The 120,057-nt window shown below is 34.5% G+C and overlaps 14 protein-coding genes across 28 annotated transcripts in view; 5 read left to right on the plus strand and 9 right to left on the minus strand.

The window, feature by feature from the left end:
- The window catches only part of LOC102609046 (patatin-like protein 3), a 2,951-nt gene extending 226 nt beyond the window's left edge, over positions 1-2,725 (plus strand). The window contains exons 1-7 of the mRNA XM_025093230.2: positions 1-11; positions 114-295; positions 399-588; positions 678-839; positions 950-1,249; positions 2,089-2,270; positions 2,507-2,725. The exon at positions 1-11 is cut by the window's left edge and continues 226 nt beyond it. Of these exons, the coding sequence (XP_024948998.2) occupies positions 1-11; positions 114-295; positions 399-588; positions 678-839; positions 950-1,249; positions 2,089-2,270; positions 2,507-2,564 (1,085 nt within the window). The 3' untranslated portion in view covers positions 2,565-2,725. The remainder of the gene's footprint in view (positions 12-113; positions 296-398; positions 589-677; positions 840-949; positions 1,250-2,088; positions 2,271-2,506) is intronic.
- Positions 2,726-3,057: 332 nt separating this feature from the next.
- Positions 3,058-12,676, minus strand: LOC102628083 (uncharacterized). Of its 2 annotated transcripts, none has more exons than XM_052444213.1 (12): positions 12,222-12,676; positions 12,008-12,109; positions 10,624-10,704; positions 9,805-9,914; positions 9,583-9,655; positions 9,298-9,396; positions 6,223-6,328; positions 5,692-6,137; positions 5,450-5,584; positions 5,142-5,339; positions 3,765-4,091; positions 3,058-3,400 (listed from the first exon to the last, which is right to left on the minus strand). In XM_052444213.1, the coding sequence occupies exons 1-12, from the start codon at positions 12,510-12,512 to the stop codon at positions 3,308-3,310; spliced, it is 2,061 nt and encodes a 686-aa protein (XP_052300173.1). In that variant the 5' UTR covers positions 12,513-12,676; the 3' UTR covers positions 3,058-3,307. The 2 variants fall into 2 exon arrangements, with proteins under 2 accessions (XP_052300173.1, XP_006466627.1); XM_006466564.4 differs by having other exon boundaries at positions 9,583-9,718; positions 12,222-12,675.
- A 5,287-nt stretch (positions 12,677-17,963) lies between these two features.
- Positions 17,964-23,070, minus strand: LOC102627789 (methionine aminopeptidase 1D, chloroplastic/mitochondrial). 3 transcript variants are annotated; one of them, XM_006466563.4, is made up of 10 exons: positions 22,825-23,068; positions 22,283-22,352; positions 21,904-22,132; positions 21,333-21,494; positions 21,192-21,233; positions 20,649-20,720; positions 20,234-20,313; positions 19,868-19,965; positions 18,996-19,043; positions 17,964-18,400 (listed from the first exon to the last, which is right to left on the minus strand). In XM_006466563.4, the coding sequence occupies exons 1-10, from the start codon at positions 22,937-22,939 to the stop codon at positions 18,255-18,257; spliced, it is 1,062 nt and encodes a 353-aa protein (XP_006466626.1). In that variant the 5' UTR covers positions 22,940-23,068; the 3' UTR covers positions 17,964-18,254. The 3 variants fall into 3 exon arrangements, with proteins under 3 accessions (XP_006466626.1, XP_052301046.1, XP_052301045.1); XM_052445086.1 differs by having other exon boundaries at positions 18,252-18,400; positions 19,827-19,965; positions 22,825-23,070; XM_052445085.1 differs by lacking the exon at positions 17,964-18,400 and adding an exon at positions 18,435-18,538 and having other exon boundaries at positions 22,825-23,070.
- A 15,511-nt stretch (positions 23,071-38,581) lies between these two features.
- LOC102627309 (cyclin-dependent kinase inhibitor 1) lies at positions 38,582-40,199 on the plus strand. 2 transcript variants are annotated; one of them, XM_006466562.4, is made up of 4 exons: positions 38,582-38,968; positions 39,105-39,160; positions 39,371-39,565; positions 40,029-40,199. In XM_006466562.4, exons 1-4 carry the CDS (start codon positions 38,678-38,680, stop codon positions 40,063-40,065), a joined length of 579 nt encoding a protein of 192 aa, XP_006466625.1. In that variant the 5' UTR covers positions 38,582-38,677; the 3' UTR covers positions 40,066-40,199. The 2 variants fall into 2 exon arrangements, with proteins under 2 accessions (XP_006466625.1, XP_006466624.1); XM_006466561.4 differs by having other exon boundaries at positions 38,587-38,968; positions 39,818-40,199.
- A 769-nt stretch (positions 40,200-40,968) lies between these two features.
- Positions 40,969-42,099, plus strand: LOC107178613 (uncharacterized). Its single transcript, XM_015533992.1, has 2 exons — positions 40,969-41,092; positions 41,858-42,099. The coding sequence occupies exons 1-2, from the start codon at positions 40,969-40,971 to the stop codon at positions 42,097-42,099; spliced, it is 366 nt and encodes a 121-aa protein (XP_015389478.1).
- Positions 42,100-45,459: 3,360 nt separating this feature from the next.
- LOC102626833 (uncharacterized membrane protein At3g27390) lies at positions 45,460-49,578 on the minus strand. Its single transcript, XM_006466560.4, has 10 exons — positions 49,415-49,578; positions 49,033-49,199; positions 48,774-48,882; positions 48,432-48,627; positions 48,181-48,314; positions 47,446-47,734; positions 47,260-47,366; positions 46,967-47,141; positions 46,054-46,502; positions 45,460-45,825 (listed from the first exon to the last, which is right to left on the minus strand). The coding sequence occupies exons 2-10, from the start codon at positions 49,121-49,123 to the stop codon at positions 45,672-45,674; spliced, it is 1,704 nt and encodes a 567-aa protein (XP_006466623.1). The 5' UTR covers positions 49,124-49,199; positions 49,415-49,578; the 3' UTR covers positions 45,460-45,671.
- An 18,394-nt stretch (positions 49,579-67,972) lies between these two features.
- On the plus strand, positions 67,973-71,962 carry LOC102626536 (B3 domain-containing protein Os01g0234100-like). The gene is made up of 7 exons (XM_006466558.4): positions 67,973-68,399; positions 68,545-68,640; positions 68,748-68,785; positions 68,875-69,037; positions 69,156-69,362; positions 70,707-70,797; positions 70,915-71,962. The coding sequence occupies exons 1-7, from the start codon at positions 68,220-68,222 to the stop codon at positions 71,688-71,690; spliced, it is 1,551 nt and encodes a 516-aa protein (XP_006466621.1). The 5' UTR covers positions 67,973-68,219; the 3' UTR covers positions 71,691-71,962.
- A 720-nt stretch (positions 71,963-72,682) lies between these two features.
- LOC102626244 (uncharacterized) lies at positions 72,683-73,861 on the minus strand. The gene is made up of 2 exons (XM_006466557.3): positions 73,273-73,861; positions 72,683-73,165 (listed from the first exon to the last, which is right to left on the minus strand). Exons 1-2 carry the CDS (start codon positions 73,744-73,746, stop codon positions 73,112-73,114), a joined length of 528 nt encoding a protein of 175 aa, XP_006466620.1. The 5' UTR covers positions 73,747-73,861; the 3' UTR covers positions 72,683-73,111.
- Positions 73,862-80,761: 6,900 nt separating this feature from the next.
- LOC102625009 (uncharacterized) lies at positions 80,762-85,315 on the minus strand. Of its 7 annotated transcripts, none has more exons than XR_369409.4 (8): positions 85,042-85,314; positions 84,888-84,936; positions 84,658-84,801; positions 84,050-84,283; positions 83,834-83,873; positions 83,656-83,753; positions 82,942-83,154; positions 80,762-81,124 (listed from the first exon to the last, which is right to left on the minus strand). XR_369409.4 is itself a non-coding variant. In XM_006466555.4 (7 exons), exons 1-7 carry the CDS (start codon positions 85,098-85,100, stop codon positions 81,107-81,109), a joined length of 642 nt encoding a protein of 213 aa, XP_006466618.2. In that variant the 5' UTR covers positions 85,101-85,283; the 3' UTR covers positions 80,762-81,106. The 7 variants fall into 7 exon arrangements, 5 of the variants coding, with proteins under 5 accessions (XP_006466618.2, XP_006466615.2, XP_015389577.2 ...); XR_369410.4 differs by lacking the exon at positions 80,762-81,124 and adding an exon at positions 81,701-81,992 and having other exon boundaries at positions 85,042-85,315; XM_006466555.4 differs by lacking the exon at positions 82,942-83,154 and having other exon boundaries at positions 85,042-85,283.
- A 396-nt stretch (positions 85,316-85,711) lies between these two features.
- On the plus strand, positions 85,712-95,774 carry LOC102624169 (uncharacterized). Of its 4 annotated transcripts, XM_006466549.4 has the most exons (8): positions 85,714-85,947; positions 86,135-91,417; positions 91,514-91,767; positions 91,845-91,989; positions 92,821-93,019; positions 93,106-93,441; positions 93,538-94,238; positions 94,610-95,774. In XM_006466549.4, the coding sequence occupies exons 2-8, from the start codon at positions 86,291-86,293 to the stop codon at positions 95,264-95,266; spliced, it is 7,419 nt and encodes a 2,472-aa protein (XP_006466612.2). In that variant the 5' UTR covers positions 85,714-85,947; positions 86,135-86,290; the 3' UTR covers positions 95,267-95,774. The 4 variants fall into 4 exon arrangements, with proteins under 4 accessions (XP_006466614.2, XP_006466612.2, XP_006466613.2 ...); XM_006466551.4 differs by having other exon boundaries at positions 85,712-91,417; positions 92,839-93,019; XM_006466550.4 differs by having other exon boundaries at positions 85,714-91,417; positions 93,541-94,238.
- Positions 95,775-97,594: 1,820 nt separating this feature from the next.
- Positions 97,595-98,212, minus strand: LOC107178612 (ethylene-responsive transcription factor ERF109-like). Its single transcript, XM_015533990.3, has one exon. The coding sequence runs from the start codon at positions 98,210-98,212 to the stop codon at positions 97,595-97,597; it is 618 nt and encodes a 205-aa protein (XP_015389476.2).
- A 2,485-nt stretch (positions 98,213-100,697) lies between these two features.
- Positions 100,698-104,707, minus strand: LOC107178704 (pentatricopeptide repeat-containing protein At5g39350-like). The gene is made up of 2 exons (XM_052444979.1): positions 101,383-104,707; positions 100,698-101,347 (listed from the first exon to the last, which is right to left on the minus strand). Exons 1-2 carry the CDS (start codon positions 104,323-104,325, stop codon positions 101,282-101,284), a joined length of 3,009 nt encoding a protein of 1,002 aa, XP_052300939.1. The 5' UTR covers positions 104,326-104,707; the 3' UTR covers positions 100,698-101,281.
- A 145-nt stretch (positions 104,708-104,852) lies between these two features.
- Positions 104,853-107,495, minus strand: LOC102623879 (caltractin). Of its 2 annotated transcripts, none has more exons than XM_006466547.4 (7): positions 107,403-107,495; positions 106,551-106,671; positions 106,429-106,465; positions 106,319-106,346; positions 106,012-106,164; positions 105,835-105,937; positions 104,853-105,165 (listed from the first exon to the last, which is right to left on the minus strand). In XM_006466547.4, exons 1-7 carry the CDS (start codon positions 107,403-107,405, stop codon positions 105,101-105,103), a joined length of 510 nt encoding a protein of 169 aa, XP_006466610.1. In that variant the 5' UTR covers positions 107,406-107,495; the 3' UTR covers positions 104,853-105,100. The 2 variants fall into 2 exon arrangements, with proteins under 2 accessions (XP_006466610.1, XP_024949082.1); XM_025093314.2 differs by lacking the exon at positions 107,403-107,495 and adding an exon at positions 107,131-107,187.
- Positions 107,496-110,889: 3,394 nt separating this feature from the next.
- On the minus strand, positions 110,890-115,209 carry LOC102608755 (abscisic acid 8'-hydroxylase 4-like). Its single transcript, XM_052444059.1, has 9 exons — positions 114,977-115,209; positions 114,532-114,853; positions 113,681-113,830; positions 113,298-113,546; positions 113,141-113,230; positions 112,842-112,920; positions 111,621-111,846; positions 111,277-111,369; positions 110,890-111,165 (listed from the first exon to the last, which is right to left on the minus strand). The coding sequence occupies exons 1-9, from the start codon at positions 115,165-115,167 to the stop codon at positions 111,147-111,149; spliced, it is 1,419 nt and encodes a 472-aa protein (XP_052300019.1). The 5' UTR covers positions 115,168-115,209; the 3' UTR covers positions 110,890-111,146.
- Positions 115,210-120,057: the final 4,848 nt, after the last annotated feature.

Genomic DNA, 120,057 nt, shown 5'->3' on the forward strand with positions numbered 1-120,057 from the left:
CTCAACTTCAGGTAACAATAATTAATTAATTCCGAAGAAAATATTTTCGTTAATGTTCACACCAAGATATGCATAATGCATGGTTCTAACAGTAGTACTACAACTATATATAGGAACTTGACGGTCAGGATGCAAGACTTGCCGATTACTTTGATGTGATCGCAGGAACAAGTACAGGTGGTCTTATAACAGCTATGTTAACAGCACCAAGTGAGCAAAATCGTCCCATGTACGCTGCCAAGGATATAGTACCATTCTACATTAGGCACGGTCCCAAAATTTTCCCACAATTAAGGTAACAATGCTTGAGAATTAATTAGTCAATAAGCAAAAGCTGGCTTCCATATATGCATGCATAATTTTGATTTTTTTCCCTCCTAATTATAAAATATACACAGGGGTATACTAGCTAATTCGGTTGTAAATCTAGTGAGAGCTCTAATGGGAACCAAATATGACGGGAAGTACCTTCACAAGGTGATAAAGGAGAATTTAAAGGACACAAAGTTGCATCAAACCTTGACAAACGTTGCTATTCCAACTTTTGACATCAAGAAACTTCAACCTACTATCTTCTCCTCATTTCAGGTTATTTAATTTGCTAGCATGGATACAATTTAGCTCCAGACAAAGTAATTCGGGATTAATTAATTCATGAATTTGTCATGTACATTCAGGTAGCAGCAAGTCCTGATTTGGATGCTCAATTAGCAGACATAGCCATTGGCACCTCCGCAGCGCCAACTTACTTTCCTGCCCACTATTTTAAGAACCCAGATGAACATGGAACTTTGAAAGAGTTCAATCTCATTGACGGTGGTGTGGCTGCAAACAATCCGGTATCTTTTCTTTCTGGTTTTAAAAGAAAAATCACGACCAGTGAAGTAATTGAGAGCATATTAAACTGATTAACAATCTGTGCGCGTGAACTCTGTGTGATATGATGCAGACTTTGGTAGCCATTTCCGAGATGACCAAGCATATACTGAAGAACCCAGATTTCTGTCCAATCAATCCCTTGGATTATACTCGTTTCCTTGTGATCTCCATAGGGACTGGCTCAAAAAAGAGCGAACACAAATACAACGCAAAAATGGCTTCCAAATGGGGAATTATAAGTTGGCTGTATGACAATGGAGATACACCGTTACTGGATTGTTATGGTCGAGCAATTGGAGATATGGTTGATTATCACATCTCTGTGGTTTTTCAAGCCCTTCAATCGGAGGATAATTATCTCAGGATTGAGGTGAGCTCTTTTCCATTATTCTTCCTCTTGTCCTTTTCTCTGTGATGGCCGGGTTGAATCTATCTTTAAGGAGATAATTAATCTCGAATCTGTTAAAGAATAGTTTTTAAATAAATTTGTGTAACTCTCAACTTATAAAAATAGTTTTTGAATATAAGTTAATCCATGAACTCCCCCCCGAACTATAATTACCGAGGTCAGAACAAATTTCAGAAAAGATAATAGACTTCCATGAAATATACTCCTTTTCTAGATGAAATTCATGTTTTGGCCCCGCAGGCAGGCGGGCAGGCTAACGTTTTTTGGTTTTTTGCATCCTTAAGTTTGTTTTTCCTCCGTTATGCATGGCTTCCTTCAAGTTTTAAGACAAGATTACTGTCTTATTCTAAGTGGAGTTTAGTGAATATGGGACAGGTTTCCAAGTCTATATTTAGCTATTTAAGATGTAAGTCTGAAAAAGGAAAAAGAAAAAACAAACAAATAAAAACCCTCATATACCACAATCATAATTCACAACCTCTAATTAATTTTTTAATTAGAGGTTTGGAATAAAAAAATTTTAACGAGACAAAAACTAGCAGTGACATCAGAACTAAAGTAGAATGGCTCAGCTTAAGCTTTGGAATAAAATTTAAGTCGTCCCCACTTGGTCATCTCTCCTTCTCTGTGAACAATTTAGATTAATAAATTTCAAGAATTATCAGTCAGCTGAAGAAATAGAATAGATAATCTCTCCGATGCAATTCCACCAACATACCTATTTGTTATATATAATAGTATATAATATTATATTATATTAGTACTGTTTTTCTTGCAAGTTAATGCAATGAATAAACCAGGATGACACGCTACAAGGAGACGTGACTTCGATTGATCTAACTACAAAGGAGAATTTTGAAAACCTTGTTAGAGCTGGCGAGACATTGTTGAAAAAACCAGTTTCCCGCATAAATTTGGACGCGGGTTTGTATGAACCTATTGAAAATGGGAGTGCTGGCACCAACGAAGAAGCACTCAAACGGTACCTTCATCATTATTTTATATGAATGCTATCGTTTTAATATTCTTTACATAATTTTGAATATTCAACCCAGTGTCGACATAATAAGAGCAGTCTCATCTCATCCAATATATACATATATATATATATATTCCGCTCTCCCTAAACCGCAAATGAAATTTATGAAAATAGTCTCCATTTAGTAGGGCCATGAGTTAATTCATTACTTAATCGTAATTTCTGTTCAATGTATGCAGATTCGCGAAAATGCTCTCCGATGAAAGGAAGCTCCGTGAATCAAAGTCTCCGCACTGAAAGAAGTAAAATCAGAACCGGAGTGTAAAATCAATTTGTCAATTTCCATGTGCCATAAACATCATTTGTAACGTTGGTTTGTCCGAAATAATTAGCAATAAAAGATGCCCGATTCTTTGCAAGTTGCCACTGCAAGACCAACTTTCTTTTTCTAGATTTTCTCTGAGCCGTAACATCACCATCTTCTGATTTACAAACTTTATTCTGCAAATAATTGGTGATGTCCTAGACCTAGAATAATCTACCTCTTGAATGGTTGCGCACACCAGAATTAAAAAGTCTGATTGCAAACAATCATGGCCAGGATGGTAGAAACGCAGCAATAACATTGTCGGCAGTACAAATCATCATCACCACTTGCTTGAGCTGGAAATGGAAAAATTGTACTCCGATTAATCATGTGGGCCTGTCTTCAAAGTATGATATAAATAAATAATGATTCTGCAAATAGCTTCGCGAAAACTAAAATAGAAGCCAATTTAACACACTTGAATCAATCAAAATAATTTTCCTTCTAATTAACGAAAGCTTCTTTTCTTCTTTTATTGTCCGACTCTCATGCAATGTACAAGGAATAGTGTCTAATAGACAATGTTATACAGGAGATGGTACAAGGACTTGGTTCCCCTTGCAAGTAGGGAACTGTATACTGTATAGAACTCTATGGCACAAATTGAATAACATAGTATTTTTCAAATAAATAAACAAATAGAAATTTCCCTAAACTCTTTTGACAATTTAAACTATGCAAATATTTGCTGAATGACGGTCTCAGCATTCCCATTATATTGTGCAAGAAGGTGGATGGCATCAGCCCTCGGCAAAGCAAGAAATTCCTGCATCATTAGAAAATGCAATAAATTACTTGTTCCCTTACTGCTGCATACTATGATAAAAAAACATCAGTCAAGTAAAGTTTCGGAATTGCAGCTCTGATAGCAACCATCAGTCAATGCCCATAATCTTTGGACTAAAAAAATATATTTATATCCCAAGTAAAATTTACCACAATAGGATCTTGGCCTACTTTGCCTAGTAAAATTGGAAGCTCATGATCCAAGAAAGAATCCATCCAATAGAGGACAGCAATACAAATTTTACATCACTGTTCTATCATAAAGCATGATAAAATGAAGAGCATGTGATATAACAAGAGAAATTTACTTGACAATGAAATAACAAGGCACATAATCAACTCACCATGACTTTGAGTATTGCATTTTCATCACAGACAAAATCTGCCGATGACACTTGATTTGGACTGCTACCATCTTCTGAAACCCTGGCATTTGACGATATTGTGATTTGGGAAGATCCCTGGGTGCAACTATCTGCATGTGACTTCGACATGGCAACTGTGGCAAGAAAAGGAGTATAAACTTCCTTCAATAGATCAATCCTCAGGAGACTTTCAAAGCGATCTTTACACATTTGAAGTTTAAACCACTCATTGTGTGTGTGAAGGGTTGCTCTCAAAATTTTCATAAGCTGAGGTTCTTCAATTCCAAGCCTCCTTCCAATTGCAACCTGTCAAGGGTAAAACCAAGAGCTTATATTTCATTTGATTAAAAGGAACCTTTTAATAATAGATCATCACCAATTCAGATAAAAGATTAACTTACAAACATAGGTCAAGTATAAAAGCAAAGATGTACAGTTATCACTTACTTCCAAAATGAGCAAGGACAACTTCTGCTTATAGATAAACTACAAAAGAAAAACTTAACTTCCAGAACCACTACATGTAGAATTATCCTTTATACCTTCAATACGTTTTTTTTCATTCTTAAACATAATCAGACATGAAATACACCTAAGAAAAGTAATATCATAGCCTATCTGGCGAGGGTTCTAGCCCTTTGTTTAAGATTGGTAGAAGTCCCTTTAGCACCTTGCCTTCTTCTTCCCACTCAATGAAACACAAGAACACATCCGAGCGGGTCTTTCTCCGAGACCCCTGCTTGATTGAAATGACAGATCCTTAAGACAGAGTTGTATAAATGTGATCATACCCACTACCATTGTTGCAGGCATTATAGAGAATCTGAACTGTCTATAAACATGGGGCCCGTGTCGTTTTCCAGTAGGTGCACAAATTGTAACAACATAGACTCAACAGTTGCAGGGAATGTAGATTCCCCAATGATAAGGGATGTGCTCATGATCAAGCAGAGGGTATAACGTATCTGCAGTCTTGAAATTATATCATCTTTTACCTATAGGTAATTTCGAATGAGTTAAAAGCTACTGCACATGCTATTATACTTCATTACTTTGGAAAGTATGATGAAGGTAAAAAGTAACATCAGGAGCTGTCTTCAGGTAAATTACTCGTCAACAAATACAGATACTAGACACGATATTGTCTTCAATTGATAGATACATCCGAAACACAAGCATCCAATAATAACACACCAAGATTTAATTTTTGTATAAACTAAAAGAGGCAGCATCAGGATTATAAAATAAGAGCAGCCAAACAAACTATCAAAAAAGAGCTTCATGACCAAGCAAAAGAAAGTGAGAAAAGTTAAGAAAGAAATACCCGTTCAACTATATCAGTGAATTATACCATACCTGGAGTGAAGTTGCAAGAGTATGTAGAGGGAAGCCCTTTACAAGTACATCCTCGTTAGGTTGGAGCAATGCCAGTAAAGTTTCTTTCAATGGCTTCAGCAGGGCAGGATGACTAGCTGCTAAAGGACCTAAATGGGCACATGCAACCCGTAGAGCACCCAAATGATCACCGCAGCTAACCAGCTTGAGGAATTCTACCTATCACCAACAAACAAAAGGGTGAGAATTCGACATCCATTCATATAGTGAGACACCATGTATCCTCAATGTTTCCTGACGAAGCCATTGACAAAGCAGGATTGTCTTACCTGCTTAAGTTGGAATAACAACATCGGATTTTGTACAAAAAAGTCTGCATCCATTGCATTAATTTCTTCAACAGCTTCTGCAGCCATTCCTTTACCGGCTAGCTCCTTCATCCCCAGCACAATCTCATAATTTTCCTGCATACAATTAACATCCGAAGTGAAATTTTTTTCCTGGCCCTGCAAAATAATGTCATTTAATAATGAATTTATCAAAATCAAAGCAAAAATTTCCAACCAATTACCTGTTGCTCCATTGACATTATTGTGCTAGGAATCAGTGTAGAAGAGTTAAGCTCTCGCTTATTGCATCCACCAAGAGAAATTTCAGGATTATAACAGAAGTCATCTTGCCTTTCCCTCCACCTCTTGCGTTTATTCCTTTCTCCACTTCCATGGCTTCTGCTTCTCAGAACCCTTGAACTTTCAGGTTGATGTGATCCGCTCGTGCTACAATCTTCATTACTGCCAGTTGGCCCACCAGTGAATCGTAATTCAACATCAGCTCCTTGAATGCTAATCACATCAGTATTATTTTCAGGAGAACCATCCATAATAGTATTGCTGACAGAGGTTTCACCATCCGAATTTTTACTGATGCTACAATCCATTTCAAGTGAGCAGTTCCTAGATGAACAACACCCAGACACTGGTTTATCGACTTTTATAGGTATGGAAATGGTTTGCGTTCCTGATGTGCATTAAAAGAATTCATCAAAATTAGATAAAAAATAATTTTGATAAAATTGGAATCAGATAACAAATATGGGTTTTACCAGAAGGGGTTGAAAGGCCAGAATCAACAATGCCCCTGTAAACACAATACTCACGAACAAGCTCATCGAGCATAGAAACATCTAATCTCATTTGACATAACTCATTCTGCAATAAAAACACATATCAGTTAAAATTGGATACAAAGTGTATTCCAGCCAACTCAAGTTGATAAAATGAAGTATAAAACAAGTCCCTCAAGAAGCCCATCTTTAGTTGTTTGGAATTGCACTAAGATAGTTAATTGGTCAAATGAGCCCTCTAATGAGGAAGACCTCATTAATGAAGTGAAGGTCAAGCTAAAAGGCCCAAAAATTTTGATAAGCCCAGAACTGAAATGGTTAAATAAACAACCCAGTAGAGAGCAGAGTGTTGTTGGAAGTAGGAAAACTTGTATTTATCAACAGAAATAAACCCAAAACACCCAAGCATTCGAGAGGCTTGGTATCTCTCCCAAAATGAGCAAGCTCACTACAAAATAATTCTCTGGATCCCCTCCCCAAAAAACCAGCTCCTCCCATATAACCTCCTCACTTCTACGCCAAAATAGAATAACAGAAAAACTCTAATTATCAAAACCGAAAACCATCAACTTATTACTAACAGAAATGCATAACAAACTCCTCTCTATACTACTTAATGCCACGTCAGCCACGATGGGTATTTCCAGAATTACCCTTGCGCCTTGCATATGTGAAACGCACTTGTGGCCTAACAAATTTAAAAAAGAAAATTCCAATGCACTAACGGACAAAAAACACTGCATTGGAATGTGTGTTTTTCTAGTCTTTTACCTTGTTCCTCACTTTAATAAAGAGAGGGCTTCCTCATGAGAAATTGACTCTTTGTTAAAGCACCAGTTTTAAGTAACTGTCAAAGTGATACAAGTTCATAAAGATTACCAACTGCATTTTCAATTGAAAAGGATGAATCAGCAATTATTCTGTTATACTCTTGGAATTTCATCCTTTCAAATGTGGAAAGAACAAATGCAAAAAGGGATATGCAGTTCTATAGATACAAATGAATTTTGGAACGACCTGGCAAATTAGGTTAGGGTATATGGAAAGATGTTTATGAAGATCCCATTGAAGATTCCTCTTGAGGTTGAGTGCTTAATCATAAGATACAACAACCATTTATTGCAACAATGAAGGCCACTGCATCATATGTTTTAATATTGTAATGCAAAAGCAAGGGTATTTATACTTGCAGAAACCTCACACTAAAAATTCATGAGTTGGAAATGGTTGATCGGAAATATTCTTCTTAAAAACATTCAAAAAAGCTTAAACTCCTGCTCAGACACCATAAAGGCCTCCAATTCCAAAAAACAAAATTACAGGAATAAGTACATGGATAAAGAGACAAGATCTAAATGATTAATCCGACCAATGTCTAAAAAATGTTTCAGGTGATGGGGAACAAGAAACAAAACTTCTTTCCTTTGCACACTTTCTTACTAAGAGTAAATTTGACAATGTGGATATAGATTATCCCCTCAAATGTAGCGGAATATTGATAGAAGAAGAATGAGCACAATAGAGAACCAAACACGCTCTCACATTTTAAATAATACATATTACATAAGTCATGTTAACTAATTTTAGAGATGAGCAAGGGGCTGTGCCAGCCCACGGGTACGGCCCATGTTCCTACGGCACATCAACACAGGATAACCCACCAATGGGCTGTGCCAAGCCAAGCATTTTGGCCCATGAGCCATGCCATGGTCAGGCATGACAGAAGCACAAGCCCATTAAGAGCCCATGTGCCCACTTCAATATTTTTGAAATATTTTTTTGTTAATTTCTTATTTTGTTTTGTTATAGGATGAAATACAAATTTAACAATTTAAAGTTCAAATTTTAAAACTTAAATTTGAAATTTTGCTTTGTATTCTAAATTTCTAATCTCAAACCAATACATCTATTAACTGAGTTAATTTAAATTTAACTGAATGATTTGAATCATTATTGATAATTTAATTTTTAAAGAATAACTACAAATATTACTCAATTGAATTAGAAATAACATTATTTGAAAGATAAATAAAATAAAATTTATTTTTATGAAATGAAAAGCTACAAATTACAAATAAAATGAAATATGGCATAATTTGCATTACTATAGTTTACAGCACATCTTAACTAGGTTGGCACCACTAATGACTGAACTATCTATCATTTGCATATTACAACAATTTTATTCACTAAAAGCATTCCTAAATTTTAATCGTCAATGTCATTACTGTCGTCATCATCAACTTCAACATGAACATCATGACATCATCATTGTCTTCATCATCAACATTTGTATCATTTTGCAAATTTTGAAGCATGGTACAGGACACCTACATCGTCATCCTAATTATTGTTTCAGTAATTTAAATTGGATTTGTATAACTAGTTAGTGTTTTATATTTCTAAAACTATAAATCATGCTATCAAAATAGATTTAAATTTGCATTATTAATGAAAGATTTGTTGTTTTTCTACTCTTATTAAGGTTATAGTATGTTTTTAATTTTTTATTTGTTCCATTAAAAGCAATTTATATGTTTCAAATTAATAAATTAATTTAAAAGCATTATAGTTTAGTTTAGTCTTTATATATTTTCATTATGATTCTTGACAATTAAATTTGCTTAGCCTAGTGGATACGGACAACTAGTTTTCTAGGAGTCTTGAGTTCTACACTTCTACCAAGTACCAAAAATAAATAAATAAATAAAACAAATAAAACAAATAAAATAAATAAATAAACTGATAAATTTAAATAAAAATTGAGGCTTATTCAAGGAAAAAAAATTGTGGCCCCACAGCTCACGTGTGCCATGCTCCTGGTTGTGTCAGGCCTCAAATTTAGCTGCCGTTCCGGCACGGCCCAATGGTCATCTCTAACCATTTTCACAGGCTATAACATATATTAAGTACACACCAGGCTACTAGTTACCTGTGAGTACGGAAACTATAACCATATTCTCGTGGTATGGGAAGATGGATACAAGTTAAAGAAATAACGCAAACTCATAAAAAAAGGTCTTAGATGTAGTAAATTAACAAATATTTAATAACCTGAAAAGCCTGAAATAGATCACCCCGGGCAAATCTCAAGCTGTCAACTGCTCCTTGTCTTGTAATCTTTACAGCATGTGCAAGGGCTTGTATGTCAACCTATTTTCCAAAAGTAAACATGAAAAAATAAATAAATAAACACACACACAAGCTCTGAGCAGTGTAAAATTGTTCTCAATTACCAGATGCCAACATAAAGCAAAGCGGTAAAGCTGTACATCCAAGACAATACCTCCAGAAGTTGAAACATCTTAAAATAGTTAGAACGGAATTCTAAAAACCCACCTCATCAAAAGGAGGTGCTTCATACAGAGACTCTTGAGGTGTTGCAGGGGGGTCACGTTCCTCAAGCAGCAACCTATCAGTAAGATCTGAAATGGGTGACGGAACTCCTTGATGAAAGCAAAATTCTTTGTGTATGCTGTAGAATAGGGAGAAATTTAAAGAATAATCAAAATGACTTAAACACATCATAATCATCAACAAGAGTATATCAAGAGTGATTACCTGATTAAATATCTGAGAGTCATAGCAAAAACTGGATCGTATGCATGTAAATGAGCCCTTAAGACAGAGGACATCAATCCAGCAATTTCAAACCTCCGCCTTTCAGCCCACTGAAACAGATACAGCACATAAAACCAGATGCCTTAGGTTAATGGCTACTCAAACAACAATATTTCAGCATGCAGGTATGAATAGTTGACAATACCGGAGTAGAATTTAACTGAATTAACAGCAGAACCAGAACTCAGTTGCTAGCTTGCTCTTAAAAACACTACCCATCCAATAAAGACAAGATAAAACTATAAACAGAGAAAGAAGACATATCATAGAAGAAAGAAGAAAAAAGAAAAAGAGCAATACTAAATATTCAACAAAGCTAGAAATTCTAATCAAATAAAGCTCGTAGTCTTATTGCATTCACAGCAACTTAATCGAGCATTAGCAGGATATTGCACTTGGTCTTAGTCTTAGTGGGATGCAGCTGCTCCATACCCCTGCTCAACCTATATATATATATAGGGGCTGCATAAAGCAGATGCATTATGAAAGCCTATATTTAACAATGGACAACTTGCTTCACGAAAAAACTATATCTAAGTTCCTGTTATCAGTTTTGAATTGTGGGAGAGTAATGAGAATTCATAATTTCTTACCACTTACAATGCATATATATCAGGAACTATAGAATAGGTAAAGAATACCAGTGGTTCAAGGATGAACAGGTGTAAGAACCTTTTTCCCTCTGACAGATGAGAATAGGGAAAAGAAGAAAGACTTCATTAAGTTAGCATTTACAGAGACCAATAAGTTACAACCCACCTCAATTGCGACCGGAGAAGTCGGATCATCTTTATCATATATAAAGGTGAGAAGGACATGCTTGAATTCTTCATATGCTTCCTTAAACATAGATACAAACATCTGTCAGAAAGCAATTTTCTGAAAAGAGAAAATGCTAAAAAGAATTCGTTAAAACCAAAAGGTCAAGGATGAAGGGATGAAAAGAAAAAGGCAAGCACCAAATCAATGATAACTAATTTGAAATTTAATAACATGGCAACGCAAGAAAAGTAACCCCATTGTGATTGTGAAATCAACATATGGAGAATACATTCCACCACAAATATATGTTTTTCAAGAACAATATATCAATATTATTTATTTATATTAGCTTTGTGAAAGAGATGCATGACAGATTCTAAGAAGATTTTCCTGAAAAAGGAAAATGGACAGCCTAGTTGGTTTTGATTGTGTTCAAATGTTGATGTTATAGAATTAGGAATATAGAAGCTGATTCAATAGGCCGATACATTAAACACTGGACTAATAGAGGTGCTGGCTCTAGGGCTAGGCGAGTGAAGCAATTGCCTCATTTTCACATAAGCCTCCTCTAAATTTTATTTTACTGGTGTACCTAAAAAAATTAAGAATTATAAAAAGACGAGCATATTTTAAGGGCTCTTAATAAGTTTTATTGAATTACTAATAATTTCAGTAATTTTCTTTTGTTATCAATAACTTTTTCTTCAATTCCATATATAGTTAATTGAACTTTTCCTAATTGTTCACAGCTATTGACTTCAATTTTTTTTTTTTTTTGTAATACCTTTAATACATCCCTGATTTTTCCTTACTAATTTAATTACTAAATTCTCTCCATACATGGTTCGAGAACATTTTAAACATTGAAACCACAATCCATTAACTAATGTCACTGTCCCTTTTTTTTAATTACCACAGCTTCTTTTTCTATCGAGAATAAGGGATCATACTTGTTTTCTTCTTATTTTTATTTACTGTAAAAGTGTTAACTATAATAAATAAATAAATAACCAATTAAAAAGCTTTTGTCTAAGGCCTCAAATCTCCTTGTCCTTTGAACAGGCCCTGTAGACTAATTGTATGTCAAATTTGCAAATCATGTAATCTTTGTGTCCATCAAGAAACATAAAACAGAGTAAGAAACTAAGAACCCTAAAAAGGACAACAAAGCTCATGACAGCATCATAATGTCAACTAGGCAATAGGCATGCTAATTTCAAATACATCACTGCAAAAGCCTCTTGAAGTATTTCTAATCAGTGTAAAATTAAGTAATACCATAAAAATAAATCTAACCATGTGCCATTATCTACAAAAAGCAAGTATCATCTCCCTAAGAAGGTACAACTTGAGAATGCATAAAAATAACACTGTAAGTTACCGGATAAGCATCAAGAGCACAGGGTGCAAGAGCAGTCCTCAAGCAATTGATCGCTGATTTTCTATCCTCTGTAGTTCCTCTTCTCAAAAGTTCAATAAATTTCTTCAGCAAAACAAAAGAAAAATATATGTGAATAACAGGAATTTGCACGTCACAATCATCCTCATTTCTCGATTGATTACATTAAACTGCATTCATAATTTTTATCTCTTACCTGTTTCTGTAACCGGAAAAGAAGCCTGTGATCATCGAGAATGAAAGGCGCGTGAGCGCGGAGGAGATCAATCGCGGCGTCAATGTCACCGTATTCTAACGACCGTCTGATCTGTCGAATGATCAATCTCGAGTGATAAGACGAAGAGGAGAGAGAGACCGAAGACGTGGAAGAAGAAGACGGAGAAGATGGTGGAGATGATACAATTGAGTCTTCGATTAAGTTCTCAGATTTTGCGAACTCGAGGATGAGTGCGTCCAGAGCTTCCCAGTTCACAGGCGTCGACTCCATTATTGTCAGTTGTTTGTTTCTCGGAAAAGTTTCCTAGAGAAAGTGGGCAAAATTATTTTAATTAGTTTTTTCATTTGGGGGTGCTCGGGTTTGGTCTTGTTTATTTTCAAGGATTTTCCATTTTGAGAGGAAATTTCTACTGGAAGCAAGGAAGGCGGCGAGGCGAGGTAAACAATTTGGATTGGAGGTTATATACGTGCCACGTGTCGAGTGATTTGATGCCTTTGGGAAGGTTGTTTACTTAGTGTTACTTGGTTTGTGATTTTTAGTATCTCACTGATGCTGATGTGGAAGCCTGGGACGCTGATGCGATCGGTCAACGGCTTTGAAAAAGTCAACTTTTACACGTAACAGTAAAACAGCAGCACAAACGAAACGATTAATCCTTAATTATTGATTTATTTTCTCTATCACCGTCTACAAACATATATTTTACGCATATATTTATTTATGTATACTCATGCGGATCAGAGTCCACAGACATCCTGTAAATAAAACTAGCACAAGTTTATTGTTGAAGAGTTGAAGCCGCTCGTCGACAAGACGAGCAAGAATCATGGAATTGGAGCAAAGGCCTGAATTAATGATTCTTCTCATGGCGTAAACTGGTTGCAATCAGGAATCAGCAGACTGAAAAAGGCCGGCTTTTCCTGACACAGGCATGAATTTTTGTTCACCCTCGAAACAGGTTTCTTCAAGAGCCTTTCCCCGATCTTCACAAGTTCCTGCATTTCCTTCTCTATTGCTTTGTCAGTTGATGGTGCACCCCCACTAAATGAATTGTCCTAAACTCAAGATTAAGGTGACATAACGCATAACTGATCGATATCGAAATTAGAAACATTTGACCCTTGCTTCAATATTTATCAAAAAAGGGCTGGCTGATCTTATGATAAATGTGGCATATGTACTGAGGGTTATATTGATTTTTATTTTACCTGGAAGCGAAGGTAGTTGTTTTCACTCGCAATGGATCTGAAAAAGTCAAAAGGACATTGGAAGGTGAATCATGTCTCTTCCAGCAGAGTTAAACAAATCTACCAATGGAGAATTGCCTTCCAAGTAAAGCCAGCCCAGAATTCCCCAATTTGTTGCTATTTCTGCGTTGTATTTTTTTCTTCAATTTTGAATTTCCAGTGATAGACTAGCGATATCACCAGGCACCTCCCACATTGTTGAGCTTATCCCGACAACCCAACTGGCTTGCCCCTGGTCAGCACTGCCTCATAAATCAAATCACAACAAGTCCGCTTGGAAATTAACTTCAAATTTGAGGACAACTTAACTCAAACAAGCTAATTTTTGTTAATTACGTGCAGGATTATTTGCTGCCACCCCTCCATCAACAAGATGAAACTCTGTGTAACTCCCTTCTGAATCTTTGGTTTCAAATTTATGAGCCGGGAGCCCGGAACAAAAGTTGGAGCTGGAGAAGAACCAGTACTTATATCTGATAGGAAAGCATCTTTTGAAGCATTTGATTTTGCCTGCATTATACGTTGATCGAAAGGAAGAAAAAGAATTAATACGTATTAAGCTTGTGTTATATTAAATGCATTGTAATTAAGCTAGCTCTAAACAAGCAATTAATTAAAATTGAAACGCATGTGATCTTGAGAACATACACGTGCATCAAAGGTTGAAAAAAGTTTATTGGCTGAAGCAACTTGACGTCGAACATAGGTATAATAACAACACGCGTCACGGTTTCATGAAGTCTTCGAGATCCCAGCATCTCTTGAAGTTGATATTTCAGATACTTGGGCACCGTATTCTGGTCCCATTAAACCCTTTACTTTCTGAGTAATTTCACTAAATAGTGAATTATCATAATTACCACAATATTAAACCGAACTGTAACATATAAAATGTGCCGCAAATACAATGGAAGAAGTTTACAAGCAATTAAGTGTCGTACTGCGATTGAGGAAATATTTTAGGACCATGCTTGAGTTGGAATGGAATAATATCGTTTGCCTGGTAAAGAGGACGCCCACGATTATCAGAAGCCGTTAACATCGATAACATTGCAGTTATCAAACGGACCGAGCTAGTTCCAGCAATCACATCAATATAGCCTGCAAGTCAATTATGGTGCATTTACTAATTAATAATTGGATATGATATATTGGAATAAAATAAAAAATAAAAATCAGGGTAAATTATTTATTTTAATTATAGGAATTTAAAGATGTATTGCCATTATTGTATTTACTTTATTGATTATTTCAAGTTAATAAAATGATTGTCATTATCGATTATCAGCATCATCATCATCATTATTAACAACAATTACAAGAATAAGAATAATTATATGATAATATTACAATATTTTAATCAAGGACATAAGTGGAATTATGAATTTTGATGAGGTAAAAATGGGAGTTATTCCTTAATTCCAAAAATATGTAGACAAACAAGTATCATAAATTATTAATACTAGTGTGTCAGTAAATTAAACATCAGAAATCACTGACACTAAAGTATCGGAGGTTAAAAAAATTTATTATAATTTGTAAATCTACCAACTCGAACCTAATACCTCTAACTCAAAATTTTAATATTTAAAATGCAAACCACTAAACCATATAAACTTAAGATACAAATTTTGTCATTGAAAATTTAAACAAAAATATAATAGCAAAAGCAATATGCCCAAATTTCAATCGAACCTCTTTCCCTCGTTTCATCAATCATTGCCTAAAAATTTCTTTCCTCGGTTCACTATGCTGGCCGACACATCCTTATTCCTGGCAGTTCGCTACACTAGCTTAAATATCAATCGAACCTCTTTCCCTCATCTCATCAATTGAAACCTAAAAACTTCTTTCCTCGATTCACTATGCTGGCCGACACATCCTTATTCCTAATAGTTCACTATACTATCCTAAACCTCAATCGAACCTCTTTCCCTCATCTCATCAATCGAAACTTAAAAACTTATTTCCCCAGTTCACTGCACTAGCCAAATTTACTAAACTTGTAATGGTGTAAAACAAACCTTAAACATAATTACAGCCTATTTAAACTCTTATTTCATAAATCAAGCCTCTGATTCACCCTTCAACAGTATTTTGGTTAACAGATATGCGTAGTGAATTATTGAACTCCAATAAAGTAGGTTGTATACATACTAAGAGTACTCAAGTTTCATTTGACAGATAGTGGCTAGTCCAAGCTATAATATTCAATTCAACTAAACCTTAAATTCGAATAAAAAAAGTGAACGAAATAGTCAGAAATGAAGTAATACAATAATTGCTGACGACAACGACGATGATTGATTTATAACCGACCAAAATTTTCTAACAGATAATTAGAGTACCAAATAGGTAAGTGTAATTGGATAGATTACTTCTAAGTTTATTAAGGACCTCATAGCTATTAATAAGAAGAACTCAGTAATGATTTACAAAATCGATCTGATTGTGCTAGATGATCAATGCAAGCTAATTGTTAATGGAATTCCTTTACGGTTAGTTTTGTGTAGAATTATTAAACTTTTGGATGAGATCAAATTCAGGAAAACAGAAGAAACCATACGCTAAAATTTTGGGAGATGAGTATATCCCACTTCCGGCTGCCAGAATTATTAGTGCAACATGCTTTAGGTCGTGTTTTGGTCAAAATGCTTTCAAATAAAAGCACTTCCTATAAAAGAATATGATACACATTGTACAACTACTTCTACTTGGAAAATCTCTGATTTATTTTGTGTGATATATACGCTCAGATAATCAAAACCTCGAATGAGGAAATTCCGTCACTCAAATCAAAATTAGACAATTCTTCTAAAACTGAAGAATTTGATTTAGAGACTTTATCTTAGATTATCTTTAACCGAGTAAGACAGGAAAAATTAGTTCTTAGGCAGTAGGCACCAACTCTTTCCGATAAATTTTCAGAGATATGAATGCAAGTTAGAACCATGCACAGCTAAAAATGCAATTTAATATTTTACCTGCTATTATTTTGGTACGGTCTGATATTGACCATGCCCCGATCCCCTATACCCAAGTTTGAAAGCACCGAGGATACAATCATACAACTTTTGTGTGTGATGTATGTTACACAGCCTTGACCATGATTGAAAATTGCATATCCTTCCTACCCATAAATAAAACCATACAAAATAAGGCTACTAATATTGGTGTCTTCAGAGTTCAGACAACCAGGTGTGCGGAAGTAGAACATGAGGTCTACTAAGTGGGAAAGACAATATAAAGATATATCTTCGGCAACAATTTTATCCCATAGTGGGGAATGCTAAAAGAGTCTATCCTATGAATACATCAATCCTTCTAACGCTCTGCTATGTGGCAAAGCTGTTGGATATCATCCTTAAATTTAATGTCATATGAATAAATGAACTAGATTTCCCTTTTCTTTTTTCTTTTTTTCAATCTCTTTTTCCAAGTCATGAGGATCTGAGAAGTAGACGGGGTTAAAAGAATGCTGATACAAGGGTGGCAATTTTTTCACTTGGTACATCTTGAAACTCTTTAATAACAATGGATTTTTCATCGATATGTATGACACTGTGTTAGCTTGAAATTCTTTAATCAATTTTCCAGAAAGTTTTTTCAGCTCTTGTAGTCTCTGATCCATGATGCCTTCTATTTTGTTTTTGAAATGATTGATTCTTTCTCCTTGTTTCTTTATCATACTTTTAATTCAACAATTAGTTCTCAAGACTTAGTCCTCTCCTCTGATAACAATTATACGACCCTCCAATGCAACAAAAACAAATTATATGCTCGATCAATCAATGTCGACACAAATTCATATGGAATCCAAATAGAATCACCCCACGAGAGCTTGTTCATTAGTGCCTCTATTTTTAACTGGTTCCAAAATTCCGGTAGCAAGGTTCACTCTAGAAACTGGTTCTTTCAACAGCCTTTCACCAATCTTTACAAGATACTACATATTCTTCACTGTTGCTTTGTCAGTTGATGATGCATCCCCAGTCAATGTGTCATTCTAATTAATAAAAACCACCACCAATAATACGAGGTTGACTCTGTTATACAAATTTGCATAGGCTTAGAAAGTTTAAAATAAGAGCTGGGCATAGCTGGTGCTCACCAATCTCGAACCCTCGTAGTTCTGCAGCAGTGTGCATATGAAATCTTGGGACTTGGAAGGTCAGCAAATTTACGTTTTTCCAATGGAGGGCGGGGGTAGAGCGTTGTACCTGAAATAACACCCGGATCAAATGGCCACGCTGCTCCTAGCCATGCACGTCTGACGGAATATGAATTTAAGATTTGAGAGAACACATATTGTTCACTTGATCAATCACATCCTAATCAGCGTTGAGTAATAAAAGCGCCACATTCCATCTGTGATTTTATAAGCTCATTACCTCATAAGCACATTGACTCACTGAGGATATATTCTACTGGAAAGTTGAACGAAAGTAAATACAACGCATGAGAGGCCACGGCATTTGCAACCTGGTCTAATTATTGACAAACGATGCAAATACCATTTAAGAATTATTGATTCTCAGTACAAGCAAAATTATATGTTCATTGTCTGTAAAATCACCAATCAAAGATTAAAAAGTAGCACTTACAGAAAAGATGAAAAAGAAACAATGATAAAAACAAGAATGCAATGCCTCCACCAACAACAAAATTTTGATTAGGAAGAGGCAATCCAATGACATCCAATTGGTGTATATTCTCCGAATGGGCAGATCTGCAACTATTTAATGTAATGGTACGAATTCCATGTTTAACACTGCGTTAATATCTCAGCACCGTCCCTGGTAATAAGAATAGTGTGCTCAAATTGTGCTGACAGGCTCCCGTCTTCTGTAACAATTGTCCAGTTGTCATCCCACATAACAGGATTTATGCTACCTATTGTCAGCATCGGTTCTGCAAATGTTTATTAAGGTACAATGAAAAGAATCAGTATTCTATAATGCTAAATAACAAAAAAATTTAGGCATTGAATTAAAAGAACACACACAAAGTAGAAAATATACCTCAAAGCCACAAAATAGATGCAGCAATCTGACATGCATAAACCATCAACGAGAGAGACACAGAAGTCACAATAAATGATGTGTGTATGCAGACCCATGCAGCAGTGAATTCATTTTGGATTTTCCAAAAAGCATGATTTTTGCAGTTCAGTGAACTTGAGAATTAAAGTAATCAGATCTTTAACTTTTCTGAAAACCACCTAATAGTTTCTACTTGTCACTTCTCAATGTAATGAATGGAATAGATTTACTGTAGGCACTCATAGACAGCTGTAACATCACCATTATTCTAAAATATTGCCTCTCAAGTGAAAAGTCATCTTAACATTATAAACTAAGTTTAATATTCATCCTGAAGAGTTCTGAAAAACATCCATTTGTCACTTGTTGAAAAATAGGAGTATTTTGCAGGCACATATATACTTAATTTAATTTTACTAAATCAACTTTGTAGTTGGCTACTTGGAATGAGAAGATTATATTACCTATGGTGAAAGTTTGATTCAACACCATGCGTCCATGATCATTGTTCCCTGAAAGGTACAAGTACGTCATCTTAAACAGCATTCACTGAACTTTCACACTTAATGCATGCATATGTGCAGAGAGAAAAGTTCCTTTTACAGTATTGCATGTTTATGAAGTCATTCTCCAAAGATAAGGGTGAAAAAAGAGGACAGATAAAACATGAAACACTATTCCCTCTTTGACGGGTTGATCAACTCAAAGATGCTTCAAAACATCCACAATATTTGTTCTTTGACAGGTTTAACTAGAAATACATTGTTGCAAACATACAGAGGTTTCCACATATACAGGAAGCCTTGTATGCTACAAGGCTATCAATAAAGCATTAGAAATGAAATGGACAGAGGAAAAGAAAGGATAATTCCATTGAACTCCCCAAAAGTTTGGCTAAACTGCATATGGATCCCACCTGGTTCTCAACCTCATCAGAATCCTCCCATAGAATTCTAAACTTATGATAAACCTCCACTAAAATTGCGAAAGACATACCCTAAAAGTTCCCCACAACATGTGGTCTTTGTCTATTCCACACAAGATGGAATCTGCCTGTTATCAGACAAAACCTTAGGAAGATAAAGATTAATGAAATTTGGCTTATCAAAATAGCAAGACAGCAATGACTGCTATGTATACAGTACAGTTTAGGAAAAACACCATAACACGTCATTAGCAAATACAGCACCACTGGCTGAATACTAGAGCAACACCATTGCCCACCAAGGTAAAGTACACACAACATTGCAAACAAGCCAGTAACAGAAATCACAGATGACAATGATAGTCTATACCAAAAACAAAATAGAGGACCGATAAAGCTCAGGATAGTTACTATAGTGTAAAACAACAGGATCCGCATGGAAAACACGTCCAATCCCATGGCCAACGAATTGTCGAACAACGCCATAATTATATCTATCTGCATGGTCCCTAAAGAAAACAATAGTAATTAGCGGAAAATCGAGATTTGTTGCATTCCATATCCATAAAAGCTACAATGCTAATAATACCTTCAACAGTTAAGCAATAAAATGAGAATGCTAACAGTTTTTAAAGTGACATTTGCAATTCCAAACCACCTAGCTATAGCCACTGGATATATTTCTTCTCCACGGCATTAAGAATGTAGAAATTTATAGAATCTTTATTCTCAGTAAATTAAATGATAGAAAAAAATATACTAGAGCTGGTGCCTTACTGAATGGTTTTGCCAATTTTCTTGTACTCCATTCCCGGTGCACATACCGATATAGCTTTATGTAGACAATCTTTGGTTACCTAGAGCATGTACCCAATGTTCATCCCTGTAAGCATAATTAAGGTGAAGAAGCCTGCCCTAAACAAATTAAGCTTTATCTAAACTAAAATTGGGCAATAGACAAAAGTCGCACGAGTACAATAACTATGAATAACCAAGCACTTGAAACAGAATGATTTTGTGTATTACTGAGAATTAATTTGAAAGCATTTATCTAACACTATTAAAAATCTCGATGGGTAATAACAAATCATCTTCACCGGTGAAGAAAATAATGTATATCATCATATTTTTATATCACACAAATGAAGAGAAAACATAGAACTCTGTGAAGTTTGAAGTTCCAGCAAACTACCTTCACCAGATTTCTGGCTTCATCATCAACATCTCCACAAAAGAAAGTCGCTGATGTATCACCATGATAACCCTAAGCAATAAGAAAAAAATTACTAGTAACCAAATCTCAAACAAGACAAGTTACAGAAAAATCACCAAAGAAAATCTACTCGCAACAGGGATAACGCTAAGTGAAGCACATTACAAGGAGGTAGGGGTAAGCTCCCACTAGCTCCCCAAAACCCAGGTTCTATCATTTGCTGTATAACAAGACAGGACACATCCGAGCACAGGAAAACATGAAATTTAGAGATAATGTAAAATTCAAAAACTAATCATATAGCAAAGCTCCTTACTGAAGGAGCAGAGTGAAACTTATCAAAAACAATGGCTTTGCCGCATGATCAATTATGATACCACTATTGCGCCATTGAATCAGTTAAAGAACTCGTATAAAATGTCAGCACAATGTGCATAAGTTGCAGCATTTATTAATCTCATGGGTCGATTCATTTAATTCAAATTATGTATGGTAAAAAGTTGCATGTAGAAATATGCTTACATTTAGATAAACAGTCACATCAATATTTATAGTATCACCATCCTGCAAACAGAAGCACATATTAGCGATGTCTACTAATTTAAGAAAATGCTAACTTAGCACAATAGGACTAAGAATTTGAAAAATTTACACAGAAAGAACCTCAAGTGCACGGGAATCCGGTATTCCGTGGCAGATACATTCATTCACTGATGTACAGACACTCTTTGGAAACCCACCATAGCCAAGAGGTGAGGGATATGCTCCATTATCAATAATCATTTGATGAACTGCTTTGTCAATTTCATCTGTTGTAATACCTGGCTGGCAATGGAAGCAATAACCCAAAGTGCAGATGAAGTAGATTGCGGACCTCCTATGTAATGCAGTACTATCTACACTTTATCTCTGAAAACTCTATTCAGTAGCTACCAGAATTTTTAAAAATCAACTGACAGATTATGAAGACATAGTTGTATTATGAATACAGTTCAAAGACCATAACGGATGTTCACAATGGCAATAAGAGAAAAACGAAAAAAATCTCAATTTATAAAATCTTAAAAAAAAAAAGAAAAATGCAAACAAAAAACACTCAGTTTAAAATTTACTGATTGCCGAAGTTATCCAAACAAAGCATAGCAAAATAATGATCTGATCTGGTTGGCGATTGAAATAATGTTTTAAAGGAAGAACAAAGTTAGACACAAGGTAAAAAGAATCACAATATTACCTTAACTAAAGTCCCAGCATATTCAAGAACCTGTGCTGCCAATCTGCCTGAAACTCTCATGCACTCTATCCCCTTCTCGTCATGCACTTCAGGTCCACTTACAATTCCAATTGGTTTCTGAGAATTGACATAGGGAGGCCTTGGTATATGATCTGGAACAGGTCGATGCGGAGATACCTTCCCAGGCCTTAGTCTCTTACGTCTTCTGTTCGGCTCCACGTCTAGATTTCTTTCAATTTCAAGAGGAAAACTCTCAGTGCATATTTATCCTGGGTCTATATGTATAATGCACAACTATAATAAGGGAAAGCGGTTTGATATAGCGTGGGATATAGAGAAAAAGCACACAGGCGAACATACAAAGTATTATGAAGCATACCTCCTATTGAATAAGAGGTCAGCTAAGCCAGAAAATGTTCTAGATAATTGCATTGAAACTTGATTCTTTCCTGCGTGGAAATCAGCGAGAAGCAGGAGAGAAAAAAAAAAAAAAAGAGCATGATTCCAGATCTTGACCCAGGAAAAGAAAAGAAAGCTGCTAATTAAGCAAACAAATTTCCAGTTGATTTTTGAAGATATGGGTATTTCAGAACAGCATGTCGATATAGACAAGGGAACCACCATTTAATTCATAGGTTATAAAGTCCCCAAAGGAGACAAACTACAGTGAACTGCAATATCAATCCAAAAATAATGGAATTTAATTAAATAAACAATATCTTCAGCTTCTAATATTAAAGCATTTGGATGAAAGATAATTAGCCTCCTGTTATCCCCTAACTCAATTGGCATCTCGACGTCAGGTCATCCTAAGAAACTTTATCAAATCTGCTATGTTTGCTTGAAAACTTTTGTTCCTGGAAGATATTCTCCATTTATACAAAATAAATAAATAAACAAACACATATGATGGCAACTCACCTGAGTTGTAGCCAAAGAGTTGATTAAGAGGCTGAGTTGAGTGAATGAAGCGATTACCCACGAATGAAGAAAGTAGTCTTGGCTGCAGTTGCAGAGAGCAAGCGCCGCCTACCATCCTTTCTTTTCTTTTCAACTTTTTAATGTTTTATTACATACAACTCTCAGGCAGCTGAGCTTGTCTTCTTGTTTCCCCTCCCTCTGTTTTGTTATCTGTTCAGGCACTGGGTCTGGCGCTCTCCTTTCGCCTTTCGTCTATCTATACGTTTTGAGAGCAGCTGCCGGGTGGGCTTTTATTGGGCCTATGTACCGGGCTTTAAACATGAAGCCCATACTTTGTCTGAAGTTGGGCTGTAACCTTTCTATATGCAGACTATGCATGTACTCTAAGAGTATTAGCGACTGACACCACAGGAGCCTGAACCACGCAATAATTTAATGAAAGCACGAGCAGCAAATTTGATATCCTTTCTTTTTTTAAACTACTACAGGCACCGACATCGTAATCGTATAGCAAGATTTTCTGAATGAAGTACTAAATTATATGAATGGACGTTGTAACTTACAAAACTTTCAGCAGCCAACCCAACTAATTGGATTAGGATGTCGAGGGAATAAAGACCTAGCCCCGTATCCGCTGAACCAGCATCCAGGGTCCATGCGTGAACATTGCTTCGGCTGTAGGCTCCTTATTTCGGGCACGGGTCGGGTCCTTTCATATTCTTGAACCATATCATGAGCTACTGTAGCTGGTCTGCCCACCTCGGATGTATAACCTACAAAACTTCAGTAGCCCACCCAACTAATTTTGTCTTCTCCACTAACCAAACAACAACCCGACCCATTTGAGCAAGACAAATTCACAAAATATCGAAACAACATGAATCCCAGCCCCCCCAAATTTCAAATCAAAACTCAACAGCCAAGTGACAGACACTCTAGTGAGAATGCTAATTCACGCCAATTTTATATGACTTGTTGGTGGTGGCTGTATAACCTGATAATTTCTCACGAAAATGGGAGTGGAAAAAAATGCATCTAAAAAAAGTGAAAATAATAAGATTTTGCGGTGTCCCTGCATGAAATGCGTCCCGTCCATGCCACGACGAATTGTCGTTTTCAATTGCCATGGCGAGGACAAATTTTGGAATCCGATGCCTGCGAAGGTACTTTGGCTCAGAACCAACTGTCAGTGCCCGTGGCCCATCCTCTGGGACCCATCCCTTCCGTTGTCCCTTTCCGATTGATCTCTTTCCTTGTTTATTTTGTTTTTATGGGAAGGGATATTATCATTTTTTTACTAAAATTATTTTGACACATCATATCAATATCACGGTTTAATAAAAATATTATTTTATAATTAAATATTTAAATTATTAGTATTTTTTTATAATTTTGTTAACTAAATAAAAATTATGTTGACATCATAAGGATATTTTGGACATCTCACACGAAGCCAAAACGTTGCGTTTTACAATTGTAAAAAAGACAAGCAATTTGGACATGGAAGCCCTAGAAATCGAAATCAACCCCCTCTCTCTCGTTTCTTGTTCCATTTCCGCCCTCTCTCGCTCACTGTTACTGACCCATATCTCTCTCACTCTCGCAGCAGTGTCGTCTTTTGGGAGTAATTTTGTAATTAAATCGTCTTTTGTTGTTCTTCCTTTTTAAAGGATAAAATTATCTTGTCGTCTTTTGGGGGTAATTTTATAATTAAATCATCTTTTGTTGTTCTTCCTTTTTAAAGGGTAAAATCATCTTTTACGATTTAGGGGTAAAATTGACTTTTTATGCATTTTCCGTTAATTATTAACTGAGTTTTAACGTAATGGTGGAAAAATACTAATAATTTAAACGTTTGGTGGTAAAATGATATTTTTACCAAACCGTGGTACTGACATGATGTGTCAGAATAACTTTGGTGGAAAAATGATAATATCCCTTATGGAAAACTATATCTATATTGTTAGTTTTTTAAAAGGGAATAAAAGTATTTGAGAGAGAGAAAGGATACGTAATATTCTCCTTGAATTTACTACTGACCTCATCTTTTATTATTTTTTATAAAGATATAATTGATAGTATAGTTATTGTATTAAAAAAATAATTATTATTAGATAAAAATATAAAATTAATTAAATTTTAACAATATATTAATATAAATACACATGTGGCTAAATATTTTAAAGAGTACGTATCAGTTCCAACACTAGATATAAATTTTGTTATAATATACAACTGATTACCTCCCTTACAGTTAAGATAACAACTTCGAGCATGGCTAGCTCCCATAGTGTGATGGGCGATGTGTACAAGGTTTGGGAACAAATTCACCGCCATATGGTTGACTGGTGATTACTAGCCATTCCGACTTTATATAGGTGAGTTGTAGCCTACAATCTAAACTGAGAACGGGTTCTTGGAGTTAGCTCACCCTTGCAGGATCATAACCCTTTGTCCCGGCCACTGTAGCACGTGTGTCGCCTAGGGTATAAGGGGCATGATGACTTAACGTCCTCCTCATCTTCGTTCGACTTATGACCGGCAATATGTTCAGGGTTTCAAACTCGAAGGTGGCAACTCAGTACGAGGGTTGCGCTATAATGACACATGAACTACGATACCAAGTGCATAAATTTTTCTCTAGTATGAGAATGAATTTGTTTATTGTTAGTCGCTATGATTTATTTCTTTTTTTTAATTTACAAAGCACATTCAAGTTTTATTTGATAAGAACAAGACTGAGGATAAGTTAAAAGATTACAATCTGAAAGAATGTAAGTAAAAAGAAAGATGACTTCATATATTGGTATAAACATATTTTTGAGAATACGTCCCACAACATAGTGCCACGAGAATTACCGTTAATTATAAGTATGTTTTCGTGACAAAATTAATTATATAAACTCAGTGGAAGCCTAGAAAGCCCGTTTTAATAAAGATAGTGATGCTGACTGTCCACACCGCGTGTTGGAAGGTGAGAGATTGTACTATATCTATATATATATTTATATAAAACAAGAAATCTGAAATCCAGCTAATTAAGCTAACCACTACCGTCCACTCCTCCTTCAACGTCTGAGTTTGAGACACATAAAATGAAGGATTGAAGCTCAAACGGAGATATTTTTAGTTTTTAATGTGGCTTTCGTGCTCGATCTCAATCCCATTTTCAATTTTCAAGCAAATGGTTTTTCGTGCACCAAAAGATTGCCAATCGAGATTTGAGAATTAAATACCGTGTAAACTAAATGTGCAATGCAATCCATACAATGAAAGAGATTGATGATATAATAAAATTATGGGATAATCACAAAATTTTCACAAATTTTAAGAGAGAAGCATATAGAAGCGAATTGTGACATTAAATGCTTGTAAAGTAATACAAATTAATGTCTTGAGTAAGGAATGAATCAATCCATGTGCGATGCGCAGATACCGTTGCCGTAGGTATATATTAATTGAGGACTCCAGGTTATGTCCGCGATTATAGGTACATGGGTCTCAGCGCCGGCAATTCTGTGCAAAACTGCCAAGGTGATGATAAGTATCTGAGAAGAAATTAAAGGAGATATCGAGGGCATTCATCAATAAATGAATCGAAATATTGGTATCTTTAGTTGCGTGTTTCCTCATTTTTCCCACAAAATTACAAAAACACGTTTTCTTTTGGCATCACCGTCATCGGGGTCCGCTTTCGTTTTCTTTAATTTCTTCATTTTAAACTCAGGGAAAATCTGATTGGTAATTTTGTTTCCTTATTCATTGAATAAGTATTAATACTAACAACGTTTATTTTCAAAACCTTTTCCATGAACATTCTTTGTATGCATTGTGTTTGATGAAATTGTTAAAAGCTAGAGTTTGTTTGATGCAATTGTTAAAAGCTAGAGCTTAACTGTTGTTTCCACTTTGGTTTTTCTTTCTTGGTTGAGATTCTCATGTTTTCAGTTGGTGACAATTATAATAAAGTCTATGCTTTAATAATTCTTTTGCAAACGATATGATCTCATGAGCACCAACCCGTCTTGTTAAATTTACTTAATTGAATCATTGATCAACTTGTGATATGGATATATTGATGATGTAGAAATGTAAAAGAAAGATAGGTTAGAAAAACTAAGTTTCTAAATAATGATAATTTTATTGAAAAAGTCTAAATGAATAAAATTAAGGTTTTGAACTCCTTTTATACTAACCTTAAATATTACGAATTTATCAAAATAGGTAAATCAAATAATATTATTTTATAATTAAATTCTCATAATCTAAATAAGTAAAACAAAACAAATAACACCCACATCCAATTCCTAAAAAAAAAAGAGATAAAAATCCCTAAATTAAAAAATAGAAAAATAACTTAGAACTGTAGAATGACTAGAAAAGAAGTAGAATTTTTAGCTCGACCAAAGGGTTAAAAAATTAATTGGCTTTGGTTTGAATCCTCTCATTGCAAGATTCGAAATGATATATTATATGCCTAAAATAGACACATATGACCCAATATATAACCTCTAGAAGATATCTTATTCATCCTACTCAATCATCTTACATCAATCCCCCTTACTTGGAAAAGAATTCACCCGAGTCGCTTACTAAGGCGTCACACATACACACAGACATTAGTCTCGTAGGCCTTAGATACTAAGGCAACGCATTGCGATTGGCACCCTAAAGCATTACTTCATGATTATATCCTTAATGCATCTCCCCATAGTTAATAATTTTGAGGTTGTTCTTTACGATTAATTCGTTGAAATACTTCTTCATGATATAGCTTCTTACCGTTGATCTCTCTTCTTGTTCATATTGTCCACAAAAAGCTTAAGACCCTCAATCGCTTACCTTATTAACACCATTCTCAAGTTACAAGCTTCCTCAATGGCTTGGAAGGCTACTTTTCTGGCCATCTATTGACATGCTTCATAGCCCGTGCCTACATTCTTTGATCATCGCCTTCAGAATAGACGTTCCTTTGATTGTTTGGTCATACCACGATGACGAACAACTTACTCTGATACTAAATTGACAATACGAAAATGTAAAAGGTTGATAGATTAAAGAAAATAAGTTTCTAAATAATGATAATCTTATTGGAGAAGTCTAAATGAACAAAATTTTTAAGCCCTTTTTATACTAACCCTAGTAGGCAAAGCTAAAATATGATTTTATGACTAAATTTTCCTAATCTAAATAAGAAAAAAAATAAATTAAACCAAAATGCCATACCTAAAAGAAAGATAAAAATCCTAAAAGTAATGAGAAAAATAGAAAAATAACTAAGAAAAAAGTGAAATTTCTGACTTGACCATAAGCTAAACGACTAGGGTTATTCTAGTTTGATTCTTCTTGTCGCAAGCTTTCAAACTATATATTAAATGCCTAAAATAGATATCTATAGCCCAAATTATAACTTCTGGAAAGTATCTTTCTCATCCTACGTAACCACCTTACATCATATATAGTATACCAACTAGCAATTCAATTTCTCTCTCCACAAGAGGAAACTAAAGGAGCATTTTAATTTACTATATTAATTTGTGAAATAAAAGCACTATCAAACATTGATTATGATGGAATGATCAATTAATTGATTAATTTACTTTCAAGACTTATTATTCAATATTCCAAGCTTCTAATTTTCTTGTTTTCTTTGGATTGTAACTGATTGTTTTTCAACTCTTAAACAACTCAACTCATTCTTCATCAAAAATCGAAATATCACCATCTGCACATTAAAAATCTTAAATCTTTTCACGTAAAAGATGAGCTCAAGAACGGTTCACCATTTCACTCATACATCCTCATCTCATAAGTTAAAATAACAATTGTAATTATAAGTAGGGTTAAGACTAGAATGTTAGAGGTAAGCAAAGATGAGAACATGGTGGAGCAGGTGTTGATACAACAAATGAGCGGTTTGAAGAAGTAGCGGCGGCTTCGTCAGCGTTAAAAAGTGTCACTAGTCGGTTCTGCTAAATAAACTTCAGAGGTCAAGTTGGAATGGAATCACATAGGTGAAGAACCAATCTAGTTGCCATTTTTGCATAACTAATTGTTCTTTTTTTAATTTTGAAATTTTTAATCAAGAGAGATTGTTGTGTTTTGTAAGTCTGCAAAAAGTTGGGGGGAGAAACTAATTTGTGATGATGATCAAAAAGACCAGTAATAACAACAATAGCATTAATAGTAATAAGATTTAGTTCAAATGATAATTTTAGTTGTCTTACATTAGTAATTTTTTGAGGGGGTTATGACATAGTAGAAAAGTGATATATCTTGTAAACTTCAGATGGATTATTGTTAAAAAAAATAAAAAAATAAAAATATTTATATTTTTTTATAATGTTTGAAAAACTAGGTGATTAGTGGATAATTTCTCTTTACTTTATTCAAAGTATGCAACATTTAATATAGTTGTTTCAATCATATATCTATTGAGTTTTCTTAAGTTATATTTGTTGTAATTTACAATACAGCTAAAACATGAAACAATAACAAGAGAGGTGATCAATGAATGTTTTTTACATTGTTTTAGTTGAACTATAAGTTATAATAAATGTAAATTAGCAAGAGCCAAAATCGTACCCTTTTAATGGCAAAAAGAGCTTATAACGGCAATCAAAACGTGCCGTTAAATGGTTAAGATGGCAAAGATTCGTATGCCGTTGATCCAGGAGCGGTGGAAAATCGTACCCTTTTAATGGCACAAAATTGACGGCTATTAAATAGATTATATGGCAAGAGATATAAGCCATTAATAATTGCTTCAACGGTGTTCATTAATCTGCTTTAATAACTAAGGTAATAATGTCAATTTACATTTTATCGCCAAACTTAAATTGTTGTAATAACTTAAAACGTCATTTCTGAATATATCATTAAAATATTATATCTTGAAAGTTTTTCGTTTTTAAATGACACAAAAATACGATTAATTTTTTTTGTAGTTGATTTCATGCTTCTCAAATTTATTCTCTATTTCATTCACATGACAAAATTGCATTTGATACATTGGAACAAAAATTGTATAACTTGAATTTTGAATAGACAACCAATCAAGCTTCTTAAGTTCTATTATTTTGACACAACAACTCGGCAAGTGAAGAGAAAGAGAAAAAAATTTGTTACTTTAAAAACTAAAATTATAATTTTCTATCCTTGATGCGAAAGCCGTGGCCCTCAGAACAATTCTTCTTCTAGCTCTAGCGCCCTGCAAAATATTAAATGAATTCATCATGTTTGGAAAAGAACTAATAATACATTATACATAGTTTAGCAAAAAAATTAGTAAATTCAGCAAGATAAAAAGAAAAAAAATCCAAAGAAATTAATCTAGATTGCTTTATATATATATATATATATATATATATATATATATATACACATACATATTATGTGAACTGAAAACATCTTAATAAAATAAATATTTTTCATGCCATTAATATATCAATGGAACTAAAATCGTATATTAAAAAAAATAATCAAGAAGATAATGGATAAACAGCTTTCTTGACTAGGTTCCTCTTTGAATTAATAGTACTCAATTTCAAATTTGCTCCTGTGAGAAAACCCAGGTACCAATGTTCAAAGAAAAAACTCAGCAAGCATCCTAAAAAAAAAAAAAAAAAAAACTCAACAAGCAAAATCAATGAAGAATTGATTGTAAAATTGTTTAAAAAGTCTTTAAAATTTCATAATAGAGAAAATAAATAGAACAAGTTTCGTTAATGTAGGGGTCATTATTATAATCAATGGAGATTTCTTACCATGGGCTGTGGGTAAACTTCAAGAAAACTACCCCAATACCTAGGTTTAGATGAATAGATGAAGAATTATGAATTAAAGAGAGAGTAGGCTTGAGATCGATTTAGGGCACAAAACATAAGTCTCATTTTTAAATAAAACCACAAGCAGAAAAATGGTAATATATAATTTATTCCAGTAAAACGGCCAATTCAATATATAGAGAATATCAGCTTACCTTATCCAATTTTAATTAAAGTATTTTCCATCATCAAATTAAAAGAATTCCCTTGAATTGCGAGAATAGATTAAATTTTTAGAAAAAAAAAATGATTTTACCGTGAAGAAAGGAAAAAAAAATGTAGATAGAAGGATGAGGTTGAATAATTAATATGATAGTCAATGGATATATAATGGGTTGGAATAAAATTCTAAGATATATATAGGATTTAATTTAGAGTGACGCCATTGGCACCCCTTTATATCTCTTATGAAACCCCTTTTGTTCTTTATTTACAAATTTGTCCTTTATATTTAAATTATATTAAAAATAAAACTTATCTAATTAAACCCACCTATGTTTTCTTATTTTTTCTCCATTATAAACTCACTAAATCTATAAAATTTGAAAAAACAATGAATTGTCATAGAATAAGAATTTGATCTAAATATAAACAAAGTTTTTGTAGGAAATATAATTTTGTGAAGTTTGTTTACTTAGGCCAATTTTTTTTTTAAAGATTCGCACACATGTCTTTATGTATAGTTATTACCTAGTAGGAAAAACAAAGACAAATATAGATAAAAATAATAAATTCATGAATGCTATAATCAAGAAGAGATTGAAAGTGGTTTGAAATGCGAGAAGGGTGAGAGAGAGCGCCTAACAATTTTTTTTTTAAAGTATCGATGCAGGGGTTTATTAAGAAAGTACAACAAATGAGGGTTATTTTAAGAATTAAGAAGAGTATGTAGAGAAAAGGGGTTTAAAAAGAATGTTAGAGGCGTGCCAATAGTTAAACTCTTTAATTTATATCAACGAAATATATTTTTATGCTATTAAAGGTATTGTATATTTCATGGCAAATATATATATGCTGTTAAACAACTGCATTTCATGGCATATTTTTTTTTCCATAAAAAAAATGTTTCCACGGCATATTTTATTCTTATGCCATTAAAATGAGATATGTTAATACTTTTTACAGCATATATTAAAAGCCTGCTATAGTATTGATCTTACTGGTGGTGAATAACGGCATAGCTATTAGACATGCCGTCTTTAATAATAATTAATGGTATTTAATTGAAATTTGCGGTAAAACCTCTGCCGTAATAAATCAATTTTGTTGTAGGAGCCTCAGCCAAACCTTCTATTGAAGACAAATGCTCATGCATGCGAGGTCTAATTGCACCAGCAGCAACTAACTAGCTAGTAGCAAAGGCACCCAACAAACACTATACTGGGATGGCCAGACCCAAGCTACGAGAACTTTTAGTAAGAAACAGATACGTGGTCCTAAGCACTGATGAAGAAATGATAGCTTCTATTTTCTGGAGCAGGCTCAAAAAGCTGGTAGGCATTAGGGTTAATTGAGCCAAGGACAGAGGCATGTTATATCCCCACATACACAAAGTCTCAAACTTAGCTGAAAAATGGACCACAGTAACACTACGTCACTTCAACCGCTGCACATGGTCGTTATGCATGGACCACATTGATCGATCATGATCATCAAACAAAAACCCATGTTGGCCAATCGCCATGGGATGCGCTTGTGTGTGTGTGTTGTAATGAAGAGATCCTTCTTTTGAGTCAGTAGAATTCCCAAAGGATAGCGAAAGCTAAGGTCTATTATTTGGAAACAGTTGTCTTTATATTTTTGTTTGCACGCATTATTTTCTGTGGGACTAATTAACGCGAACATGGTTTTTGAATTTCGGAGATAATAAAGTGCTTTCTTACCCGATCGTCAAAACCCCACTTTTGGTGGGCTTTCACTTCTCGTTTTTGGTAAGTGGAAAAACAGATTCTCCATGGCAATCAAGTGGGATGGGAGAAATTTATGCTGCAATCAGCAATCTTCTTATACGCATGTTTAACGGGAGCTGATTGGGTTTGATTTGCTGTCAAGTCCACTAAATTAAAAATCCAGAACCATGGAATATATTTTATGCTGATTTTGTTGAAGAATTAACAGTTTATTTCACCCCTGCAATATAATTGTTTCGATATTCCATACTTAAAACTCCCTTTTAAGTTTTAAACCTCACAAACAAATTGGTATCGGATATTTAATCATTGGAAATGTTACTTTTATTTGTCGAAATCGATCCAGCCAAACCCAACTTCAACATCAAACAATGTGCCGCAAAGTCACCTACCAAATAGGTTACCCCACGGCGATACACAATTTGATCAAATTAAGATTTTGTGGAGCTTTAAAAAGCATGTTAATTAGAATGAAATTAAATAGGGACACTCCTGATCACAGTCTCCCATATGCATGTATGACTTCAAAAAGTAGTAAATAAAAAGACATAAGCCGCAAAAAGTCGCACTTTTTAAAAAGGGGAGGCCAATCGCCACAGGCGGGAGGGTCCAAAAAATGTTTGAGTTAAAGGTAAAAGAGCTTGATCACTCTGACATTGGAAAGAAAAAGAAGTTCTTTTGGAATTGATACAGAGGAGAGGACCATTTAAGCCCTATAAATGTGCAGGAAAGAAAACATGTCTTGGACATGAAAGGAATCATCGCATCTGAAACCTCGCAAGAACTCCAATTCTTTTCATATCAATTTTTTCTTCCATCTTATTATCGTCTACCTTGAGATTCCTCATTTTAATTTATTTCCACTTTTCTTCTTTTTTTTCTTTCCTCTCTTTCTCTCTCATCACTTTCCCAGTTCTTTAAGCAAGTCTTGATTACACATCTTTCTAATGTTTAGCACCATAAAGAGAGAGCAAACCATAAAGTTCCTTGGTATTGTAAACATCGCAAGTAATGTTATGTGATCATTAATAATTTTAATGGCCAGGTGTATCTTGCCTTTTTATTACCCTTTGGAACCACCGCCATTTTAATAGTTTTATTGACCTGATCATCATCAGCTTATAATACCTCGGATTGCAAATGGGTCCGTATATTGGGGATGGCAAAATCCTCCATGGGTTTGAGGCCCCATGAAGCCCCACCCTAAACGAGAAAAATTTTGAATAATTTTTGGAGAATATGGTGGGGAGTGGGAGAAAAATAATCCCCAAATTCTTAATGGGATGGGGTTTGGTTTTACACTCCCCACCCCACCCCCACCCCAATCCCCATTATATATAAATATATTTTTAATTCTTATTTAATAATTTTTATTTTATGAATTATAATGTCAATTAATATTTTTTTAATTTTTATGCAATATAAACAGGATATGAATGAAAGAAAACCCTATAATATTTTTCAACTATAAAACATTGTTATATTTTCTTTTCTCTTTTAAAGTGCTACGTTCTTTAAATATTTTTTTAATTTTAATATCATTTTAAGATATTGTTTCAAACTTTTAGATATTTTTTTAAAAGAATTTAAATACTTTATAATATGGTGATGATTTTATTTTAAGTTTCTAATTTTTAACTTACTGAAATTATGTATTTATACCTAATATAAAATAGATAAATGGGGAATATGGTGGGGATGGGGAAAGCATTCCTCACATGGGGATTCCCCATCCCCACCCCACTAAATTTATTGGGGAATGGGGTGGGGAATGGAGGTAAAAATTTCTAACGGGGTGGGGAATGGGGTAGGCCTCCCCACCCCCACCCCACCCCATTGCCATCCCTACCGTATATGTTCATCTCTAACTCTTTATTGGTTACGTCAATTGGAGTATCATTATTCACGACCATGATTATTTCAATGCAGTGTTTGCAAGGTACCAACACCATAGCCATTATTTATGATTTATGATGCATATTTTAAATTTTTTATTCTAAAAAATTATTTTAAATGACGTAGTATTTATCAATTGGTTGGTAAAAATAATATAATTAATTCATTTAGATTTTATAATAAATTATTAATTAATAAATAAATGACATATTATTTAAGATAAAAAATTTAGAATATCTCTAACTACTCATATTGTATAACATACAATCGGTTACCTTTGGAACATACATAAAATGTAACTAAAATGGAAAGGAGAAAAGTTTACTACAGACTAGGATTGGGAATATTTTGGTAAGGTCACCCTTAATCATTCAATCTACTTTTAGAATTATATATACGTGTAGTTTCAACTTAAAGTAAGCCAAAAGCACTTTCGGATTAAAGTTGAACCTTAGCCATAGCAATTGGCGAGGCCCAGAGGGGAGGACCTAGCTAACACACTATCTTTATATGACTGCCACTAGAATTGTTGTTTTATATTACATTAATATAAGCACAAGGGGACTAAAATTACTTCTCTAGTTTTCTGTGCCCACCCTTACCTAAGATCCATGTGCCCTTGTCCCTTCCCTTTCTAATTTAAATTATACATCACATTCCAAGGGAAAGGAATCTTACTTTATGTTTTTCATCTTTGATTTAAGGGGCCATAACGTTAGGTGACCTGTGACCTTTAATTTAAACCATATATCAAAGATTCATTCATGGGCAATTTCGCGCTGTAGATTATTGTCTTATTGGTAATCACTTTAGAGACCGATTACAGTGATTTATCTTCTTTACAGTTGGGATGTCTCTCTCTCTCTCTCTCTCCTCTCCCATTCTGTCTCATATGATCAAGAACATACCATCATTAATTCCATTTGGATAATTTTGATTTTACTTTCAGGGGAGAACTCAAACTATCATTATTGAGAATGGATTTATTTGAAAAACAGGTCTGTGCTACAACTATGGAAAGATGAGATATAATCATATAAGTTAACAGTTTGAGTTCTCTCCTGTCGTACTTACAAGTCAAGGGACAAAAATTATTCTACATTGCTTTTTTATTATATCCCACCACCAAGGTTTTCAGCTAATTGTGAATTAGAAACTGATATTTTTTATTAAAAAGAAAAAAAGAAGGAACAAGAATAAAGGCAAGAAATATCACTACTTACGCTTGTACCTATTATTTTTGTGAGATTTAGAGAAGAGAAAATTGTTTTCTCGTTTTCTTTACAGGAAACCTGCAGGCCTAGATTTTATATAACCTTATATTTAGTTAAGCCATCAAATCGAATCGGTTAGGGTTTCACCATACATGTAGTCTTGTGAGCAACTATTAAACATAAAGAGTACTCTAGCTAATTAAATTATAGCTACAGTTATGGAGTAATAGTCCAATAAAGCATTGACCAATCGATCGATCAGAACATTATTTATTTTCCAAAACATCCAAAATTCTTCAGTCTATCAAATATGATTTCTTTTATAATCTCAATTTTACCTAAACTTCTACGGTTAGGTAAAATTTGCTGCGTTAAAAAAATTCTTACTGTCTTTCGCAAATATAACACCGACTTGTAGGAAATACTCCAGCTATTGTAATTTGGACATCCCAAAATGTTAAAATGTAATGCGGCAATAGATGACATATATGCAGCCATATATACCATATACTATATAATACCAAGCTAGTGATCCATCCAAATCAAAGTATGAATGTTCTCGGTAAGAATTAAATTCTCAATCTTTTTAGCCTTACATCTTTACTGCAAAATGCAATCATCAAAGAGACCATGGCATGCAATGTAATTGTACTGAGAGATTTTTTGAAGCTTTACGGAAGAAATGCACGGACCCCTGATAAGGTATACAATAATATTCTCCAAAATTGGGGCACCTGAACTGTCAGTCTGATTTTATCAAAAAAAATATGCTAGCAAGAGATTATGATTCTGCCCTATCCAATTCCAGTTTATAAGTAAATAAGGAAAGTTGCTGCATCAGTAATAGTCATGAACCAGCACTGCAATTTCGTATGTAGCTACCAAGAAGATCAAAACAACAGAGTAATAAACAACGTCGTGTATGTCTTATATATAATGCTTGTCTGCAGTTGAGACAAAATCCAGAGAGAAATATAGAAATATGTTTTTTGTTACGTTGCCTGATAAATATTTATTTAAAGGCAGCTGGTGAATTGATTAATGATGAGAGTGAAAATTTTCGTGTATGTGAAAAAAGGTGGTCCATATTTGCCTATAATTTGGACTGTCGGATCAACAAATTGTGCCCTATTGAGGGTACACGTGTGAGATGAACACTCACTGTATTAAGCATGCAAGACATCAACATTGCACCATTCATTTTGATATTACCTAATTGTAATGCATTCATGGTCCGAAATTAAATGGCCACGCTTCCCGCGCGTGTCCCAGTCTCGAACTCCTTCTTGTTTATTATTTTCATTATCTACGCTCTAATTTTTTCATCAGGCTGCCTTAATATCTTAATTTTTGAAGATTATATCTTAATTATCTTGGCGAGTTTTTAAGGAGAGGCCAAATTCTTCAACAACGTTCATCTACTAATATGCTCTTACGCTTCGTCATACGTTTCTTTGTTGTTTTGTGTTTCAGAGAGAATGCCTTATAGCTCAAAGTAAAGTAAAGCGGCCGCCAGCTGACACATTCTCTGTTAAATCAGTCCTAATCCGGACAGCGCATTGTTGTTTGTTTGTTTGCTGTGCGGACCTTGCAAATTGATGTTATTAGGTGCTAGGTTATTGAGTCGTTATTAGGACATTACCGCTCAACCAATATGGATTGGATTATGATTCTCTCCTAATATGGATTGGATTATGATTCTCTCCTGAGCACTCCTGATCTTTTACAGATTTTGTGTCATCTGTCTTTTAGTATTAGTATATGATTAGAATTTAACTATTTTTTTTAATTTATTAACTATCAATCATATTAATAGAATTTATTTAAAATAAGATAGATCATATTAGATTTGCCTATGACACTTTTTGTTTTCCGCACCATGATTTGATGATATTTTTATTAACATTTGAATTTGAAAATAAAAATGACAATCTACAATCCGATCAAACTGTTATTTTTATCATTACATTGCCATGTTTGGGTTAAACTTAATTTCACACTTACAATAAAACCTCTACAAATTAATAATGTCGGACCATACAAAATCTACTAATTTAAAGAAGTATTAATTACTCGACAAAGTAATTAATAATTTATTAATTATAAAGTGTATATACAATTTGATAAACTAGAAATTTATTGTATTTTACCAATCTAATCAATAATGAATTAGTCCACTAAACATGCATTAAATTAACCAAAAATTTTAAGAATTATGGCAATTTGAGAATTCAACCCCTTAAACTTGTAGAAGCAAGAAGCAAAATCAAAGATGAGATCCAACTACATTTAAGTTTCAAGGAAGAACAATTAATTACTTTTATGTTTGTAATTTTAACAAATTATTATTTTTTAATATGAATGTGAGCATAAAGTTATATAAGGGTTTTAAGAAAACAAGTATTATTTTATTAATGTACCGAAATTATTAATTTACCCTATTAACCTAAATTAAGACCCTGATAATTATTATATAATAGAGATTAATAATTTATAAAGGTTATTCCGTAATACTCTTAATTTTTTTATTTACACCTGTTCAAAGGAAAAGGAAAAGGAAAAGGACAAATAAGTAATTCTAAATTAATGCACACCATTTTTGCCTAAGACCAGCTTCCCCACCTAACGGGGACCTGTAATTCTTTCCATTCAATTATGACCGCACGATTATCCGTCCTTTCTATTTAGTGCAACTTTCTTTCACTCAAACAGTACGATTTTCCTATATTACCCTAAAAAAAAATAAAAAAGCAATCACTCCTGTGCAGTTCTCTACAGTTCACAAGTCCCACTCCACTTGTCAGTCCTCCAATGGTATAAAGAACGGCGCCGTCAAATTCCCCGTTACAGATTACCCGTCCTTGTTAACGGAGCCTGGACCACGACGATAGTCCATATAGACGTACAAATTAACAAACCATGACAAAATAGAGAGGATAAAGAGAAACTGCAACATAGAAACGCGGTGAGAAAGTTGAGGGCTCAAGGGCTTACAGAAATTCCAGTGATGGAGGTCGCTCGAGTTGGCGTAAGAACGCGAACGCGAGCACGAGCTGAAGCCCTGGCGGCTGCAACTTCTTCCAAGTTAGCTAAGAGAAGGAAACTAGAGTGTGATGAAGTCAAAAGCTTTGCGTCTTATATTCAGCTCAGGAATCGTACAATTGATACAGGTGAGAAAACGACGACGGAGAATCGGTGTTCAAGTCCTGGCTTAGAATTATCTGATCATGATCGTGTTTCGACTTCATGTTGCTCCAGTCACGGATCCAGTGAGAGAATAGAATTTGTAGATCTGAAGGTGAAATTGAATTCCGTTTGGCACCAGTATGCTTATCTGAATTCTTGGATTTGATTGTTTTGGTGGCGCATTTAATTTGAGGCGAACATGTTGTATTTAAATTTTGAATTTCGTTGAATTTCATCTCTTTTTGCAGGATGAGAGTGCTGATGTGGAAGCTGAAACATCGACGTATTATGGATGCAGAGAAAGGTTTAATTTTTGTTTTAATTTAATATGAGATAAATAATTTTTTTTAAATTTATTTTCAAGATTCTTGTAATCATTTGATCTCACTCACATCTCTTCAAAAATTCGAATTCAAAATGGAGTGATCCATTTATTTATAACAGTCTCTCTCTCTCTCTCTCTCTCTTTCATTTACTTTAATTTGCTCTACTTAATACATCATTTCTACCTCAGGAGAGACGCGACGCTGTCCAGCGAGCTTGAAGCTGAAGCTGGAGAAGAATCAGACAGCCTGGATTCAACTGCGAAGCCATCATCAGAGGCAAACTCTCGCCGTAGATCAACGGTGGAGAACATGCCTGCCAAGTCTGAAATTGAGGACTTCTTCGCTGAAGCTGAGAAAAAGCTCGTAAAACAATTTTCTCAGAAGTAAGTACGCAAAACAATAATGCCTCTTTTGCCATGCACATTGTTAACTAACGCATCAAAGTGAACATAATTTTCACTCGGTCTCTTTGTTTGTTTACCAAGAATTTAACTCTTGCATTTCTATTCTATACAATATCTTGGATTTTTTTTCTTTATTTTTTTTTTTTGGCCAATAAAAATTCGAATTTGCACTCTCTTTGCAACCAAACCTGAAGATGCATGCTAGCAACACTCTTAAAAATTCAATTACAGGTATAACTTCGACTTCGTGAAAGAGGAGCCAATGGAAGGACGTTACAAGTGGGTAGGGTTGAGGCCATGAAGAAGATTACCAATGAAGAAATTAAATTAAAAACAATGGCGATATCTTCTGCAGATATACGTATTGTACTTCTAGGTATCAGTGATTGATGATTTAGTTTCTGTTGTTTAGTGTAAGGTGTGTTTCGTATTTTTTGTACAGCTCGTCAGCCGTACTGGAAAAGAAGCTCCGAGACTGAGAGAGAGATTTCCTCAAGTAACGAAATGGAACTGCAAAAACTGTGAGGAACAAAATGGTTGAATAAACTAAGTGTTATTATTTACTTTAGCTTTAAATTCAGCCTCCATAAAATTCGTGTCTTTTTCTCTGCTACTGCTCTTGTAATTTAGTACGGATTCGCAGTCTGTAGTCCTTCAACATTTTTCTTTCTTTTTCTTTTTCTTTTTCTTTTTTCTTAATAAAAATTAAGTTGAAAAGAAACAAAAGAATTTATATTAGTTTGTTTTTACGATTGATGGATATCATTTATGAGTAAAATGGATAGAGTGAGGGAGGAAGAAGAGTGAAGGGGAGTGGGGTTGGGTGAGGGGCGTGGAGCGTGGGGCTTCGGAGGGGTTGATGGGCAAGGCAAAGCAAATGGTTGGGCGTAGGAGGGGCAGGCGCACGCACATTGCCTTGTAAGTTACGGACACGTGTTCACGTTTGGAAGTCTTGGTCTTTTATCTCCATGTTGGAATTACTTTGTAGTCTGTGTATGCTTCCAAATTCCACCTGTATATTTCTTTAATTAATTGTCAATAATTGTGTCATTTGTATCTTACATCAATCCATGAGTAATACCTAATCACTTAAGTGGTGTTTGATTAAATGCATATCTTGAGTCATTGGTACAACTTTTAAATTAGATGTAAGTTACATATAATATAATTTTTATTATTATTTATTCTTTTCCTGGTAAAAAGAAGTACAGTAAAAAAAAAATGTAATTATCTATTTGAATTTGATGCAAGTCCGATCACGGGAGCGAGGATATATATATACTTGAATGCCATTGCCATTTGCCACGTGAATTTTCGGTACTGTTTATTTGTACAAAAGTAAAATAACAGTGTCAACTCAATTACTGGATCGCTTGATCTTGATGTGCAAACAAACTTCTTTCGGACCTTGCTATGTTACAGCTTGTGCAAGTAACATAGCCAATGGGAATCCTCCACGCGTGTTGGTGCTGATGCAACCCAGGCCAAGGCAGCTGTTCATGCAAGGTGAAAATGCCGAGGCTGTCAGTTGCAGCTTCTGCAACCTAGCCTTGTCCAACTTCATAAGCCCCCAAGCGTAAATAACACAGTTTTCAATGTGTCAAAGCCATTTGATTCTTTTTTCTCTATGTCGGCTCTCGGAGTCTAATTGGAAAGGAACTTATATGAAACTGGATGTAGAATAAGTTTAGAAGGACGTGAGATCGATGAAAAATGACTATGTATATAATTCGGCTGTTTTCTTTTGAGTACATTTGACATGAAAAATCTCTCACTTCTTCTTCTTCTTTTTTTTAATAAAAAAAAGGAAAAATCTATCTCAATGCTAAATCTTCGAACCTTATATGCCCTTATTTATTCAAGAAAATATTATATCTGTCTTTTGTTTTAAATTAGATAGAGAGCTACCATTTGTTATATGCCCCTAATTAAGGTATTTTTTTAAAAAAATTATTTTAAATAAGTTTCTTTCATCCCTTCAAAAGTTTATAAAAAAAAAATTAGTTAAAGAGTCAAATCAAGGGGATCAAGTTTCATTACCAAATTAAGATTATGAAGTTTAGTTAAAGAGTCTCAATTAAACATGAGAAAAATATATTTTTTAGACATCAGATTTCAAAATTCTTACCTTACATATTTGATGTTAAATATTCAGCATAAATTTGTAGTTTAGGTACTTTAAAAAAAAAAAACACAAGTGATCAATTGGTTCAAAGGATAAAAACATTTCTAATGCATTGGTTTTCAATGATGAATTGATTAAATCGGCAGTAACCTTCAATGAGCAATGGGCTGGTGGATTCGGGTATGGACGTGGCACTGTAGTTGAGTTAGGAGCTGGCACTGGATATGGTTATGGGAGTGGATCTAGTGTGTCTGGGGTTGGTTACGGAGCTGGTAGTGGTGGTACTGGTATTGGGTATGGGGCAAGTTCAGGATCAGGTGGGGGTACTCGAGTTGGGCAAGGAAGTGGCAGTGGTTATGCGTCCGGAGGTGGCACTGGCACACAGTAACCTGCCATGCTTGCTTCAAATACGATTAGAAATCTCTATTTTCTTGGTAAAATTACTTTATAACATGTCATATATCTCACTTCATGTCACTATACATTCCTCAAATTTTCATTAGGTAAAATGTTCAAGTTTATTTGTATGACTTAAAGTCAAATCAATTAATTGTAAGATTAGAAATATCACCTTAATGATATTAATATAGTAAAAAAAATTTAACTAGTTATGTATTTTAGTGAATACAATACAATGTACCGTCTTAAATGAGTTCTTCCAATATTTAGAATGTTCCGTCAAAAGGTATACATAGCATTAATTTGTTCTATCTATCAAACGAACAAATGAGAAGTAGAATTGACATTACTTCTTCGAAATCTAGTTCGACTTAACCTCTGATTTCCTAATTAAATACTTAGCAGATTTCGGTTTTATACTTTTTTCATGCATGGAAGAGAATGGGCATACATGCACATACGAACGATTGGTAGTGGAGGTTTATTTTGCGATTAGTAATTGTTGATAACAATTTATATGATACTAAATCTTATCGGTACATTGTTATAAATGCATATGTGGTACAAAAATTGAAAGAGGATAACATTTTGGGTTAATTAGAATTTGAAAAAGAATGTTGGTAGGAATCTGTTGATTAGTGGAGAAGATAAATGATGGGATGAATGATTAACCAAATTTTAATTTACAGAACAATTTACGGCAACTATTGATCATTATCATCTAACACTAGAAGAAAAAACCACGTTATCTTTTTTTTTTAATACAAAAATCACGTTATCTTGTTCTCTCATAGATAATAAAGGTGTTAATGAGATAATATTAAGAAAGCTTGGCAACTTTGACATCAAATAAGAATATTGATTTTAATAACTGCAACGAATCTGCATGCATATTGAACATGTTCAACGAGTCTTGCATAAGCAATTGGAAAAAAAAAAAAAAGAAGGGATTGATGGAAAAAAATAAAAATGACTTGTGTGCGAAGATGGCAAATTGATACCGAAGAAAAACACACACAAGAGTTGGCGATAGAGGCTCTGAGATTGAGATTGGTACTGCTTGTCGAAGAATTTCGTAGATTGTGTTTACGGCGAAAGTAGGAATGATTAGGGTTGATGGTTTAATTTGATGGTATTTGTTTCAGTAGGCAACACTAACAAGAATTAATAAAATTAATGAATTCATGGTAAAACAGTAATAGAGAAATAAAATGTACAATTTAATGTCGTTATATATACAATAATATAAAATTATAATATAATAGAGGTGCCGAAAGCAGCAGAAGAAAGGCTGAGTGTGAGACCGTGAATGGCATCGCACAGCTTGCTCAGGGGCCGCTAATTTCTAACTTTTTCTTCAATCTGCTGCACAATACAGCACGTAAACCCATACGTTGCATATGGCCCAGGTGGGTCCCCTTCCTGCGAAACGTTGATTTCAAGACTACTCTACAAATATCACAAGAAATGCGACGAAAACGTCCTGTTTAGCTTGCAGCAAACAAAACAAGATGGAAAAGTGACAGTACATGGTCATATTAAAGTTGTTCTACCGGTAACAATGAATTATAACTATATACGTAAAATAATAAATAATAAATAATATATTATAATTTTAATCATGTGGTTATGAAATAATATTTTATTATAAAATAATTCTAATATAACCGGACCTAAAAATAAATGACCAAAGTAAAATCATCATATCAGATTTAAATTCAACAACACTAAAAAGCGAAATCAAAAGCACATCTAACATGCTAAAAAATAATCATTTTGTAGAAACCATCACCTAAATCTCAACAACGTTTATGTTGTATTACTAAGAATCAATAATTAAATATATAAAAGTATATATAGATTCATAATGCTTAATTGTTTTTATAGAGTTGTGTGGATTACCTTCTAAATCATAAATTATCCTAGAGAATCTTTTAAGTTTCTCTCTACACTCATTATGATGATCGGATGTCAGAAAAAAATAGAATATTAAATGACTACTTATATAGATAATTTTCTAGTTATCTTTCAATATTTCTATTTTATCATATCGTAAAAATAAATATTATTTTTAAATTTTTATACATTAAAGGTCCACGTAAAATATATTAAAGTTCAGATTATTGAAAATTTTAATATATCACTTTTAATTGTACTTAAAATTATATGATAATATATAATACATAATTATTCACATATAAACCTAATATTGAATTAAGATCCAACAAACACCCTCCAGGAGGTTAAATAATGGACTTACATTTCGGTTCATGAACTAATTTTTTGAGAATTTGGGAAAACTAGCATCACTTGCACCTTCAAAATCCTTTTAAAATCCCTCTTGTGGCTTTACAATTTTAACCTTCAATAAAATATTAAAAAACCCAATCTCTCTTGCCCAACTCAAACTTGCAGATTTTTCTCTTTAAGCCCTTTGTCGTTACCATTGCTTCTTGTCTACATTTTTGCTGCAAACTTTACAATGAATTCTTTACTCGAAATCCTAAATTAAGATTCATGTATACAAATAACTTTAGAAGAAATAAATCATTTAAGTTTTAATTTTATCATGAATTTAATAAGAAAGTTTTCTACCGGATCTACACACTTGACTAGCGAGTTTTATAACTGCTATGTTGTTTTTTTAGGCTTAAACTCTATTCAAATCATGAGGTGATCAGTTTAGCAACTATCAACTGAAAGGAAATTTTTTTTTAATCATTTTTAAAGAAACGTAATAATTTGTTGGGTTTTGAAGTTTGTTTGTGGCTGCAATTCTAATTTGACCTTTAGTTTTACAGTTGCCAAAATCATGGTAGTTTCTTTTAAGAAGTTTGTTTACTCCCCATGGGAGGGTCTACGGCTCCTATCCTTTGATCGAAGATATGTAAAATAACGAATCAAACTGGATAATTTTGAAGTCGTGCATCTTTCCATAAAGTTGTAGTTCCCTTTTGACAAGAAATAGGTAAGGTCTTTCACGGACTTGGCGTGTGGGTGTTATGAGTGTTCAGAGTTCTCTTGATTGAGGGGTGCCAATAGTCCCACTCTTACTGCAGGTCAACCTCGGCCCAATATCGGCTCAGTGAACTCGGTTCAGACCTCGGCAGGAAAGAGGCTGTATTGCTGACTGCCCCGTGAACCAAAAAGATTAAGAACCCCATTACGCCGCGACCCCTATGGCCTATGGGGCATCACTTTATGAGTAGCTTGTACATTAAAATATTTTTGGGCGGTGAACAATCAATGGATTATCCAGATTCCAGAGGCAACCGCCAGAGTCTTAAATCCTTAAAACAAAGTCCGGCACCGCACAGTGGATGCTGTGAATGGTAGAATTTCGAAGGAATAATGTTTAACGGTTTCTAGCAGTTGAGTCCCAACTAACATTATTAATTTTTAACGACATCAATGTTCTTGCGATTAACATTTTATACTTCAATAACAGAGGGATATGCCGACAAGGTAACCTCTAATTCCGTTGGGCTCGGTGGAATCCCGATACATAAGCTTACATGTAATTCACAAACTACAAGCATTTACACCTGCTAGAAAAATATCCTAGACATTTTCAATAGAGAAAACTGATCTGATGGAATCTGATCTAGACGTTTCTGGTCTGCTCTCCGAGTACGAGACCAGTGCCTTCACAACTTGGCGAAATCTCCTTCTGTAAGTGGGAAACTTCGATACGCTGCGTATCAGTCCTATCATCCTGTTGATGAAGTAATTATCAGATTGCATTAACCGAAAAAAAGAAAAACCACTCAGGCCCTGTATGTCACTTGTGAAAAGCATTGGCATAATGCTCACTTTAGTTAAAAGACGTACTCTTCGAAGGACTAATGTTAAAGTTCATATGACAGCTCATAAAATTTATATACGAGTACACAAAGTTTTGCCTCTTTCAATTACTTCAATGAGATGCAGATAAAGTTCATACCTTCTACTGATGCCCTGTATTTGAGCAGCTCTGAGTGCATCTTCAGGCAGTAAACCGCCGTTGTCCCAAGCCTCCATTCGTTCTGTAGTGCTTCCAAAAAGGACTACTTTTTCCAGGTACCTCACTTCAGGCTCGGTCAATTTTAAGACTGAAATTTGTTCCTTTAGGACCATTATTGGGTTAAAGAACCAGTCCAACAATTTATTATTTGGTCTATTCAGATGGGTTATTTCAACACTATCAGGTAGCAATAAACCACCCGAACCAGCTTTGATGGAGTAAAGGAGAGTCTGCAAGAATGAATAACAAGGCAGACCAAAACCTACTATGGCTTCTTCATTCACACACTTTGCTTTCAACCAATCTTTGAGGTCAGTTGGTGTTATTACATCAGCGTCTAGTAATTCTCTTCCCCTCGTTTCACAGGACCTCATCATATTTACCCATATCTGTTTCATGCACCTTAATTGGTCAGTAAGCAATCGTTGTATAACCTACTCAAATCATACAAATGAACAGATTTTATAACTATAAATATCAATAATCGATGACATCAACTCAACTTCTGCTAAGACTTTTAGACCGCAGCAACTGTTTTTCAAATTATCAAATGATGCTTAAGACTGCAGATATGATATCTACAAGTTTAAAACTCCCAAAGGTGGCGTATTTAGTCAAAACGTTTTGCCAGTATAATTATCTTTCAGGCAAATAACAACGTTTGAACACTAATACTATTTTATTTGATTTTTAAATTTGAATTTCCAAATAAGATTTTGTTATTACAGAATTTAAGGTAAAAAAATCATTTAAAACATTAAAAACAAGGTATTCCAACTGACTCTCATTAGTTCTGTATATTGGACTATTATGACAACTCACTTAGAGATGTCCATTTGGTTCACAGACATACCTGCACCATTTTCACTTCTTGTATAGCCTCCCTAACTGATCTGGAATGCGCTAAGCTTGGCATCAGCATTGCAGGTGCGTCTGCAGAAGCAGAAGTAAATTTGCCTCCAGCCACCTGATTTCCCCCAACAGGCAATTCAGATGAGCTATGGACCTTTTTCTGTCTATATCGGGGCCTGGCTGTGAGAAATGTATTTTGAAGAGTTAAAATGAAATTAAAGAACCAAGATCTCCAGCAGTTTAGTTGAAAGAATATTATCCACGTATCCAGGAATAATTAGAGAAGATAATTACTTTGGAAGGATAGTTCCCTCCCTGAGGTAGAGCCAATCATTTGTATACTCGTCAAATTCTGCAACCATTGCAATTACATACGCAACACCTCTCCGGAAAGATCTTTCCTGCATCCATAGGAAAGCTAAAGTCTGAGTTCAGTTGTAATAAATACCAAACCTACAATGTACTTCGAATATGACAAACCTGGTATACTACAACTGATCCATACAGTCCAATGAAGATACTCGAGAAAATAGCAATCACAATACTCCCAATAACAACAATTGGCCACAAAAGGATAGTCAAACCAGCAATTGGTATGCAGGCTGTTTCGAGAAATGGTCCCTCACGGCTTATGAGATCATGCAGCAGCCGAAACCAGCCCTTAAACAACATATATGGACTCTTGATCACAGCAATTACAGTGTATAAAGGAATGTCCACAACTAGCCCCAGCAGCCCAGCAATGATACATCCAGGCACATGAAACAACCTACAACAGGCAAATGGTCACTATAACAAATGACTGCTAAATTTGAAGACCAAACATTTGCTTTCATCGCTTTGATACAATCAACTTAACCCTTATTCTCCATTTTGTTGTCTAGGAAAATTCAATGGCCAAATAGATGCATGAATCAAGTAAAGTTCATTCTTAGAGCTAAAAATTATATTGTATTTGCGGTAAAGGTTAAGCTCATCCCTAGGCTCTAGAGAGTTAAAGAAATAAAAATTAGATTTAAAATGCTTAAATAAAATAAAAGCTTCTTAATCCCTGCTCAGAGCACCAAAACAGCTAGAAACTCTTAAATCAAGAATTTATATAATTTGTTTTCCAACGTGCCTATGCTCCCAGTGAAACATTATAAACCTCACTAGTTGCCAAAAATTACAGAGCAACACAATCATAGTTGATACAAACAATAACAAGACCAATACCTCAAAGGTTGAAGCTCATTTGAATGAGGCGATTCACGTATCTCCTTCAAGAAGATCGGATATGAATGATAACATAAGTCTGCAAAATCTCTGACCATAGTACAACTTCCTTTAATAGTTCCCCATGTTCCATCCTGATTGTTGATTAAAGCAAATAGAAACAAGTAGTTAAAATTAACAATCTTTAACGAGCCAAACTAGAAATAAAATTCAAACAGGGAAACTAGTTCTTCAAAAGTTCGAAAGTATACCACTACACAGTGGAAGAGTTTCTTGCATTCATTGTCATTTCTAAAGGCCTCAAAAGCTGAAACCCAGGGAGTGAAAAAACCATAGCCGACTCCCACAAGAACGCTCCCAGCAATGCTTAGACCCAACCATAAGCCAAACAAAGCAGGCAAAGGAAAAAAGATGGCAACTTTAAGAGGTATATCCAATCTATTAGTCCTGCAGTTACCAATCCAATATCTTAGACAACAATATATAAAAGCTCCTGATAGAAAAGTATGATTTTGACAAAATTCAGTTGCACATCGAGAATTATAATAAATAAAAAGGAGCAAAAATAGTACTAAAGATTTCATTCTTTTTACTTTACAAGGGTGTAGACTGTCCAGGCAACATGAGCAGGGAACAAGCCAATAATCACTCCAACATTCCCTATTATCAATATCAAACCAGCTACAGGACACACAAGTAAACCTGCAGCATTAATGAAAAAAAAAAAAAAACCATCTTTCAAATCCCCATGTAAAAGCTCAACGAACATAACAAAATAAAAAGTCAAACAAGAAAAAAAGAATAGAAAGGCAGATATTAAACATTTGTAGAAAGTGAATAGGAGAAGAAAACCTTTAAGAGCCCCGAGAAAGAAAGCCAAGCAGAAGGCAAAACCCACATAGATGATCTTCAGCCAACCTTGCAGATTGCTTAACATGTCCATAACAACCAAGATATCATAGAAATTCAGCAGCACCACAAGAGAACAGGTTATAACCTGAAATCAATTCTTCTAAAACCTATTTAAAATATTATGCACGTTAAAATAAAATAAAAATTTTATACCTAAAACTATAAGCCACCCTTTAAAAAAACAAATAAATAAATAAGAAGCCAACAATAATATATTGCAAGAAAGAAGGGAAGAGACTATGGACAGAGAGAGAGAGAGAGAGAGAGAGTTGCAGTTCAAGAAGAAGATGACAAAGAGAGAGAACAAGCCTCGGAACCCAACCCCAAAACAGAGTTAATCAATTCAACAGTGTCCAGGATGCTAGGACTTAGGATCCCAGAAGAAATATTCAAACACAGCTCCTATATAGGGGCAGCAGCATCCCTTACTGCAATGCAGCTTTTCTTTTTTATTTATTTATATTATTATTATTATTTGTAAGGGTCTTCTAAGTTACATTAATAAATTATAAATGTATGTAACTCAAGAAAAGCCCTGTTTTTAAAGCTTGATGGAGTAAAGCTGTTAATGATACGATGACATGAAGTGGGTCACGACTTTTGTTTGCGTGCCATATCAATATGATTATTCAGTCCAGCGGGTGATATCAAAGGATGTGATTAGTTGTTACTGTACAATGGATTACAGAGTAATAAAACGTGTTAGATTACAAAGTCGTATTAATTAAATATTAATAATATGGTTTTTGGCGCAGGCGTGCCTGCGTGGTGCGCGAGCGTTAACCGTAAAGAGTCGTAATTGGGCTGCTGGGCATGTGAGAGGGTGTTACCAACTCCGTGGTCAAACACTACTACTAATAATATCATGCATAATTTTAATATTATCTTCTTCTCTCTTTTTATTCTTTTCGGCAAAAAAGTTTTAATATTATTACATTTGGACATCTAGAAGTTTTGACTTCCGAATTAGGCGCCGAGGATTTTTTTTATTATTTTTTTATTTATTTTATTGAGTGTTTATGCTTTCATATAAAGTCTCACTACTCCTCTACGTGACTATTGTGTTTAGTTAATCTTTGTAAGAAGGCGGTTATTGTGGTTGTTGTTATTTTACAATTGATTATTCACTAGAAATATAAATTGCTTAATAAAAGAAAGCACAACCTCGCATTAGAATGCAATATTTGTAAGATGTGTTTGGCAGTCTGTATTACACTATATTTGGTTGTAATTTTTTGTTGTATTGCACTACATTAAAAAAAGTGACTAATATAATAAAAGATGTGAAAAATAAATCCATAGGAGGTTAGGTTCAGGCTATATTGCATTAAAGTAATGTTCGTATTTTAAATATAATCATTTAATTTTTATTATATAATCAATTTTAAATTTATTAGATATTTGTTTTATATTTATATTTAATTAAAAATTTAATTGAATTAATGATATAAAATAGTAATAAACCTACATATGTATGATAATGATTATTTTACTTTCATTACATAAAAAAAATATTTTAATTATTTTACTTTAAAAAAATTTTAAAAAGTATTTTAATTTTATTTAATTATATAATGAATAAAAACAAATTTATATTTCAATATTATATTGTATAATATAGTTATATAGAATAATATAATATTAAATTATACTTAGACTATATTATAATAACTAATATATGGGAATAAATAATATTTTAATATAATAGTATTAATAATATAATGTAACCTTGCAATATTTTATTATGCAATAATGTTATATTATTGAATAATTTTTATATCATAAAAATTATTTAATAATTAATTCAAAAATTAATAATAAAAGCCTAAAATAATAATACACCTAAATAATATTAGTTTAATTTTAACATTAAAATAATAAAGTCCATATTACACCAAATAATATTGCATTACAATTTAATACAATATCTCGTAATACAATACGATTAATATAGTGTAATGTAATACAATATACTAAATGCATCCGTAAAAACACTTATTATTATTTTTTTGTTATTGGTATAATATATTTCCTTGTTTTAGGGTATATGTGTTGATTTTACATGTGATACGCGCTATTTAAAAAAATGTAACAACGAAGTTGTTCTCTACTATATATATATATATATATACATAGCAAATAATTGAGAAATCTACGCAAATTACTATGTAATTGAATATATGATGTATACATCAAATGTAAACTCCCACCCTCAAAACTAAAAGTCGAAAACGTCATGAATTTCGGGAATAACAATGATCGATCGTTTGGGGGCACTGCGTTTGGCAACATAAAAAATTAATAATAACGTATAGATAATGACGGGACGGGAGGCGCACACGACAAAGTCACAATGTTGCTACTGTGGTCCTTCGCTGCAGAGAATCAGAATGGATGATCGCACTTATCTGGAGAGAATTTTTGGCGGGGATTCTTTTTAGTTTCTTCTGAGAATGATGTGAAAGAAACCGAATAATGTGGAGGCAATGGATGAGTTGTCAAATTGGACATCTGAATATATAATGTAGAGCCCCGTCTGCTCAAAAACTTTTGAATTTAAAAAAAATTATCATTATATATATATATGTATAATGAAAAATCTAACCACTTTAGCCGTCGTCTCTTTTTTCCACTTTCGCTCTTTTTGTTCGGTGACGCAAAACGTTTCTTATACGTGGAACAAATGAAAAGGTAACTTGACTTTTCACTTAAAATATAATTCTATTAAGGTTGTGGTTATATTAGAGTTGATTTATGGTGGAATATGAATTTTAGCTACATACGTAAAATGATAAATAATAAAAAAATTTTAAAAAAATAATAATCGTTCACTCATTTTTTTAAATTTTTTAAAAATACACAATTCTTTCTTTTTTTTTGTTAGAATCCACCTAAAATTACATTTTGTTTTATTTTTTTACTTTTGTTTGCAATCCGTTAAGAAAACTAACGGAAACTTTAAAAAATGATCATTTTACCCCCAAAATAAAAATTATAATTTCATATTAAAATTTACCAAAAATAATCAAATTAAATCTAATTATTTTCCCATGGTCAATAAAGAAATTAATTCCACAACCATCAAATGTATATTTTTTTAAAAATATGTCTGTAATTAGAATGTTAAATTATAACAGTAGTTTAAAAATAGTCCAATCTCGCAAACCATCAATTGAATTTAAAATAAATAGAATTTTATTATTCATTGAGTTATAATCTCTAGTAGTTAAGATTTTTTTATACTTTATTAACGTACCAATAATGATATTTATTATTAAATCTTATTATTTTTGACATTTTTAGGGTGAAATTGTAATTTTTATTTTGTGGGTAAAATGGTTATTTTTTTAAATTTCTGTTAATTTTTTTAACGGATTCTAAACGAAAGTAGAAAAGTGAAATAAAATATAACTTTAGGTGGATTTCAATAAAAAAAAATTATATATTTAAAAAAAAAATGATAGATGGTAGATATTTTTTCAAAAATTTATTATAATTTGAATGTAGATACGAAAGAGTACTGAGTTGTCAAATTGAACATCTGAATATATAATGTAGCCTTGTCAGCTCAAAAACTTTTGAATTTAAAAAAATAATAATTATATAAAATCTACCTACTTTAGCTGTCATCTCTTTTTTCTATTTTTTTTTCTCTTTTTGCTTGGGTGACGCAAAACATTTTTTATTTATGGAACAAATGAAAAGGTAGCTTTACTTTTCAATTAAAATACAATTCTATTAAGGATATGTTTGCGTTATAGTTTATTTTCGGTAGAGTACAAATTTTAACCACACACATAAAATAATAAATAATAAATAATTTATTATAATTTTTATTTTATGGTTACGAAAGAGTATTACATCTTCGAGCGGTTCCAACATAATCGAACCCTTCTATTAAACTTAACGAATTTCAAATGGAAGTGAAAAAGTAAAATAAAATATAATTTTAAGTGGATTCCAATTTAAAAAAAAAAAGTAATTATGTATTTTTAAAAAATTAAAAAAAAATAAATAAATGGTAGATATTTTTCTAAAAAATTATTATAATTTTAACCGAGTAGATTGAGTTGTCAAATTGAACATTGGAATATATAATGTAGCCTTGTCAGCTCAAAAGCTTTTGAATTTAAAAAAATAATAATTATATAAAATCTACCTACTTTAGCTGTCATCTTTTTTTCGTACTTTTGCTCTTTTTGCTTCGGTGACGCAAAACATTTTTTATTTGTGGAACAAATGAAAAGGTAGCTTTACTTTTTAATTAAAATACAATTCTATTAAGGCTATGGCTGCGGTAGACTTTATCTTATCTCCGGTGTAGTACGAATTTTAACCATACACATAAAGTAATAAATAATAAAAAATTTATTATAATTTTTATCTTATGGTTACAAAGGAGTGTTCTATCTTTGAGCGATTCCAACATAACCTAACTCTTCTATTAAACTTGTCGGACCCAATTATAAAGTGTAAATCCACTTTAGTTTTACAATGGTGAGAATACAGTTTTTCTATTAGAATTTTGTATTTCTGGTATTGATACCCAATTTCAAAACTCACAAATGATAAAATGATATGACTGTGACAACAACAATCCTTTACAATATGTCACGATGCTGTGTTTGGTACAAGGTATTGTATTATATTGTATATTATTATTTAATGTAGATCTATTATATTATGTTATAATGTTATATTGTATTAATATTGTATTATAATAATATTTTACAATATTTTGGTATTCCGCTGTATGAAATATCTATATCTTATTTAAGTATTTATTGTTAGTTATATTGACTTATTAAATAATAATCAATTTCATATATTAATTATTATAAATATTATTAAATAATACATTATTTAGTTATATTTAATATAATAAAAATTAAAATATAATATAACATTATTAAATAATAAATAATAAATTTATTAAATTACATAAATAATTAAAATGTAAAAATCGAAGAAGATAAAAATTAATAGTGTATATAATATTATATTAAATTAAAAAGTTATATTTGTATATTATTATTAATATAAAGTTTCAAAAGTATAAAAAAATTGTATAGTTAAAAATCTCAATTCCTAGGCGGGTGATGGGTTTCGATAATGTAGCAAATGCAGTTTTAAGTCTTGACTCAGCAAGGTGTATTATGTGCGACATTTGAATTGCCAAACATGAGATTCGTTTCAATTAATACAGGGCCCACCAATTATCCTATGGAATGTGGCATGCCAAACATGGAAATTTCAGATTATTCTCTACTGTCTTTAAATTTTTCTTTTTTTTTAACCTTAATTTATTCCACACTTTTGTTAAAAAGATTTAAAAAAAATCATCAACTCCCCCTAATTTTTTCCTTAACTTTTGAATAAAAAAAGATAACTTAAAGTTTTTAAAAATAATAAACATAATTTTAAAATAGTTAATTCACATAAGAGTAATTTGAAATTTACTCATTAAATAATAATAATAATCCATCTTAATACGCACAAATATTCAATGTTTGTAAAATATTTGATGTGACCTAACTGCGTTGGTTGTGGAAACACTGGTTTGAGTATTAATCCATGCCCACAAACATGAGTAGGTTATCCTCCAAAGCATGTTTTATTTGAGAATTTGTTCAATTAGATTCAAATGAAAGATAAGCCACTCAGCCTTTAGCTGGGTGGTCAGTGGAGGGTAGCAGTTCGAACCCTTATAAATGTATTATGAGAAAATTTCTTTAATTATAACGTATAATTAAGTGGAGGCAGCCTTCTAGTTTACCAAGTGTGAGTGGAGTAGCTTATGCAAAAGCTAAAACAATATATTTGGGAATGAGAGTAGCTGAAGCAGCAGCAAGCGAGCTAGTAATAATCAAGAGTGATTGTTCAAAGGTGGTCAATCAAAATTTGGGAAAGATAAAAAGTAATTTGGAGCTCTTATGGATTATCTCGAAAATTCAAAAACAAATGCAGAGAATTAAAGATATTAAGATGCAGCTCATTTTCTGGACATGTAATGGAGTAGCGCATGACTTGGCCAAAATGGCTTTAAAAGTTAATGAATATGTCCAGCGGGTGGGCGCATGCCCGCCTCAAATGTTGTACCTTTTTTTCTTTAATTTAATGAAAATATGCTTTCTTTAAAAAAAAAAAAAGTACGAGTGAAATATCTTTCAAGTATCAGTTATAATCTCATGTAATATGAGCAATATTCTCGTATAGTCAACAACAACAAAAAAGATTCAAATGAAAGATTGCAGGGTACAGTGGCTTAAAAGCTTCTTCTTTTTAATTTCCCTAATCATTTGAGTTTGATTCTTGGAGTTTGAATCCAAAAAAGGCAGGGTTAATTAATCAATTTATGTCTTACATAAAATAGAAAGGGAAAATTGTCAGTTTCCCCTATTAAAGTCAAAATACATGATTTACTTCTTACTATTTTTACACTTGTTAATAACCTCCCTCATAGTATAATTTTATAATATTATCTTTTTCTTTAAATACATTTTTATTTATATTTATTATAAATTAATAATTAATAAAAAATATTTTTCTTATATATTTTGTTATTGTTTTAACTATAAAGAATAAGTATATATTAATTTCGTAAAGTGGAAATTGACAATCTCCCAAATGAAAAAAATTAGAAATAAAAAATGTTGCCAATTTGCATTCACTTTTTTGAATGAACCATAGTTAGTTTGAACTTTGGGCTGCAATAAATAAATATTCAATTAAATCTTCTTGGGCTCGAAGGTCCATAGATTTTTTGGACCAACGAATCAACCACAATATTTGCTCCTCACGAGCGATCCATTAGCCCAACTTAATGGGACTTTTTTTTACCTCCGCACAATTTTAGTTCAAGGGGACATTTTTTTATTTTGTTTTTTGTTTTTTATAATATCCGATATTTTCTTGACAAAAACAATTTTACGATATAATTGGTTTTTGGTTAAAAAAATAAAATAATAATAAGTTATTTTGTATTTTTTAAGGTAGAGAAGTGGATAAATCCCTTATTATTATTTTTATTCTCATTTTTAAAATTCAAACTCAAGTGACTGAGTAAATAAAATTGCTTGAAATTACTCAACCATGCCCTTAAGAAAACTTAGTTATTTTATAATGGGAATGAGAATGTGATGAAATATGAAATGAAAAAGTAACAAAATTATTGAAAATTACATGATCTCATGTTTTTCTCTAGTCCAAATATACTTTTAATTGAGTTCTTCAAGATTTTAGCTAGGACACAACATTAAATCCATTAAAATTTAAAAGAATTTTAGGTAGAAGGGCAAGTATAAATGATTAATTTTTTAAAGCTAAATTATGGTAGAAATTGAAATCCAATGTAATGTTATGTGAGCAAAATTGACAAGAAGTAAATATTTTTAATCTATACCATAATTAATTGATATGAGTCAAAGTGAGAAGTAATCTATATTGAGGCACAACATATTTCATTACGGTGAAGTGAACAAAATTACAAGTCTCACACTCGCAATTCCTAACACATGCTAACTTACGATCACGATAATTTCGTAATTTCTTAAAAGCCTTTATATTTGAAGGTTTCTCTGCTATGAAGTTTAAGACCATAAACTCATCATCCACAAAAAAATCTTATCAAAGCAAGCTCTTCACCAATGTAATCACGATCTTCACAACTTTCATACATATTATGATATATGTCAATGTTAGCGTGATAAATTACAATAATTGTGATAAATAATAATGCTAAAAATACGGGTTTGAGTTAAGCTACCTAGTGGTCTTCAAATGATATAATATTCAGTATAATCATAGGTTTACTTAAAGATAAAAATAACAAAAAAAAATTAAATGAATCACAACAAGAATGTCTCTTTCACATGTGATTGATATTTTTGCACAAAAGCTCAAATTAATTATTTCCCAATTAGCTTAAATATATAACCCCATTAGCCCTCTTCTATATTTATGGTTAGTTAGGTTTCTAGCTTAGAGGACTGCGTTACAGCAATAACAGTGTAGATGATTGATATATCAGAGAGCTGCAGATAGCTAGCTGCAAATGCATTGACCGTAGAAGTCGATATATCAGAGCATATGGGACTATGATCAATGTACTGCGGCCTTCATTTTGATGAACAAATTGATAATTGTCATCACCTTGAACTTCGTACTAACAATTGTTCGGAAATTAACAAACAAAGAACCTAAATATTATTATACCATTACAGCATAATTAAAATCAAAGTACAAGATATCTCAAGTACTATTAGCATTTTCAGTTAAAAAGAAAAAGAAAAAGAAATCTCTCAATCGGAGAGTAAGCAGACTGACGACATATTCTAGCAGCGAAAATTTTAATATATTGAACTGATGAGTTATACGTTATCCCAAAATTATCAAGCAACTAGCAATTTTGGGCCTCTGCGTCCTTGTAGCCCAACAAAGGAAATAAGTTCAAATAAAAGTTCTTCCGACAGCCGAACATCGAGGAAAGATAAGAGACGAAAACTCATTTTCCTTTCATAATAGTTTCCAACAAAAGAAACAGAAAATTATTAATTCTAACACTGATTCAACGAAAATTATTGATTAAAAAAATGTTGGGGAAAAATTAGGTTTTTAAATTTTTATTAAACCTTTTGAAGATCGCTCTCATATAATATATAAGAATACGTAATCCAGAAATCGTACCTTGAAAATCCGATTTGGCTTTTTCCGTTGAAATGATTTAGGCTCCTAGATCACGATCCGCCATCACTACTCCTGTTAGATCACGATCCGTCAGCACCACGCTTGCTAGATCACGAACTGTCACCAATGATCTTCCAGGTTATGACTCAGGTTCGATCTGCACTTGACGTGTGGGCGCCTTTATCACTACCAAAGCAACTAGCACGAGAAAATTTTTCTCTCAACAATGGAGAGAAAAATCTTATTCTCTGATCTGTATAAAGTGGCTTCTATCTTTTCTTTAAGGAAAAATAAGCCTTATATATTTCCCTTTAGTGAAAACCCTAGGCTCCAAATAATGCCCTAAATAAAACTCACGTTTATTTACTTTTTCAATAGGGGACCTACCTTGTAAAATAACATAAGGCCCCTTATACAAAAGCTAATTAAATGGAGCCTCCCACTAAATGATATATTTAGGTTTTTGACCCAAATCGCTAGTTATCTTACTTATTAGTCCAGTAGTGGTGCAGTCAATTAAATGAGCTAACCCGGGGATCATTTGGGAACATACAATAGTGGCTACAATAATTAGGCTTGTAATTAAACTATCCCAATTATTTAATTCCAAATCTACTCCACTAAAAGATTGGAACTGACTTTCATAATTGTATGCTCGAATAATAATTCGTCCCAAGCCACATTGATTTCTTTACTGCACAATCCTTTGTACCACATCGTTAATTAAATTGATATCTCAACTGTCCAATCAATTTAATAACATCTTATTCCTTGATCTTTACTAGTTTTCTCTAATGATCATTTTCAACATACTAAATATGTTGACACACTCTGGCCAGGGAATTCTATGATCAAGTGCTGAAAACCCATTAAGAGATGTGTTGTACAAATTCTATATTGTTAATCCATAACTTCAATACTCATAATTGCTCCCACCAAGATACCGGATAATCTTGACCACAAGGATGTGTCGTGCCCATTGGTAACTCAAATGGAATAACAATTACAATCATGAAATCATAATTAACTCAAGATTAAGATTACAGTAAAATCAACGCCTATGAGATTTAATAAGTCTGACAGTTATTACAAAGTTAATTAAATCTCATATGTGATCCTGTTCAATGTAGTCGTACTACATCAATAAATTCATACATGATTAAGACAAATCATTCAATGAATTTATTACAGTCTATACCTAAATAAAGTGCCCAACTTTATTTATCAACTGCGAACTAAATTTATTTAATCATAAGATAACTTGTATTTATGTCTTCTGTGAATCCACATGGTGATCACATAAATACATATAATATGATTAAATGGACTTTAATACAAGTATTAATGCAATTAAGATATTTGAATAAAATATCTCATTTATTTTATTAATCAGAAAAATAGTTTATTACAATTAAATAAACACATATGCTTTTAAAGAGCATATTTTCCCAACAATCTCCCACTAGCTCTCAAAGCATATCTGGCATATTGCACATGCTCTAGGGCTCTAAGTGCAGGTTATAAAGGTTTCCCACTAATGGCCATTCTAATAAGATCTGCCATTTAGCATCTAATGCCATTTGGGGTACTGTCATATAACCTTTCTACACTATTCCCTTATAAGATGATACTTCCTTTCAATATGTTTTGTTTCTTGTGGTTCCTTGGTTCCTTAGATTGAGCTACAACACCACCATTATCACATAAATAGTTTAAGGGGTGCAGTTACAACAGGTACCACCTCAAGATTTCGTAGGAACTTGCAGAGCCATATAGCTTCTTTTGCAGCTTCAAATGTAGCCACATATTCAGCTTTAGTTGTTGAGTCTGTGATACAAGATTGTTTCACACTCATCCAACTAATAGCTCCACTTCCCAATGTAAACACATAGCCGGAAGTTGATTTTCTGGAATCCTTATCTGACATAAAGTCAGAATCAGTATAACCCACTGGAATGAGTTCATCACCAGAATACATAAGCATATAATTTTTAGTTCTTTTCAGATACTTTATAATATGCTTGACTGCAGTCCAGTATTGAGGTCCAGGATTAAATTGATATCTGCTAACCATCCCTACCGCAAAACAGATGTCTGGCCTAGTGCAAAGCATGGCATACACGAGACTTCCCACAGCGTCTGCATAGGGAACTCGTCTCATTCTCCCTATCTCTTCAGATGTTTTAGGTGATTGATCCTTAGAGAATGTAATTCCATGTCTGAATGGTAATAAACCAGTCTTGGAATTTTCCATGCTAAATCTAGCCAATATCTTATCGATATAGACCGCTTGAGACAAGGCTAAAGTTTTATTCTTCCGGTCTTGTAGTAACTTGATACCAAGAATATAACTTGCCTCCCCCAGGTCTTTCATATCAAATTATTTTGCTAACCAAATCTTTATTGTAGTCAATACTCCTATATCGTTTCCAATCAGGAGAATATTGTCTACACAAAGAACTAGGAAGGCTACAAATTTTCCCTGAATTTTCTTATACACACATGGTTCATCAATGTTCTGAATGAATCCAAGTGATTTAATCGCTTGATCAAATCTGATGTTCCATGACCGGGATGCTTGCTTCAATCCATAAATGGATCTCTGCAACTTACATACCATGTGTTCTTGGCCTTTTTGTATAAATCCATCTGGTTGCTGCATGTAGATGTTTTCTTCAAGATGCCCGTTAAGAAAGGCAGTCTTGACATCCATTTGCCAAATTTCATAATCTAGCACTGCAGCAATGGAGAGTAGAATCCTGATGGATTTAAGCATAGCAACCGTAGAAAAGGTTTCCTCATAATCGATTCCTTCTTTCTGAGTAAACCTTCGGCTACTAATCTTGCTTTAAATGTTTCCACCCTTCCGTCTACTCTTTTTTTTTTTTTCTTATAGATCCACTTGCAGCCTATAGGTTTTACCCCATTTGGTGCCTCTACAAGTTCCCAGACTTTATTGGAATACACAGATTCCATTTCTTGATTCATGACCTTTTTCTAAAATTTAACATCTCTATCTATTAGAGCTTCGTTGTAACTAGTGGGATTTTGTACATGTTCATCTGAGATAGCTATATAGGTTTCTCCCAAAAATATGTATCTCGCAGGTAACCTAGTTACTCTCCCACTACGACAAGGTTCTAAAAGTGATGGTTGTTCAAGGATAATCCTGTGCTGATCAGCTGGTTGTTGCTGTTCTTTTTGTTCTATAACAGGTGTTGAAAGCTGAGCATCAACCTGATCTCTTTTATTTCTCTAGTTTTACCTTACTCTTAGGTTATAAGTCATTATAGAGTCTTCCTCAAAGAAAGTAAAGAATATTTCTATAAATACATTCCTATTTTGAGGACTATAATTCAGACTTTCCCTTATTCCTTTAAGATACCTAAAACATGCAAGCTTCTGAACACGAATCCATCTTGTCTATCTCTGATTCTAGTAGAAATACTAGTAAACTCCAAATACGAATGTGTCTCAAACCATGTTTGTGACTTTTTCATAATTTCTTGGAGTAGTAGACACCGAGATAGATGAAACTAAGTTCAATAAACTTTGTAGTTTTAAATACTAGTATTTGGAATCAAAAAAGGTAAATGATAAACCACTTAGTATATATCTTGTCTTATCCAAAAGAATCTTGTTTCTCCATTTAATTACACTATTGTATTATAGTGTTCATTGACAACCAAATAGTGCTTGAATTCTCCATAGAGATATTCTTTGTTTCGATCATATCGAAGTTCTTTTATGTTCCTGTCTAATTGCTTTTGTCTTATCCACGTACTCTTTTGAATTTCAAAAGCAATGGAATCATGACGCATTTAGACAAACATAAATAAAATGAATATTCATCAACAAGATTGATAGAATACTCATAACCCCTTATAACATGTAAACTGATTAGTCCGTATACATTTGTATGCGCTAAATCATCAAATACATAGTTATGCTTTTAGCTCAAAAAGAGCATCCTCGTCATATTACTTTTCTAAATAAGATTTATAGAGTTACAATGATCAATCTTAATAGGCCAACAAGTCTATCATTAATCATTTTCTTAAAATCTTATTATAGTTTATATGACTTAGGCATAAATATCAGAGGTGATTTTTGGTTAGAAGAAACATTTCTTTTCTTAGATAAATGCATATACTTTTTATCATTATATCTTACTTTGAATAGATCAATGGACTTCTATGATATAAATTGTCTTTATAAATAACCAAAATAAATAATAAATAGAGGATCCAAAAAATAACAGTGTACTCCTGTTTATTAAAACAAGCCACCGAAATTAAATTCCTCTAATATAAAGACAAATATCAAAACTAAAGTCTTGTAAAATTGATCTAGTCTTTCAATTGATATAAACTAGCATGTCATCAACTGCTGTTTGATGTTTTCTTCACTTAATCTCTTGGTTTCCTGAAAACCAAATAAATGAATTACAAATAAGATTAGTTATCTCAGAATTCATTATTGTATGATGCAATAGAAATCTAAACTAATTAGGAAGCTTAAAGATTTCCTATACCTGATTTTAATAATCTTAGGACAATCTTTCTTCCAGTGACCTTTCTGTTCACATTTGTAACACTTGCCTTTTGGCTTGCCACTTCTTTTAGTGGACAGTTTGCCGATCCCAACTCTTGCTTGCTCATTCTTGTCTTTCGACTTAAGCCTTGAAGAGAATCCTTTTTCAGGAAGTTTTCTGCTATGATAAAATTCTTCTATAGCATGTAGTTCGTGCATTAATTCAATTAAGGTCATATCTTTATTGTTTAAGATATAACTGACCTTAAACTCTTTGAATGTATCAGGTAAAGATTCAATCACCATGTTAATCTTTGATTTATCATTGATTTGAACACCATGAATCTTTACCTCATTCAAATAGTCCATCATTTTGAGGACATGATCACGAACTTTTGTGCCCTCTTCCATCTTAGTATCTGTGATACGTTTTAATGCTGCTTCTCTGGCAAAATGGGTATTTTGCCCAAACATCTGATGAAGACTAGCCATTATTTCAGTGGCTGTTTCCATGCTCCGATGTTTCTTATGCAGTTCCACAGAAATCGAAGCCAATATATAGCGCTTAGCCATTTTGTTAGCTTCGCACCATTTCTCATAAGACTCCCTCTAATTTCTATAATCGTATAACGATGGTTCAGGAGGGCAAGGCTGGGTCAACACATATTTGCTTCCCTTAGCAGTGAGAATATTAAATAGATTGCGTTTCCAATCTAAATAATTTTCGCCAGTGAGTTCATTTTTAACAAGGATAATTAATAATGGGTTGATGGAAGACATTTTCTGAAAAACAAAACAAAATAAACATGCATAAATACTTTGAAACAATATTCACAATAAATGACAAAAATGCAAAAAACCATAAATGCATTTTAATTTATTGTAACGATAATCTAGTACCACTTTGACAAGCTATCCGTTGGGGAAGTCATGTCAACACTTACTAGACCCAATTATCCATTAGATTATTTACTTTCATGTAAAGACATGATAAATAATTATCGTTATCCCTTTGGGCCTAAATTTGTTAACAGAGCTTCGTTGGGAAGGTTAATAACAAACTTTAGTTGAGTGTATAACCATTGTTTCAATCTACGTATTTTTCATATCAATAGTCACCGTTGGGGTGAACAATCGATTAAAAAATATTTCAATTTTATCTTTGAAGAAGTTCATCAAATAAAATATCTAATATATATACCCTCCGAAGGGAGCATCACCGTATCATGAAGTCGAGGTATATATATAATTTTATTATTGAACTAACAATGGAGCCCGTGGGAAAATTATCTTGAATTTTCCCTCTCCCACTCAATATTTTAAAATTGGTTTTTCCTTTTTAAAACATACATATTGTTAATTGCATGCTTTCTATAATATTATCTAGATGACATCAAATATTATTAATTATGTGCAAATTTCAAACAATATAATGAGATTCATTATTAATGAATGACATGTATAATTATGCATAGAGTGGCACTACCTATTCTATATGACATGTTATCATGGCATGTTATCATCCAAAACATAACATATAGAAAAACAATTAAATAATCTTAATTCATGGCTTTCCTAATAATGAAAAAATACATTAACCCTAAGCCTAATCTTCATTGGGCTTCTTGTCAATGTCCATCTTCCATAAGTTTGTCTTTGTTAATGGACTAGGGGAAATTGAGCTTTTAAATTTATAATTGGTCCAATTTTAATTTTGAAAGGAAATAAATAAAATAAATAGTTTTAATTTTATTTTTATTAAAATAAAACTTTTGGACCAAAAATAAATTTAATGTATTTAATTTTATCTATGCATTTTTAATCCATTAAGCCTAATTGAAATTGGGCCTAAAACTAGGATTCTTTAAGTCCAAAACGGTTTTTGGACTTAAATGCAAAAAATTAAAAACGTTTCTGTCCAACTAAAAAATATGAAACTATAGGGATCTCCACGATAAAAACCATGGAACCCTAAAATCACATTTTTCTTTTCCTCTTCTTCCCCAGCCGCCACCAGCACAAAAACCCAGCCGTTGTTTACTGTTTCCACACCGGACAGCCGTCATCGACGCCGGAAAGACGCCAACCAGAACGCTCCGCGCCTCCAGCCCACGTTCACGCTGCTGCTTGGGCGCTGCAGCTGCTGCTCGCGCGCTGCAGTTGCTGCGTGTGCAGCGCGCGCTGCAGCTGCTGCGTGTGCAGCTCGCGCTGCTAGCAGCGTGGCTGCTGGCCGCTGCGCGCGCTGCTGGCAGCATGTGCTGCTGGCCGCTGCGCGCGCTGCTGGCAGCATGTGCTGCTGGCCGCTCGCTGCTGCGTGTGCTGGTTCGTTGCTGCAGTTTCCAGCACGTTTCCGCAATTTTCCAGTGATGATGCTTCGGTGATTTACAAATTTTCAACGCAAATTTTGGCTTTACAAAATTTCAATTACAGTAAAATAAATCAAGAGGGAAACATGGTGATAAAAAACCACCACTCTTGTTACAGATCCAAAGAAAAATACAACGGAAAATCTAACCATGAATTAAGACAAACCAAAACATGCTTTATTCATATATTAAACAAATAATATATATCTGAATAAATTGTGCCACTCTAATACATAAATTTCAAGATTAATTTCATACAGAATTCTTATATATTAATATGAGATGGCTCTGATACCAATTGTTTGGGAAAAATTAGGTTTTTAAATTTTTATTAAACCTTTTGAAGATCGCTCTCATATAATATATAAGAATATGTAATCCAGAAATCGTACCTTGAAAATCCGATTTGGCTTTTTCCGTTGAAATGATTTAGGCTCCTAGATCACGATCCGCCACTACCACTCCTGTTAGATCACGATCCGTCAGCACCACGCTTGCTAGATCACGAACTGTCACCAATAATCTTCCAGGTTATGACTCAGGTTCGATCTGCACTTGACGTGTGGGCGCCTTTATCACTACCAAAGCAACTAGCACGAGAAAATTTTTCTCTCAACAATGGAGAGAAAAATCTTATTCTCTGATCTGTATAAAGTGGCTTCTATCTTTTCTTTAGGGAAAAATAAGCCTTATATATTTCCCTTTAGTGAAAACCCTAGGCTCCAAATAATGCCCTAAATAAAACTCACGTTTATTTACTTTTTCAATAGGGGACCTACCTTGTAAAATAACATAAGGCCCCTTATACAAAAGCTAATTAAATGGAGCCTCCCACTAAATGATATATTTAGGTTTTTGACCCAAATCGCTAGTTATCTTACTTATTAGTCCAGTAGTGGTGCAGTCAATTAAATGAGTTAACCCGGGGATCATTTGGGAACATACAATAGTGGCTACAATAATTAGGCTTGTAATTAAACTAGCCCAATTATTTAATTCCAAATCTACTCCACTAAAAGATTGGAACTGACTTTCATAATTGTATGCTCGAATAATAATTCGTCCCAAGCCACATTGATTTCTTTACTGCACAATCCTTTGTACCACATCGTTAATTAAATTGATATCTCAACTGTCCAATCAATTTAATAACATCTTATTCCTTGATCTTTACTAGTTTTCTCTAATGATCATTTTCAACATACTAAATATGTTGACACACTCTGGCCAGAGAATTCTATGATCAAGTGCCGAAAACCCATCAAGAGATGTGTTGTACAAATTCTATATTGTTAATCCATAACTTCAATACTCATAATTGCTCCCACCAAGATACCGGATAATCTTGACCACAAGGATGTGTCGTGCCCATTGGTAACTCAAATGGAATAACAATTACAATCATGAAATCATAATTAACTCAAGATTAAGATTACAGTAAAATCAACGCCTATGAGATTTAATAAGTCTGACAGTTATTACAAAGTTAATTAAATCTCATATGTGATCCTGTTCAATGTAGTCGTACTACATCAATAAATTCATACATGATTAAGACAAATCATTCAATGAATTTATTACAGTCTATACCTAAATAAAGTGCCCAACTTTATTTATCAACTGCGAACTAAATTTATTTAATCATAAGATAACTTGTATTTATGTCTTCTGTGAATCCACATGGTGATCACATAAATACATATAATATGATTAAATGGACTTTAATACAAGTATTAATGCAATTAAGATATTTGAATAAAATATCTCATTTATTTTATTAATCAGAAAAATAGTTTATTACAATTAAATAAACACATATGCTTTTAAAGAGCATATTTTCCCAACAAAAAAAACCTCAGCCACCAACCAATTCAATCAATCCTTAATTTAAAAGTCAAACCCAAAGTCAGTAATGAAGTACAAACTGAGAATCAAACCCACAGCTTAATGATCCGGACAATGAAGAAGAGGCACGGCGGCAATGAAACAGTGTTGTGCACTGATGAGATCAGACGGCACAATGGTGGAGGAGCTGCCGTTCGCGTGACATGATGGTGATGAAGGTGGGGGTGTCTCGTGGCAAAGCAAGCTGGCGTGATGGTGATGGAGCAAAGTTGGCCGACCATGTTTTTTATGGAGACATTTGAGACGACACTGGGAGATTTCACAAGTTGTTTAATTTTTTGTGCTTTGTCCTTTTAGATTCTAAGCAAACCCGCAGGTTTAGTTTATGCGGGTGTTGCCGCATTATGATTCTATGTAATACAATGTCCGATAAAAACCAAATATGATATAGTATTATTTTAATAGAATGCAAAATTCTAATGCAGCGTCACCAGGAGTGCCAAACACGCCCGCCCTTTTTGTTATTGTCTCGATGAAAAGTGAAAGGACGTGGCATAATTAGACTACACTCATACCCAACAAAACCTACATTGCGATTGCCGAAAGAAGTTGGGAATAGGTTGTAGAAAAAGGAGAAAAATGAGGTACGGTTGCTTAATATTGTCACAGGGATAAAAATTCGGGAATTATGGATGTTACGGTCAATTTATTTATTGGAAATAGATTGGGTATATAATTGAATTGCTAATAGTTGTAATATCCATACGATTTGGTTCTGCTTATTGGAAAAAAAAAAGAAAAAAAGAAAAAGAAAAAAAATCTTCGTCACACACCCGACACTAAGCATTTGTTTTTCAGCCATCGGCATGCAATTCGTGACCTACATAAATTTTATTTATTTACAGTCACAAAATTTATTACGTCGGAGTCGAACCTTACCTGTTTCCTCATCTTTGTTCTTAGTTATGCGATTAAAGTCTTTGTGGGAACAGATTAAAAGGGTACCTTCATAGCTTTCCCTAGCAATTTCGATGACACTAGTAACGCTGTAGTTGCTGCAGTTCTTCTACCTGTAACTCTAGGCGTAGCCTGTGGAGTGGATTCGATCGATTTTATCTATCGCCATATTTTATTTGTAAAAGGAAAAAAAAAAAAGCTTTTAGTAATTGTTTGCATTTCAGCTGTAACCGTATTTTTATTAGTACGATTGCATGTGCAGTTGGGCATTTCTATGATTGTTAATTGTTGATGGAATTTGAAAATTTTAATGTTGGCTGAGTTAATTAAGCATTAAAAAACCCAATATTCCTAGAAGATTACTAGAAATTCTTCTGTCTCTCTGTTTGATCTTTTGAAAAGCCACATGAGGTCATACCATAACTCAGTAAAAGGAAACAAATTTAATTTTGTTAAAATTTGATTGTTCGTATTTAGACATAAATTAATTTATAAAGGAGAAAAAAAAAGGAAAAAGAAAAAAAAAAGAGAAAAGAAAAAAGAATTAAAGTCCCATCGTATGGTATCGGCATATATGGTTTCGTAGTATTGCATCGTTTTCTCGCATCCCTCTCGGTCTCGGACTCAGGCTCGGCTCTGGCTTCTTACTTTATTATCCTTATTATCCCTCGTCCCTTCTTAATTCCACAGTAGTACCGTGAATTTTGGGCTCGTCCATTGTTTCATCTCCATTGCTGAAAAATGGATCTGGAACTGGAAGTCAAGAAAGAAGTGGTAGACGAGCACGTCAACACGACGTCGCATCGCTCGGAAGCAGCAAGACCAACAGACGACGAAGAAGCTACAATCGCGCAGCTCTCCCTGCTTCCCGCCTCTTCCAAGCCCAAGCGCAAGCGCAAACCTAAGACCATATTCTCCGCGGTTGTTCTCTTTCTCTATTTTATCTCTAAGATCTCGTAATTCATGTATACATACGCATATTGCTCTTACACAGATTTCTAGCTATTAGGTTTCAATTTTGAATTCCGTTTTGTTTAATACTGGAACTGTTGAGAAATAATAACAGGATGAGCCAATGAAGCCGTCGAAGAAGAAAGGAAAGATTATATTAAAGCTGAAGAAGAGTCCACCTGACACATCGGTCACCTCCGTTCCGGGAACCGTAAGCTGCCTTTATCGTTCTTAACCTCAAACAACATTATTAGCATTTTATTTTATTCTTGAGCTGCTAAATTGTTTTAATAGAAAAAAAATTATGAACTCGAACAGGTTGAGCCTGATTCTAGAGGAGGAGGGAAGACTAAGAGGTTGGTGAACAGTTTTTTTATTAATATTACTGTGGATTGGATTTGATTTGATTTATGACTAAATGAATGGTCCTGTGTTTAATTTGCAGCTCTAAGAAAAATAAGGATGTGGTTGATGGGAAATGTTCTCCCGTTGAACCCAAGTCTCCTGCTATGATTAGGGCAGAAGAGGTTCAATCCAATCTAGAGCCTCAGTTCCCTAGTTTTGCCAAATCTATGGTTAGATCACATGTGGCTAGCTGTTTCTGGATGGTGAGTTCTGTTATATATGTACATTTTAAGGTGGCTAATGGTATTGTGTTGGGGAACCACAGCTTTCTGCGAGTTACAATCATATATGATGATTATTTATTTATTTATTTTTTGACAGGGGCTTCCTGGATACTTCTGTAAGTCACATTTACCAGATAAGGATACCTCTGTGGTTTTGGAAGATGAATCTGGAATCCAGTACACGGCAAAATATTTTGCTGAAAAGACGGGATTGAGTGCTGGTTGGAGACAATTTTCCACTGCACACAATTTGGTTGAGGGAGATGTTTTGGTCTTTCAGTTAATTGCACCTCTAAAACTTAAGGTGGTGGCCTAAGTAATTTCTCTGTTGTTTATGTGAACAATAATGCTATACTTACAAAAAAATTTGTCCTTCTACTTATGTGACATGATGCGGCATCATTACAAATTGCATATGTGTTAAGTGGTTACTTATCTTATCATTTCACTTTCACATGGAAATTTGCATGAGGGTCAAGTGTGTCCACCACGAGTTGGGATAAAAAACCCAGCTCTTTTCCTGTATAAGTTTCTAGCATCAGATCATCAAATTTCTTTTACATATCAACCTTATGCATTTGAATGTGGGGATTATGAAAATGATTTTCATCAAAGATTTGAAATTACTTGAGAAGTTTTGGAGATTTCATTGTTCTATATGGGTAATGAATAGGAGAAGTTCTGGTATTCTACTTCCAGACAATTGATTCTGGTGAAGAAAAGAAGAAAGACGTATTTGTTTCTTTCTTTGGTTAAATAGTTTATAAGGTTGAAAATAGTTCAATCACTTTCAGAGTGGGAGTGCATTGTCTATGTATTTGTCTCTCTCTTTACAAGATCTTAAAAAGACAGTTGATGGGATTTAAGGCAAGCAATTTTCATTTAAGCTCTTTGTGATTGCTCTAGAAAGTGTGGGAATAGTTTAAAAGTTTGGATAACAAGGGGATGAACTATTGTGCATATCTCTTGCAGTTTACTGTCATGGAGGTTAGGGATTTCTCAACTCAAATTCTCTCTCGTCTTAGATAAGCTGATGCGAAGAAATACAATCTTAGGAATATTACCTAAAGATGAAGTCAGTGATTCTATGTCACGGATGGCTGATTGGTGAATGTATTGGTAGATTAATCAGAACTATACTTTTGTGTTGTAGAAATCTTTTTCAGACATAGTACCTTCAGTTTCCGGGGTGCTGGTGAAGGCTATATTTCAGAATATTTATTAAAACCTGCTGCACCTATATGCTTAGTCCAAGCTCCAGAAAAATCATCTCGATGTATTTGAAGCCGTGGAAGCATTAACTTAATCCATTGAAATCGTTCTAGGTCCTTGATGCCAGGGTGGGCAGCTTTGAAGATTGTATGTTTGGTCCAAAGTCTATGTTAAATTTTTTGTCATTGGGTCCATGCTCGAACAGGTGTGAATTTCTGCTTTGATACAGTTGGAAACCTTTTACATGGTGATTTGTATAAATTGTATTTAGTAAAGGGTTTTGGGGTTTGTTCTAGAGAAGAAGAGAGAGAGGCTGAAATTTGACAAAATATTTTTATGTGATGGTGAATATTCAAGCTCCATTTTGAGTGTTGTCTATATTTTATGCATCTAGAAGCATTATTTGTCCATAATATTACCTATATTTCTTTTGTAGGTGTACATAATAAGGGCCAATGATTTTACTGAGGTGGATGGGGCTCTTGGCCTTCTAAATTTGGATGCTCCTTCAAAGCAAAATGATACAGGCAAGCTTTTGTTTTATTTTGTTTATTTTTGGTGTCTTTTATATCTGCTTACATGTCATAAGGTCTCTACCATCTTTATGTTACTTATGCATCTTCCATTGCCCTGGGATGTTATAGCTGAACTTGAAATAGACAATGGAGAACCAATCGTAGTGACTAATCAAAACACAAAGAAGAAACGCAAGAAGTCTCTACCATTAGCAGTTGTCCAAAAGAAGAACAAAAAATCTGTCCAGGGAAGGTCAGCCTCTAATCTTGGACAACCAGCAGAGCAATCTGAAAATGACAGTGAAGAGGTTGGCTCAGAAGTTCTGGAAGGTTTCAAAATATCAACACCTCCTGTTCAGTTTAAAGATGTCACGAGTTTAGACAACTTCAACATCCTGGTAGATGGACTGGTTGTAGATTCTGAGCTCCCTGAAGATATTCGGTGTAACTACTACAAGCTTTGCTGTAGTCAGAATGCATTCCTTCATGAGAATCTTGCACAGGGTATCAATTTCAAGTTGATTGTTGGAACTATTTCTGAAATCGTCAACATTGCAGATGCCTTGAGAGCTTGCAAGTTTACTACATCCCGTGATGAATTTGCTATGTGGGACAAGACTCTGAAAGCCTTTGAGCTTTTGGGCATGAGTGTCGGCTTCTTACGTGCTCGCCTACGCCGGCTTCAGAGATTAGCTTTTGAATCAGAAGGTGCCGAGGACACAAGGAGGTATATAGAAGCTAAAGCTCAACAATCTCAGACGCAAGATGAGATAAGAAATATTGAAGCAAGGCTCGTGGAATTGAAAGGTGCTTGGCAGAGGTTTGATGCAGAAATCTCAAGTCTGAAGTCCTCAGCTGAGAGCTATGAGCTCAAGTTCCGAGAAGTGGCAAACGCTCCATGGTGACGTTCTAGTTGTTATGTGCCTAATAATTTTTTGTTAAATTTTTTTTTTTAAATTACCGTTGGTCAATCCTTTTTTTTCTTGTGTATCATCATTAATGACTCCTCTGTAACTTGAAATAGCAACGAGGTGAACCTGTTTTCATGTGGTAGATCTGACACAGGATTGCTAGGTAGTTGTAGCATCGCTTAGTATCTTTGCAAAAACATCAGCCATTACCAGCTGTTTAGTGTGTTTTAAGGATTCGAATGTAATATAGACTTTGTTGTTCTTTTTCTCGTCGTGTCCCTTACATTTTGCGACAGTTCTCCAACCTGTCAGAAGAAGTTGGCTGTACAAAAAGTGGGGCGTGAGATCCCTTCATGGTTGCAAATTCGCATAAAAGAACCTTGGCATCCAGGGATGAGATGGAGATCAAGATTGATCTCAATAGTTTTCGAAGATTAAGAAATGCTTGAAGATTTTTTGACCGCATTTCTCGCAGGATGTGGAAGGGGTGTAACATAAAGCTGATGATGGATTCAAGTGATTTCAGATTATTTAGGATTCCTTTTGTATAGCCTCTGTTTCAACAGAGCCATATATGAAAGAAACCGTTACTATTTTGAATTTTATATTTTGTTTGTAAAAACTTGATCTTCAGTGATTTCAAATGAGCCACGTATGGAAAAAATTGTTGACATTTTGTGTGAGCTTGTTTCCAAAACTGGATCTTCTTGGTAGCACCTTCCTCAGACTCTCATGAGTTTGCAAATGTGGTTTGTCATTGTCCATTAACATCAATTGGACACATCATTGCCACAAGATGTAGTAAGAATGCCGACTGCATTTCAAGCTATCCCCACATACAACCTCTATCTTGTGTCTTTTTGTTGCACTCAAGATTTAAGTAATATAAAACACAAATGACAGTAACTAACACCTGCATCAATTAGCTTAGCAAAAAAAATTAATAGAATAAAAATTCTAAAGTCATGAGTCATCAAGAGTTTGCTTTCCCATGTCCTAAAGTCGGAGAGTTATTCATTTCCAAATAGATTCAAGTCAAGAAAACTTCCAACAGATCCAAGCAAGATAAAGATAAAGACGACAAATTCATCAATTAGTAGCCAACGTGGTACAGAAGAAGTTCTTCAACTGCAAACAATTTGTACAAAAGAACAGCCAAACGCCAACTTCTAATAGATCTAAACAGATCATTCAAATAGTAGTGAGTCTCCAAAACGAAACAAGCTAAAAAAAAGAAGGTGAATCCGAGTTGAACCCAATCCACTAGTACAAATTACGACCCTAAAATTACCCGAACCTCCGCTAAAAAGAGAAGAAAATGGTACCCCGTTTTCCCCAAATAAGAAAAAAAAAAAAATTTAAAGGAAAAATTAAAATTGCCCCACCACATCTCTACACCACCTTAAACAATTGTACTATATTCCAATCTCCACGTCCCTGCAACTTGACCCTCCTTCGCTCCAAAGCTCCTGCAAAACAACACGAAATAATAAAATGAGTGGAGTCATAAACAAAACAAAATCTTCAAGAGAGAAAATAACAAGAGGTTTGGCTATTCGCATTCTCTCACTCTCACCTGTGAAGTCTTGCTAACACGGGTCTCCTCGTGAGCAAAAATAGACTTTTTACTTTCATGAGCAACTTTCTCAACATAGCCATCACTCTTTTCAGCTTTCTTGGAACCAATGTGAGATCTTTTGAGACCGAGAAAGCCCTTCCACCTAGTAGAAGAACCTTTCGGGGGCCTCAATGAAAGTTCATTATCATCTTTGTCATCATTAATAAGAAGCTCTTCTCTCAAAGTCCTCTGCATTTGGTTGTTGCCGTTATCTTTAAATGGCAAAAGCTTACCTTTGAAGAAGAGCTCATCAGCACTCATCATTGAGTAGTTACTCACTGAGAATTCAAAGTCTGAGGACACTGGAGCAGCCTCTCTTGAGCTCCTCTCTTGCTTGATAATGTGCTGAGACTCAGCAAAATCATTGGAGAAGGAGATTCTTGGGCTCATAAGACCTTTGTGCTCGGAGTTATACATGTCTAAGCATGCCATGAGATTTCAAAACGACATAGAAAAAAAGAAAGAAAAGTTTAGAAAGAGTACCGAAAGAAAGACCAGAAGAAACCCTAACAAATTCTAGAAGGGACCCTCTTCATTCACTATTGCAACTTACCAAGTAGATGCTTGCACTTATATGTAAAATGAGATAGAGAGAGAGAGAAGGCAGCTAGCAAGTTTGCCGAGAGACATATAATAGGTGTATGGTTGTTTTGAATTGAACATGCGTGTCACAATATAATATGCCCATGATGTGATGTTTTGTCATGACATGGTAATGGCAGTCAATGATGACTAGTTTTGAAGATACAGTCTCAAAGCTTTTTTTTTACAGAATTCTGGTACTTTCATTTGGACTCAAGCGAAGTTACCAAGAAACACTCTTTTCCCCTCCACTAGAGTAAAGAAAATACTACTATCATATAGTAAACAAGTTCAACTCTCTTTTCAAGAACTAGAAACAAACAATCCCCTTCTGCTTCTTGTTTCTCAAATGGTGGAAAACTTATACTACGAAGATTCCAAGAAGTTGTCAAATACAAATGAAAACTTATTAATCTGTCAGTGTAAATTTAGTGTTCCCACACTGGATTTATTTTATTTTAAAACAAATAGAAATAATTCCCTATATATTTTAGACAATGTGGCTAGGGCTAGAAGCCATAATGATAAGATTCCATGCAGATTATAAGCATGCAAAATCCAACAGCCAAAAATCGGATGGTACAATGAACTGGAGCTCCTTTTTTTTTTACTATTTTGGTGCAACAATGAATTACCTTTTCACCAGAATAGTAAAAAAGCAGTGATTAAATCAAAAGCATGTGTACGCAGCACGCTCGTTTTACAAACTTACCAACAATCAATACACATTTATATAAACGCTGTGACATAAAAGAGATCATAATTTAAAAATATTTACAAGTGGGGTCAAACAAATTAAAGATGAGGATCATTAATGTAAGGACACAGTGCAGTGATTGAATAAATGAAATCAACTAGATATATATAATATAGTTATTGTATGGATGGTAATGAAATGAGAGAGTGTAACGTAACGTAATTGATCTTTTGAAGGCAAGGGCAACGCAGATGCAGATTGAGGGAGGTGGCAACAGTTTCTATTGCTGGCGTGGAAAGCAACAGCAGTGACATTTAAAGGATGGGGGTATGGGGGTTTTAAAGAGGTAAATGCATGCTTTTAATGATTTTTGAGTCAAGATTAATAATAATAATAATTTAAAAAAAAATGGTGACAGAGAGGCACAGTGACAGAGTTGCCAGTGAGTGAGAGAAGAGGAACAAGAACTGGAGGGTGGCATGCATAGGCTTTGCCCTGGGGTTTGACTCGCCTTTGACTTGTAAGTAAATGATCAGTGAATGAGCTGTCGATGCCGACGGATCAAAGAGACCACGTGACCAGGGGTTCTATTAGTGTGTTCTCTTCCTTATCTTTTTTTTTTTCTTTTTAATCTTAAAAACAAAACAAAACGAACACACACACACACACAAAGCAGAATAATCATTATCTTTCACAATCACTGGTTTGGGGTATTAATAGTTAGTAGGGATATCAGGTTTCGGATACGTAAATTGTATGTTTAAGCTCGCAAGTCTTACATTTTTACGATGCTGAGTTTCCTAATCCTAGTCCTGGGGGGCTACAACCCTCGGTCACCATCGTAAAACTTGGTGTTTCTAGTTGTTTGAGTTTAAATCTTTCAATTTTAACCTAATGATTTTAGGCCCCCAATCCATAGGCTTTGGATGAAAATCCTACTTCTAAACAAGCACTAATCAAGGGCATTGAGGTGTGTTTTTTGGTCGATAGTACTGAGCGAGGAATGTCGAAACAAATTGTGATAATGAATGAGGAACTTATTAGCTTTCGGCTATGAGAAATCACGTGGGGCACGTGAACAACTCTTTTATCTTTTTTAAGTGATCTGATAAAACCCTCAAAAAGATGTTCCTTTTTCCAATCATAAACAAGTTTATCCAATTCTATTAAGAAACAAGTATGAAGAGAACTTTTAAGTCTTGGGCTATGAAGCACTATTTTTATGCTGAGATTTTTGGCATAATTGTGGCTATTGAAGCCTGAGGAAGCAACGTATAGAGGGTGGCAATACGTTTGGCTAGACAGTGACTTATTTAACTGTTGTGCAGTCTTGTCTTTACAATCCAAGTTTTGCTTTTCCATGTGCAATTAATTGTAATAAATGGATTAATTTTTGTAATTTAATTATTTTTAAGAGTGCTCCTCCTATGCCTTTCAAGAAGAAAATTTTGTAACAAATAACTTAGTTAAGTTAGAATTTATCTTTATCATGTATACATTTGGTGGGATTGTCCACCATTAACGATTATCTGTAAAAAAAAGTCATTTGAAAATGCTTTGAGACTATCCTGAGTATCGTTTTATAACATAATCTTTGATACATAATGTTTCTATATTTTTTTTTTCAACTTAATATACTTTCAGATGTATATAAAAATAAGAGAGAAAGTGTGTGTTAATTAGGGAGAAAAAGTGGTTGCGGGTTGCCACCTCCCTAGTGAAATAGGGCAAGGCTTTTCTTAAACAGGACTGAGGTTTTCAGATGGACGATGCTTGAGCATCTTTGAATGCACAGAGTTTTATCATTTCCAGTACGCTATCTTTTTTAGGAAATGATGGGTACTTTTAACTTTCACAGTTTTAACTTTCAGTCCACATGCAGCGAATAGAACAGTTGGTGGGAGAGCGATGCAACTCTTAATCTAATGCCCGTTATGTTTATTTAACGTGCAATGCTGGGGGTTGATATATACTTAAGTTTGTTTAACTTATCATAACTATCTAGATATAATTAATTAATTATATATATATATATATATAAATATAGAGTATTCCGTTGGCAAGGCTAAGGTCTGGAGACTTGAATCAACGAGATCTACTGTACATTTGGATTTGAAGTTTTTTGCGTGCAATCTCTCTACTTAATCATGATTAAATTGCAATATATGTAATATATTAAAATTAATTAAAAAAAAAAGAAAGAAAGAAAGAAAGAAACACACGCACACGTGAGAGCGAGGGACAGAGAAGGACATCGGGTTTAACTTGGACCAAAAGGACATGGGTTGTCACTCACATGGTTAAAAGCCTTTGTCAAAGAGGTCGCGCAAATGGCGTATTGACACGTGTCGAATTCCGAGGAGAGGGTGTGCGTTCAAAGATCAAAACGAGGACCAGTCAAAAAACACATTGAATGAATGAGGACTTGACTGGGGGAGTGGGGCCGAAGCCAGAGTCCAGTGCGAATTGCGAAATGCTTTCTGGGTTTTGGTCTTTAGCGTGTACTCTCCATTTTCAGTCCCATCTCACATGGCCTCCCTCCCCCTCCGCCAACTCTCTCTTGTATTTTCCTCTCATAATAATGATAGTTTGAGAGTTTGAGAGTTTGCAATTGGCTATCGTCCTCCGGATCCATTATTTGGTAGTAGTACAATCTTTTATAATTCTACGAGAGTTCTGGTAATTAGCTTAAAACTTACGGCATTAAACATTCAATCTTGACTGAATTATGTTTTTTTTTTTTTTTTTTTTTTTTTGTGTGTTGAGTAAGAAAGAAAGTCATACATACGTACGTACATAATAATATAACTTCTTCTTTTAAGCAGTGTGACTGGTAAATTGAATCCGCTCTTTTCCCATATCCAAATGTTCAAAGTCTCAAACCTTTTTGTTTATATTATTTGTTCTTGTAGTTAGTAGTTAAACAGCCATCCACAATATATATAGTCTGAAAGTCGAACAAACTCATCATCTATCACTGGGCAAAAAATTATTTATACAAGCTCTTGAATAATCACAGAGGGTAACTAATAAAAAAAATGAATTAAAAAGCTTTCCTAGCGTGGGGTATGATTAGTACGGCGGCGTACCACGAGTGACTTTTATGTTACTTTTCTTCTTCCTCTTTCGGTAGAAGATAGAACCTACAAGGCAAGGAATTAGGACCTCGAACTACTTGCCAATTTGGTTTGTTTTCCTAAAACCCCAACCGTGTAAATTAGACATTAATGGCGATTCCATTTCCGGGCTTAACATTTTAATTCAATGCGCTGTATAAGCAGGCTCAACGTCCTGGGCTTGGTCTAGGTCCACTCACAAATGCTTAAATTGGGATCGTTACCATTTAATAAATGTGATCTCTTAATCATGATAAGACATACGTTAATTTAACAATTAACAATTAAATACACAATACATATGAGTAATGTATAAAATTATTTTGAAATTCAGAATCGACAATATTATATGTATTTTACATTTTTCAATTTAGATCTAAGATCTTATTCTGTTAATTTTCGGTCGAATTTATAAAGTGAATTAATTAGGAAAAATTTCATTCTCAGACCCCACCAACCTACTCATTAATTTACATTAAAGCTTATACACTAAGAATTATCTTATAAAAACTTAAAATCAATGCATCTAAAGTCCATTCCAGTAAAATTCAAATGTTCAAATTTAAACACAAACAAATAGAAGTAATCAAAATCTATATATTTAATTCACCTGGCTAGCTTTGGGTTGCTTCACCTAAAGTTTGGTCAAACATTGAGCTTTGAAGCAACCTCTTATCTTCTTTTTCAATTACAAGCTTCCTTATTACCAGTTCCCATCACATTGATGGGAATGTATCCTTCATCATAAGATCTTAGATCTTAAAGCAACTTGCTTCAAGAGAGGGAATGTATCCTTCATCTCACCATGACAATGCAAAATATGCACAAAGGGACTGTTACTTGGTTTCACTTTGCTTTTCATGCTTTGTATTCGTGCCTCTATCGGTGAAGACTGAGAGGGCAATGAGAATTGGAGGAGGCACCTTGTGCGGATTGCTTGGTTCAATTCTTCTTCAAGCGTCGGTCTTTGGAGTGAAGTATTGATTTTTTTTTTTTCAAATTTTGAAAAAAACAAAAAAGTACACAAATGGATTTAAAGGACTTTGTAAAACGCAAAAGTAATTTGTCAAGACCTAGAGTTGAATTTAGAATAAAAGATTTAGAAGATTTCCTTTGTTTCTTGGTAGCAGCTAGCAAGAACACAAATGAATTATGAGTGAGTTACGTTCCGACATAGATGGACTTGATAGGGACGTGCTTCGCGGCTTTGTTTATTTTGCAAATTTATTCTGCAAGTTGGATTTATTTTCCATCTAAATGGTAATTATAAGTGCATCTAATTGAACTGATTTCTCCTAATGTTTGAACAAACTAACTTATTTAAACTTCTAATTCATAGTTAGTGGTTTTAAAATCTACTGGACAGTATTAAATGCATCGAAACATTCTTTGGGAGAGTTGATCTGCCCATCTCGTTATCAGAATTCAGAAATAATCTTCTGTTCTTGATATCACAATTGACGATAGTTGATTTCATTCGGTTGACGCCAAAAATTTTCATATCTGCACAGACAGTCCGGCAACTAGCCGGTTAATGGGCCTGATGCGGGGACCAAGGATTATTGACTCTTCCGAGAAGCCTACTTGATTGTTGACTCCACCAAAAAAAAATTATTTATGTGAGCCTCAAGGATAAATCCATCCATCTGATTTTTGAAATTTTTTACATAGAAGCATAGTACGTTTTCAGCATTTTCATATTGATAATACATATTTATTCATGGGATTGAGAAATGAGAATGGAGAATAAAATCATTGATAGTGTTTATTTGTTAAAAACATGAAGGAGCCAAAATAAATTGGATCGGGCTTCACAAATTTGAGAATAATGAATTTAAATCTCATTTTTATGGAGAATGCGGGAATGAGAATGAGGAATGAATTAATGTTTAAATACTTAATGAAAATTAAATTAATTTTACTCATTTAATAGTAATAAAAACAACGACAACAATAATAATTAAAATGATTAGCACTACTATATTATAATAATTAGTAATAATAATAATGATTTTTTTATAATAATTGTAATAATAACAGCTATTATAATAAATAATCACAATAATAAACTAAAGTTATCTTAGCGACTTACAATAATTCATTTTGATTATAGTATAAAGTAACACAACAATAGCTTATATATATAAAAAAAAAAAATTCAATGGCAATACAATTATTTCGATTTCAATTTGTACAAATAAAGTAAACAATTTATTATGATTCCATTCTTCATCAAGAATTCGGTCCATTTTGATTCCATATCATTACAATTATTGATTAGTAAATGCACCAACCATCTAGGATTTATAATGAATGGAAAAAGGATTCATAAATCCGTTTATGAAAGTTTGCACTCTGTACACAAACAAAGCGCTACAATTCAGAATTTGACATTCTTAAAAACATGAATTAGACAGCGAGCTGATTTGATCAAAACTTGGATTCTAGTTTTTCATGCACCTTAGGTTGGGCTTGAATCATGTGTTGACCCTTTGACACCCCTTAAAAATTATTATAAAACCCTTCATATTTGCATTTACAATTTTAACCTCAACGTGAACAATAACTGAAAATGCCCATAGAAAAGAGTGAGACAAATTCGTACAATAAATAAACAGAACAAATTGAAGATGCAGAGAAACCAAGACAAAAAGATTTGAGTGTGGATTCTATAATAATCACAAAATGGAGGCAAACGGGAGCCATAGCATAGTTGTACATTATTTTCAAACATTTTTTCCCCCCAAAATCTTCTTCTATCAACAATAGTAACTATTTCTAGTACCCACAATAAGTTGAAAAAACAAGAGGCAAACGTCAAAAAATTTGGTGTATGGTTTAATCTAGAATTTATGAGCAACAACACCACCATTGTAGGGATTAGTTTTTTAGCAGCAATAAACAGAAGTCGAGAAGCAACACCCGGGGGTTTGAGATATCAGTGTTAAAAATTCTAGTGGAGTGTATGAAGGAATGGGGTTTGATAAGGATTTGGGAGGGATGGCAAACGTCAACTCATTAAACCAACAGGAAGTTCCTGCCAAACTTCTAGTGAATGGAACAAAATTTCAGCATTTATTTCCTCATGGCATGCTAAACTTCTGGTACAATTTCTAATATCACATACATTATCAAGATTGAATATGTTTCTCAAAAAAACAAGCAGAAGAGTTTTATTCCACTGCACTCTTAAGCATGCTATTAGACTCATCCATATAGACCATGCAGTCTACCGTTGAAGCTGAAGCCGAAAAGTCCAAAAGGATACATTTATAAAATTTAGATGAAAGTCTTGACATGAAATTTCAACAGCATTAAAGCTACTCATACAGTATCTGTATCAAAAGCAGGATCAACACCTCTAATGTTCTTTTGATATTGTAGAAGACGAGCAATATCACAAAATTTCAGAAATCTGCAACATGGGCAATATCTTAAGCAAGTCACACTTCTTAGAGACATCATATATGTGACTGAAAAAGGATTCAAAAAATAGAGGTTCTGAAAACCATCCATAAAAGGACTTCCAATGGAGAAAGGAGGTATGATAAAATGATTTTTGTGTATTCACAGCTGTATTCATTATAGTAAGGGTAAACTTCAATTCACCCCGTAGTTAGAATAATAAATTTCAATTTACCACCTAAAAGTATGAAACCTCAATTTACTCCCCAAATGTTGTTATTTTTACCAGTTGACTTAGTAAAGCACGAGAATGTGCTTGACCTAACTGAACATGCAAACTAACATTTTCATCTGGTTAGAAAGGGTAATTTTTTCTTTACTCTCCTGAGGTTGGCATATTTTCAATTAGATGACAAAGATGATTTTATTAATGGAAGCCCCTTATGAAAGATAAATCATTAATTAATTAGTTTACTTTTTTCCAACCAAAATATGATTTGATCCTTGAAATTAAGAAGAATAGGTAAAAAGCAATCAAATTAAATATTGGCAATGAAAAGTGAGTTAGTACTTAGTAGGCCTAAAAGAAATAAGAAATATTTTCATTCTTGACTAGAGCATTTTAGTTAAAATAAATTACAAATCATGCCATCCATCAAAATTAACCTAACTTTTTTTAAAAATTTTTCCTTCATTTTTTTTATTCGTGTCCTTCATTGTTTATTCTTCAATCTTCTTCTTCATCTTCGTTCTTACTCTTCTTTCTTCTTCTTGCTTCTTCCTTACTTTTGGTTCACAGTTACAGTAGGTAATATGCATCAATGGCGGCAACCAGTGGCGGCAGCGGCATCTCACCATGAAATGTCAAACCCTAATCCCTAAACATAATTCACCTAAAATTATCAAACCCTAGAGTGGTAGTGAGGTTTGGGCTATTGGAGTGCGGGTGGTGCAAGATTTGAGGCTGCTGCGCGTGACGGCATGATGAAGTGGCTGCTGCATGTGGTGAAGAGTTGTTTGGGTGGTTGTTTGTGAGTTGCGTTGAATTTGTTTGGTCCATTGTTTGTGAGATGATTTTTTGTTTATTTTCTTGTTAGATGAAACAAATTGAGGATGACTACTCTTGTATTGTTTATTGTAGACGAGATGAAAAAAATTGAAAATGTTTTTTTTTTTTCTGTATTTTTATTTTTATTAACATTAAATTTATTATAAATTTTTATTTTACTTATTTTTAATAATAATTCCCATTTATTAAAATTTTCCTTTTTTTTTCCTCTTAAAGAATCTAAACCATAATCTAACACCATTAAAAACCTATTTGAACACATTTTTCTTATTTTTAAAAGAAGAAAAATATTTATTTTTATTTTTTTTACCCTTCTGCAGTTAAAAAGTTAACTAATTAAAACAAAAAACAAAAGTTAGAAATTTAAGTGCAAATGTGAATGTTATTTAATCGTTTAAGTGTGTTGAAATTTGATAAAACATTTAGGTGTGGTGGAAATTAACCTATATAAAAAGATAGAGCCTTGACTTCCTATCAGCTAGGTGACTGTTAAGAAAATGTACAAATACAATTTTACTCTTTTGGCTATTAAAACTAATGAGGGGTGGGCAAATTCGGGTTCGGATCAATCCAGAATTCAGCTTAATCGGGTTGGAAAAAGGTCATCCGAACTCAATCCGGACCTATAATCTGATCCAATCCAATCCAACCATAATCGGATTGGATCAGATAAAAAATCCGGATTAAGTTCCGATGGAAACAAAGCAAAGCAAATCAACCCATTTCTCCCATAAACAAGAAACAAGAAGCAAATATACCATGAAGCAAGCTGTTGTACGAGGTGGAGCAAGCTGGCAGCTGCAGCAGTGGTCGAGGGGTCTGATGGAGCAAGCTGCAGCAGTGGTCAAGGTGCACAGATCGGCGCATCACGGACTTGCGATGGATTGGCTTCGCACGGTTGCATCGGTGAGTCAGTGACTGCTGCTGTGTGAGCTGTCTGGTGAGTCTGCTGTGCTGTGTGTGCTGTCACGCTGTTGGCGATCTCTGTGTGAGTGTGTTTGATGAGTGTTGTGTGTGTGAGTGAGTCTTACAATTAGGTTTAGTCTTTTACTTTTTAGATTTTCGTTTTTTTTTTTGGTCAACCCAAGCTGATAGGAATCTAATCCGAACCTGAAAATTTTTTTTCGATCCAGGTGGATCACATTGGGTAATTTGCCCACCCCAAAAACCAATGGAGAAATAACGACATTTGGTGGGGAAATTGAGATTTTCATATTTTGGGGTAAAGTGAAGTTTTTCATTCTAACTAGGGGTTGAATTGAAGCTTACCCTTGAAATAATTAAAAATAAAGAGAAAAAGAAAAAGAAAATGTAAATGTCCCGTTGCTTTGTCAAAAGTAATATGCATTTCACTCTATTGTTTTTTGTAAAACAGTAGAAGAATTTCCCCTTGCTTTGTCAAAAGCAATATGCATTTCACTCTATGTTTTCCAATCTAATGATAATAAAGCATGAAGTGACAACAAACTTACATTTATGGGCACCTCAGCTACAATAAGGCCAAGGCTTTCTTCCATACTTCTGAGGGTTACTACTTCACCTCCAACAACTATATTGATCACACTACCATCTGTACTTGGTAAAGTGTTGTTATTGTAGAATGCAAAAAGCATTATAAAACTAACAAAATAATGTCACTGAAGGAAGTACCTGCTGCCAAACAAGTTGTCATGCGCCTTATATATGTTTCCTGCAAGCAAGGGGGGGGGGGGGGGGGAGAAAACAATGTCAAACCCAAACCAGTTTAACTGAGGTAAAGATAGGAACATATTTCACATAACGACTGAAAAACAAACTGCAGGTAGAACAAAAGAACACAAGCCGTTGTATCACAGAATGAGGCATGGAAGAAGAGTAGGATTATACCTTCTTTGTTGGCAATTCATAGTTTATCAGAACACGAGCAGATATAGCAGATTCTCCAGAAGAAAGAAGTGGAAGGCAAGCATCTGTCACAACAATCATATGAGACTTATGCTCATCTTTTCCAGTTTCACTTTCATCTCCACTCTGTTCAGTGACTTTTTGGCTCCATTTCATTGCTGTATGCCGAAATTCCTCCAAAATCAGCGTTCGCTCCGTTTCGGCCAGGTCACTGTGCTGGTATATTGAAACACTATGCAAACTATTTTATCAAGCATTCACTGTACTAGAAAAACTAATAAACATAGAAAATTCCAATTTGCAACGTCTCTTAACGGGAGTCGACATTCTTACAGTGTCTCAGAAGCAGCCACCTTTTAAAATGAAATTCAAATACAAAGCCCAAAAATCTTAAACCAGAAAAAATTCAGGAAAATACAGCAATAGACATGCCAAAAAATTCTGCTCTGAGAATTATCAAAATTATAACAGTTTTGATGTGCAAACACGTAGGAAGCCAGACACCATAAAATAAAAAATAAAATAACTGAAGCATATTGGAATTCTTTGCATATAACAAATTTAAGGAAATTCATTAGTACTGTAGTTACCAGAGATGAGAATGAAATGTCAGCGAGGTTAGAGACGGCAGAGCAAACGGCGTCAAGCTCGTCCCTTGAGCTGCAGCAGACTATCATTGGCAAGCCCGGCCGCCGCCCAGCCACGACTAAATGTAATAGTTCCACCAACGTTTCCTGCCATAAATTTTATTATTTTCACCATTCAATTGTCATTAAATTAAAATATTTCCAATTAAATTGATTGAGTCCTCCGTATAGACCATTTTGAACTGGAGTCTGTCGACGGCGACATAGAAGTGACGTGGTTGACTGCCAAGACAACAAATTAGGATTTTGTCTTTTACTTCTTTTTTTTTTTTAAAGCTATCATAAAAAATATATAAAAAAATTGAAGATAATAGTAGTAGCCATCACCTGAAATGTGAAGGAGACTGACATGGAGGACAGGGAGATTCGACTCCATCGATCGCCATGATACGCGACTATCAGTGACTCTACTTTCACACCCCGTTTCTGTAGACGGAGCAGTTTTGGTCGAATGTTATGTCACGCGACGCCGTTTTGTTTTTCGCCTGTGCGTACTGCACTATAATATAATACGCCCTACCATAATGAAATACAGCTAATAAAATACATGTATACAATACAATACTATACGCCAAACTTACAAAATTTTATGAAGACTAACATCATAAGATTGGATGATTTTGTTTTTGTCCTCAAAATTTCTTATGCGATCACAAAATAGCAACAAATAAGAGTAACAATTTGTATTATCCATTAGAGTATAGAGAGGTATCAAAAGAGGGATACACAGTATATAATGCTAATTTAATCTCGATTATACATATTTTTTACTTATCTTTAAACAAAACCTTATTTATTTATTTATTTATTTATTTTTGGTTGGTTTTATTGTAGGTATTGTAGGATTGACTATTGGGCTTCCCAAACATACGAAATGGGTAAAAGAATAACATACAAATACGAAGTGGGGACGTCCGGTACACTCGACAAACGCAAGTGGTAAGCACAAGGAGAAGGAGCTGGACTCGAGTCGGCGTATGTTAATCAGAAAAAAGAGAAAAGCATTAATAATCTGGGACACAAGTGCAAATATACAAAACTAAAGGACCTCAAACAAGAAGACAACAAAATACGAACCATCCCTCATTTTCCTCCCTTGCTCCGCAGCTCATTTTCTCCCCTTCTCTCTTTCCCCTCTCCGGTAACAGTTCTCGGTGTCTCATCTTTTTAATAGCGCTAGTCGTTCATCGCGACGCACGTTAACTTGCTGATCTCCATCTTACGCTCCCGGAGGTACGCCTCTTGAACTACGCGTTGCCTTTTCACCATTTCATTCTTTTTGGTCAACCACTCCTGAAAGTTATTCCTATCGAAACCCTAATTAGATTAATAACGCACTTTAATCCAATCCTTGTAATCTCAGTAACAAAATTTTTGATTGATTATAGATTATTTATTCTGTTGTATTGTGCTTGATCAGGGTTAAAGAGAGAATCTAGGGTTTGGTGTTTAATCTGGTCTGTGTGGAAGAAAGAAGGGATATTTTTCAGGGTTAGGGTTAATTATTTTTTAATTTTGATGCTTTGGCGGGGATCCGAAGCCGCCAAACGCTTTGTACATTGGGTCTTATTGTGAGATGGCCAATCCTGGAGTCGGGAACAAGTTCGTGTCTGTTAATCTGAACAAATCATATGGGCAATCTTATCATCAACATCAAAATAATCATCATCATAACTTATCTCATTCCGGTTATTACGGGTCGAATCGGGCCCGTCCTGCTGGTGGCGGAGGAGGAGGAATGTTGGTCCTGTCACGGCCCCGAAGTTCGCAGAAAGCTGCTGTGCCTAAGCTTTCTGTTCCACCCCCCTTGAATCTGCCCTCATTGCGCAAGGAGCACGAGAGATTTGATTCATCGGGATCCAATGGTGGGCCTGCTGGCGGAGGGGTTTCAGGTGCTGGGCAGAGGCCAGGTTCCTCGGGCACTGGCTGGACTAAGCCTGGCACAGCTGTTGGTAGTGATCAGAAAATTAATGATAAGGTTGATCAGGGTCCGCATAGTGTTGATGGATTGAGTAAGGGGAATGATGGGGTTGGTGTGTATGTGCCACCTTCAGTGCGGTCTGGTACAGTTGGGCCTGCATTATCTAGTTTCGCTCCTGCAGAGAAGGCAAGTGTTTTGAGGGGTGAAGATTTTCCCTCTTTGCAGGCTGCGTTGCCAGCTGCATCTGGGTCGGAGAAGAAACAGAAGGATGGTTTTAGTCAGAAACAGAAACAAGGCATGAGCCAGGAGTTGGGTAATAATGAGCAGAAGGATGGTTGTCGATTTAATGCTGTTAATGATGGCATGAGTCCTCGTTTGCAATCTGGACAGGATGTTGTTGGTAGTAGGTTGCGAGAGAATGGTGGTATAAATCATGATACGGGTAGTGCACGGAGATCAGAGCAAGTGAGGAAGCAAGAGGAATACTTTCCTGGGCCACTGCCATTGGTTAGGTTGAAACCACGATCTGATTGGGCTGATGATGAACGGGATACAGGTCATGGCATTACAGACCGGGACAGAGATCATGGATTCTCAAAGAGTGAAGCTTACTGGGAAGGAGATTTTGATATGCCTAGGCCCAGTGTTTTGCCACACAAACGAGCTCATAATGTTTTTGAGAGGTGGGGACAGCGTGACAGTGAAACTGGAAAAGTTTCTTCCAGTGAAGTCGCCAGAGTAGACCCTTTTGGCAGAGATATTAGAGCGCCTAGTAGAGAAGGACGAGAGGGAAACATGTGGAGAGCATCTTCCTCTCTTCAAAAAGATGGATTTGGTGCCTTAGATATTGGAGACAACAGAAATGGTATTTGTGAACGGCCATCTAGTCTGAATAGAGAAGCAAACAAGGAGACTAAGTTCATGTCATCGCCATTTCGAGACACGGTGCAGGATGACTCTGGAAGGAGGGATATAGACTATGGGCCGGGTGGGAGACAGCCTTGGAACAACTCAGTGCACTCATTTAATAGTCAAAGGGCAGAAAGAAATCCATGGGAACAGTATGGCAGTGAACAATACAACAGATTTAGGGGTGATGCTTTCCAGAGAAGTTCGGCGTCAAAATCATCATTTTCCTCTGGTGGCAGAGGGTTTCCACACAATGATCCCATGCACAATTTTAGTAGGGACAAACGTCCATTATTGAAGAGAGAAGAACCTTATCAAGATGACCCTTTCATGAAGGACTTTGGAAGTTCTAGTTTTGATGGACGGGATCCCTTTTCTGCTGGTCTTGTTGGGGTGGTTAAAAAGAAAAAAGATGTGCTTAAACAGACTGATTTCCATGATCCTGTTAGGGAATCTTTTGAGGCCGAACTTGAGAGAGTCCAGAAGATGCAGGAGCAGGAGCGGCAGCGAATCATTGAAGAACAGGAAAGAGCTTTGGAGCTAGCTCGACGGGAGGAAGAGGAGAGACTGAGAGTGGCTAGGGAACAAGAAGAACAAAGGAGAAGGTTAGAAGAAGAAACCAGAGAAGCTGTGTGGAGGGCTGAACAAGAGCAATTGGAAGCCACACGCAAGGCTGAAGAACAGAGGATTGCAAGAGAAGAGGAGAGGCAGAGGATTATTATGGAGGAGGAGAGGAGGAAACATGCTGCTAAGCAAAAGCTTCTAGAATTGGAGGAAAGAATTGCCAAGAGGCAGGCTGAAGCAGCCAAGAGTGACAGTAATTCTTCTGACATTGCAGATGAGAAATCGTCTGGGTTGGCAAAAGAAAGAGATCTTCCCAAAATGGCAGATGTGGGTGATTGGGAAGATGGTGAAAGGATGGTGGAGAGAATAACAACTTCAGCTTCTTCTGATTCCTCTGGTCTTCATAGATCCTTTGACATGAGCTCTAGGAATCAATTTGCTAGAGATAATTCATCTGGGTTTTTGGATAGGGGCAAACCTTTTAATTCATGGAGACGGGATGCATTTGAGAGTGGGAACAGCTCAACCTTCATTACACAAGATGCAGAAAATGGCCACTATAGTCCCAGACGAGATTCAGCTTTTGGAGGAAGAGCTGTTCCTAGGAAAGAGTTTTACGGAGGACCTGGGATTATGTCTTCAAGGAATTATTATAAAGCCGGGATTCTAGAGCCACACATGGATGAATTTACTGTTTCAAGAGGTCAGAGATGGAATATGTCTGGAGATGGAGATCATTATGGCAGAAACATTGAGATGGAATCTGATTTTCATGAGAATATCACTGAAAGATATGGTGATGTTGGTTGGGGGCAGGGTCGTTATCGTGGCAATGTTTATCCTCCATACCCTGATCGAATATATCCAAATCCCGAGACAGATGTGATTTCTTCATTTGGGAGGTCTCGGTATTCCATGAGGCACCCTCGTGTGCTTCCTCCTCCAACTCTGACTTCAATGCAAAAACCTTCCTATAGACGTGAGAATGAGCGTCCTAGTCCTTCAACTTTCCAAGAAAATGAGGCGGAGTACAATCGATTGTTAAGAAGTGAATCTATCAGCCTGGCAGGTTTAGATAGAAGTGAACAGCACAATCTTGCTCAGCCTGAAATAATTGATGTCCAGCCCGAGAGTACTGAAAATGAGGAACAGAATTTGGAAAGAAGCACAACATCCAGATGTGATTCACAGTCCTCACTTTCTGTTTCTAGCGCGCCTGATTCGCCAGTTCATCTATCTCATGATGATTTGGATGTATCTGGAGACTCACCTGCATTATCTGCTACAGAAGAGGATAAAGATGCAGTATTGTCAGGACCAGTTAATGATACCGTCGTCTTGCCCATGGATTCTGGGAATGGGAATATGATCGCTCCAGCAAGTTCAATTTCTGCAGGTGATGATGAAGAATGGGCTGTTGAGAATGATGAACGGTTGCATGAGCAAGAAGAATATGATGAGGATGAAGACGGATATCAAGAAGAAGATGTTCCTGAAGGAGATGATGAGAACATTGAATTGACGCAGGAGTTTGAAGGTATTCATCTAGAGGAGAAAGGCTCGCCGCACATGATAGGCAACTTGGTCTTAGGCTTCAATGAGGGTGTCGAGGTTCCAATGCCAAATGATGATTTTGAAAGAAGTCCACAAAATGAAGATACCACATTAGCACCCCAGATTTCTGCTGGTACGGTAGTAGAAGATCAAGGATCTTTAGATGGGTTGTGTGGAAATCTTGCTTCTGTGGACATTCCTTCCCAATTGAGTATTGGTAGTTCTTCTGGAATCTTGCAGGAGACTGATAAGGCAATTCAGGATTTGGTTGTACAGCAAGACAACACTCAATTGTCAGCAGCATCTGAGCTAATGGATCATTTGAATGCTAACAGTTGTTCTGTTGTTTCTACTCAGCATCCAATCCCAACTTCTGTTAGTATGGCCTTACAGTCATCATCTGATCAGAGTGTCATGTCCACAGTTACCGCTGGTCTGAGTCAGGCTGAGACACCTGTTAAGTTGCAGTTTGGGCTGTTTTCTGGTCCTTCTCTAATACCATCTCCGTTTCCAGCCATACAGATTGGTTCTATACAGATGCCGCTTTTACATCCACAAGTGGGTACATCCCTTGCCCATATGCACCCATCGCAACCTCCAGTTTTCCAGTTTGGTCAGCTAAGATATACATCTCCTGTTTCCCAGGGAGTGCTCCCGTTGGCTCCTCATTCAGTGCCTTATGTTCAACCTAATGTTCCAGCCAACTTTTCGTTGAATCAGAATGCAGGAGTCTCTCAGCCCATTCAACATGTTCAACAAACTTCTACTCATAAAAGTGACACATTTTCTCTTTCGGGAGATAACCATCTAGGCCTCGTTCGTAGGCACCTGGATCAAGGGAATGCATTAAATGAGGCATCTTCACTGCCAGCAATTGGCAGTGCACAAACTACCTCTATGGTACAGCAGGATGGAGCTGAGATTTCTCTCATTGATGATAACAAAACAAGGCGTGATTCAGTTTTCGAAGCAGATGAGCAGGGTCACCATAATTTAGATATGAGGAACTTCAAATCTTTGAACCCTAAAAAATCATCAGGTCGCCTTCACACCGAAGCGTCATCTTTTCAGTCCAATTCCAGAGAGAAAAGCTTAACTGGGTCAAAGGCTCAAGGTTTAACATCTGGTAGCCGAGGTAAAAGATATGTTGTTACAGCCAGGAATAATTCTTTTCCAAAGTCATCATTTGTGGCAGCTGAACCCTCTCGTTCAGATGCTGTTGGATTTCCAAGGAGGCCTCGGCGCCAGCGAACTGAGTTTCGGGTTCGGGAAAATGCTGATAAGCGGCAATCTACTGCTATGGCTCCAGCTAACCATCTTGGGGTGGATGATAATTCAAATAGTAGTAGAAGGGTTACTGGAATTTCTACCCGCAGTGGGTATAGGAGAGTTGTGTTGAGTAAATCATCGAAACAGATCAATGACTCGGAATCCTCGAATTCAGCCACAATGAATTTACAGGAGAGAGATCCTGGGAGCAAGGTTGGAAAGGGAGTTGGAAACGAATCATTGATGAAGGGTCAGAACATTTCACACACTGATGAGGGAAACCTTAAAAGGACCATTCGCTCTGAAGATGATGTTGATGCTTCCTTACAAAGCGGTGTTGTGCGTGTATTTGAGCAGCCTGGCATAGAAGCCCCAAGTGATGAAGATGACTTCATTGAGGTGAGGTCGAAGAGGCAGATGCTGAATGATCGGCGTGAACAGAAGGAAAAAGAGATTAAGGCAAAGTCTCGGGTTACAAAGGTTCTGGTGCAGTCTTCTATTCAATTTGTTTTTATGCCTCGCAGTTTGAATCATTTGATGAAGACCTATTACTTAATTACATTATTTTATTGTTTATGACAGCTGCCAAAGAAACATCATTCTACTTCACAAAATGCTATTGTCTTAACTAGCTCAAATAAAATATCTGCTTCAACGTGTGGACAAGGTGCAAATAATGTCCGCTCTGATTTTGCTGCCAATGAGGGAAGAAATTTGACAAACATTGAAGTGTCAACAGGATTTAATGCAAACAAAGTGTCTCAACCCTTGGCTCCTATCGGCACTCCCGCTGCGAAATCTGACCCTCAGGCTGATTTAAGATCCCAGACAAACAAGTATTTGCCCTCAAAAGATTTCTTATAGAAGAAAATTTGGGCATTTAGAAGTCTTAATCTCATTTGTTTTTCTGCAGGTCCCTCAAAAACAGCTCCATTCCAGTCGTATCTGGCTGTGGAAAGAATCTTGCATCAGGCTTCATTTTTGACAGCGAGAATAAGATCATGGATAATGTTCAAACATCTATGGGCTCTTGGGGTAATTCGCGGCTTAATCAGCAGGTGTGTCGAAAAGTATCAGTTGTTATTCTTGACTTTATTTGTTGCGATGTTTATATATTTTTCTGAAACGCTGCTCTGTTCTCTTTTCTCTTTAACAATGTATTTGCCTTCTAATTTTCAGATGAACTTAGCTTTGTTTGGGTTTAATTTTTGTATTTGGCATTGGGGTTCAATGAATTAGACATATGTTGGCTTATGAATATAATCATGTGGGAGGATTGAATATATGCTCACCACTTATTTATTTATTTTTTCTTTGGAGCCTTGTCCCTAGTGATGTTGGCTTGCTTCCAGGATATCCTTCTGTTCAGTGAAGTTTGGCATTTGACATGCATGCTGGTGTTTTTATTTTTTGTTCGCTGTCTGTGCTCTATTCTTTTTTCTTTTCCTACTTTTTTTTTTTTTTTTTATTGCAATGTAATTTGTATCTGGATTCTGAGTGCTTTAAAGTGTTTGTAGGTAAAATGTAGTGCTTTTCAAGGGTGGTTTAATTTAATTGTCTTTTTGTGGTTTTCAAATTGATTTTTGTTATACAACCTGTTAAACATTATTCTCTCTCTCTCTCTCTCTCTCTCTCTCTCTCTCTCTCTATATATATATATATATAAACTAAAAAATTCAAAAAAAAAAAAGTTAAAGGTTGACAGGGCCAATAATCTAGCATCATATAGTGATTTGAATTTTTTTGAGATTTGATTACTATTTGGTTTTGAAAGTGAATAATAAATTTAAATGAAACAATGATGACATAGTTTCCTCTGGGCCGAGTATTGTAATTATTTGGAAAGTATGTTTTTGATGATTTGGAAACTGATTTGATTGTTCTGCAAGGTCATGACGTTTACGCAGACCCAGCTTGACGAGGCTATGAATCCTGGGAAATTTGATTCATGTGTTTCTGTTAAAGATCATACTAGCTCAGTCAGTGAACCCAACATGCCATCATCATCCATCTTGACAAAGGACAAGTCATTTTCTTCCTCTGCAAGCCCAATCAACTCTTTGCTTGCTGGAGAGAAAATTCAATTTGGTGGGCATTTTCTTTCATGTCAACTGATGCAGGTTTCTGTAATTGCAATTTGCTCACACTGAAAGATCATTTTTTACTGTATGCAGGTGCAGTTACATCTCCAACGGTTCTTCCTCCCAGCACCCGTGCTGTTTCACATGGGATTGGTCCTCCTGGTCCATGTCGATCAGACATCCAAATTTCCCACAATCTTTCAACGCCTGAGAATGACTGCGCAATTTTCTTTGATAAAGAGAAAAACACTAGTGAATCTTGTGTCAATCTGGAGGATTGCGAAGCTGAAGCTGAAGCTGCTGCATCTGCTATTGCTGTTGCAGCCATAAGCAGCGACGAGGTTGTTGGAAATGGGCTGGGCACTGGCTCTGTCTCTGCATCAGAAACCAAAAATTTTGGAGGTGCAGAAACTGATGGTATAAGAGCAGGTAAAAATCTTTTGCTTCCACGGTGCTGAGCCTTGTACTCCTTCCCATATAGATTTTAATTTTTTCTCATGCTATTTAAGACTTAATTTAATGTAGCAGGTGGAGATGCTGATCAGCAATCAGCAAGTCAATCAAGGGCTGAAGAGTCATTAAGTGTAGCCTTACCAGCAGATCTTTCTGTTGAGACCCCTCCAATTTCCTTATGGCCACCTTTACCAAGCCCACCTTCATCGAACCAGATGATCTCGCATTTCCCGGGAGGCCTACCATCCCATTTTCCCCTATATGAGATGAATCCTGTGTTGGGGGGTCCTATCTTCACTTTTGGACCGCATGAAGAATCTGTTCCTGCTCAATCACAGACCCAGAAGACTGCTAGTACACCAGGTTCAAGCTCACTCGGGACATGGCAACAGTGCCATTCTGGTGTGGATTCATTCTATGGCCCCCCAGCAGGATATACTGGGCCTTTTATCAGCCCAACGGGGGGCATCCCTGGGGTTCAAGGCCCACCACATATGGTTGTCTATAATCATTTTGCACCAGTTGGCCAGTTCGGACAAGTTGGCTTGAGTTTCATGGGTACATATATTCCATCTGCAAAGCAACCTGATTGGAAGCGCAATCCTGCTTCTTCTGCTATGGGTGGTGGTGAAGGAGACGTGAACAATTTGAATATGGTTGCTGCCCAGCGTAATCCTACCAACTTGCCTGCTCCAATCCAGCATCTTGCCCCAGGCTCACCACTCCTGCCCTTGGCTTCCCCTCTGGCGATGTTTGATGTTTCTCCATTCCAGGTGGACATTTTCCATGTTTTAAAACTGAAAATTACTTGACTTTTAACATGATTGTTACTCTCCTTTCCCTCTTATTACCTTTTATGTTTTTGTTCCAGACTAGTTATGTTCTGGAAAATATTGGTTTTATACAAATGATTGTAGAAGTCTTTCAATCCCGAATTGTTCTGCAGTTTTTCAATGTGTTACTCTTCTTCTTCTTTATATATATATATATATATATATATATATATATATATTTTTTTTTTTTTCATTTGTTGGTGAGAGTACAGTTGCTGTTTATAACTAATAGTTTGTTGCCACACACCCCCCCCCCCCCCCCCCAAAAAAAAAAACCACATCTGACTTTCATTTGCAACTCTTTTATCCAGCCCCCATCTGATATGTCAGTTCAAGCTCGCTGGTCGCATGTTCCTGCACCGCCACTTCAGTCTGTTCCTATGTCAATGCCATTGCAGCGACCGACAGATGGAGTACTTCCTTCTCAGTTTAACCATGGGACTTCTGCGGATCAATCATCAGCTTCCAACAGGTTTCCTGAGTCCCGAAATTCAACACCCTCTGACAGTAGCCAGAATTTCCATGCAGCGACAGATGCGACTGTCACTCAGTTGCCAGAGGAATTAGGGTTGGTTCATGCATCAAGCTCCACTTGCGCTGGGGCTTCAACACAAAGTAGTGTTGTTAAGAGCTTGTCAGTAAGCACTGCAGCAGATGCTGGCAAGACTGATACTGTTCAAAATGGCAGTAGTGTTGGCCAAAACACTAGTTCGACTTTTAAACCGCAGCCTTCGCAGCAGAAGAATACATCTTCCCAGCAGTACAATAATTTGTCAGGTTATAATTATCAGAGAGGAAGTGGGGTGTCGCAGAAGAATAGTTCTGGGGGTGAATGGTCCCATCGAAGGATGGGGTTCCATGGGCGAAATCAGTCTTTTGGTGCGGAGAAAGGCTTCTCTCCTTCAAAAATGAAGCAGATATATGTGGCAAAACAGACCCCCAGTGGGACATCAACAGCACCGCAGTGAGGATTTGATGGAAGATGAGATTTTTGGATTGAGAGGAGAAAGCCACTGGGAGCTGAGGCAGCTTCTGAGGATTGAGTTTTGTGTTGACGTTTTGCATAATTCATTGCACAAGTAGGGAATATCTAGTGTGGAGTTTTGGATTTTTATCAGTGCCTGTCAAAGGGCTATGCTGGTTTTTGTAATGCAAGGTTGCAGAACTGGTTGATGATAGCAGTTTTGGGTCTTTCCACAGAGTAATTTTAGTGATGGTGTACTTGGATAATAGTGTGTTATCAGGACGGTAGGCACTAGACACACCGCTGTTCGCAGATGCGGTGTACTTGTCTGTTTTGGTCTATCACTTCCTTTATCTCGTTCTTTGTAGGCCGCAAAGCATAAATGTTGATCTCTTTTGGGATTCATGTATTAGAATTACTAAAGATAAAGCAAAAAGCGGATGTATATTATATGTTTCTTTTTCTTTCCGTGTTAGCAATGATAAATGTTTTGGCTTGGTTGATGTTGGTCACCTGCTTTCTAAGATTTGAGTAATAGAGATGATGTTTAACTGATGCACGTGTTATGGTTAGATGTGGATGTGGTATATTTATATGTATACAAGTCTAACAGGAATATGGGTCGTGGCATTGATGAGTAGAATAGTAGTAGAGTAATTATGATGACATTAATTTGCCTAGTCAGAAGAAATGTCTGGTGCTGGTCCTGGGGAAGAAAAAACTGAAGAGTTCCAATAGATTTTCAATAAGAGGAGTGGGAGGCAGTGGCGCCGGCACATCAATCAAGCTTAAACTAAGGCTTAATTGTCCAGACTCCAGGGTTATTAGTCAACTTGGGGAGCAACAACTCTATTCCGCATGTTTCTGTGTGTGGTGCGGCGCCGGAAAACCGTCTCAGTCTCGGACTATTTCTTTTTAAATCAAATGGAAAACTAAGGCTTAATTGTCCAGGCTCCAGAATGTGACAGGCCAGGCCGTCGGCGCCAAGAGTTGAGTTACGTTACAAGTGTAATTAATTAAGGGAAATTATCAGCCATATACTCTTAAATGACACCAGTATTAAACGTGATACAATATTTTTTAAGTATATCACTCGTATACTCTAAGTTGACAAAACACTTTTATCGTCCACCAATTCGTTAACTGCCGTTTGCAAGCGTTGATATCATAAGGGTAATCTAGTCTTTTTTTAAAAAAGACATGTCATCCCATTTACCTAGTAAAATATGACATATCATATAATATATATTGATAAAAATGACATGTCATCTCTTTTATCGGATAATTGTTAATAATTGTTAAAAAAAAGCTACTTTATAACCGAATTTACTCATCCAAAATTTAACCTAAATTTTTTAAGATCTACTCCAAGCTCAAACTGAAATTTTTTATGGTATAATATGTATAATTGTAAATAATATATTGTTAATAAATTTTTATGGTATAATATGGATATTTTTTATAGATAATTGTTAATAATATGTACCATTAATAATTCATATTTTTTTAATAAATGTATTGTTAATAAAAAAATTATGTATTGAAAATTTATGTTAATTTTTTGGATAAATTTATTTTTTACCTCATTTTGAGTTTCAATGGCGAAATAGTTAATTTGCCACAATTGTGCTAACTTTCTAAACGGAAGTTAACGGATTGGTGGACGGCATAAGTGTTTTGTCTACTCCAAATGTGTCTGTTTGTGGTGCGGCGCCGGAAAACGGTCTCAGTCTCGGACTATTTCCTTTACAATCAAATGTTGGTCGGCGTCCATGTCTGTTTGGATAAGCTGGAGAAAATTCCATCTGGTACAGCTGACCTCGCTTATTAGTATTTGCGTCTTGTCCTTTATTATTTAACTAACTTGTTTCCACTAGTACATTTGACCTTGACCTTGACCTTTCAGCCAACTGGGTTTGAGCTTGATCATTAATATGTCGGCAACTGTTTCTTCTACTGCATCGACAAGTTTTATTCTCTATAGAATTTCTCTTTCCCGGCAAAAACATTTTAATTCAAATTCTCAAGTAAAAGCAGTAACATTACTAATATTCGAATCCGACCAACTATGTACAAATATATAAAATGAAAATGAATCGACTTATTAATTACTTCATTTGACTGGTAATTCTTTTTAAGAGTAATACAAGATAATTCGAGCCCCCGTTCATGGATGGAGGAGAGAATCGTACGTGCGTGATGATAAAATCTCTCTTCTGATCAGCTACGTCGAAGTAGTCATGACTCATGATCGTTATATAAAATTATTCTCCCGCTGCTTGCTGCTACTCTACCTATCCCATTAATTCCACGGTGGTCTTAATTTGCAACATTAATTTGGCGGCTTAAACTTACTCCTTTGTTCGGGTTCTGAATAATTCTTTGCAATGTAATCTGATAATGGGAAATTAAGCTTTGCTTTAAGTCCCCTGAACTCAATGGCTGCCCTATCGTAAGCCCTAGCAGCTGCCTCATCCGTATCAAACGTGCCAAGCCACACACGTACAGCCCGCCGAGGGTCCCGAATCTCAGCTGCCCATCTGCCGCATTGCCTCTGTCTAATTCCCCTGTACTTGTTCTTCTTCTTCTTCTTCTTCTTCTTCTTCTCGTTTTTCATGATCACTTCATTTTCATTACTCGTGCCTGGGGTTGGGGTTGTACAATATTCTTCGCTGGGCGGGAAAAGGTTGCAGCCGAGGCAGCCGTTGATTTCGCATACCTGACACGTTACAGCATCTGGGAGGGTCAGCATCGCCATTGTGCAGGACACTTGCTCATTCTCTTCCATCCCTTTACCATTTGAAGAAAAGGACAATGTAGCAGCTTGATGTTCATCAATGGCAATAATGTGGCCTGTGATTACGTGCTTCAAAGTCGACACCATGACATTGTGTTCTTCTTCACGGTTCACAAGTGCTTTCAGCTGGGAGCTTCTAGAGGAATTTTCCATATCTTAAAAGCTTGAGATCGGGTAGAAATAGAAAGTATACAATCGACTTGGCTTTTTTGGGGCCGGGGATGTGGGGGAGAGCGGGAGAGATTTATAGAGGAGCCCGGAGCCAGAGTCCATGTGGCTGCCGGCTGTTACGCATTTTAGACACGGATCACAACACCAAGCGTTGTACGAGGAAATATCAGTAATGGAAAAGTGGGCCACAAAACCGGCAGCCCATTTTAGATTTTTAGTCAAATATATATATATATATATTTTTTTTTAAAAAAAAAAAAAAACATGGGAGCTTTTAACAGCCTTCAAAATTCTAACATATTTAAAATATCGAACAAGTTCTGATTGCAACTGATAGTTTACTGCAAAGTGTTGCATGACCAATAGAACAAGTACATAATATTTTGAATTAACAATCTCTCTCCGATAATGATTGTTCTTGTGAGAGTGAATGAAATATCAAAGATCCGTGTTCGCAAATCCGCAAAATTAAAAAATAAATAAATAAAAAATCTTAACCGATTTTAACCTTTTTTTTTTTTTGGTTAAAAATTTGTGTGGTGCTGAGACCACTGGGGATCGGTATTCCACTTCCATTTTTGCGCGACACATGGAGGTTGAATTTTACTTTTATTTAAAAAATAGAAAGAAAAAAAAAAGCTTTATCACACATTTGATCTATTCCGTATAGACAGCATTTTAGAAAAATCCTAATACTTAAAATTAAAATGTTTGACGATGAAGTTAAGAGTTGATAATTCAATCAGAAGTCCAATTGATATGTTGTATTTACAATTTTTATGTTGATGTAGAGGTTCAATCTTTATTAATCTAAAAGTATAAATAACATGTAAATAATACAATTTTTACTAACCGACATGCTGCACAATCTTTAATATGCATTTGGCACAGGTATGGCAATATACAAGCATACAACTATGAGAATTATGTATGGAATATAAAATTTAGTATTTTTCAGAATGAGAGACTGATTTCCAATACCCTTCAAAATTAGTCTCATATTATCCATTCCCAAAATAGAGTAGGTCCACCATTTTGACTCAGATTTTCATTCTTATTTTGTAAAATAAAAGCGGTCAATAATTTTGATTTTCCAATTCAGAAAGCAAACGCACCATTAGAATATCACATTATTTGGTCATTACGGTGGTCCAACCCATAAAATTATTGGTTGGATAAAATATTTATAGGCTTACATAATTATTTTCATCGAATAATGTTACACTTAAAAGTTTCATTTTAACTAATGTGATATTATTATAAATTGTCGTGTGTAAATAATTATTTACTTATTTATTATATCACACAAGATAATCTTTATGAGGATAACATCTATGTCAAGAAGGAATGCAAAATTTGTATCCCTACTTGTAGATATAATATTTATTACCTCTTTTCAAATATAAGCCACGAGTTGTTTTATTTCCTTAGCAAAATTGGCACGTGAAATTTTGTAAACCCATTGCAGATGGAAAAAAGAAAAAACGGAAAGAAGACGTGAAGTCCAGGGCCAGACCAGAACAAGTCAGGGCGCAGGGAACATTGAAGTTAAAGGATACGAGGGCACCAAATCCAATGTGCGCGGACGCGCCGCACCATAACACTTGGTCATTTAGAGGATGTGAACATGGGATTTGGGATGAGCGCAATCCCAAGTCGCCAAAATTCTTAGCGAGAAAATAAATGGGCCATCGAGTTGTCAAGCCAGTGATAGGTGGTCCACCACAGAACAGACAAACAAATGCAGCCTTTTAAGCAATACCTGTGCTCGTTACTTCCTTTCACCAGCTTGCATTTTCTCGTACGGGGTACCAATTGAAATCGAGTTTTGCTTTTCTCGACTCTTGACCGCTTCCTCTGCTCCGCCCAAATATTCTTGTTCCTTGTATTTGTCACGTTGGTTTTCTACATTCATCCATAAGTTGAGCCCCAATCCATTTCTGAACTTGGTTTTTGCAGCCGTTGTATTGTATCCTGGTTTTTTCCCCTCATTTCGGTGCTTATGATAAATCCCAAACTTGTTCTAGGAGCATAAGTTTGATTAATATTACTTGCACCAAGAGGAAGAGGGCAAGTATTTGAAGAATGTCTTGTTACACAAAAACGGTCTTCCATTAACGTGTAAGCAATTATAATACTGATGGGGAATAAATCTCAAAATATCATTTTTTTAAAAAAAACAAACAACACTTTCAAATTATAATCACATGTTAAAAATAAATGTCATTCAAACATCTGCATCTAGACTAATTCAGATTTCTTTTAAATTTAGACTTATTTAAATTTCAAATAAAAACACTGTAATAGAAGAGTTGTGAAACCATTACATGGGAAATTTTTTTAAAAATATATTGATTATAATTAAGCAAATTGTTATAAAAGGTTTAATTGAAGATATTTTGCATCCAACTTTTGTTTAAGGAAGGCGATTATGCTAAAGCTGTACAATTATGTAAATATTCCAGTATAAAACTATAATCAGATACTTCTCTTCAATCCATTTTTTAAATTTTAATGACGTTGCTAAGAATTTTCCAGTCTCTTTTTGAAAAATATTGCAGCTCATCAACTCGAGGCAGGCGACACTTGCATTTTTCACGGTAAATCATTCGGTCGGCCTATCTTGACGACTCATCTAATATTCTATCAGCAGTTTGTTATTTCTTTGTTTCAGTCACTCTCCCGCATTGTCATGGAACTTTTGCCTCACATTTTCTGAGCCTTAATATATCATCCCGTCCAGTATTGATATTCTTTCAGCCCCCATTTCATCAAAATCAAGTCAATCCGGCCAGCCAAAATTATACAATGCTTCCACATATTTCCCAGTATACTTGTTTGTCCAAAGTTTAACCTGAGTAGGTTTCTTCAGTCGAAACGGCAGTTCCACTGAATCAGCAGACCTTAATTAGATTAGTCAACTATTCAAACCTTCATATCACGGCATCCTTTTTTCCATAAACAATGTTGGCAATAGGACACTATGTTTGAACTGCTCGATATTGCCTGCTTTACTGGCAGGAATATCACTAAGGAAATTTTATGCTCGATTTACTTGATGAACTTCATGACAAAAGCCCATTGATATCCATCTCCCACTAGACTAAAACCAGGTATCTTTTTCAATCTCCCACTAGACTAAAACCGGGTACCTTTTTCAATCTGCTTCTTTTCATGCAAGACCTTACTCTATAGGCATCTTCCCACCTTCCCGCTGATGCGTAGATATTGTGAAGCATCACATATGATCCTGGATTTTCAGGGTCCATTTCAAAGAGCATCCCGCTAATTATCTCACCAAGTTCAACATTGCCATGGATTCTACAAGCACCTAGTAAAGATTCAAGAATGCTGACTGAGGGTTTGCATGGAAGTTTCTTGACAAATATGAAAGCCTCATTCAAGTGACCAGTTCTCCCAAGAAGGTCCACCATGCATGCATAGTGCTCCATTTTTTGTGATATCCCGTGTTCTACCATAGATTTGAACACCATCTTGCTTTGCTCAACTAAACCTGCATGACTGCAAGCTGATAGGACACCTAAATAGGTTATTTCATTAGGTCGCACCCCTGATAGTTGCATCTGCTTGAAAAGCTCAAGTGCAGCCTCACCATCTCCGTACAGTCCATACCCATTAATCATCACACTCCAAGAGAAAGCATCCTTATAAATCAAACTTCCAAATAGCTTTCGTGCCATGGAAATGTTTCCACATCTCACATATGAATCCATCAGGGCATTGCTGACAGCCACATGCTTATCCAAACCCTTGCGTATCACAAAAGCCATCAATGAATGGGTCAGATTCAGGCTATTTATTAGAACACCGGCTGAAATTATGCTTAGAACTGTTACATTATCAGGTTCCAACCCTGCGCCAAGCAGTTCAGTGAAGAAGGCAACTGCTTGTTTGGCCTTGTTTGTTTGGACATAAACAGATATAATTGCATTCCACAAAGAAATTTCCCTCTTATCCCCCATTTGAAAAAGTAAGAGACATAACCTTGTATTTTCAAATCTAGCATACATGAATATGAGACACGTTAGGAAAGCAGCTTCTTGAATGATTCCTGCTCTAAGTGCAAAAGCATGGACAGCTTTACCCTGCACCTGGGTGCGGCATACAGGCAACAAATTTAGAAAGGTTATGTGGTTTGGCCTCTGACCCTCATTAATCATTTGTGCAAACAAAACTAAAACATCATTGTGTGAGTTTTGAAACCGATACCCAGTTATTAAAGCATTCCAAGATACCAGACTTCTCTCATGCATGAGTTCAAAGAGTAACCTCCCGTCATTAGTACTTCCACAATTACAATACATCGTAATAAGTGCGTTCAGAAAAGTAACATCTGCCACACACCCAGTTTTGATAGCATAGCCATGAATAACCATTCCTTGCTTTATATTGCCGTTCTTATTCAAATTAGGGAGAAAGCTTATCAGGGTGACCATGTCAAGCTCTACTCCCTCTTTCTGCATCCTCTGAAGAAGGATAACTGCTTCGTCCACTGCTCCATTTTGTACACACCTAGATATTAAAGTATTCCATGATACAGAACTTCTAGTAGACATTCTGTGAAATAGTGTAAAAGCATAGGAGAATTGACCACCATCAGAATAGAACATGAGGAGTGCATTTAAAACATCAAGGTTTGAGACTATACCCTTCCTTAGACTAAATGCATGAGCAGATTTACCAAGTAAAACATCATCTAGTTTGGAGCAACCTGAAAGGACGCTAATAATAGAAACTGCATCTGGGTTGAGCCCTGCAAACTGCATTTGACGAAATACAGCTAAACTTGCATCCCAAAACCTATTACGCACATATGCAGACATCATTGCATTCCAAGATAGAAGATTTCTATTGGGGATCTGATCAAATAAGAACTTTGCAGAATCAATATTTCCAAGCTTGGCGTACATTGATAAGAGGGCTGTCAATACAGAGGGCTGATTTCCTAACCCATTCTTTATGACGCAAGCAGTAAGGGATTCACCACAATGAAAGCTACAATAGTTCTCGCATGAGGGAATAATGGACACAAAAGTGACCAAATCAGGCTGCATTTCAGCTCGAATCATTTGCCTGAATATCTCAAAAGCTTCAAAGAACTTCTTGCTTTGTGTATAAGCAGATATCATAGCATTCCAAACACTGGCATTTTTTTCCAGCAGAGAATCAAACAATTTTCTAGCAGTAGGTAAATCCAAATCACCAGCATACATAGAAATCAAAGCAGGCACCAAAAAATCATCAAATAAATACCCAGATTTGATAGAAAATCCATGAAGAGATTTCCCAAAACAGAAATGCCCCAAACGTGTGCACACAGGAATTACACTTGAGAAAGTGCTGACATTAGGCTTAAAACCGACGGTTAAAATCCGTCTAAAAGTCTCCAATGCTTCCTGATCAAGCCCATTGAAAGAGTAACCAGCCATCAAAGTATTACATGAAACCAAGTCTGCTAGGGGTATTTGATCGAACAGTAGACGTGCAGTCAGCATCTCGCCTTTCTTTGCATAAAAATCAACTAGGGCAGTCTGAATAACAAGATTCTGATGGTACCCAGTTCTGAAAATAACACAATGAATCTCTCGCCCGATTCTCAAATCACTTAAAGAAGAACACGCCTTGATCAAAAAAGGAAAGGTGAAATCATCAGAAGGACAACCAGAAAGTCGACATTTGATATAGACATGCAGCAAATCTGCATGTAGCCCACAATTAGAAAGACCCCTGATCATCAAATTTTGCAGGAACACACATGGTTTTTTTATTATTGGGAATGAAGATAGAGCTATATCTGGAGCACCTAAACGGAAACAAGACTTGAAAAATTCTCCGAGCAGAAGGAGATTGTCTCCCTCTTGCATAAGACCATGCACGATAAGAAGTGATTTCAAAGGCTTCAAGTGTTCGAAGCGCAAGCGCTGGCAGTGGCAGTGCCTTAAGATTTTTGTTATGGATTTTGAGTTTGAGATACGAGTTGTATAGATCAAGAAACGCACGAACTTCTGAATGTAAGGAGGAGAGACAGCACGCCATCTTTGAAGAGATGACACACTGAAACCGATACCGTTCATCGCTTTCGCTTGTTCTCACACTATCACTGTCTTTGTCAGTCAGTTTTATGTATGCTTCCGGCCATCGCTCGCTTCGTTCGGCTATGCCTACCATTATCAATCTAACATGTTGCCAAATAATCTGGATTGAATTTGACAGACAGTTTACCCTTCTTTTTTCAGCGAGGCTTTATTTATTTTCTGCTCACACTCGTTTTATTTCGTTTTATGGGTCGTCACACAAAACTTTGATCTACAGTAATTACAAGACGGTAACAATAACAAATAAAATGTAAACCCGATACTGAGACGAGCTCATACATTCTGGCAACAAGTATAAAGCAAATGGGTTTTGATTATCAAGATCCGACAAACGTTTTTGGCAAATCAAGTTCTCTCACAAATATTTTACTGCTCGACGATTTGATCTCCATCCAATCTTATTTGGCTGCTCTGCAACTGGTTTCGGCATTGCCATTTTTACCGTCAATTTTGGTTTGAAATCATGCCAACTATTTCATGAATTCAGTGACGTACAAGACTGGCAATCATGCACGAACATATGCATATTTGATTTAACAGGATCTCGAAGCATTCCCATATATATACCTTAGACCTACACAGATCAATTAAATAACAAAAGACAGCTACATATTAAATAAATTTGCAAGCATAAAATTTAGCCAAAACAATGAACCATCACTTATCAATCCATGATTATTTTCCTTTCAACTTGGCACAAAGTATATACTACAGCTACCATGCATCAACAACCCTTCTTCATCCTTATGGATCTCTAGTACCCGAATGTGGTCCTCTTCATCATACGGATAAACTCATCAGCGTTTACTTCTCCATCATCTACATATTTCATAAAATTTCAGGCAATTGATAAGCATGATACGATCATAAGAAAACAAGACAAAATAATTATATACTTCATAATTCAAGCTATTAACAATAGAAGAAGGGTGGGTGGGGGAGCAGGTAGTGGCATAATCACAATCTCCTCTACACACAGTTTGTCCTGTTATGTAGCATGTTACTTAAATTTTACGTTAGTGGCTGAATTATGCTGTGCCAGCACTGATCAGAAATCCATGACGATATGAATAAAGGTGGCAGGCCTCAGTAAGAGATCATATTAAACTATTAAATGTCCATGCCTGCTTCAAGTCAAAGGAGGCTTGCTCTATTTTTCATACTTTAGCCTTTCCAACAAGATTCAACAAGGGAGTATCACATTCCATATTATTACAATCATCAGATTTAACATGACAACTTTTGAAAGCTAAAATCAGGTCATTGAACAATTGTCAAAATCATAGTTCTCAAAAGAGGAATTTGAGATCGTCAGTTTGCACAGGGTATTATGATAGAGAGGGCATTTGACAGATTAAAGAAAATTTGAACTGCATATTTGGTTTGATATCAGAAGCAAAATAAATCCCAGGGCAGCAAGTCATATAGAATAAAGTTGTACCCAGAAAGTTATAACAGTATCAGATCCCAAATAAGAGGTTAACTTACGATCTCTGTCTGCTTCCTCTACCATCTCATGAATCTCTCGGTCAGTGAAGTTTACACCCAGCTCCCTCGCAATACGCTTAATATCTCCAGCTGATATCTTTCCCTACATACAAAGGAAATAAGAATCAAGCACCAAATTGCAAAGTACATCCCCAAGGTCCAAATAAAGAAACTCACATTGTTATCTTGGTCAATGATATGGAATGCTTTCATGAGCTCTTCCTTAGAATCCCTTTCTCCAATCTTAGCCGTCATCATATGTTCAAATTCATCTAAATCAATGGCACCACTTCCATCCTTGTCGACATCTGCAATCATTTGATTGATTTGCTGCAATGACACAGAAGATCAGGCAGTTAGGCTGCAGAAGGAATTATTCTACAATTGTACATACAAGAACAATTCCATGCTGGGAAAATCAGAAAAAAGAATAACTTGACAAATGGTGAGTTGGACCATTAAATATATTATGGCAAGAAGTTACCTCTTCGGTCATCTCAAAACCAAGGGCCCTGCCATGAGAAAATTTTAGTTTCAATATTTCATCACTGGTTAGCTTAAGTATTCTTTTCATGTATAATTTGATATCCATACCTCATAGCGACATTCAGCTCTTTGGCATCAATAGTGCCTAAAAAGAACAGCAGAAATAACAACTTAATAAAATAGATAAACGTATCCAAGAAAAACATCAAAAAAATAGATGATTTCAGTACCTGAGCCATCGGTGTCAAAAAGTTCAAATGCTTCCTTAATCTCTTGCTTCTTCTGTTGTGATAGCCCATGATGACGTCCTCTGATTTTATCTTTCCTAGAAACCCCTTTATAAAGACTAGCCTGCCATGGTCATTACAAATTCATTTAAATGCATCATCATACAATTTGGAAGTTACACAGAAAAAAAACTTTATCAGCTTTTAACAGAAACAAAAATAAGTGATAAGAACAACACATTAATTATGTAATGATCCAAGTTTCAAAGAGTTCTCAAAAACTAACTCCGTATATTCTATGGTCCTCCGCAAATAGCATGATGCACTCATATGATAGAACATAATGCTTTCCTAACACGCTATAATAGCTATAGATCTCAGCAGGGGATGCCAGACATCAGCTGCGCTCACAGTGAAACAATTCTCAGGCAATTAAAGCATTATTCAAAAGGGTCAGGACACGATACAAAACCAAGTTTTACTGCCTTTGATGACCAACTAGTTAGATGTAACTTTCATCAGCTATCAGGGAGAGAAATATTCTGTCAAATTTTTATTTATTTAAAAGAAAAAAAATGCATACCCTTTTGAACAAGCAAACGGACTCTAAGCTCTCCTGGGTCATGATTCAAAAGCAAAAAGACACCCCTTAAAATATTTCGAATTAAGGTTTCAACCTTGTTGAAGATCATAATTTATAGAATTGTGCTAAATGTTGTTTAAAAATTAAAAAAAAAATTACCAAGATTGCGAAAAAAAAAATCAAAAATCATTCCACCAAATTGTCATCTAATACATAATTACAAGGAAATAGTACACGACGTAAAGAACAAATAACAAGGGATAAAAACGCACCATTGCCTTTGCCCTGGTCGATTAGATCGCAAAGCGTTTCAAAAAAAGACCGCAAAGTAAAGGAAAGGAAAAGAAAGACACTGTATTTTATTTTGCTTCTCTTCGCTTCCCTTATCATTATTATTAGCCGAACGTAAAAGAGATTAACAGGCCCGAGAGTCTCTTTCCAATGCCTTTCAAGAATAGGGTCTAATCAAATAATATGTGGGTGTAAATAGCAAATCTCTAAAAGGCCTCGATACCAGCTTTGCTCCGGTCCATATAAAAAAAAAAGTTGTAATATTTGACTCCTCATTATATTTCACCATCTTCCACTAATCACTTTTATGTTAATATCTATTTTATTTTTATATAAAATAACTTAAAAGGGAAAATAACTTTTAAGTGCATTCACATAATAATTTTTAGTAATATCTAATTTACTTAATCTAATCTCTTAAGGCTCCGTTTGGTACAGCTTATTAAATAGAGCTTATAACAGTAGAGCTTATAGCAGTAAAGCTTATACCAATAGAGCTTTTGGACAAAAAGTCATTGGGTGTTTGATTGTCAATAAAAAAAGCACTTTTGAACCATTAAACTGTATGATATTTTTTATATTATATATTTTAGAAAAGCTCTATAGCCTCTACTCCCAAAAGCTCAAATTTTGGGCTTTTACTAGTAGAGGTAAATTAGCTTATTTAAGCTAAAAAACTCTATTAAAAAAATAACCAAACACCATAAAAAATTTTAAAAAGTGCTTATACGATTAAATAAACACTTATGACTCTTAAATAAGCCATACCAAACAAGCACTAAGTCTGATTTCTTTTAACTTCTTAAATTATTATCTCTTCTTAAATACTCTGTACTCTACTTTTGTAATCATAAAAGAAATTAATTTACAATACTCAATAGAAGATAATGAAAAAGTATCAAATCTTTTTTTGTAGTTATCGTAATGGTGGATAAAACCTTTAAAAAGAAAGAGAGGCATTATAGTGATTATGAAAGTTTTTTTTCCCTTTTCTAAAATAGGTTTTATAAATTTTATATAGTGGGTGCTTCTAAAAAATATAAAAATTATAATAAGGATAAATTTAAGATTCGGTGGGTTATGTTGAGAGATAAAGATTAGTTTAAAATTTTTAATAGGGTTAACTGAAAAATAGTGGCTGGTGAGATTTAACGAGAAGTCAAATATCAACACTCTTTCAAAAAAGGACAAAAAAAAAAAAAAAGAATTGGAACTATTATCATATCTTCAAAGGATTAGTGATATTTAACCTTCCAATCTATCTCAACAGCCCCCACGACTTAATTATCTCTATTTATTCTAAAACCGTCCTTATTCATTTTTTTTTTCCATAAACTCAACAGCTCCCAACTTCTAGTCACTGAAGCTTCAATTGCCAAAATGCTATTGATTTTCCCGTCATTTTATTTTTCAACATCCCCTTGAAACTAAATAAACATACATGTAACCAGTACATTGTAATTGAATAAAAACAAAGATGGACATGCATCCAAACAATGTGTAAATGATGATGGATTTCGTTTGAAAATCTTCAATAAATGTCTCGCCAATTCAAGTTCCTTATATGATTAAAATAGAAAATAAAAATTGGTGTTTAAAATTTAAATCAATTGAAGTGAACGCCATTTGCATTTTCGGGAAAAAAAAAATACCTTGAAAATATTGATAACCATGGAGGAAGCTTGCTAAGTTTTCGTATTGTTGGTGTTGGTGTTATCATTCGCAAGAGAGAAAATGAAGGAAAGTATGCTACTCTTCAATCTTTAGTGAAAATGAAGATGAAAGAAAGTGAGGGAGAATGAGAAAGAGGAAGGAGAAGAGAAAGGGTACATTTTAAAAATTCAAGTTGTTTTAATGGGTATTTTAGATATTTTAAATTAAAACAATAAATTGGGAGTTATTAAAATTAATTAAGGGATCAGATATCACTATTCCCTTCAAAATTCTCTTAAAACACTTTTTATATATTTATAACTTTAACCTTAAATAAAATTGCATTCAAGGTCATAATAGTATATCTAATCAAACTCACACGCTAAATAACTTCTTTTTTTTTTTTTTTTCTAAAAGCTCTTTTCACAAAGATGTGAAACCTCAGTAACCTTGTATTTGCTATTCGTATCAACCAAAATTTAGTAAATAAGAAGAGTAAATCTATATAAATAAAAATATATAGAAATAATTTTTTGCAAGTGCTTTTTTTTTTTAACAAATTTTTTTTTAATTTAAAGAAAAAAATTCCATGAATATGGGGTGTGAACAACTAAAAAAAAATTGAAAGATTGGGGTTGAATGTGGAATGATCTTAATTTGAGGTTAACCACCATGAAAAGAGGTGTTATTAAAAAATATGTATTATTTTTTAATAATTGAATGGGATAAATAAAGAAAAGGGATTTCACAATGTGTTTGGTCCACTTTAATTTCATTGTATTGAATTGGGTTAGATTGTAATGTATGGTATTAGGGTATGAAAATTTTAATGCAATTCCATGTTTATAGCAATATGGACCGCATTAGATATATTAATATTTTATATTATAAATTTTATTCTAAATTAATATTTATTTTGATTACATTAATTAAAAATTAAAGCACTTTGGTTGCAAGTTACCACATCATTTTGTCTTTTTTTGGGTGTTAAATTTCGTTGCTTTCCTTTTCATTTTCAATTTATTAGTAAGTATTGCTGTAATTTCATTGTCCTCTTTCATTCTTCCCTTCTACTCCACAATTGTCCCAATTTTCTCTATTTTCAAATCGTTAATCAACAAATTGAAATCAACAAGAGCTAACTTGATATCATTCATTGCTAAAAATAAAAGTTAGAACCACCAAAAACAAAAGAATAAAATAAAAATGCTCTGATGCATGATCATCATTGAACAGCAAATTTATGTTTTCACTCGATTTTTTTAGTACATGTGGCTAAATAGATTTATGCATCTATTTGTGTAATTTCCTCAGTTAGGTTTAAGATAATATATAAAAGAGAATTAATGAGCCTTTTAGGGGGTTGTCGATAGTTCAACTCCTTTTATAATGTTTAAAAGAATATCCTAATTGAAAAATGTTAATTGCGAGACCACAAATTGAGGTTAACGACTCCAATGTTTATTTTATATGCATAAACCGTTATCCATTTTGGGTAAACAAAATGATTAATAATATTTTAAGTATGAAAACCGACCAAACACACGAACCCAACAAATTGATGGGGATCTTTTATTACCTTGACAGGAATAAATACTGTCCTAAGTCTATGGTCTGTGGTATATTAAATTAAATATCTCATTTGTAAAATTTATTCATATAGTGGGGGCTGGCTTGCATATTGGAATCGAAACTTCCAGATCTATTTTCTGTTCCAATTATTTAACATAGCAAGGTCCCCATCCGTAATATAATTTCTTTGTGGCGGTGGTGGTTCCATGGAAAGATGTTGACAGATGAAACCTAAAATGGGGGTGTGATCTCTCTCTCATTGACATTAATTATTGCATCCGAACAAGATAGTTAGTAGCAACAAGTGCACAGATTTAATTACAACTACTAAAAACCAGCCGGCTTAATTAATTTTTTATGTGCAATGTCTAGTACATTTCACCATCGAGACGGAGACAAGACGCTAAGTCCTAGCTTCGCTCGTGCTCGTGCATTCATACTAACTGTGAATGGCTACTAATTAGTTAAAATTTGAAATTCCCCGCAGCATCCTTCACAATCTATCGTACGTTAACATCGCTGCAAGAAAGATACAAAACACTTCTTAATTAGTGGGTAATAAATGATCGAAACGAATGAATGAACAGCAAAGCTTTATTCCAAACAGGATTAACGGTAAGGGTTAGCTACCTTCTTAATTTCCAAAACTTTGCCGGGAGTCCATTCCTAGGTATAGGGAATGGCTCATACTTAACCCCTTCATTCGGCCCTATTATTTCCCACCTGCGTTATTCAGTGGCACAAACACATATAAGTAATATGTATAGGAAAGTTATTTATATCGGATTTATCATTTGGGATTAAAGTCTACGACGACGAATTTACAACAGTATGAATTTTAATAAAATTCATAATCCTAAACTAGAACACCACCATCTATATATATAAAATTAAATAATACACAGATCGACCAACAATAATTTAAGAAATAAATCTAATAATCTTCTCTACTTCACTCATGAACATCTACAAACCTGTACTCATTTACGAGATGATGAAGGAGGACAAGCATCTCTAGCTTGGCAAGTTCGCTTCCAGGACAAGCATGAACGCCATTGCCAAAAGGCATGAATGTATTGGGTTTGGGTCCGATCTCAAATCTTGATGGATTAAATTCACGAGGTTCAGAAAAGAAATCCGGATTGTGATGAACATTTCGAAACAGAGGAAGGACCTTCCATCCTTTGGGAATCAAATGTCCTGTCAACAAATTAAATCAAATAATTTGTTATATAAGGCCAATATATTATATTATATAATATTACATTTGTGAATTAACTGCCAATAATATAATTATAAGGATTTTGTTAAGTAACATGTATTATAACTTATAACAGTTTTTTGGTAAAAATAAGTAATAGAATAGTGGAATATATGAGCGAGTGAGTAAATTTTATTCAACTATAAGTTTCATTAAATATAATTTAAGGAGACACTTATTATAACAACAACAACAACAATAATAATAACACCTCAAACCACCTCAAAGCCAAAGTGATTAACTAAAAATTAATAATTCGCTCAAGTACCGTAACGTGAGACGGTTCGAGCGGGACGCAAAAGAAAATAGGATATACATTTTATTTGCATGGCATGGGGTGCGGTGGGGCCATCCAATGTATGAAGAAGGTTCGTCTCTTTGTGTTCTTTTATTTTCTATTAGTTAATCTTTAGTCAGTATTAAGGTCGAAAGGGTAGTAGAAAAACATGGCTAGTGGCTAATCTTTTTATGAGGGTGGCTTTCTTGGAAAGTGATTCAAATGATAGGGGCTGAAATCTGTTTTGAGTTTTCACTTAAATTCCGAACTACTGTTCTGCAAAGTTCACTGGTGTGGAGTGGTTGAGTTTGTGATATAATAATATATACATCCATTTATTCCACGTAACATCATCAATTGTACTTGAAGAAGAGATGAGTCCCCAGATACATATTGTTTCTTCTTTAATTTGGACGGGTGTGCTCGCGCGTCAAATAAGTGAAATGATTCCATGTCCTTGCATGGTGAAATTGCGTCACTTAAGATGAGTAAATTGATTAGTGGCATTTTCTTTTACTGCCCTTGACAGTCACAGACGCCATTAAAATTGTACTAATAAGTTACTGAAATTCTTATGTCAAGAAATAACAAATTAAAATGATTAACTATTGATTAGCTGGGTTCCATTGAAGAAATAATTTGATGTAACTTACGCACCTTTGTATTCAACATCCTCAACAGCTTCCCTGAAGGTGTAAGATACGACGCTAGCCATCCGCAAGCTCTCCATTATAACCTGAAGTCAAAGGACACGCTATGCCTGAATCCTAATTACTTTTATTTTATGGCAATCCCTAACATACATGTAATGTATGTTACTCCACTCACATGAACAGTGAGTGGATCCCACACAACTCACTGTTTATGTGAGTGGTTGTAACATACATTAAATGTATGTTAGAGGGATCCTTTACTTATTTTATTGGTAGTTCGTCCAAACAAATAAATATATATACCTTATTTGTTAAGGGCATATTTTTAGTTTGAGCCAATGTTAACCCTCGTTTTTCTCCATCATTTTGTTCATAAATTAACTTCTGCTCCGCCTGAAATACATAGCAAAATTAAGTTTAAATTAAACAAACAAAATTAGGTGTAGATCCAAACACTAACCCTAATAGCTCCCAGAAGGTTTCGATCATCGTGCATGTACTTGAGAATCCACGTTAAGAGACTGGCTGTAGTGCCATGAGCGGCGAACAAAACACCGATGATATTATCAACAATTTGATCATCAGTTAAGTGTTCACCATTTTCATCTTTGTAGTTCATCAGACTAGCCAAGAGATCTGTATCAGCCACACTCTTCTCCTTCCTCTCTTTAATTATCTCAGAGAGAGTTTGATCCAGCCTTCTCCTTGCCTTCAAGTCAATATTTAAATAATTAATTCTTAATTAAATAAACAATTTTGATGTCCCCCTTAATTATTACTATTATTATCGTTTACTAAAGTTATCTGGTTAATAGTGGATTAATATAATGCGCGCTAGCTTACCCTCAATGAGGTGGCGTACAAGGATCCTGGTAGGTATATTGGGAAAGAATTGTAACCTCTGTCCAACGTGCTGTAATTCTTCTTCAGTATCTCCTTGTATCCAGTGTCCAGGTGACCAAAGATGGACAGAACAGCTACATCAAACACGAACTGCCATTCCCGAGAGCCAATATTTAAGGAGCGTGACAACTAATCATTCGTAAACATATAATATTTTTCATTTTCGTTGCCACTTAAGCCAGTCACAATAACATTATATCTAATAATGGTTTCTATTCAACACATGGAAGTTAATTCAGTCTTCGCTAGCTTCTAAAGTGTTTATTAATTAGGGAACAAAAACTACGTCAAGCGTTCATAATATCGTTTCCTTCGCAAAGAGTGGGGAGAGCCTTCACTTATGCTCGTTTTTCTCTAGCTTTACTTTTGAGCCATTGTCCTTTGAGTAATGATATAGCCACAAACTCTTGTACAAACTTATTTTGTACAAACTGACGTGGCATGATAAGATTGGTTGAATTAAATATCACTTGACCCACATGATTTGTTTTTATTATTTTATATTTTCATTCAACCAATGAATTAATGCCACGTCAGTTTGTACAAAATAAGTTTGTACAAGAGTTTGTGGCTGTATCATTACTCTTGTCCTTTATGGTCTCTTAATAACTTTTACGTTTTTTACGCCGTCCATGCCCCTTTTTCCCGTAAAAATATAACTCACTTGTGCACAATTTGGGAAAAAAAATTAAAAAATAAATTATTAATTGAAATATTAGCTTGTAAGATTAAATTAATTATACATAGTACTTACTAAATTAGTGATGAGTAAAAAAGAAAGAATCACAAACCTTCTTCATCTCATGGAAAGTGTTAACTAGTCTGCCACCAGACCATGAGTCTAGGGTGGACATGGCAGTGGCTTCAATGCAAGAGACCGAGTTTCGGACCATACTGGGAGTCAGTGAAGATTGAACGAGCTTTCTCATGCGAGTATGGTAACCATCTTGGTGGAAGAAAAGTGCCCATGGGCCAATTAACCTTTCCTTACTACGAGGATAGGTTGGTTTGAATAAGTGTGCATGAGTAACTAACACATATCTGATGGCTTCAGAATTCACCAACATAACACATTTGTACCCAAGAATATGTGTCTTAAATATCTCTCCATACCTATATTAAATCACCAAACAGTAACGTCATTTGATCATCAAAACTATAATAATTAAATATTATGTGTATATTTATATGTGTGTGTGTGCGTTTGTGTGTATTAAGTAATGGCATAAAATTGACCTCTTTTGCCTTGTGCTAAAGAAATCATCTGGGTTTTGAGAGAACAATTTGGGAGTCTCTCCTATATAAGGCAAGCCCATTGAGCCTGGAGGCAGCTTTGGCTTTGGTAAAGACATTCTTTTAATTAGATTTCTCAATGAAGTAGCTGAGAGAATGATGAAGAAGAAAGAATAAAGAAGAAAGACATCCATACTCTTAAGCTCAGGGACACGCTCAAAAAGAGAAATCTTGTGTGATCTTACGAAAAATACTATAACGAGCTTATTACACTGCCAAATAGAGCTAGAGCTGTATACATTTATAGAGTGGGTAAGGCTAGCTAGAGATAGGGAGAGAGGGACGTGCATTGTGTTTATCTGTAGATAATAATGTAATCATGTGTCTCTGGTCTTGGCACGAGTGCTGTGCAGGACAATTATAGGTGCCGTGCGAACTTGGAATGATTCAAGTGCATCTGTTGAGACACTGCTGAATGTGCCCGCTGTATCCTGGTTTTTTGTGTTACGGCTTAATTGCGAGTCCGCTATTCTTTACCACAAAACTGATGCTTTGTATTTCTGTACGAAGAGCCTACTTTAGCCATATATATTAGAGACATTGCTCACTCTGTCTTAAATGTAAGTTGAAAATGATGATAAATTTATTTACTTTGAGAAATCCCCAACTCTTTATTGTTTCATGCATGTCTGGAGAATAATTTGGAAAATCATATATAAACTCAAATCTTTTTCAGGCACGCTCATGTCCAATTTTGGTGTTAAATTTGTTGATTTAAGTTGTGTAGAAGTTTATGGGGGTATAAGTCTAACTCATGGTCGAAAACTAACTCAATAGTTGAGTATCGCATGTACAAATCAATTTATTTTATTAATTTTAACATATGATCATTATAAGCTCACTTAAAAATGAGGTTATTAGATAGAAATTCATGGACCTCACTCGTACATAAAGAATTGATAATTCAATAATTGAGAGTTGTTTAAAGTTTATATATTTAATTTAAAACCAATTTTCAACCAATATGGGACTATTTCATTAATGAGTTGAAGTTATGGTAATGATAAAGCTTAATATTGGCAGCTCACCTCTTCCATTTTCTAGAGTGAGTTTTCTTAACTCCCTATGTGTATGTGACTATAAATCTCTCAAACTTCTGCTAAGCAAAATATAAGTTCATGATGGATGACCATTAAAATTTTACTTCGTGCATTAGGAGAGTTTTTCCTATCTTGGCTTTGATCCAACCATCTTAAGACCAAAATTTCAAGTCCTTCTATATAATAGATTTGATTTAAATAAGGTCTAAACAAATTTTAAACATAGTACTCATATTCTCTCATGATTTAAATTTATTCTAATCAAAATATGTGTGAATGATTAATAATTAATTGGGGAATAAGAATGTACATATTTACTTGAATCTTAACTGTTCAACATTATCGCTGACACACGACACATAACATATTAAAGAGTTCAGTATAACTTAGATAATGAGAAGTTATAAATTAAAATTATTTAACACATTAAACTTTTATCTAACATGTGTATACTAAGAGTATCTCCAAAAAGCTCTATAAATTTTACTCTTCAAATATTCATTTGCTTACCTATGTGGTAAATAGATGAGTAAAAAAAGATATTATTCTCCAAAAGACTCTTTAATTAGAAATAAGTTAATATTATTTTAATTAAATAACTATTTTTTTAAAGAAAAAATCAATAGTAATTAAAGCACATTTTTTTTCAACAAAAAATAATAAAATATAAATTGAAGAGGGAAAAAGTAACTTTTCAAATTTGAAGAGAAATGATTATTTTTTATTTAAAGAATTTTAATTGAAGTGTCTTTTAGAGCTTTAAATATTGATGTAACTCTTTAAATAAGTAATAAAATTTTATTTAAAAAATTTTTTAGTGATGCTCTATCAACCTTTCAAATACCAAAATAATTCCCATGTTTTGCATGTGTTTTTTTTATCAACGACTTAATATAATAATATATTTACCGAAGCGTGGCAATAAATTTTCTGGCTATGGCTACATCATCATCATTTCCCAATCGAAGTACTTTAGGGAGAATCTATCAACTAAATAAAGTCGATAATGGGACCCAGGTGGTCGCAAGGCAACGGTGAATATTAGTCATTGCCGTTGGATGAATGCGGGACCCAATTGGGGCTTAATAGACGTAGATCATTCAAACACCGGACCCCGCGCACGCTGACATTTCTGCAAAGCAATAGCACGTGTCCATGTGTGATATGTTGCCAGTGAAAAAAAATGAAAGGCGGGGAGACAGTCGGCATCTCATATAACTGGCAAAGGGCTTATGTGTCGACATCCTGGTGGTGGGTTACGTATACGATGTCGTTGATGTATAAATTTCCGAAACTTGCCAAGCTGGTAATCCTTTCCTACCACTGAAGTGACAGGAATCGTGCTGACACGTGATGTGTTGTACACGTAAAGATATAAGACACCTTTTTAATCCGGATTGTACAACTGTTACAATTAAGGGCGAAAATGCTACTAATCAAAGTTAAATTTAATAAGAGTAATAATATAATCATAAATTTTTATACAATTCTTTTTTATAAACTGATGTGTTATTATTGAATTATTTGGATTAAATATATGTCGATTCACATGATTTTTTTTTTATTTTATATTTTTATTCAATCAATAAACTAATGTCAAATGAGTTTGTACAAAAATTTATGATTGTATCATTATTAATTTAATAATAAGTGATTATTTGTATGAATTAACTCAGCCAGTGGCTATGATGAAACTGCTCTGCCATAGAACAATGATGATATCTGTTAGATAAGAGTATTAATTACAAATTTAATATTCATTTTGATGATTGTACGATCATCAACAATACTCTATAGTAGAATGGTTCTAACATAGTCAGACCCTTTAATTAAATTCAAAACATCTAACATCACAAATTGTGCAGTATGTTTTATCACAAGCAATTATTATCTATCTCCTCATAAATGTTTTAATGAATCACGACGTACTTCAATTTGTATATATTTTAAAGAGAAATTAACAATGAAAGAGGGACACAGATCAATCAAGAAGAAAATGAGTAGGAATAATTTGTTTTCAAATAAAATGTTAAAAAAGAAAAAAAGTTCCATACTAAAGACAACAATTAATTGATTTTCCTTTGTGCCTATACTCTTTTGTGGTAGCCTAAGAAAAGCACATGAGATTGGATTATACTAATTATCTGGATTAGATTAGATTGCATTAAGCTTGATTATAGTATTTTGTCTTATGTCTAGTATAACATTGCTTTGAATTGTATTGAATTATATTTAAATAATATTAAATAACATTTAAATTGATATCTAAATATAAACACCGATTTTAATGAGATTTTTAATCATAATTAAAATAAATTTTAAACAAGCAATTAATTAAAAAACGAAATGTATTGTCAATAAGTTATTGGGCAGTCTTAATATAAAAAACAAATAAATAATAAATAAAACAATTTAAATATTTAATTAATTTTTATCTAATATTTAGAAAATTTTAAATAAAATCGATTAATTGATGGTATTATTAATTTTCATGATTATGTTTAATATTATATTAGCTATTATTAAATTTAATAAAACCGATAATGCAATAAATTATTAAATGATTAATTTTATTGATAAATTATTAAATATACAAGTAATAAAAATTTAATCTTAATAGTTAGTAGAACTAAAAGTACTAATTTAATTATATCATAGACAATAAATACAAAAAATAAATTTCAAGTAAATCAAAAATAAAAAAATTAATTAACCAATATTACATATAGATAATAAATCTATATATATATAGAAAGCTGAGACTTGAGAAGGTGATGTGGCATCATCATTTCTCATCTTTGTATATTCTCTATTATCTAATAAATAGAGAAATTTTTTTCTTATATTTGATTTTTCATCTTCTCATAATTAATTTGATTGTTATCACACAATAACAATTATGTAAAGATTTTAATGAGGCACATTCTTTGTAATGAACATCTAAGGGGGAGTGTTATGAATTTATTAAAATAAATGTAGATGCTCATAACATATATATCTTAGTTTCCACACTATCTCACATTAGCAACTTTTAGCTTCCCTATAACTCCCACTATCTCACAATGAATTATGATCCATAATTTTTCATTAATTTTATTGAATGATTATGTAACTATAAAAGGAGAGCTCATCTTTTTTGTTTTGTACACACACAATTGGAATGAATAAAATCACTCTATAATATATTCTCTCATTTTATTCTTTATCTTGCGTTGCTTCTTTATTTGTATTTCTGGTTAATAGTTTTTTTTTTGTTTTTTATAAGGCTGCCTCATCTTAAAAAAAATCAATTCATATTTTTTATCAGTTTCATCAAGTATAAAGTAAGAAAAAATGATAATACTAAATTGTTTTTTCAAAGCCGCGTGAAGCGCGGTTCTATTTTCTAGTAATTATATAAATGAAAGTCTCATAAATGGACAACTTTTTTTCTTTGATCTTATTCCAACTAAACCTATGTGTAAATTAGGATTACTAATCTCATCATTTTAGGATTAAATTCGAATTTAGTCCCCCTTAAGCCAACCAAACTAAGTTTGCCAAATATGAGATAAATATTTAATCCCTAAATTAACATGTTACCATCTAAATATGGTCTAAGATCATGAAGCAACCAGCCAGCTAGCTGGGGACTAAAGTAAAAAAATTAAAAAAATTAAAGAAAATGAAAGGACGGAAGAGAGAGAGCTCGTTGGGGGTTTATTGAGAAAAAATAAAAGAAAATAAGGGGTTGTTTTGGAATCATGGAGATGTGATTAGAATTATTATCATTTTCATCGTTTTCTAGATGGGGTATATTTAGAAAAAAAAGGTGTTATAAAGACTTTTGAGGGGTGTTAGCAGCGTATTAATTCATTTTTTATTTTGTAACTGAAAATATAACTCAATAACAAATTCAAAAAGTTATAATTTTAGAAAAACTTTAAAATACACGAGAGATACCATATTAAACATATAATAAATAAATGATGCTATTACATGTAT

The sequence above is a fragment of the Citrus sinensis genome, chromosome 7 (assembly GCF_022201045.2).
Source record: "Citrus sinensis cultivar Valencia sweet orange chromosome 7, DVS_A1.0, whole genome shotgun sequence".
Taxonomy (NCBI): domain Eukaryota; kingdom Viridiplantae; phylum Streptophyta; class Magnoliopsida; order Sapindales; family Rutaceae; genus Citrus; species Citrus sinensis.

What these genes read in the sequence shown, in the direction of transcription:
- LOC102608755 (XM_052444059.1), bottom strand. Translation starts at nt 115,167, where the DNA reads ATGGATGTCTTTCTTCTTTATTCTTTCTTCTTCATCATTCTCTCAGCT. An exon ending in TGTACGCCACCTCATTGAGG is followed by an intron (nt 113,547 to 113,680) that starts GTAAGCTAGCGC and finishes ATTGACTTGAAG; the next exon opens with GCAAGGAGAAGGCTGGATCA. An exon ending in ATATGCCCTTAACAAATAAG is followed by an intron (nt 112,921 to 113,140) that starts GTATATATATTT and finishes CTTTGACTTCAG; the next exon opens with GTTATAATGGAGAGCTTGCG.
- LOC102626244 (XM_006466557.3), bottom strand. Translation starts at nt 73,746, where the DNA reads ATGGCATGCTTAGACATGTATAACTCCGAGCACAAAGGTCTTATGAGC. An exon ending in GTGTTAGCAAGACTTCACAG is followed by an intron (nt 73,166 to 73,272) that starts GTGAGAGTGAGA and finishes GTTGTTTTGCAG; the next exon opens with GAGCTTTGGAGCGAAGGAGG.
- LOC102624169 (XM_006466549.4), top strand. Translation starts at nt 86,291, where the DNA reads ATGGCCAATCCTGGAGTCGGGAACAAGTTCGTGTCTGTTAATCTGAAC. An exon ending in TTAAGATCCCAGACAAACAA is followed by an intron (nt 91,768 to 91,844) that starts GTATTTGCCCTC and finishes GTTTTTCTGCAG; the next exon opens with GTCCCTCAAAAACAGCTCCA. An exon ending in TGGAGAGAAAATTCAATTTG is followed by an intron (nt 93,020 to 93,105) that starts GTGGGCATTTTC and finishes TACTGTATGCAG; the next exon opens with GTGCAGTTACATCTCCAACG.
- LOC102626833 (XM_006466560.4), bottom strand. Translation starts at nt 49,123, where the DNA reads ATGGACATGTTAAGCAATCTGCAAGGTTGGCTGAAGATCATCTATGTG. An exon ending in AATGAGCTTCAACCTTTGAG is followed by an intron (nt 47,735 to 48,180) that starts GTATTGGTCTTG and finishes TGCCTGTTGTAG; the next exon opens with GTTGTTTCATGTGCCTGGAT. An exon ending in AAGAAGTGAAAATGGTGCAG is followed by an intron (nt 46,503 to 46,966) that starts GTATGTCTGTGA and finishes TGCATGAAACAG; the next exon opens with ATATGGGTAAATATGATGAG.
- LOC107178613 (XM_015533992.1), top strand. Translation starts at nt 40,969, where the DNA reads ATGTGCAAACAAACTTCTTTCGGACCTTGCTATGTTACAGCTTGTGCA. An exon ending in AAGGCAGCTGTTCATGCAAG is followed by an intron (nt 41,093 to 41,857) that starts GTGAAAATGCCG and finishes TTAAATCGGCAG; the next exon opens with TAACCTTCAATGAGCAATGG.
- LOC102627789 (XM_006466563.4), bottom strand. Translation starts at nt 22,939, where the DNA reads ATGGTAGGCGGCGCTTGCTCTCTGCAACTGCAGCCAAGACTACTTTCT. An exon ending in GACCTCTTATTCAATAGGAG is followed by an intron (nt 22,133 to 22,282) that starts GTATGCTTCATA and finishes TGAAATTGAAAG; the next exon opens with AAATCTAGACGTGGAGCCGA. An exon ending in AAGCCAGAAATCTGGTGAAG is followed by an intron (nt 20,314 to 20,648) that starts GTAGTTTGCTGG and finishes TACATGCTCTAG; the next exon opens with GTAACCAAAGATTGTCTACA.
- LOC102625009 (XM_006466552.4), bottom strand. Translation starts at nt 85,100, where the DNA reads ATGGCGATCGATGGAGTCGAATCTCCCTGTCCTCCATGTCAGTCTCCT. An exon ending in GACAACTTGTTTGGCAGCAG is followed by an intron (nt 83,754 to 83,833) that starts GTACTTCCTTCA and finishes TACCAAGTACAG; the next exon opens with ATGGTAGTGTGATCAATATA. An exon ending in TAGCTGAGGTGCCCATAAAT is followed by an intron (nt 83,155 to 83,655) that starts GTAAGTTTGTTG and finishes GATCGCCAACAG; the next exon opens with CGTGACAGCACACACAGCAC.
- LOC102626536 (XM_006466558.4), top strand. Translation starts at nt 68,220, where the DNA reads ATGGATCTGGAACTGGAAGTCAAGAAAGAAGTGGTAGACGAGCACGTC. An exon ending in TCACCTCCGTTCCGGGAACC is followed by an intron (nt 68,641 to 68,747) that starts GTAAGCTGCCTT and finishes GAACTCGAACAG; the next exon opens with GTTGAGCCTGATTCTAGAGG. An exon ending in TTGCACCTCTAAAACTTAAG is followed by an intron (nt 69,363 to 70,706) that starts GTGGTGGCCTAA and finishes TTTCTTTTGTAG; the next exon opens with GTGTACATAATAAGGGCCAA.
- LOC107178612 (XM_015533990.3), bottom strand. Translation starts at nt 98,212, where the DNA reads ATGGAAAATTCCTCTAGAAGCTCCCAGCTGAAAGCACTTGTGAACCGT.
- LOC102623879 (XM_025093314.2), bottom strand. Translation starts at nt 107,172, where the DNA reads ATGACCCAGGAGAGCTTAGAGTCCGTTTGCTTGTTCAAAAGG. An exon ending in GAGCTGAATGTCGCTATGAG is followed by an intron (nt 106,347 to 106,428) that starts GTATGGATATCA and finishes TTCTCATGGCAG; the next exon opens with GGCCCTTGGTTTTGAGATGA. An exon ending in AGAGGAAGCAGACAGAGATC is followed by an intron (nt 105,166 to 105,834) that starts GTAAGTTAACCT and finishes TGAAATATGTAG; the next exon opens with ATGATGGAGAAGTAAACGCT.
- LOC107178704 (XM_052444979.1), bottom strand. Translation starts at nt 104,325, where the DNA reads ATGAACGGTATCGGTTTCAGTGTGTCATCTCTTCAAAGATGGCGTGCT. An exon ending in AAAGAAGCAGATTGAAAAAG is followed by an intron (nt 101,348 to 101,382) that starts GTACCCGGTTTT and finishes AGATTGAAAAAG; the next exon opens with ATACCTGGTTTTAGTCTAGT.
- LOC102628083 (XM_006466564.4), bottom strand. Translation starts at nt 12,512, where the DNA reads ATGGAGTCGACGCCTGTGAACTGGGAAGCTCTGGACGCACTCATCCTC. An exon ending in TAATGTCAATGGAGCAACAG is followed by an intron (nt 5,585 to 5,691) that starts GTAATTGGTTGG and finishes AATTGTATGCAG; the next exon opens with GAAAATTATGAGATTGTGCT. An exon ending in TGTTATTCCAACTTAAGCAG is followed by an intron (nt 5,340 to 5,449) that starts GTAAGACAATCC and finishes TGTTGGTGATAG; the next exon opens with GTAGAATTCCTCAAGCTGGT.
- LOC102627309 (XM_006466561.4), top strand. Translation starts at nt 38,678, where the DNA reads ATGGAGGTCGCTCGAGTTGGCGTAAGAACGCGAACGCGAGCACGAGCT. An exon ending in TATTATGGATGCAGAGAAAG is followed by an intron (nt 39,161 to 39,370) that starts GTTTAATTTTTG and finishes TTTCTACCTCAG; the next exon opens with GAGAGACGCGACGCTGTCCA. An exon ending in GTAAAACAATTTTCTCAGAA is followed by an intron (nt 39,566 to 39,817) that starts GTAAGTACGCAA and finishes ATTCAATTACAG; the next exon opens with GTATAACTTCGACTTCGTGA.